This window comes from Chanodichthys erythropterus, chromosome 5, assembly GCF_024489055.1.
Source record: "Chanodichthys erythropterus isolate Z2021 chromosome 5, ASM2448905v1, whole genome shotgun sequence".
Classification (NCBI taxonomy): domain Eukaryota; kingdom Metazoa; phylum Chordata; class Actinopteri; order Cypriniformes; family Xenocyprididae; genus Chanodichthys; species Chanodichthys erythropterus.
The window spans coordinates 12,252,525-12,396,703 of NC_090225.1; the positions used below are offsets into that span (position 1 = coordinate 12,252,525).

The 144,179-nt window shown below is 36.5% G+C and overlaps 7 protein-coding genes across 14 annotated transcripts in view; 4 read left to right on the forward strand and 3 right to left on the reverse strand.

Annotated features, from left to right (window-relative positions):
• Nucleotides 1-15,938: 15,938 nt before the first annotated feature.
• Nucleotides 15,939-90,685, reverse strand: srbd1 (S1 RNA binding domain 1). 3 transcript variants are annotated; one of them, XM_067386097.1, is made up of 22 exons: nucleotides 90,368-90,685; nucleotides 90,162-90,233; nucleotides 89,612-89,903; nucleotides 88,499-88,750; nucleotides 88,136-88,302; nucleotides 87,045-87,162; nucleotides 86,790-86,928; nucleotides 84,691-84,787; nucleotides 84,339-84,501; nucleotides 78,742-78,845; nucleotides 77,474-77,581; nucleotides 77,232-77,389; nucleotides 75,855-75,945; nucleotides 75,662-75,769; nucleotides 64,108-64,199; nucleotides 59,710-59,792; nucleotides 35,735-35,841; nucleotides 34,167-34,334; nucleotides 32,784-32,933; nucleotides 22,776-22,960; nucleotides 19,733-19,942; nucleotides 15,939-16,732 (listed from the first exon to the last, which is right to left on the reverse strand). In XM_067386097.1, exons 2-22 carry the CDS (start codon nucleotides 90,227-90,229, stop codon nucleotides 16,497-16,499), a joined length of 3,096 nt encoding a protein of 1,031 aa, XP_067242198.1. In that variant the 5' UTR covers nucleotides 90,230-90,233; nucleotides 90,368-90,685; the 3' UTR covers nucleotides 15,939-16,496. The 3 variants fall into 3 exon arrangements, with proteins under 3 accessions (XP_067242198.1, XP_067242199.1, XP_067242200.1); XM_067386098.1 differs by lacking the exon at nucleotides 15,939-16,732 and having other exon boundaries at nucleotides 19,493-19,942; XM_067386099.1 differs by lacking the exons at nucleotides 15,939-16,732; nucleotides 19,733-19,942 and having other exon boundaries at nucleotides 22,798-22,980.
• A 70-nt stretch (nucleotides 90,686-90,755) lies between these two features.
• On the forward strand, nucleotides 90,756-97,544 carry LOC137020019 (lysophosphatidylserine lipase ABHD12-like). Of its 5 annotated transcripts, none has more exons than XM_067385198.1 (14): nucleotides 92,333-92,485; nucleotides 92,723-92,752; nucleotides 92,939-93,030; nucleotides 93,114-93,207; nucleotides 93,338-93,457; nucleotides 94,027-94,057; nucleotides 94,139-94,184; nucleotides 94,323-94,422; nucleotides 94,554-94,591; nucleotides 95,106-95,194; nucleotides 95,478-95,560; nucleotides 95,705-95,783; nucleotides 95,872-95,996; nucleotides 96,138-97,544. In XM_067385198.1, the coding sequence occupies exons 1-14, from the start codon at nucleotides 92,400-92,402 to the stop codon at nucleotides 96,163-96,165; spliced, it is 1,041 nt and encodes a 346-aa protein (XP_067241299.1). In that variant the 5' UTR covers nucleotides 92,333-92,399; the 3' UTR covers nucleotides 96,166-97,544. The 5 variants fall into 5 exon arrangements, with proteins under 5 accessions (XP_067241300.1, XP_067241298.1, XP_067241299.1 ...); XM_067385195.1 differs by having other exon boundaries at nucleotides 92,334-92,485; nucleotides 94,293-94,422; XM_067385199.1 differs by lacking the exons at nucleotides 92,333-92,485; nucleotides 92,723-92,752 and adding an exon at nucleotides 90,756-90,843 and having other exon boundaries at nucleotides 94,293-94,422.
• Nucleotides 97,545-100,757: 3,213 nt separating this feature from the next.
• tm9sf3 (transmembrane 9 superfamily member 3) lies at nucleotides 100,758-116,884 on the forward strand. The gene is made up of 15 exons (XM_067386101.1): nucleotides 100,758-100,986; nucleotides 105,360-105,555; nucleotides 105,773-105,895; nucleotides 109,553-109,713; nucleotides 110,830-110,907; nucleotides 111,017-111,148; nucleotides 111,419-111,585; nucleotides 111,781-111,875; nucleotides 112,046-112,176; nucleotides 113,057-113,196; nucleotides 113,443-113,511; nucleotides 113,607-113,753; nucleotides 113,957-114,040; nucleotides 114,726-114,802; nucleotides 114,932-116,884. Exons 1-15 carry the CDS (start codon nucleotides 100,894-100,896, stop codon nucleotides 114,997-114,999), a joined length of 1,761 nt encoding a protein of 586 aa, XP_067242202.1. The 5' UTR covers nucleotides 100,758-100,893; the 3' UTR covers nucleotides 115,000-116,884.
• An 865-nt stretch (nucleotides 116,885-117,749) lies between these two features.
• Nucleotides 117,750-120,646, reverse strand: prdx3 (peroxiredoxin 3). Its single transcript, XM_067386104.1, has 7 exons — nucleotides 120,565-120,646; nucleotides 119,889-120,006; nucleotides 119,654-119,795; nucleotides 118,891-119,026; nucleotides 118,515-118,618; nucleotides 118,197-118,362; nucleotides 117,750-118,053 (listed from the first exon to the last, which is right to left on the reverse strand). The coding sequence occupies exons 1-7, from the start codon at nucleotides 120,598-120,600 to the stop codon at nucleotides 118,003-118,005; spliced, it is 753 nt and encodes a 250-aa protein (XP_067242205.1). The 5' UTR covers nucleotides 120,601-120,646; the 3' UTR covers nucleotides 117,750-118,002.
• A 752-nt stretch (nucleotides 120,647-121,398) lies between these two features.
• Nucleotides 121,399-126,392, forward strand: sfxn4 (sideroflexin 4). Its single transcript, XM_067386103.1, has 14 exons — nucleotides 121,399-121,550; nucleotides 121,654-121,719; nucleotides 121,918-121,980; nucleotides 122,059-122,085; nucleotides 122,621-122,675; nucleotides 122,818-122,843; nucleotides 122,965-123,018; nucleotides 123,101-123,163; nucleotides 123,353-123,421; nucleotides 123,906-123,996; nucleotides 124,120-124,235; nucleotides 124,513-124,598; nucleotides 124,692-124,809; nucleotides 124,982-126,392. The coding sequence occupies exons 1-14, from the start codon at nucleotides 121,512-121,514 to the stop codon at nucleotides 125,057-125,059; spliced, it is 951 nt and encodes a 316-aa protein (XP_067242204.1). The 5' UTR covers nucleotides 121,399-121,511; the 3' UTR covers nucleotides 125,060-126,392.
• A 23-nt stretch (nucleotides 126,393-126,415) lies between these two features.
• dennd10 (DENN domain containing 10) lies at nucleotides 126,416-130,984 on the reverse strand. The gene is made up of 9 exons (XM_067386102.1): nucleotides 130,558-130,984; nucleotides 129,979-130,175; nucleotides 128,606-128,685; nucleotides 128,259-128,407; nucleotides 127,628-127,739; nucleotides 127,085-127,185; nucleotides 126,895-127,002; nucleotides 126,716-126,810; nucleotides 126,416-126,586 (listed from the first exon to the last, which is right to left on the reverse strand). The coding sequence occupies exons 1-9, from the start codon at nucleotides 130,595-130,597 to the stop codon at nucleotides 126,419-126,421; spliced, it is 1,050 nt and encodes a 349-aa protein (XP_067242203.1). The 5' UTR covers nucleotides 130,598-130,984; the 3' UTR covers nucleotides 126,416-126,418.
• Nucleotides 130,985-132,318: 1,334 nt separating this feature from the next.
• The window catches only part of eif3s10 (eukaryotic translation initiation factor 3, subunit 10 (theta)), a 14,019-nt gene continuing 2,158 nt past the window's right edge, over nucleotides 132,319-144,179 (forward strand). Inside the window, exons 1-19 of one of the 2 annotated variants that reach the window (XM_067386106.1) lie at nucleotides 132,319-132,491; nucleotides 133,201-133,391; nucleotides 133,943-134,079; nucleotides 134,257-134,420; nucleotides 135,085-135,284; nucleotides 135,580-135,788; nucleotides 135,969-136,140; nucleotides 136,483-136,587; nucleotides 136,937-137,035; nucleotides 137,146-137,262; nucleotides 137,470-137,655; nucleotides 137,744-138,091; nucleotides 138,209-138,313; nucleotides 138,471-138,584; nucleotides 138,869-138,991; nucleotides 140,128-140,281; nucleotides 140,480-140,661; nucleotides 142,040-142,119; nucleotides 142,213-142,739. In XM_067386106.1, the coding sequence (XP_067242207.1) occupies nucleotides 132,443-132,491; nucleotides 133,201-133,391; nucleotides 133,943-134,079; nucleotides 134,257-134,420; nucleotides 135,085-135,284; nucleotides 135,580-135,788; nucleotides 135,969-136,140; nucleotides 136,483-136,587; nucleotides 136,937-137,035; nucleotides 137,146-137,262; nucleotides 137,470-137,655; nucleotides 137,744-138,091; nucleotides 138,209-138,313; nucleotides 138,471-138,584; nucleotides 138,869-138,991; nucleotides 140,128-140,281; nucleotides 140,480-140,661; nucleotides 142,040-142,119; nucleotides 142,213-142,739 (3,262 nt within the window). In that variant the 5' untranslated portion in view covers nucleotides 132,319-132,442. Of the gene's footprint in view, nucleotides 132,492-133,200; nucleotides 133,392-133,942; nucleotides 134,080-134,256; nucleotides 134,421-135,084; nucleotides 135,285-135,579; nucleotides 135,789-135,968; nucleotides 136,141-136,482; nucleotides 136,588-136,936; nucleotides 137,036-137,145; nucleotides 137,263-137,469; nucleotides 137,656-137,743; nucleotides 138,092-138,208; nucleotides 138,314-138,470; nucleotides 138,585-138,868; nucleotides 138,992-140,127; nucleotides 140,282-140,479; nucleotides 140,662-142,039; nucleotides 142,120-142,212; nucleotides 142,755-144,179 lie in introns of both variants that reach the window. The other variant, XM_067386105.1, reaches the window with a different exon arrangement.

Here is a 144,179-nt window from a genome sequence, read left to right on the forward strand (position 1 = left end):
TTAAATATGTATTTAGTAGCTTTCTGGGCATTAAAAGTGTTAATTGTCTAGCTGGCAATTGATTTTATCAGATGAATAAAGGTCTTACAGGTGTGGAACGACATGAGGTTGAGTAATTAATGACATCATTTTTTTTATTTTTGGTTGAACTAACCCTTTAAGGAAGTTTAAAAAGTCTTGAAGATTTTTTTTTTTTTTCATTATTAATTTTTTTTTTTTCTTGATTTATGAAGATTGTAATTCAGTTAATTATAATTTCTGTGTATTCAATTCAACTTCCTGTGGGTCATGGCCAACTCCATTTAAATTCAGACTCACAAAAAGTATATAGGTTTATACATCTAACCATATGTGTAAACACTGAACCACTCGTAGGCCAACATTAGGAACGTTTCAGTAATAGACTTCATGGATCTCTTTCTAGCTTCGGGTAACACTACACTATTACTTTTCAGCTACAGCCCAAATCTGTAACAGGTGATAGATGAACTGTAGAATTCTTTTTGTCCTTCACATTTAAGTGCTTGTCAGATGGGATACGAGGCACAGAGCCCTTTCCACAAGAGGAACAGAAATGCCTCAGAGTCCATCTCAGACAAGTTTTTATGGAGCTCTGAGCCCGAGCGGGCAAGAGAGATAATTGGCCGATGGATATTTCAGACACTCTCGAAGTTCCAGCTTTCCAGGTCTCGGCCAACCGGAAGCGAGGGCTTCTGGGATAGATTTATACGGGTTCTGGCCTAAATTGCACATGTCAGGGTCGACTCTCTCTAATATTAATATTAATTCCTTTTGGAATGGAAGCTGATTCTGGCAAGACTAGCACGTCTGGAGTTCTAAGTAGTTTTCCATGAGTCTAATGCAGAACTGAGGCTTTGGAGATATGATGACAAAAACCGCCCCTCTCTCTTTCCCTTATTCTTTTTTTTTTTTTTTTTTTTTGTCTTTTTCCTTTCTCACTCAGACTTTTCACTCCACCTCTTTCTCCACCTCACACACTTTTTATAAATGCCACAATTTCCTCAGTTTCTTCAGAAGGGTCCACAAAACATTAATCTGGACTATTAGAAATAAGACTCAAATCTGCTGCTCTCACTTGTTATTTTAGGAAAAATATACCTTTCAGAAGGAAGAAAAATAGCAATGGCCAGAAAACATTGATCTGAAAAACAACAGCGTATTCTAAGATGTCTAAATGCGAGCAAGTCCTCAACATAATAACTAAAAATCCTAGGTTACATATGTACAGAGTTACCATATGGAATTTCCCTCATTACACAAATCTTGACATACTCTGGTTTTACATTTTGTTCAAGTCTGCAAAATTCCTCAGAGGTCCTCCAATTTCTATCATCACTAGGCTCAACTCTTAGGATAGATCCTTCACTGCTTGGTCGGTTTTGACATTCCTTTCCATATAATTTTAGTTGAAAATATGAGATCAATTGACTAAAAATATAACGTAACTCTAGCATAAGCTACAGGCCTGCTTCTGATCTGTCCCCAAGCAGCCCGATCGCTCATAAACACAAGCGCTTTGAGTTCATTTACAGTGTACCGGCAGCCAAAGACATCATTATACCTGATCCCACGTGTGCCAAAAAGTGCTATTCGGGCTTAAGGAAGGAGGCCTGTACTATCGCAAGAAGAAGGACCGCACACTTACTTACCACACAGTACGCAGATTTCACCAGGTCCCTTATAGTACAATTAACAGTATCAGCAAAGCACAGTGGTTGCTGCCAAAATTAAGCCCTTGTTTGCATTGGAAGCCATAGATGAAATACGCTCATTTGGTTCTCTTGTTCCAAAGTGTGTAGACCACAGAACTCCTGGGGGTTACTTGTGTTTTGCGTACTCTAAATTATTTTCAGCTCATTGAAAGCAAAACAACTGCCTTTTGATCCATCGTGTTTTGTCATTGTCACATAAATTTGGAGCAGATAGAAGGGCTTTTTGGTCATATGTTAACAGCAACATTGATCTCAATTTTGAAACCAATTCCATGCACAATACTGTTTGTGACAAAATCCAAACATCTACATTGCTTCCAAACAGGTGATGCAAACAAATTCTGAGTCTGACCTGAGCCAACTTTGGGAATCTGTTGCTTAAAAGGAATTCTAACAGCCTTGCTCTTTTAACAGAACAGTCATATCCACTTTGGACTCACATAGATCTTCATTAGGCTTCATTAAACTCTCCTGTTCTGAAAAAAAGCCTTCTGCGCACATTCTTGTGTTGTCCCTTTTGCTTCCTTCATAGGCAGGATGTGAGTTCAGCTGGGAGCTGATCCTTTGCAGAAACAATGGCTGAGATGCACGTCAGACTAGGCCAGCTGCGTCTCCAGCAGAGTACCAGGGGAAATGCAGGAAATTATGGGCTCCTGAATAGAGCTCTGATATACAGAACTACTGTGCTCTACACTGAACATAGAGAGGAAATACACACATACTCACACACACCAAATAGATTCTACTCAAGTCAAGTGAAAAACAATCAGAGATTAATATATCACATTACAGTTTATAATTTGTGTGGCCGTCCTTCACTTTGCCAAGTGCAAGCACTAAAATTATATTTAATGAAATGATAGCTTTATGGGGTACTGCCTTATTTATTCTTTGTATTTAAGAAAATTTGCATAAATAGAGTGACTTTCATTCCCTTGAACTCTCTTTTATCGATTTCAGTATTTGAACATGGCCCTTACATCTGTCATATATTCCAAGAAAAATAAATTCCCTGGTATTCTTTGCCATTTCACAGGAATCAAGAAGACAAATAAAAACATCTGGAAATAGTCATGAGGTAAACAAATTACCCAACGTTAAATATAATATGCTACATTATGTTATTTGTTTTCATCTCAAATATCATGTGCACGTTGAAAGCTTGAAAAACCTGTTCTATTCAAGACTGCAAGTTTTCCATGGGAAAACTAATAAAGTAGCCTAATTGAAAAAAATGGCAAAAAGGAATCATGGGAAACAAAGTGGTAAAATGTTGAAAAAGAAAAAATTACACCTTTGTGTCTCATGTATAATATTTTTTATATTTACAATAATTTAGGCTGAATTTAAACCTAAACCCAAAATTAACTACAAACTATTAACAATACTGTATAAACCTGTATGGTATTTAATTATTCTTATTAAAGTAGTTCACCCGGAGCATGAGAAAACCTTCAGGTACAAACTATATGGTATAAGCTGCAGACTTCATCTGACAGCTTCTCTCAAATCAAAGGGGTTGAGGGCGGGTCTATTTTAATTAAAACACCTAATGTGATTGTTATAAAATATGACAGAAAGATACAAAGTAAGGTAGACATAAGAAGTATCTACTCTCTATCTCAGTTTTTTTCTTTTTTTTTAAATAGAGTACTTTTTATGAGCATGAATTAGTATGTTAATGATATTTTGTTAATAAATTACCTTTGAGACTATTTCAGCTCCATAGGGTTGTCAGTCAGGTAGGACTATTTGAATGCGTACGGTTGCGTTCACACACAGCACTTTGTAGAGTGAAAACCGCATTCTATTCCAAATTTGAGAATTTTCACGGCTCATTCTCGGTGAACACCTGCTGTGTGAAACAGAGAATTGTTTCTGTCACGTCATATAGTCTCTGCGCTGCACACGCGCTTGTCTCGTGTGTGTTTCAGTAACTTACATGGACGGAGAAATGTCATATCTTTTGGACCCAGTCGATGTTTCCCCATGGAACTGCTTTCGTCAGCTTTGTCTTATTGGCCCAAATCAAATGCTGCGCTCTCTCTGCTTCACGCTGGCTGCTGTCTAGCCGCGTCAACTGTCCCGATTCCCTGATTAGTGCCCTGACTACTGAACTAGGGAGCTGATTGAGACGCACCCTGTGATAAGACTTTCCGTTGTTACGGACGCCATTTTTGATATTCACTTTAGTCACTCTCACTGTGGTTACACGTGAAGCAACAGGAAATGTATCGTTACTTAAAGCTGCAGTCTGCGACTTTTGGCCCTCTAGCGATTAATAAACAAAACTGCACGCGTCTTGCGGAAGAACATTGAAGCCGGACCTACTTTACTACGTGTATCTAAGGCGAGTCACGCAGTTACTATGATAGTACTCTGCGGCGGGTCCTACCAGTCCGGTCTGAAATAATCCAAATATAAACACTTATTATAAGTGTACCATAATGATTCAGGGAAAGACAAAAACACACTTTGGAAAACGGATTCATGTTGTACATTCTCATTAGATAATTTTTTGTCAATTTTGAACACAAAAAAGTTACGGACAACAGCTTTAATCATAAAGTAGTGTAAATTAATGTCAGTTGCTGTGCGTTTGACAGTCAATCCTGTTTAAAAGCGGAAGTCAATCCAAAAACTGATTTTGTGAATATAGTAGGCTATACATGGGGAAAAAATAGAGTGGCGCAAGTATGACGTCAGAACCCGAAAGACTAGTTCGTAGCTGGTTCCTTTGAGATTTTCCTATGGTGTTTTATGATTGATTTTTTTTTTCGATTTATGTATAAAACCTGTGTTTAACATAACTTGACTATACGTTTTGTTCTACAACATACATTACACGCACTCATAGCGAATGGACCATATGCACAGAGCGTTCTTTAGAACGCATTAATATAAGTCAGCTGGAAAACTTCCGGTGAGATGTCATTTGCTGGTGTGTTGAGCATCAGTAGTGTAATACTAGTTTATAATCAGAATATAGTCACATAAATAGTCAGGCCTAGCATTAATTTAGTTATTCAAATGTAAGACGGCATAAAAATAAATAAATAAATAAATTAAGTTGTACCTCATTGTTCCTCCTTGGCTAAATTCAATTCGACCATCAGTTTTTACACTTTTAAGTGAAAAAAGCTTCAAAAATTAAATATTTATTGTGCACTTTAGTTAGATTAATTGAATAAAATGTGTGTTTTTACAAGTGTGCTGAAATCATTGATCTTGCGCTGCACTGACTGACAGCTGCTGTGATTATAAAGCGAGAGCGTGGTGTTCGCTTTCTGTGTCATTCATTCACAAGAAAAGTTATTGTTTTTCATGAGATTTTGTGCATATTTCATACTTCACATTGACAAAATGTATTATTAAACCTAGTTATTTTATAATGTTTAATATTTAGTCAAAAACGAAGTGAAAAAACGATTAGAGGAAATGGCTGATATATGCGCAAATAAATGCTATTAAATCACATTAAAAACAACATTTGAAGTGCTGGGGGGAAAAATGCGTGTCTAATTACAGACACAGCATTTTTACATGATCCCAATAGATTCATCTTTATTTTCAATCAATAAACCTGGTTTATTGGCAAATTAGGTAAATGTGATAACTGGATTAAAATACAACATTAACCATTGAGGGTTTTGTGTCTATGTACAGCGACTACAGAATGAACAGCTAAATAGTTGACCGGAAATGCCCGAGCTGGCTTAACGACAACCAGGAAGTAACCGTGCATATAGTCCATTTTGAAATAGTTATGGTCATTTTTGAAAACAGGCTGCGTTTTAACTAGATAGCTTGGAGTGAGTGTGTGCAATGTTGTAGAACAAAACGTCAGAGTAGGCTATCGTCAAGTTTACCACAATTTTTATTTTACTCATAAATTGCAAAAACCCCTTATAAAATCCCATAAGAAAATCTCGAAGAAACCAGCGGCGAATTAGATTTACGGGCTATAACCCAAGATTTGATTCTTTTTGGATAACAGCCACTAGATGGCGCTCCGGTAGCGCGACCACCATAGAGTGCCTCAGGGATGACGCATTTTTGTAGGCAAAACCTGGAAGCGAGTTAGCATTTTAGGACTTCCGGTTCCAACGCCGTAAAGTCTATGGGTTTTTTGAATGGGTTTTTGCTAAATCGCCTGAAATAAGGTCTGTGGTTAACAAAGCCTCTAAATACTTTCACGTTTTGATCTATGACATAAAACACACCAGTTATAACCCACTTGTGATTTTTTACATTTTTACTGTCTTAAAATCGGCGGTTGCTAACAAATTGCTAAAAGGGACTACTTCCTTTGGCGGGGACTTTAGACGTCATCATTAAAAACAGGACATTCGGACAGCATTTCTCATGAAAAAGTGGATAAGTATTAATAACAGCACAGATCATAATCAGTGAGCATGTTTATAAATAAAGTTGTTTTCTAAATAAAGTTTGAGGAAGCTTGGTGGTGGTGACGTTGATCCGCGACCATGGTGTGCTGTAGTCCGTTTATAGCGTACTGTTAGCTTTTTATATCTGACGACTTTATTTAGGCTTCAAAATCTATAAATGTTGTGTTAACTTGTAAAGATTATCTTGATAGACAAAACATGTAAGTGTCATAACCCTTTGTTAAACACAGAGCTTATTTTCTGTGATTTTCCAAAAGTCTATGTGAAAAATGCTTTCAACCGAGGGAACCCGTGCGCCGCTAACTCCCTTGGGTACTCTATTATGGGGTGAAAATACTAACTGGACCATATAATGCTTCACATTTTACGCACCCAAAATCTGAGAATTTCACTGCCATATCAGAAGCGCAATAGAACAGTTTTTAAAATTAAGTCACCAGTAAATTGTATGGCTCCTACATTAAATGCTGTATTGTCTTATGTTTTATTTTACCAGTTGTGGAATCCAACCATTCAACCATCTGAGGAAAGTTATAGGCTACTTTATTGAGTATTTCCATTTTATGCAACATTACACATTAATAGTAAATTAATAATTAATCAATGTAATATATTTAATGTATTTTATTCTGTGTTGTCATCATTCAGGTTGGATTTCAGCTTTAATGTACGTTTTTTTTTTAACAAAGCAGATGATATTGCCATAGAAACTAGTGTTCTATTAAGTGTCGCTTCTTGTTAGTGTATATTCTTTGACCACTCTATCCGATGATGTAAGGAACATCGTTTCTCGACTCGTTTCACTTGAGAATGCCATCTCGACGGCCGTTTACGAGCGCTATTCAACATTTAAAATACATACAGTCTACACAGCAAGTCTCCGTGCTTACAACGTCACAGACATATTTTAATGATTTATAAAAGATGAATCACTGTCTGACCATCTGGGATTTTGGTATTGAGATAAAGGTTATGATTGTAATTTTTTGGTAGTACCTATTACATCATGTCGTGTGTGTATATTAGCACTGTTTGTTGTTTTTTTTTGTGGTATGAGATAGGGTTTGGACCCGGAAGCGCGTGACTTAACCTTATACTTTGAAACAATATTCATTCCAAAATTGCTAGTAAATTTCACAAATAACTACACAGAAATAGCGAGTAACACATTGAATTAAACATACAATTTTGATGCATAAAGACTAAAATAGTAGCCTATTATCTTACTCCAATAGTTTATAACTTTATTTACAATGAAAAATATTTTTTTACATTGTATCCACTGAGTTCATAAAATATAAAACTTCAACAGTTTCTATTTTAACATCAACAGTAGGCTTATTACCTAAACTTTAGGCTTAGTCGATGCTAGTTTCCAAAAGTCAGACATCTGCGGATTTGAGTTGATGGATTTTACATAAAATTGCACATCCATCCAGTCTTGCAATTGCAAGTTGCGAATGCACCAGTTACCACATGATACATTTTGGTGATTTGGACTAGAATGCTAATCCTAATAATAAGTACATAGGCTTTGGCAGTGCACTACTTTAAACCTCCTGCTGTTGAGTCTTAATATCTTAATATTGGCCCCTGTGAAAAGGCCCCAATGAGTCAGCCTACGGCTTTGCAGTTTTTGAACTTGTCATGCTTTTAAGATGCATTACAGTGTTGTGCTTGGCCCGAGACAAAATCAGTTACATTTAGTGTAAAACTCTGGCTCAGTCAGAGCTCTGTTGAAGGCTCGCTGGCCAAGAAACTTCTGGCCTCTGTCTTCGGTCCTGGGGAGCATGGGCATTGTACAATACATGGTGAGTGTTAGGTGGAGTTTCTGAAGTGTCATTACTTGGACATGTTGATGGAACAAGCCAGGATATAGAAGGACATAGACACAGGACACAAGCAAATACAAGAATATTTGTCACCAAGGCAGGAAGAAATAACCTGAACCCGTTACAGCTCATAATGGCTTATGTGTTAAATTAAAAAAAAAAAAAAACTTTTACCTTAAACTTAAGAACTATTAACGAGCCAAGACCATAATATTTTTATTATTTAATATGTTTGCATGTTTATATTAAAATACTAGCCTATTTATCAATATCTATCTATTACACTAAATGACTGAGGATCACACAATTCTGCATCCGAAATCTAATACTTCTCTAATATATAGTAGCCTATGCAAAAAAACAGTATGCAAAAAGAGTAGTTTGTCCGAATTCATAGTATTTGAAAAACAGCAGGTGAAAAGTACCCGGGTGACTTACTTCTTCCGGTGAGATTCTGAAGTGGACATACGATGGACACTTTACTATCCCATGAGGCCACGGGAGAGGATTTGTGAATGGAGTTGAAGAGACATAACTGATGCTGGTAGGTCATGTGACAGTAACAACATTGCGGATGTAGTACTTTCATACATAATACACGCATACATACTATATAGAACACACTAAATTTAAATTCAAATGTAATACCTACTCAGACAGTAGGTAAATTCGGACACAGCTTAACAGACTTTCAAGTTTTTCTGAACACAACAAACTCACATGGAAACATAAACCTCTAGCTGGAAGATGCATGACAACAAACAAAAAACAATGTGTACTAAAACTGGCTCAAAATATCATACATGTTTGATATCCGATGGAATCAGTCTGAAACTAGAAAGCCCTTCATACACCACTGGCACTGACTTTTGGCAATTAGCATTGACTTGTCTGGACTACAAAGCGTGATAAAAATCTTTTTTTTTAAATCATGAAAAAAGAGTTTGTGTAGTGTATTTCAGCCTTAAGCAGTGTTGGGGAAGTTACTTTTAAAAGTAATGCATTACAATATTGGACTACTCCCTAAAAAAGTACCTAATTGTGTTACGTAGTTACTTTTTATTAAAATTACTTAACTTTTGCATTACTTTTATCTCACCTGGCCCTCTTCCAAGCGTTGCAGGTTTTTTTTTTTTTTTTTTACTGAGAAGTATTTTTTTGTAAAAAAAATAAATAAATAAAAAATTCAACACACCAATGCATTCAACAACACATCCTATAAAACATACTCCTTAATTTTCTTTTAAAATGTACATTTATATATTACTAGAGCTATGTATCCCATACAAAAGATCTCTTAACATTATGGGTTATATCACTCACTGTATTATAACTCTTTTTATTGAAAGTAATGTGTTTTGTAACTTTTATACTTTTTGTCTGTTCACACTCACACAAGTGACAGTCTAAGTTACCGTTATGGAAAAGAGAAAGAATTTTATTTCAGTAGTTTAAAACATTTTTTTAAGCGAACTGACTAAATATGTAAACATGCATAGCTTTTTTTTATTTTTAAAGTTACTTAAATATTAATGTGTAAAGTAATACATGTTAATCTGATTATGTGATGCATGTTACTTGTAATGCGTTACCCCCACACTGGCCTTAAGTCAATTTGTTTACGCTGCTCAATAAATAATTACTACAATATTAAATACAGCGCAAAATATTTCATGTGCTAACTGTTTGGCCGTTGTTATTACTAGTTTTTCTTTTGGACCATTAGTAAACAAATAACTGAACAAATGTCAAATTTCCTATTAAAAAGGACAACATGGATAAAAACTAGTAGACCTATACTTCGAAAAAACGTGTTTGGACTTATTGAGTATGAGGTTTTTTTTTGCCAAAGGGGTCAGCATGATGTTCATCACACCTTGAAGTCACATAAAGCCTGAACTCTGATCCCCACAAAAATGCTATATTATGCCTGAAAGGTATTTTAACAAAATTAAATTAAAACAAGGCATTTACATCATGTGTGACTGCTGATAGTACATGTTTGTAGCCTTGATGTCACTTGCTTTGAAAGGCAAGAGTCCACTGCCTAAAACGGACATCTTGTATCTATTTGACAGAACAGAAACGCCAACACTTGCACTGAAAAACCACAGCTAATTGCCAAAATGACTGAAAGCCTTTGATGACAGGCCTGTCTCCTCTTGTTCCTGAATTGCTGGCCACTGGGACAAATAGATTATCATCAGCTGTCTTAAAGGTGTTAGGGCCAAGTAGCACTACAGTTAATAGACCACCTCCTTCCTTCCTATTTCCCTAAATGATCGCACAGAGAAACAGACACCAACCCGCTTACACACCCACACTAAGAATTTCAAATAATGTTTTTATTAAAATGTTCTTAGCAGATATAAATCAGCAAATGAATCTAAAAGCTTCCCAATCTGTTAAAAAAACAGTATCACATTTTAAATGGAATCAAATCAAAATGGATCACATTGGAGTTTATTATGGGTGTCAAAGAGCTTTCATCCTGTTCTCAAACTTAAAATGAAACAGTCAGAAATGCTTTAAGACTTACTTTATTTTAAAAACAGTGCATTATGAGGTTTTGTGGAGGTGTGACATGGGTGGGAGTGTGCAGTGTGATGTAGTGACAGCACTGGAAGCGGCCCATGTGTAGAGTGTAGACGGCTCGTCTCAGGGCAGGTCTGGTTTCGAGAGTCAGTGGTATTGTTTTAACAGTAAATCTGTCATAATGTGACAAGTTAGTCTGACATTGATAAGGTATTATTACTCCTTATTGTTTAGAAGTTGAATATCTTAAATGAAGGGTAATTACTCAGCAGGTCTAATGTCCTGGCAGCCACCATCAGCATCTCAGAGACACGTCAGGACATGTCCTCCCCTGTCATTACCAATGCTTACAATGAAGTTCACTGGCTACAGGGGATTTATTAAACAATGTAATTTGAAAAGTACATCAAAAAAATCTTGCACAATGTTATAGCGGTAACTAATAAATCAGAGGTCTCAACTGGGTCTTTAAGGACATTTAAAGTGTTGATTAACAGGTCATTTTAGAATAAAGGTAAAATGAATTTGTGACTGTCAATTTGTTTGGAGTGAATCAAACATGCTCTTTTAGGCCATTAACATAAAAAAAAAAAATACTTTATCTTTTTGATCTTGATGATTCAACATAAATCTCCTAAGGCCTCTGTCATTATGGTAAATGATGGAAACTATTATGTAACAATAAGTCATGCATACCTACTGTTATTTGACGAAAAACAGCAATATTGAAAAATATTATTATAATTATTATTACACAATACTTTCTTTTTTTAATTAATTTTTAAATGTAATGTATTAATTTGATGCAGCTGAATTTTCAGCATTTATTATTCCAGTCTTCACCATCACATGATCCTTCAAAAAGGATCATGTGATACCATGATACATTTTTTTTCATGATTCTTTGCTGAACAGAAAGTTCAAAAGAACATTATTTAGAAATAAAAATCTTTTTGTAACAATACTGTCACTTTAAATCAATATAATGTATCCTTGCTAAATAAAAGTATTAATTTCTTACAAAAAAAATCTTAGTGGTAATGTAAAAAAGTTACTTTTCAGATCGTTTGAAATGTACATTTACTTAGAATTGCACTTCAATGCAATGTAGGTTCAAATAAGTTAGAAATAAGATGTATTAGAACAATAATAAAACAATAGGTTGGTCTTTTATTTTCTTATTTTTTCAGATTTATAGTTGCAACGGTGTATGTTCAAATTTAGACCTCAGTATTGCATGTTTCTCTGGCCATTATTTGGTTTTTCCCCTCGTGTGTACCCCTTTTCCTTCCGGTGGGTGAAAATGATCCGGGTATATGAAACATGCATATGAGATGAGAGACGTGAAAAAGTCAGAAGGTCTACAGAAAGTCTCTCTGATAAAGGCATCGCATATCAGGGGACCAGTGAGGTGAGGGCGAGTGGAAACACAACTTCCTACTCAGGCCTGTCAATCACAGCGAGCAAAGGGGCCTACACTGATGACCCAAGAAAAGGAAGAGGTCTACTGAGTCCACAAATATTTCTGATGGGGGATTTCACAGAATTGTTAGGAGGAAAGAGACTGCCCGGTAAATAATACTGAAGGCCAAGAGGAATGAATCAACTAAACTTTAAACAATTTGTGTTTGTGGAAGAATTGAGGTTGAGTCTACAGTACATCAGTGCATGTGTGTGTGTACATGTATGTATATGGATATGTACATAATGTAAAAAGGATTAAAATATATATACAGTATATATTTCTCGCTGTAGCTCAATCTGAAATTTGGTGCTGTGTTTATTCTTGGATGGTAAATTGCTTGTAATTGTCCTCATTTGGTAGCCACTTTTATTAAAAGCATAATTGATGCACAAGTTCTATAATTTTTTTTTGCAATTTTGGACAATTACAGTATCATTTTTTTTTTTTTTTTTTTGGTATGGAAATGTATTTCAAGCAATATGAGTGAGTAGAATTTCATTTTTTGGTTTCTTACAGCCTTAAGATGAGAATAGTAGCTAAGCTATCATTCTACGTGAAATGTCTCTCCTCACATTTGTGTCAATCATGTGAAACCCTCCCCCTCCCGAGAATGAAACACCTGGACCGCTGTAAAAATATTTGGCCTGTAAAGGACTCGCTGCTGCAGGGCCCCATCTCAATAGCATCCTTCACTCTCATAATCAGTCTAAAGACATTATCCACTTAGTGGAGATGAGCTGAGGGGCTGCAGGGGATACCGGGCCTGGGTAACACAGTTAGTCTAATGGCCGCCAAAGAGGGAGCAAGATGACTTTCAGTAGGGTTGGAGGGCAGGGGGGTCTGGGGAGACAGGAGGCCCTCATGGGCCTGCTAATCGAATGCTTGCGTTGAGGTTTTGATATCACTCTCATTTGGGGACAACAGCTTTTATAAGCTCTGTTGACAAGGTGCAACCTAATGCAAACAGCCATTCGCCTGCCCTTAGGCATTCGGAGAAGAGCGTATTAGTAAAGACTGGGTCTGAGAGAATGAAGTTGTTTTAATGGTCTGCGCAAAGTACTGGAAGTGTTTTCTATTACTCTATGGGACAGAAGGGGAAAACAATACTAAATGCATATAATAATAACAACAACAACACAACTAAGCTAGGAAAGTTAAATAGCCTTAAATTTAATAAGAAAATGCTACCTCTTTATATACACCGTGTATATATATATATATATATATATATATATATATTACCATTCAAAGTGACAGTAAAGACATGAAGGATCATGCGACACTCAAGACTGAAGTAATGGCTGCCGAAAATTCAGCTTTTCCAAAACGAAACAAGTACAAACCATCTTTCTCCCAACGGAGTGATGGAAACTCATACAAAAACTAACAGTGGGAACTGAACAAACTCTCTAAAGGGACATATAAACTCACTCCTCATGGGTAACACAAAGTACTTTTGCAGTAAAATTCCAGTTAGACTCTTGGTGTTTTTCTTCTGTTGGATGGAAGGCTAATTAGATTTCACTGCAACCATACCGCAATATTGGCTTCATGGGAAATCCACACAACTAATATGAAGCTTTTACAAGTGTACAAAACAGGCTCTCAATGATTCAATCATTAAGTTCAATGTCCAGGCGCATTAGTGGTATGGTCATTTGCTTGTGTTTGATGACGGCAGCAGTGGGTGCAGTTGGAACACTTTTCAAGTATGGAAGTTGTGTGTGGTTGTGGAAGCTGTGGGATGTGTCTTTGATTTACTGAAAAAGAGAGAAGTGTTCTGCTTTTGGCCGGAGGAGCTGTTTTATGCAGTTAAACAGCGAGAGTCTCTTTGACACGTCTATTTAAATAGCCCTCATTCTCCTGTATGGACTAGATTCCCTCAAATCCAAGCCCAAAGTTTAGGATGTTCAGTGTTCAATTCATGTTATAAAAGGCAATAAATATAAAAAGTGCTAGTAATGCAAAGTTTCAGCCATCATTCAGACATAAATGTCCCTGGTTGCCAACATTTCTTTCTTTAAAAAGAGCAGACATCAAAAAGGATAAACAGTTGGAATTCATGTTACTTGTTCACATTTGCAAGATGCTAAGTTATGCCAATTACTGCAGTTTCAGGGGTGACTCCAGAATTCTGTTCACACTCTAAATGATAATTCAGATCAACAGTTCTCAATCTTTTTTTACTCAAAGGCAGTTGATTGTGATTCGCTGGATAAAGATTAAGGATAAGGATGTTTTTAAATTTTTTCACCCGATAAAATATTTTTGGCATTTTCCATGAGTCTTCCAGTTCTAGAAATTACACTTTTAAAGTTCCCTCATATATCTAAGTTTTCCAACAATTTGGGAATTCTTATTCTTCAAAGAAAAAGTTATTAGGGGGTCAATAAAATAAGGAAAAAATCTTGATTTTTAAATATTTCAGCTTATTTTAATGGTTGTTGTGTCATCATGAGGCTCTTTTGGAAATTTAGGATGGCACTCAGGCCATCTCAGGCACTCAGGGGTGATAGGGCGCCCCGGAGGAATTTCAAGGGGCTCCACCTCTCACCTCTCTTGTGTGTATGTGGGCTTGGTACAGCAGTACTTTGCCCTGGGTTTTTGCATTCATCACGTCATTAACTGCCAGTTTCATAACCTCTTCTCCATATATAATCATCGCCAAAGACATTGCGTGGTTGGACCAGATGTTTAAATGACATCTAAGCCCTATGCTTTTCTTGATTAAGCTAATGAAAACACTTGAAATGGGGAAAGACTGAGAAATGTTTTAACAAATAAAATACAGCACGTGCACATAAATCCACATGTGTTCTTTATCTAACTTTAGGACATGCAGTCTGTAAATCAGATAAGAGCTGCACATATGGCCCAATAGGCAATGGTTTAAAACCAGCCATTCCCCCCTCTGCCTTTCTTGGTAGCAGAGCAACCACAACACCATTCAAATATAGTCGGTACAATTTTTAAATGTTTTTGAACTAATTATGCTCATCAAGGCTGCAATTATTTGATCAAAATATAATAAAACAGAGATAGTGAAATATTCTTACAATTTAAGATAAATATTTATTATTTTAATATTTAAAAAATTTTTTCCTGAAAAGGCAGCGCTGAATTTTCAGCAGACACTTCTCCGGTCTTCAGTGTCACATGATCCTTCATAAATAACATATTATTATTATTATTATTATTATTATTACCAATGTTGAAAACTGTTCTGCTGTTTAATTTAACAGTTACATTTTATCAGGATTCATTAATGAATAGATTTATTTGAAATACAGTAGAAATCTTTACTGCCAAGTTTAAATCAATCAAAGCATCCTTGCTGAATAAACATATAATAAAAAAAAAAAACTGACCCCCAAACTTTTGAATGGTAGTATACATGGTCTTTATGGAGTACTCATGGGATACAATACAAAAAAAAGTTACTAATAAGAAATTACAACAAAACTGAAAATCGGGAATCGTCTGTACATTATTTTTAGCAAACCAGATTCAGTTATAAATTACTTATTATGGCAGAATTATTAAATAAAACCAATGTAAAATCCACCACACTTGATCATACACTGGGGCTTCAATCGTTCCACTGCAGCTCAGTTCTGACAAAACTTCTCTGTAATTCAAAGCAACGTCCCCAATGCAAATCTCACACACTCATTTGGAATTCAGTCCCTGTGGTTTATTTTAAGTGCTCAGGGCACCTCAAGTTTCTTATTTATCCATTTTTTTAATTTGTGTCATATAAACACAAACAGATTAGATAATAGAGACGAGGGAGCGTGGGATTAATTTTGAAGGGGCTCATTAGCACGTGGCTAGTCTAGGATAATTAGGTTTCGTTTTTCCCCCCACGGCCTCTAGTCATATTGCAGTGCGGCAGCTGTTTTTACACCCGCCCCCCCTTCCCCATTCACTGCCTGATAAGTGGCTGCCAATCAAACAGGCCTGAGTTTGGTGACATCTGTGACTGCGGCTGCATCCTGAGTGGTTCATAGCAACAGCATCCAGTTGGTATGATAGTGTTTGGATCACTGGCCTCTGAAATGCCCTTTTCAGGCATCATAATCATGCTGTACTAGAAAAACAACTACAGTAGATTTAAAAACACACACACACACACAAAACATCTATGTAAAAAGAACAATATTAATAATATTTAAGTTAAATATTTAAGCATTATTATATTCAATAACAGTATTATTATTAACTGCAGAAGATATTCATATCTGTCAGATCATCAGAACTGGACCAAGTAGCAATGGAAGAAAGTGGCTTAGTCTGATGAATCACATTGTCTTTTACATCACATGGATGGCTGGGTGCATGAGCGTCGCTTACCTGGGGAACACATGGCACCAGGATGCACTCGGGTCCTGCCATCCATGTAGATGTTAATTTGACATGTACCACCTACCTAAGCATTGTTGCAGACCATGGAAACGGTATTCCCTGGTGGCTGTGGCCTCTTTCACCATGATAATGCGCCCTGCCGCAAAGCAAAAATGGTTCAGGAATGCTTCGAGGAGCACAACAACAAGGTTGAGGAGTTGAATTGGCCTCTAAATTCCCCAGATCTTAATCCAATCGAGTATCTTTGGGATGTGCTGAACAAACAAGTCTGATCCATGGAGGCCCCACCTCGCAATTTACAGGACTTAAAGGATCTGCTGCTAACATCTTGGTTCCAGATACCACAGCACACCTTCAGGGGTCTAGTGGAGTCCATGCCTTGACGGGTCAGGGCTGTTTGGCAGCAAAAGGTCCCAATATTAGAAATACAATATTAGGAAGGTGGTCATAATGTTATGCCTAATCGGCGTTTGTACATACGTATACACTATATTGCCAAAAGTTTTGGGACACCTGCCTTTTCGTGCACATGAACTTTATTGACATCTCATTCTTAATCCGTAGGGTTTAACATGGAGCTGGCCCACCCTTTGCAGCTTTAACAGCCTTAACTCTTCTGGGAAGGCTTTCCACAAGGTTAAGGAGTGTTTATGGGAATTTTTGATAATTCTTCTAGAAGCGCATTTGTGAAGTCAGGCATGTTGGCGAGAAGGCCTGGCTCGCAGTCTCCGCTCTAATTCATCCCAAAGGTGTTCTATCAGTTTGAGGTCAGGACTCTGCACAGACCAAACTCGCTCATCCATGTCTTTATGGATCTTGCTTTGTGCACTGGTGCGCAGTCATGTTGGAACAGGAAGGGGCCATCCCCAAACTGTTCCCACAAAGATGGGAGCATGAAATTGTCCAAATGTCTTGGTATGCTGAAGCATTAAAATGTCCTTTCACTGGAACTAAGGGGCCAAGCCCAACCCCTGAAAAACAACCCCACACCATAATCCCCCCTCCACCAAACTTTACACATGGCATAATGCAGTCAGGCAAGTACCGTTCTCCTGGCAACCACCAAATCCAGACTCGTCTATCGGATTGAGTGGCGGTGTGCTTTACACCACTGCATCCGCCGCTTTGCATTGCACTTGGTGATGTAAGGCTTAGATGCAGCTGCTCGGCCATGGAAACCCATTCCATGAAGCTCTACACACTGTTCTTGAGCTAATCTGAAGGCCACACAAAGTTTGGGGGTCTGTAGCTACTGACTCTGCAGAAAGTTGGCGACTTCTGCGCACTGTGTGCCTCAGCATGCGCTGACCCCACTCTGTGATTTTACGTGGCCTACCACTTTGTGGCTGAGTTGCTGTTGTTCCCAATTGCTTCCACTTTGTTATAATACCATTAACAGTTGACCGTGGAATATTTAGTAATGAGGAAATTTCAAGCATGGACTTATTGCACAGGTGGCAACCTATCCAGGGTTGCCAACTTTGGGACTTTGGCTGGAGTGAGACTTTGTAAAGATTTCAGTTTGCGCGTGTGCGCGGAGAAAATGTTTGGTAACCCTAATTTTAAAAATCAATGTCAGTCCATGTTTACTTAGTATCATTGGGGTGAAATAATTTATTTTATTTTTTGACAGTTTTGTTACCTGACAGGGGTGGAGCCAGACATTGTAAACATTAGGGGCTTATTCCAACTCTATATTTGTCCAAAGACATTTCAATTTTCTATTAATAGCTTTAATGACATGAAAGGAGCTTTTGTTGTCGTATGAAAATGTACATTATTTGACACTGTAATTTGTAAAACTTTGTTGGATGTACCTCTGCTAGGGGGGTCCGGGGGTATGCCCCGCCGGAAGAAAATTTTAAGGTTAAATGCATCAATCTGGTGCACTCTGGAAACTCAAAATTAAGAGCTTCAACCCATGTACAGTGTGCAAATTGAACAAAGAAACAGCATTGACTTGTACCTGGACATTAAAAAGGGTTCAAACATTTTTTTTTTTTTTTTAAATACTTTACTCATTTCTTTTTAAAAGATATCCTTGCGCTTTTATTTTGATCACCAGATCACCAGCTGATCGCGTGCACAAATGCGCGCTCTTCTCTTTAATATATCACAGTTTCGATTTTAGTTCGTTGGCAAACGTAGTATGTTTTAAGTTTTCAGTTCATTATGAAACGGTGGCGGAAGCAGAGGGTCATTAATGGAAAACACTGAATGAATGTAACGTATAGCTGATAAATGTGCTAAAGTTGTCATATCGGTTGTTATATAACAAAACTTATATAACGTAACGTTACTCGGTTACTTACGTAACCTCGGTTCCCTGAGAGATAAGGGAACGAGTATTGCGTTGCGAAGCTATGAGAAAACTCCTTTTCTCGAGAAAATAACGGCCATGGTGTGTAAAGCAGAAGCAGCCTGGCCAGCGGCGGAGTGTGCATGATCCGGGAGTGCTGAAGACGTTCTGTGTTTTGGCCGCTCTGTATATTGAGTGCGCGCGCGCGCGCGGCCGGGGCTCTCTCTCACTTCTGACACGCAACTGACGTATCACGTGCAAGGTTTTCAGCCAATCAACGATCAGAGAATACTGCAGTGAGAACGTTGTAAGGAGATGTAACAGCTGTGGGCCTTAAACTCCTCTCCTGTCATTAATACGCTGTGGTCTAGTCATCAACAGAAAGTAACGGATTGAGAGGGGAGAAGAATGGATTTTGGCGTGACATTTCTTGCGTGTGCGTGAGAGCGTGAGATTGATGCTGAAAGCGTGAGTGTCACGCCAGATGCGTGAGAGTTGGCAACCCTGCCTATCACGGTACCACACCTGAATTCAATGTTTTAGAGGAGTGTCCCAATACTTTTGGCAATATAGTGTATATATACATATACATGTAACTGCCTTTACATTTTAGGAAGGGTGTCACTTGCAATGGGAATCATCATATTTGGAATATGAAGACATCTCAATTATCCTGTCAATAACCCTGTCATGTTTCATGAAACATTACATCTGTTTTATTGAATGATTTGAAAACTACAGTAACAGCAAAGGTAAAACAAAAAAACAAAAAATTTTTTTTTTTTACAAGAACAAAAGATAGAATCTTTTTTGTCACAAGACATGAAAAACAATGTAATATTATTTATGGGCAGATTAGTAAGAAACTTGCTTAAGTGCAAATAAAAACATTTTCAAGACATTTTCTCTTTCAATACATTCAGCACAGTCAAACATGGCAAAATTCCATAAACAAATACATTATTCCACAGTTAACTACATTTGACTACAGTAAATCCTCAATTATAGTTCCTATCTGAGAACCCTAATGAGGTCCAGACTGATCCGATTTCTCTGAAGATCCACATTCATGACTCGTACCTCTACCCGCTCACCTGGGCCAAGAGCTAGGCTTCTTCGCCTCTGGTCCACAGGAAGTTTATCCGGTTTGATGAAACGCTTTGGGATGAGACCAGAATGGCCGACTCCAATGTCCACAAAGGCTCCAAATAAAGCAGTGTTTGTTACACGGCCCGTCAGCACCATGCCTTTGTGCAGGTCATTCATGGACACAATTTCTCGCTTGAAGTCTGCCTGCTCAAAATCTATTGAGGACAAGAAAATAATTAGGTTAAAGTTGCAGTTGCATTACTGAAATTTTGTGGGTAAAAAAAAATTTGATGGACAGTTGACACAGAAGTCACTTTTAAACCAAGCAGCTTTCTGTTCTCTTTCGAATTTGTGTGACCGACTTCATGGGGAACTTTTTCGCCCTCGCGCAAAACACCCTATCACTTGGATTCCTACTGAACTGGATTTCACAAAATCTCAGAAATCAACGGTAAATATGACTGCACCATTAGAAACAAAAAGATGGAAAGAAGGAAAGAGAATATTTAAACAGATTTTGTCTCTTTCCAATGACATTAGCATCCTTCTCTGCGTGTTTTAAGGACCCTGTTTCAAAGTGATCCAAGAACTCCAAAGCTAGACATTAGAAACAAGCTTTGGTTAATAATTTAAAACAAATAATATTACCAGGCCTCTCAAACCTCTTCTCGTTTTTTGGGTGATTTTCTTTGGGAGGTGCTTTTTACATAAACATGGCCTCTCAGCAGGCTTTGCAGTCCAGGAAACATTCATCTCTGATTATTCTTATCCGGGACACCTTACCTAGAGCACCACTCACATGGCAGTTATTTATACAGCTGGCTACAGAGCAGAACCCATCAGGTTTCCAACCAGCGGAAGTGAGCCTGCAGCCTTCTAATGAGAAAGCTAGTGTCCCATCTAGTGCATAACACTGACAAGATGACATAGAATCACCATTGCTACTAATGGTCTCGATCAATGACGTTTAAAAACAGTTTATTCACATATGAGCAAAAGTTTTTGTCAAAAATGTTTTGTTTGCGTGTGTGTGCGCGTGGCATTTTCAGGTTAATTTATTTCTAAAAGATCTACAAATAGAGTTTTTCCTCCAGCAGAGTCTTAATTCAACTTCAACGAACATTGCCATCATCTTTTCAAGTACGGAAATAAAACCCACTCCTATTCCCAAAGAAAACCTTTTTCTGAATATAATGAACTCTGTTCCCCAACCCTGAAAACACGTTAAGACATTTATCTCAATTATAATCCTGTCACCTTTAATGAAACATAACATTTACTATCAACACCCGCAGAAGGAAAACAATGTCTTCTCAGATGTCTGAACTTAACATAAAAACCAGAAGAGGCGTTTGTTGTTTGGTCGTTTTTATTCACTCGGAGAGTCACTGGGGGATTTTAGAGCTGGGATCAAGGCTACTCTGCTTTCCTCTTTACGCAGCTTTCTCTCTCATTAATGATATATCTTTCGGCAGGTCTGCTTTAATAATGCGGGTCTTCCCCCAAATTACGCGGCAAGACTTCAAAAGCCTGGAGCGGCGCCCAGTCATCTCACAGACAAGAGACTGTCTCAGGGGAGACGGGAGGGGAATCGTTAAATGGGAGGGAGGAAAAGAGAACGAGATGCCAGCATTGTCTATGATCTGTGTAGCGGCCATGTTGAGAAAGTACTTTGATACCGTGGTCTGTATTGTGTTAAGTTCATTTCAAAATCTTCATCTGAGTGTTACAGTGAGGTACAGTAAACTTTTGTTTTAAAATGCTGCCGCAGGCTAAGATACAAAAAAACATTATAGAAAGTTCAAAACATTTGCATTGTATGGAAAAGCCAACTCAATCTCATGAGAAAATGTAACTAATTTTTTAGTTGGCAATTTCATATAAAATCATACAAAAACATTTAATTTTTAAAGAAAAAAAAAAAAAAAACGAAGCATGCAAAGAACTAACCCTCACTGTATGAAAATGTACTAATGAGACCTTTGCAACCAATTCACCAAAATCTAAAGAGGTCACAAAGTGCCATGAATGTGTTGGAAAAGCTGCTTAAATGCCGTTTTTCATCTGGTATCAAGATTGGTTTTGGTCAATCAGATCACAAGTGGACGACACTAAATACAGGTGTAAATGGGGTGAAAAAACTTTGAGCTTGTCCACTTTCAACCATTTCCAGAGGTAGTGGAAAATACATTCGACCGGATTGCTTTTGTAGTGTAGACGCTCATGTGGTCGAATGCGTTCAAACAGCGCAAAAGACCACCTACTCTCCGCCAACCGACCTAATGCGTAAAAATTATAGGAAGCGTGCTAGCCAGATGGGATTTAAAATTTGTCGGCTCAAGACCCAAGTTTGTTTTAAAGACGAAAAATGTACCAAGCACAATGTTCTCTCACCATTCCTGATTTCTAACATGCACTCACAGCGTTCAGCAGGTCTTGCGGCTGTCAGAGCAGAAACAAAAGCTGCTGCTCTCTGTGTTTTTCAGTCGTCTCTGGGTGCATTCATAGGTAAATTTGGCAAGCTTATTTTGTCCATTAGATCAAAAGATCTGGAAAAAAAAAACATTTACCCACTCATAGACCCTCCCATCGAAAAAAATCAGGACAGAAGTGGTTGAAAGTGGATAAAGAGAGACAGATTAAAAATACCAGGTTTAAATGGGTATGCGTCTCCCTCGTCTACTTGTGATCCGATCGTCCAAAATACATCTTGACACAAGGTGTAAACAGGGCCAACGTGTTTTTTTCCCCTGCTGGACATGTAGTTACAATTTTTACTGGACCCAACACAAAAGAATGATACATTGTTATTGCAATTTGCAGCACGCAGGACATTTTACAGCTATAATGCAACTCAAGACATAAAAATGAATGTACAAGATCAACAAATGTGATTGAGGCAACACAGCACTGACCCGGAAAGGGCAAGTGACATTTGTTAACTTGCCGGAACAGTGGGTAATTTTTTTAGCCCTGCAAATATCTTCAGATTCAAAAGGTTACACTGTCCTCTATAGAGAGGAAACAATGTCACTGATTGATTCTTACCCTGACGAATGTCAAAGCCAGGCGGCTGAATGAGTCCATCCACAATGAGCTGTAGAGTCTCAGGTGTGGTGTCCAGAAATTTGGCCAAGACATCCAGACCACTGCTCTTAACACTGCTCTCAACACTCTGCCTGAGAACAGCAGTACCCATCTGATCCAAACAGCCCCCTATTTGAGACAAGAACCTGAATGAAGAGAGCAAGAACTGAAAATTAGTCTTGTCAAGTGAAGAAATAAATTAAGTGGGTCCCACTTTATATTAAGTGGCCTTAACTACTATGTACTTACATTTAAATGAATGATTTGATACAATGCACTTATTGTGTACATACATGTTTTTACATTGTAGTTATATTTGAAAAACACCTGCATGTAATTACATTTCTGTAATTACATTTATAATTACACTGTTAAACACCCCTACCCTTAAACCTACCCATACCACCAAAGCTTTCCCTAACCTTACCCATATCCCACCTCAATAGCAGCAAAAGTGTTTTGCAATTCAATATGAACCCAGTAAATACATTGTACTTATTTTTTGATGTAAGTACATAGTAGTTAAGGCCACTTAATATAAAGTGGGACCATTAAGTGTATTTTATCAGTTTAAGGACGTTTCCTATAAAACCTTCTGTAAACTTTAAATTTTATTCAGAAACGGACCACATAGAAACACATATACTTGATTCAGATATTGTGGTAAGGCAGTGAGGTTTGTTGAGGTCCATGGGAGGTGGTGTCTTAATGAATGGCTTTTTAATAGACCTTCCCAGAGCCCAGCACACGTGGAGGAACTCCCCCAACACCGGCAAGGAGCCTGAAGGTCGACACACAGAGTGGAGGAGAGCAAAGACTGGGAGAGGAGGTAGATATGGGAGGGGAGGTGAGACTAATTATGCCCTAAATCTTGATTTCTAGAGTCCCAGAGATGAAGACTCTGTCTCCCTTCATAAATCTAACCGCATTGTGAGCACCATACATTAAAGGAAAAGGTTAGTGCTGATGCTTGAGCAGTGAAGCAGGAACACAGACCAAACACAGCCAGCGAAAACGATCCAGACGTGGCCTATTACTTGGCACAGCCCATAATCTCTGGCTCAGAATGAGCCAATATTTTCATAATGTGATCATGAACTGCAACACTGAGACAGTGCTTAAACTTCAGCTACATACTGTTTTGCATAGTTGGTCAGTCTGTTAGGCCCATATACTGTAAATAGAAAAATGATCACAACATGTACAGTAAATGCACAACATATGTATGGGTGGGAATCTTTAGGCACATCATGGTTTGATTTTGGTTTAGGGAGTTGCATTGAAATTACTGAATACAGATAAATGCCCAGAGGTGACACTTCCAGATTCTACATTTATGGCATTTTTTTAAACACCACATTTCTCAGATTGAGGGTGTGTGTATAACATTATTAACAAATATTATTACATCATCATAATCATCATTAAAAGATGCCTGCCTGATAAGACTGGAACAATCTGTAACTAAAAATATTGCAATTTTAAAAATTACTTTAATTATTGTCCTATGTATGCTTTCTCAATCAATAAATAAGATTAAATAATTAGATTAAAATTTTGCATCAATGCAGAATCATTAATATAATTCATAACCATAAGAAATGTTCCCACATTAAAATTCTAGCTAATATTGATAAGCCAATAATTATGTTTGTCTTATGGCCAATAACCGAAAAATGGTTGATAATAAAATTGTATATAATATTGTCTAAATAAAAATTATAATAATAATAATTAAAAAAAAAAAAAAAAGGAACAAAGTGAATTTAGGCATCACAACATTATAATGTTAAATTTGCCCCATTTGGGTGTGAGCAAAAACACAGCATTTTTGTGTGTGTCCCTTTGAATGCAGATGAGCTGCTGCTACCGGCCCCTTTCCAAAAGAGGGCGGAGCTTTAACAGTTCATACTTTGGTTGCTCAACAACAAAAACCTGCAGAATCTCACACACAGCCAAAATGACGATTGTCAGTAACAATGTTCAGCCTTACGTTGTTCAAACCAGATTCGGACACTGATGGAGAGAGTCAGGAAGAAGTTACAACTATTAAAACTGGAAGTTTCTGAATGGTTAGTGGATAAATTTATGTAGTTGCTGTGGAGTTGATTCAACTCATCGACTAGCATGTGCCGTCATGTTAATCTTTTGTGCAAATCCAGCATTAAATTGACCCTTGCTTGTGAAGCAGTCCAGCGTAAAATTACGCATGGTAACAACACTCTACTACAACAACTCTTTCTCTTCTCTGGAGCAGCCCGACATGGTCTCACCCCCTTGTGTGTTCCTGGGGGCAGGGTTTTATGTAAATTTTGGGGTTTGTGATGTCACAAACCCGGGAAGAAGCTTGTTGTAGTCCCTACCAGCCATTTGTTGTAGTCCTTAAAAAGCGATTTCTGTAAAAGAAAATATCTTCCTTTGCATTGAACTTTGAGCTTTGTAACTTTGCAGATGTTGTTTATGCTCAAACAGCAACATTACACACTGACTAACGTTAAAAAGGACCCTTTTAATTGTAAAGTAACACATAATGAAAAAAAGGCCAGTATATAATTCCTGATATCGCCTTCATAAAAACACTAAGTACGTGCCTGAATACTGCTCTCATCAGAACATGGTTCAAATGAGCAGTATAACCTCTACAGGGACACACATGTCCTGGAGCGTGCAACAAGCCTGTAACAGGGGGTCAAGCTGTCCAGAGGTGGCTGTGGAATGCTGGGGTCCTGGGCATTACTGGAATGTGAGTTTTGGCAAGAGGAGGGGGCGGACCTGCTGAGCCAGCTTGCTGATGGATGACCGTCGTCGTGAAAGCCTGACGCCAGCGCAGCTGTCCTCTGTTTGACTGACAGGGCAGGTGGGTTCAGGCCCCACCCATTTCCTGCTACAGATAGAGCGCTTGACAGCAACAGTGACAGGCAAATCTACTCACACTCGTTCTTTTGTATGTACTTAGACAATTTCACACTGTCCGAGCTCGCACATAGATATACAACACTAATAATCATACAAACACATAATTGCTCCTTCTCGACTCACCCTCCTGTATAAGTGTATAATCAACAGGAGGGATGCTGATAGCATATAGAAAGCATTTACTGTATGTTTGCTGAGAGTGGTGAAAGGTTGTAAAAGAAAAGTTGTGCGCAGAATATGGAGATGGTTTGGGTGTGTTTCTGCAAATGACAAACCTAGGGCAAAAGGTCTCTCATTTAGAAGAATACTGCAAATTCATCAACTTTAGAACATGACAGAAGTTCAGTGCCAAAAGAAGCCTTTCATGCTCACTTTGAAACACCTAACAGTTCTAGAGCAGAACTAGATCTAGTGAAACAAAAAATAATTCTTTTGGGCCTTGGAGTTATGAGGTGATGAAAATGCAAAGAGTAACAGATACCAACACACACTGTGGATGAAAGTAAAATATTCGATGAAAGAACTGCAGAACCGAGTCATTCAAGTGGCATTGCATTCTCTGCAGCCTCCAGAGCAACAACAGGACTAACGGTCAAACCAACAAACATATGGTTTGATCACCATATAGAGAATATTAAAAATCATACATAAAAAAGAACCAAATTTCCAACGGAAAATTGAAAATTCCGACTCAAGCTTATAGTGCTTGTAAATGACTTTCACACATATACCTGTGCCCTGTACTTGTACCAATTTCAACAAATTACTCAAGCACTCATACTGCCCAACAGCAACTACCCATCATCCTCCACTAGTACTTCACAGATTTCCATGATGTTGGTCAGGGACACTGTGCTTCCCTCCAGCTGTCCCTCTGGAACGCCATAGTTGGCACAAGGACAGAATGGAGATGGAGATGAAGAGAGAGAGAGAGAGAGAGAGAGAGAGAGAGAGAGAGAGAGAGAGAGAGAGAGAGAGAGAGAAGGGTGCAGAGCTGAACTCTTGAGTGATTTATGAACAGCTACAGTGTGAGTCTGGCGGTGGTGGGCGATTGGCCCAAGGGCTCAGGTTTCTGGAGGGGGTCTCAGCTGGGCTTATGTTTCCCTCTGGTGTGTTAGTGTTTAGGGGGTACCAGGGCTGCTGCTCTTTTGGATCCAGAAGAGCGGAGTCTGCCTTATCCTCTGGGCATAATGAAAAGCAGCTCCGCCGAGGAGCGTTGTGGATGAGGCCTCTGTTCCCCACACCGTAAGCTACTGGGTGGGCCCAATGATAGAGGCTATCCAGACACAATGAGGCTGCTTTAGTGTGTGGTCCCCTTAGCAGTAACCATGAAAGTTAATTCTTTGTCATCAGTGAATGTAAGAAATTTGATATCATCCCTGAGAAAAATAAGTTACTAATGCTGCATTGAAGATGATGAAGAAGAGCTATTCACTTCTTCAGAGTCATCTTGGCAATGCTCATAATGGCAAAATGGATCTGTGTGTTGCTTGGTTGTTGAAGACAGAAAAGTACTCAAAGCAATAATTCACACAGTGAAAACGGTCATAATTTACATTAAACCTAATGCGACATCTAACAGCGGCACATTTGATTTAAAAGCTTCAGAGAGCAAGATTTTCAGTGGTCTGTTTCACACAAAGCTATCATATGACTTCAGAAGACTTGGAACACTGCTACAGTCATATGGAGCAATTTTATGATATTTTTTTTTTTGTAAATTTGAAGCTTTACAGCATCTGTCCCCATTTACTTTTATTATATGAAAAAGAGTGTCCAGGATATTCTTCACAATATCTTCTTTTGTGTTCCACAGAAGAAAGTGATATGAATGGGAGAGTAATTGATGACAGAATTTTATATTTGGGTGAACTGTTCTGTCAATGCCAGGGCTGTCACAAGATCCCGATTTTTACTACACGATTATCATGGCCAAAAGAACTTACGATATATACGAATATTATCATGACATCTATAGAAATTTGAAAAACCTTAAGAATTAATAACCATAAAGACATGTTTACACCAAGGACGATAACGATAAGTTATCATTCTAATTCTATGAGAACGGGTAAGTCCACACCACAACTTTAAAGTCCCCCTGTGGTGAAAATCAAGTTTTTAATTTTGTTTATGGACATCCATGTGGTGTTTTTAAAATGCTTTAAGACAAACCATGTCTAAATTCATAAGTCAACACCATTGCTGAGTATTTTCTATTTAAAACTGCAGTGAAAAAAAGATGCGGTTTAAAATCGCTGGTGTTTCTGACATCGCAAATTACCTTGTAACCAATCATGTCAATGCGCTGGCGGGTTTTAGCATATCATTAACCATGACTGCTCTGAAGCAGGAGAGTCTCAAGAGATCATCCTGGTATATTTTTCTATTGATATATAAAAAAAATTGGGTAGATTTGGCAATATAGCGGGTGCATGATGTATATACTGTAACAATGTTTTAATGAATTACATGCCTTTCTCCGCTGATGTTTAGTTGTTCAAAGCGTTTGTAAGGATACTGATTGTTAGAAGGCAGCTGTCTGACTCGCGAACGGGAGCATGGTTTGTGTAACATTAGCAACACATTATTAGCTGATTGATAATGAAGTCAAGCAAAAAGCTAATCATATTAATTACAGTTATGTGTCTGGCGTGATAAAAAGCGATATCATTGTGCAGCGTTTACCTCAGTAAGTTGAGTAAAAGTTGACGGAGTGGATCTCTTGAACGTATGCGAGTGGAGGTGGGGCTAATTAACATATTCATGGATCCGCGTATAATAAATGAGGCAAAAGTGTGTAAAGTTACATTCCAGCTATTTTAAGGCATAAACATTTTTTTTTTTTTTTTTTTCACAGGAAAAAATTTTTAAATGTGTAATTTTGGTGATCAAAGATGAGTTTTAAGCAAGGATATAATTATTGACTACAGGGGGACTTTAACAATAATGAACACATAGGAACGAAATCTTTGCTATCAATTTCAAATTAATTGTTTCCAGTTGATGAACAAAATAAAAACATTGACTGCCAATCATACTCTACCTGAATTTAAAGAGCTTGAGCATTTAAAGTGGTAGGCGACATAACTGTAGTGGATGCTTACGTAGATTCTACAGTAGATATCATCATATTTATCTTTATAGTTATTGTTCTTGGTGTGAACGGGATTTAATTGTACAAACTATTTACAAAAAGAACTTCCTGTTGATCGGCACTTCCTGCAGTCATTTTTACGTAATCCAAAAAAAAAAAAAACTCCCACTTGCGAGCTAATTTATTTCAGGTGTGTGTAGAGTGTCTCGCTTTCATCTGTCATCTTCTCTGAAACAATTTTGTGCACCAGTACCAGCTACACACTGCCTTGTCATCTTCTCTATTACCATTTTAAAATGGGAAACAACCTGCGTCAAGTTGCAACACAGTAGAAGTATCAACCAGATTTCTAGCGCTGGATTATTTACGATATTATCATAGGTGTAGTATTAACACAACATCAATATTTCGTTTTTAAATCATGGTTATCGCCAATACCAGTTTATTGTGACAGCCCTAATCACTACCTTCCTCTTCATGCTATCGCAAAATATTGAAAAACAAAGTAAGCACTGTCGGTTATTGGCTATAATAAAATAAATATCAAACATAAACCAGTCAAGTGTAAAGTCAGTGCTTCTTTTTGTTATGATTTCCATATCCAAAGAGTCTCCAATAAGAGCTAACATCAACCTTTATTTCACAGCTAATACTTAAATACTATAGATGGTCAATCAAAGGGTCAGCATTACATATTGTGTATGTGTATTTGTGTGTGTATGAGTGTGAAGTGGTGGGGCTAAGAGTATCAAGTTCATCACATTAGAGTAACATGATCCGCCATTACGGTCCACAGGCCCACGCTTCGCAAAGCGCCCGACGTGCAACGAAATCACTCACGAAATGGAGGAAGACAAGCTGCATGTTTTCACAAGCACAATGTGTGACTGATTTAAGCCACCTCCTGTCCCAACCTTACAAATATTAAGTGCAAACCAGTTACTGATGCAGAGAGGGGTGAATTTTCATTTAATTTCTATTCTTATTAACTGCTGCATTGATATATAAATGAAATGCTATGAATGAAACAAGAAAGGATGTGAAAAAGAGCCATCCATTAATTTTGCAACGGGAAAGAGAATGAGCTGGTGAAACAGAGGACAAGAGTGATGAACCAAGTGCAGAAATGGGTTACAGATTGTTGGGAATATGTCAAGCTTGTCATCATCATTATAAAGCCATTGCTCAGATGGTTCTGCTCGCATCATTAGCCTTATGATTCCAGCCCTGGCTGAAGCTCGCAACATATTTGATACAATTTATTAGCAATACCCAGAATTCCTCCCAAGCCCCCTAGAAACCCTTGTTTAAAGTCCGCTACATTAGCTGGGCGCTACATTACCAACTCAGCACTGCTGGTGGCCATGTTTAATCAAATCCTGTTACTCCAAGAAAAATATGCCTGGGCTCATGATGACAATTGGAGTGGAGCAACGTCCATTAGCACAGCATTTGGTAACGATAGAGAATGGTGATAATACGAGGGACTGCAAGGGAGGCTTTTCTGCCTGGTTTAGTCGGAAATGAAGCCTAACGGAGAGAAATGAAAACAAACAGAAGAGGAGGAGAGGAGGGAGGATATGACAGCGTGATTATTCCCCCACTCCATACCCCTAAGTGGCTTTATTAGACCTCTGACCCCAAAAGGCGCCTCTGATGACAGATCAGGCAGAGAACGAGTGGACAGACATGCATATACTTACACACAGGTCACACATGCATATACAGTGATGCCCACAAGTCTCAGAATGACAGTTCTATTAAAATTCTATTTTAATTCTATTAAAATATTATATTTTTAATGAAAATTTGTATTAAATTACAAACATAAATTAGAATGTTTGCAATGGACCCTTTTCACAGACCGTGATGATGTGTTTCCACAGTTCTCAACATCGCGAATCTAGTGAAGTATTTCAGATTTTTTTTCATATACATTTATACTTTGTTTAACATTACCTTTTTTGTAAAACAAATTAGCACGACTACAAGGGTGTTTCTAATACAACGGCTGAGGGAGTGACGGCAAATTCAACAACATTCTCTTTTCTGACTGCTGTTATCAATCTATATTTTTTATCTTTTGGAATATATACATACATAAAAAGGTTATACACACATTAATTACAGATTATTATATAATAATAAATATGTCACAAATGTGCTTTTTCATGTGATTAATGACCTACAAATAGGCCAAAATAGGAATTGCCAGAAAAATTATTTAGAATCAGCCCTAGAATCAGAATTTGAATTTACCTCGGCATAGTTGAATAACAAGAGTTCAGTACATGGAAAAGACATACATTGAGTTTCAAACCCCATTGTTTCCTCCTTCTTATGTAAATCTCATTTGTTTAAAAGACTTCCGGAAAACACGTGGATCTCAACATAACACCGACTGTTACGTAACAGTCGGGATCATTAATATGTACGCCCCCAATATTTGCATAATGCCAGCCCATTCGACGCATTCGACAAGGAAAGGCAGTATTAACGTCTGGATCTGTGCACAAACAAGGTAAGCAAGCAAGAACAACAGCGAAAAATGGCAGATGGAGCAATAATAACTGACATGATCCATGATATCATGATATTTTTAGTGATATTTGTAAATTGTCTTTCTAAATGTTTCATTGGCATGTTGCTAATATACTGTTAAATGTGGTTAAAGTTACCATCGTTTATTACTGTATTCACGGAGACGAGAGTCGTTGCTATTTTCATTTTTTAAACACGTGCAGTCTGTATAATTCATAAACACAACTTCATTCTTTATAAATCTCTCCAACAGTGTGTAATGCTAGCTTTAGCCACAGAGCATAGCCTCAAACTCACACAAAATCAAACATAACCATCTAAATAAATACTTTACTCACATAATTTGAAGCATGCATACAGCATGCATGACGAACATCTTGTAAAGATCCATTTGAGAGGGTTATATTAGCTGTGTAAACGTTGTTTATGCGATGTATATAGTCAAGAGCTCGTGGGGCAGAGGGAACGCATCTCTTAAAGGGGCCGTGCTGAAAAAATCAGTGCATAGTTAATGATACCCCAAAATAGGCAGCCAAAAAAAATTTATAAAAAAAAAATCTATGGGGTATTTTGAGCTGAAACTTCACAGACACATTCAGGGGACACCTAGGACTTTTATTACATCTTGTAAAAAAACAATCTAGGGCACCTTTAAGTCATAATTTTTAAGAATATTTTTAAGTCATAACTTTCTTTGTTTTACTTTTTTTTTTAAAACCAAGCAACTTTGTTTATTTCCAGGTTTAAAACAAAATAAATCCCGGATCTTCAATGTTGTCTCAGACGTTTGTACACAACTGCACACATACACACACACAAAGTGACACAAATGAAGTGTAATTGCACTGATACACACACTGTGCTACACCTAATGCCAAAGTACGACATCAACTATGGAGGAAATTAAAAAAGTGAGTAATAGGCAGTGAATGAATGTCTTGTTTCTAAATTATAGTTGCAATTCACCAATAAATCCTCCAAATTCCACAGCGCTCGGATGCCGTGCCCACGGTTCATATTCAATTTTAAAAAACCTCTTTCACATGCACACACTGATTTTGATTTAACTTGCAGCTGTCATGCATGCAAGCAAATCCAAACCACAGGGCATCCGTGTGCACATCTTCTGGAAGCAACAGGCACAAGTGTCAGATTGGAGTAGTCTAAACAGACTTGAGCAGCACAGCTGTGGGAAGAGCGTCATTCACTGCCAGAGAGTGCTGAGCACACGCTGAATGTGCTTTTCATACGGGCGGCAGCAGCTCGCACACAACTCTCACGCTGAGCAACACAGGACCAGATGCTCCCACTTGAGGTAAACACTCGCTACCACTTGGGTCAATCCTTAAGCAGATCCAATGATCATCTGCTGTAGTACAGTAATATGATAGTTCAGTGCCACGCTCTGTTCTCACCTCAAAGCAATCCTGTAGGATTCAGGGTGGATGCAGGTTTGGTCCAGAGGGTTAAACCGGTTAGAGGTGCTACCAGAGCCCTTGACTTTTCTCTTCTCAGCTGTCTGTTTCTGAGGAACCTCAAGGTCTTCGTTCCCTCTGGAGCCGATACTGTAGCGCAATTACAAAACATTACAGTAAAAAGGGAGATTGGGGTAACATGTGCCACTTTTTACTTGCTTTCTAAAGAGAGAAATAAGATGTTTCTGAGAACTTTTTTACTCATTATAATACATAAGGACGAGATTAGAAGATTATCATTATCAACTGAGATCAGAACTGGGTATAACAAGATTCAGTATGATTGATGCTTACATTTTGGAAAGATATTCAATGTCCTACACTTAAAATAAGGACTGAATTTATGATTGAGAGTGTATCATATGAAAAAATGTTAGCTAAACTGAATGGAAATCACATAGATGTTGACATGTGGGAGAATTTTATTCAGACTGTTACTTCAAAGGATGACTAATATTAGCTCCATGCCTGATTTGTGACTTGCCAACCTTGTTGTGCATTACAGTGTTATTTCTATAATAATAATAATAATAATAATAATAATAATAATAATAATAATAATAATAATAATAATAATAATAATAATAATAATAATAATAATAATAATAATAATAATAATAATAATAATCATCATCATCATCATCATCATCATCATCATCATCATTATTATTATTACTAAATTATTATTATGCATTTTTTTGTATACAGTGTATTAATTTATTGTTTGTACTGGTATGATATGTATAAGGAAAACCAATAAAAAAATTGTCTTCAAAGAACTGCTTATAACAAATAATTATGAGAAGTACATAATGGTCCAGTGAGACAACCTGTCCCACTTTGCCCCAAATAAATTATTTCAACTAAGAAAACAAGTAAATAAGTAAAAAAAATTCCTAAATAAAGTTATCCTTCAGCCAGAAAAAGGTTTAATATTAAGAAAATTTGAACACAGTGAAAAGTATTTTAACATTATCTAATAGCATTTTTTATATTAATAGTGTTTGTAATAGTGTTTTAATTTCATAACATTGAGCCAAAAGTCATCATCACTATTAGGTAATCCACTGGCACATCTTAACGGAAGCATCCGACACATATGAAAATATTTAAAAATTCATGGCTAATGTTTAGGCAAATAATTTATATCACTTTATACACGGGCCTTTTATAAAACATACTGTACGGCCATGTGAGAAAAATAATGCTTATTTTTTTAGATTAAGGGAAAATACATCTTATCCCATTCTCCCATATCGGATATAAAAGGTAGCTCGGTGCAAAAACATGTAGAAGTAGAAGTGGCATGACCCAGCCGTGTACCTGCGTACTGTCTCTGGGTTGATCCTGATGAAGCCAGCACACTGCTGAAAGCTCTTAGGACCGAGGCCTTTGACCAGTTTCAGCTGCTCTCTGTTGAGAAAAGGTCCGTTCTTTTCTTTCCATTCCATAATACTGCGTGCTCGGCCTGCATTCAGACCTGCTATGTGCCTGATAGAACAAAATAAACAAAAAAAAACACACTTTTTGTCCTGATGATCTTGATTAGCTAGTATTGCTATTTTTTTCTGATGTTCAGAAATGGCATCCTAAGATACATCTAATCTGAGGTCACAATGATGTTTAATCTGTCAGATATTACAGATATGTAGTCCAAAAAGCTTAAATTTAATCTCTCACATCTTCCTGTTTGACCGCCTGGTTCAATTACAGTTTGTTTTTAGAATTAGTCATTGCTTTATATGTCAATACCCAGCATTAACCACACATCCTGGATAAAGAACTTCACTTCAGAAGTCCACCCAAGGCCATGGAAATTCCTTTTCATACTTATGTAATCCCTATATATTCACAAACAAGAAGTCAGATATTAGTAAAATATTGAGAACATTTTCCAGCAGAATTACCAGATGGCTGCCTAAGATCTAATAATCTTTTTGACCTTTACACACAAAACAGAAAGGCATTGAGAATTTTTTTGTGACACGGTATGGGCAATTCGAAGTGGCAGCTCCCCTAAAAGCAGCTATGTAAACATTGTATGTCATCACTTATAAATAAGGGGCGAATAATGCTGGAGCCACGAACACGTCGTCTGGAGTTCTGGTACTGAGAGCTCATTTAAAGTCAGGTAAACAGATGACCTGATCCCAGCCTACCTCACGAGCATTTAACCGCCTCTTAATGGGATCATACAGCTTTCTAGCTCAGAATAGTGATGTATGTGTGTCTAAGTACACTATAAGTCATAGGCATAAGCCTAAAGAGTTAAATATAGCAATCTGATCTTTGTGAAATGTGTGCCTGTTTCAGTCTAATGCTTACATGTATCTGAATTTAGTGTATTGATGAAATATGAAAGTCTACCTGCTTTCATCATAATATTTTTTTAAACTCGCTTAAGTACACATACTTACCTCCATAGTGTTGAATGAAGGCTTTTTTTTTTTTTTTAAAGGCACATTTCTAAGGCACATCGAGGGGCGTGTAGACATGATTCTTTTTGTATTCTGGAAACATATTATTCCAAGCCACTTTTTTCCATAGTGCAAACAATTTGCAATTACTCACGAAATCCTACAAGGTATTAGACAGAGTGAGTGGATATAATGAATGTGTACATTTCAGTGTTTCTGTAAGTTTATGTGACTAATATTCGAGGCTATATATCTCAATTTGTGTATATGTTAGGGAACAGCAATGTTTGTGTATGTAGATCACAATGTTTGTGTGTAGTGGGGAAGTGAAAAGATGTTACGGTTCGTGAGACTGTGTGTGTGCGAGCGCACGACGTGTAGGGTGTCAGACTAAACAGAGTGCTAAGCAATAGCGGGGAGGCGAGTGAGAAGTTGCCATGTTGTGACTCCTGCTGGAAAGTATTTGGTCTCTACCTCATCAGCGTCTCTGAACAGATGTTGATGTCCACTCCCACGAAGCTCACACACTCCTGCACCACCCCGTCCAGCGCTGCCCTCAGCAAACTCTGCGACACGTCGTGCTGGAAAGAGTGACCAGTCTTAGAAAGTGTGTTTGTGTAAGAAAAGAGAAGGAAGGGCTCTGTTTTTGACCTGGGCTCTGAAATTGAAATCAAACACCTTGAAGGATGTTTCATTTAGTATGTTGAATTGATTCAAATCGCAATTTTGATGTACATTCAAAGTTCACTAAATCACTACGGTTACTTTGAAAACAATTACAGCTTTTTACTCTGCGTCATCTGAAATGTCAAGAAAGTCTACATCTATTAGATATCTCAGCAACAAATCGTGCTGTCTCAGTCACTTTCCAAAAACAAGCCGTTTCGCAAGGCCAATGTTGTGTCACTGGCAATCAAACGGTAACCCTAAATACTTTGTGGTGTTCATGCTGGTATGAGGAGGAAAAAAGAGAAGGCTGAATAAAAAGGCAGCCAGTGGATCGCTTTGCCTCAAGAGACACAGAGAGAAGGTCTGAGGCTGTTTTCATTGGAAAGCATCTGTGACACTTCAAAGTCCTCTCACAGGGGTTTTCCATTAAGTGCAGGGAATTGATAAAGTTAATCCAGCCGAACTTTTCACACTTTGGAGGCGGTTTTCTAAAATGGAGATGGAATTCAAAGCAAAGAAAACCGCAAGGCCAAATCCAAAACTGACCAAAATTAGGAGCAAGCAGGGAATTCTGACAAGCCTTTGTCTGTCTTGCATTGGGACCAGTATCCATATGGAAGAAGTTATACCAGTGCTTGAAACCTTGTTAGACGAATGTGCAATACTTCATTTAGGAGAACTCATTACGATGAACACCTTCCCCACTTAGAACAAGATTTGTATGTACTAGGTAAAGTCGATTATGGTGGCTAGGGGTAAAACGGGATAATTTCACTAAAACTGAAAGTTGTAAAGAAACCAAAGTAGCAACATATCTTTTCTTCCATATTGTGATGTAAATCAGAGTAAAAAGTATCGAAAAAGTAAATTATGTAAATTATCAAAAAAGATTATGAATTAATTAACATCAAACAGCATCATATTAGGTAAAAAAAATATATATAGCAAAATGTAAACATTATACTGTACTCTTTAAACCATTTCTGTGGCATTTCTGGGAAATAAAATGTAGTAAAACTACTCATGAAAAAGTTAATTGACTTCAATTCCATCTTCAACTAAATTTTGATGAATTGTGGAGCATGTGAATTTTTGAATCACCTGCTCAGTTCAAAAGGTTTGTGGTTTGGGATTGTACGACATATTGCCAGTTGTGTGTACTTTTCTTTGTGTAAATTTACAGTGTGACTAAGATCTAATACTTTCAAGTTGTCTTTGCGTGCACTATTGTGTTATAGTGTTTGTGTGAATAAAAATTCTGTATATTAAACAGTCCAAGAATCCCACAGGCCTCTTACAACTAACTCAATATACACATTCAACCTCCCTTGTTCACACACAAACACACACAGTCACACACTAACACAAGAACAGGCAGAAATAATAAACAAAGACACAGACGATGTATTTCACTCATATTTTGACACAGTGGTTTACTTTCAGAGAGTGTTAGTGTTTGAAATTGCACAACCAATTGGGAAAAAGTAAAAGGTGGGTCTGAGATTGTGTGGATCGGGATACTTTATCCTAATATCTTTTGCTTTAATCGTTCATGGACATATTACAAATGAACTAGCTTTCACAACAAACCAATTTAGCTGGTATTAAACATGTTTAGAGGAAGACATGCTTTTATTTGGTTCCTACATAGTCAGTCACTAAAGACTTACTGTTAGTATTTTACCATGACAATCATGTTTCACATTAAACACAAAGCGACGCAATGTGCCAGCTGAAGAACTGTTATCCAATGTAATAAAATGCAGTGCATTCAGAATGGGAAAATGCGGCCAAGAAAATATTGAGAATGTCAAAGTGGTCTGAGAAGCAGATGTTTCTTCAAAAAAAAAAAAAAAACACCCTCAAAACAAATGTTGTTACACAGAGAAATCTGATCTTGTAAACTCATTAGTAGATCTGCCTGTTTGTCCACAAAACACAGGTCCATTGAGAGCAGGCGTCAAAGCACTGAGAAAATGTAACATATGATGAGTTTTGTGGGTTGGTTTTAAAATCTATTAAAAAGGCAACATAATTTAAAAAATAAAAGGTTAAATAAAAATAAAAAAAGGTAAATATAAAAAGGTAAAAAAAAAAAGTAAATAAAATAAATCAAGTCAAGTCAAAAAATAAAATAAATAATACTGTTTGAATTTTATCGATACCGATACTGCTTATCGATACCGGTACTTATCAATACTGTTATCGATACTACTTTCTATAATTTGGTGCAAAAAGACAATGTAAAGTTATTTTATTTCTGCTAAACTTTAGTACTGCAGTTTGCAAATTCCTCTAAGTAAATAGAAAAGGGCACAAAGCACATTTTTAAAATAAAGAGAGAGACATTTCCTTAGCATACCACACACAACATATTTGAATAACGCGCATAGAAGCACAACAGAACATAAGCAATCTAGTGTCTCTAGCAAATTTTATTTAAGAAAATCAACATATTGACTTTCTCGGGGAGCAAGTCATGAACAAAAATCAACAGGCTAAAGAAAACTTACACAAGGAACCTTTGCATGTGGTTTAAAATACCATAGCAAAAACAACTAGTCTTACTAATGTAAATTTCAAGCATTATTAAAGACCAGTAAAACCCTAATTAAAAAAGGACAAATAATAGCAGGAATATAGTGACCTGAGATCATTTAGACCTGATCTTTTCACGATTTCACGAGCCATCCGATCAGAGAAAACGCATGAAGTGACCAGGTGTAAACAGACCAAGGATGTCTGTGTGATAAATACTGTCAGGCTGTATACAATGGAGTAATCTAATCCAAGCAAAGACAAACCCCCAGTTTCACAGACAAGGCTTAAGGTAGTCCTAGACTAAATGTTTGAGCTGTTTTAATAGAAAGCAACTTGTACTGACATATCTTAAAATATGTCCCTAACCCTTGTCTCAAGATGCACACCAGTAATTATTATTATTTTTATTCTTTTTAGGGTATGTTGATAAAAGCTATACTTAAACACCCTAATTGAACTAAGGTCTAATCCTGGCTTAATCACTTAAAATCACCAAAATCACTTATCACAGACAAAAAGAACCCTACCTTTTATTATCTTTATATTGCAATATCTCGTTATAATTCTGCACCAGGTTGCGTATTTTCTTAAACTTTCAATAAACATCAATGTAACAGTAGCGGCATTGAGATCTTGAGCACTAAACATATATTATATATAATTATATTCTAATATCACCTCTTAAATCTAGCAAGTAATACATAAGACAGCCAAAACATTTATTGCACAAAAACAGCCTTCATGGGTGAATGCTATCGGCTGTAAAATTCTGTCAAAATTTCTCATACTTTTATTTTGTAACCCTAGAGAGGTGAGAAAATAATGCACGCTACTGGAAGGCCTGTGTTGAAATGAAACATGAAATCTAAACAATAAACATGAGAGCCTGAAGGCAGTAGCTGAGATATTCAACGGCAGCCCAATCATTCTTAATGATCCTTACACTCAAAAAAATGATTCTAGCTGCTTGTTCAGTTTATTTAAATAAAATAAGCTGAACCAACACAAATCTTTAGTTTTTTACTTAATTGGCATTCGCACTCAATTGTATTATGTTAAATGAAATTAAATTTGCAAAATGTTAGGTCAACCTAAACCATTTGTGTTGGGACTACATGAATCATTTATGTTGCATTGATTGAACCTGGGCAGTGGATTTCTAGTTCCCAGCATGCTTTGCGTAGGGAAAGATTGGGACAGTAAATGTTGAACTTAAGTGCTGTTTAATGTGTTTTTTAGTAAAGGGAAATACCTTTTAAAGTTTGAAGTTCAGTTATATTTGACATTTAAAAGAGTTTATGTTATGTCGATTTTTTTGAGGTTACCATTATGCTGAAGTGTAGACCTTGTGGTTAGGCTCTAGGTGGCTACGTAAAACAAATTTATATTGTTCTCAACGAGCATTAACTGTGCTCAAGCCAATAATGAGAAGTTCTTTATCTGATCATTAGTTGCATGCTATAAATGTTACTTAGCATATAAATAAGTGTTATTTTAGTTTAGTTTTTATAGAAATATAAATAATTTAGTTTGAGGGCCAGCACAAAATTTACACAGTCTACATATGGTCATCAGCTTTTCCCCTCTCAATGGTCATGAAACATGTATGTCTGTCTACAACAGCTTCTCAAAACCTAAGCACAAGCGCACATCTTCACCATGATGGTAACAAAAAAAAAAAAAAAAAGCACTGGTTGGATCAACAAGAATGAATTATGTTCAGGAAACATACACAGAATACGTCAAATGAAACTGGTGTGATCTCATTCAATTAGGATGAATTTCACTCATTAGTACAATTAACCTAGCTTAAGTTCAAATAAATCAGTTCAACTGTGTGGAAATAGGTGTCATAATTGAATTAAGATAGACCAACAAGTTATTTTTTTGAGTGTATTTTCTCTAAAAGAATATTTAGACACATGTTTGCAAACAGTTTAATGCACTTTTCCATGTGATGTTTGTGATTTCAAAACTGTAACTCATCAGACTTATCAACACATCACTGTCGCACACACACAGAGAAAAATGCCAAAAATCACAAACAGCTTGCTGATAATCAATAAATCAATGCACGCTCGAGATACTTCTCACAAAGAACAACAAACAACGCCTTATTTTTATCGTACAAATACCTATACTGCCGCATAATAGCCGGATGCAACCTGAGAAGTGTGTGGACAGGTTCCCATGTAGCTGCTCCCAAACCCTAAGGTTAGCTTTTGAGTATTTGGCAGCCAGTCGGCTGTATAAAGCGCCTTGAGCACGGATGGAACGAAAATTCTCACAGTCCTTGAGCAGGCTGAGAAAGATAGACACCCAAAAAGTGTCGCCTCCGGGCGGTTTGGAGCTCTGCTGATGGAATGCGCACTCATTAGAAAGCCATCAATCATCAAGGCTCCCCCCAGATCTATTTTTAAAGGATGTTCCAGGAAGTTATGTGCAAGGGTACACTAATTTACGAGGTGGGACGCCATCACTGCGATATTAACACTCACATACTGGGAGAAAAAGTCAAATGAACAGCATATAATGGAACAAGAGAGCGGCCAATGATCCGTATCAACTGTCAGGCCGTCTGGCACTGCAGGGTCAGGAGGGAGCGAATTAAAGGGACAGTTCACACATAAATGAAAATTTGGTCATCATTTGCTTACCCTCATGTCTTTCCAAACATGTATGACTTGCTTCTGTAGAACATAAAATAAGTTTTTTAGACTTTAGAATTAGATGATTTTTTTTTTTGTCCATACAATGGAAGTCAATGGTCATCAAAATGGTTTGGTTACCAATATTTTTCAGAATACCTTCATTTGAGAAAGAAAGTCATACAAGTTTGGAATGACATGCGGGTGAGCAAATAATGAACATTTTTGGGTGAACTGTCTCTTTAAGTCTTTGAAGACACAACAATCACTGTGTACAAACAAAGCCTAAAATAAATATAGGCTGAAATTGTTGTGGTCATATTAGAAATATCAGCCTAGACACTTTAGTAGTAACTGTTGAAAAAGGCTTCAATTTTCACGCACATCATCTCTCAAATTTCCTGTCAATCCTACTGGATATATCAAAGACTGCATAACCATTTCAATTAGTCAGTGTAAATCTGAGACGCACTGAGCTGCATCTAATAGAGCATACATAAAAGTAGATATTTTCTGTGTCTCTTTTCACCAAAACTGTTCGGTTACCGACATTCTTCAAAACATCGTCTTTTGTGTTTTGCAGAAGACAGAAAGTCCTACAGATTTGGATTTTCCATTTTTTTTTCATGAACTATCCCTTTAAGGCTTTAAAAACACATCAAGCCTGTGGACAAATTGAACAAAGCTGAACAAGAATGTAAATATAAGCTAAAATTGTTGTGGTCAGATGTGAAAAATCAGCCTAGACACTTCAAATCTTTCTAGTAGTTGCAGTTGAAAAAGCCTTCGGCTTTCAGCCACATCATCTCTCCAATCTCCTGTCAATCCTACTGGATATATCTAAGACTGCATAACCATTTCAATTAGTGAGGTTAAAACTGAGACGCACTGAGCTGCATCTGGTAGAGAGCATACGTTAAGAATCAAACCAACATCTCCAGGAGGGCCTGAGAAAGACCATGCTCGCCTAAAGCCGATATTAAGCTTTCCATCTGTCTTCAAACGCAAACAAGCCGCACTCTCTGGTCTTCGTTCACAGTAGGAAGAGCGGCTGACAGCTGAGCTTTGACATGGCTTAGCGCTGTGGTAACCTTGAAGACAAAACATCCAAAACTCAATTAAAGCATTGGGGAATAGGTGAAGAAATGTGGTTGAAGTTCATATAGTTTTTTTTTTAAACCTGCCCACTGTTTGAACAGACACACATCCCGGACCACGACATGCCAGGTATAGAGCAGGGGACGGACCAGTGGTAACACAAATACGCACTAACATTGCCTCACCAAGCCCAGCAAAGCCACGGCGAGGTCTCCGACCCAAGCCAGGCACACACGTACGCACAAAAACATACAGGCTCACACAAACCACGGGATTAAATTCAGGTGCGAGGTCCTGTTTGGTTTGGATATGCCCCAGCGCCAGAACAAAGTATGTCTGTCCACACTCAGCCCAGTTAACAGGGGTATTTTTTATGAAATGCTGCCACTCCGAGATGTCAATCAGTTCTTCTCTTCTTTCCCCGCCCTTTTGACCCAATGTAGGTCTAACCAGCTGCAGGCTCTGAAAACACACTTCCCAGAGAGCTGAACACACAAAGATGTTTTACTGAGGAGATTCCTTAACATACCTCCCAAACCTCTGCCTCAAGCGTAACCAGAGACCTACGTTTTCAGCAAAACACAAAAGCTCCAAACAACAGGGTTTCTGCAGGTTTCATCAAATCTAATTTAATGCTTTTTGTTGCCAATTTTATTATTTTTTAATGCCATATATATGTCGGTAAATGTTGATAGATGACGTCATACAGCAATTAGAATATTCATCATGTCATTGTTGCATTCGCATTCTGCTAAGTGTCAGCCCTTTACATTTGTTTGCTTCTCTGGTGCTACCCTTTTCGCTCACATAAAATATTTCAATACAGCCAAAGTCCAAATAAAATTGTTTCATCTATATATTTTTCTGGTTTTGTTGGCAGACAACATGAAATGATGACTGAAATGCGGCCCATTAAGACTACAAACAGGGCTCGACATTAAGCCTTGTCATTCACTTGTACAAGTAAAAGGGTTGCTTGTCCGGAAAAAAAAATATATTTTTTTTTTTGTGGTGTAAATATAAATTTAAAATTTCTGTAGCAATATCCTTTCAGAATATTGCAGCTTTGACATATTTAAATCTGTGTGACATGTATGTGACATTAGTAATATTCAATACTATTTAGGGCGGATAGGGTGAAAAGTATGCACACTGGGATGCAGGGTGAGTGTTGCTACACTATGGTTCTGCTGTGATTTTTGTTTGAAACTATTTTCGCTGCTTAAATAGAACAAAAACAGTCAATGTTCCTTCTAAAATGTAAGTGACTTAATATGAACTATTTGTTAAATTAACTGTTGTATGAAATCAGTGTCACGTTTTTAATTGTGATGGTAGCCTGTTTAGGAAAAAAGCATTCTTGGTCATGTGATTTTGCTTAACTGTATCAAGTTATAAAAACTCCACAATTTGAATTTTAGCCGCAGTATTTTTAACTGAGTTTCTTTTTGTGTGTGGTTCACTCATGTTTCCATTTATCCTCGAGATGCTGCACGAGCCTCAACAGCGCAACCTTGTTATCGTCAGTAGCCTACATTATACAGCCTATTATTATCCACTATCGATCGCCACTTAGACTAAATGTAATAAAATCAGTCAGTCATTTTTTTTTTGGGGGGGGGAATTGATGTTTTAATCAGGTCCTAAAATTCTCTTTCACTTGCCCTTTCAAAAAAATACACTTATCCCGGATAAGTGAAAAGCGTTAGTGTCGAGCCCTGACATGTTAAACCAGCTCTAAAATCCTGATTTATAATCAAGACGCTGTCTGACAAAATCACAATACACATAAGATAAAGACATTTGCTGTGATTTTGGCTATATGTACACATAAAATGATCACTCAGGTTAGAAGCAATAGTATCCATTTTATTTGTTCTGGCTTTGCCTGCTTTGGTGTTTTTGCTCCCTCTACTGGTAGTTTTATATTCTGCAGATTGAATATGTTTTATTCAGTTTCTGGGGTTCAAAAAGAACAACGTGCAAAGCACATGGTAGCGCACTTTAATTTGCTGTGTCAGTCCATCGGATTAACAACTCTTAACGAGGCACTGCCTGTAAGTAGAGTTTGATTATTTTTGATTGTTAATATATTATGATTGCGAGGAAGTACATGTAGATGTTTTCATGTTATAGCATTGGGAAATTTATATTGTACAATCATTTTGTACAACTGTCTTCTGGTGAACATTGTTGGACTGGACGTTTACCATGTGACATTTTATTTATGTATTCCTTCTGTGTTATGTTGTTTTACAGTTTTACACATTTATTCAGTAAATCAAAACGACGACTCCGGTGTCAAGACTGTTTATTGAGTGGATGTGTTTAGCTTGCTGGGTGCGAAGCCAGTATAGTAAAAAGGCAAGCTTCATACAAGAGCTGTTTATCTTGGAAGCTGGATTTCACCTGCTATTGTCATCTACGGCATAGAGGCTAACACGACAACTGCAGAGTATCCACACGGTAAAATCCATCAAGCTTATATTTCGGACCAGTCATGGAAGATGACAAAAGTCAGTCAGCTTCATCTCGACGTTCCGTGACTTCCAGCAAGTCCACGGTTAGTATGGCAGCGACTAAAGCAAGAGCAAAGGCGGAAGCTGCACAGGCAAGAGCCTCATTTGCAAAGAGGGAAATGGAAATTAAAATAGAGAAAGCTCGCCTTGAAGCAACATTAGACGTAATGGAAAAGGAGAGAGAGGCTGAAGCTGCAATGGCAGAAGCGGCAGTCATGGAAGCTGCAGTCGCAGATCTAGAGGTAAAAAGATCACAACATAGTTCAACTCTCCACCTTCCACAGCAAAGTCCTAGGCAACGTACTGAAGAGTATGTAAAACAACATAGTGAACCTAGTGATACTGTACCAGAGAATTCAAAGCCTGAATTACCCCAAAATATAGAGGATGATAGAGAGAAAAAGCCTTCTTCACCGGTGTATCATGTTCTGTCCTCTTGGAATGTCAGTCAATGCAGTTGCAGTGAGAAAAGGCAGCAGAGTAAACCTCCATTCCCCCACTCTCCACATAGCTTCTCACACCCTTCTAAGAGTCCAGCTGCGCCCATGCACCATCCTAGACGAGACACGAATCATCCTACTCATCACTCTAGTCATGATGTAGCCACGTATGACTTAGCTAAGTTTTTAACACGAAATCAGCTAGTGACATCTGGGCTTAACAAATTTGATGATCGTCCGGAAAACTATCTGGCCTGGAAATCATCATTTCTCAATGCCACCAAGAACCTTGATCTCACAGCAGGTGAGGAATTTGATTTATTGATTAGATGGCTGGGGAGAGATTCAGCAGATCATGCCCGTCGCATTAAGTCTGTGAATGTAAGGAACTTACCAGCTGGTCTTGAACTCATCTGGGAGAGGCTAGATATGACCTACGGATCTCCGGAAGCTATTGAAAAAGCTCTTCACAAAAATAGAGACTTTTCCAAAAATATCAGCTAAAGACCATGATAAACTCCGGGAATTAGGAGACTTGCTTTCAGAGATTGAAGCAGCTAAGAATGGCGGTGATCTACCTGGGCTCACTTATCTAGATACAGCAAGAGGAGTTAATCCTATTGTGCAAAAGTTGCCCTTTGGACTACAAGAAAAGTGGATGATGCAGGGTTCACACTACAAGTACACTTATGGAGTTTCTTTCCCACCATTCTCCTTCTTTGTGGAATTTGTATGTGCAGAAGCAAGAGCACGCAACGATCCTAGCTTCAATTTTTCTTTACTTTCCATAAACCCTGGTGGAAAGATCAGGTATAATGAAAGTCATGCTCAGAAACCTGTTTCAGTCCATAAAACGGATGTGATGTCCTCCTCTAACCTTTCTCATACCAAGAGTCTTCAAAGAGGAAACAACGAGGTTGAGAAGCAATGTCCTATACATCGAAAACCTCATCCTCTCAAGAAATGCAGAGGCTTCAGAGAAAAGCCATTAGAGGAACGAAAAAGGATCTTAAGGGAGCTATCTATTTGTTTCAGATGCTGCTCATCTAACAAACATGTGGCTAAGAATTGTGATGTGTCAATTAAATGTTCTGAATGTGAGAGTGACAAACACCTGGCTGCTCTCCATCCAGGCCCAGCGCCGTGGCGTTCTGATTCTACACCTCCTTCACTGCATGGCGGGGAGGAAGAGGAGTGCTGCGGTGGAGATGTGTCATCAAAGTGCACCAAGATTTGTGGCAAAGGTTTTAGTGAGAAGTCATGCTCTAAAATATGCCTTGTGAATGTTTATCCTGCTGGCAGCCCTGACCAAGGCAGGCGGATTTACACTATTATAGATGAGCAAAGCAATAGATCCTTGGCCAGATCAGAATTTTTTGACAGTTTCAATGTGCAAGGAACTTCTGCTCCGTACACATTAAAGACGTGTGCAGGAGTAGTCCAAGCAACTGGAAGAAGAGCTCAAGGGTTCATCATTGAGTCTGCAGATGGTGAGATCAATTTTCCACTTCCTACTCTCATCGAATGCAATAGTATGCCAGATAACCGAGATGAAATACCAACCGCAGTTGCTGCCCTGCATCACAGCCACCTAAAAGAGATAGCAGACAAGATACCGCCTATTGATCCAAATGCTGAAATACTGCTTCTGCTGGGAAGAGACATAATACGAGCACATAAAGTCCGCAAACAACTCAACGGTCCTCATGATGCTCCGTATGCGCAAAAATTGGACCTTGGTTGGGTCATTGTGGGAAATGTGTGTCTAGGAAAGTGCCACAAGCCCTCTCTGGTGAACTGCATGAGAACACACATCTTAGAGAATGGCAGACCAAGCTTACTTCAGTCCATGCAATAATCACATTGTACTGAAGGAGACGTTTAATGAGAAAACCCAGTTCCACAAACCTAGCCTATCAAGCTGCAGACTTGGTCAGTCTTTGTTTCAGCAGACCAAAGATGACAATAAATTTGCACCTTCAGTTGAGGATCAGTTATTCCTGGACATTATGGATAAGGAATTCTTCAAGGACTCAAGTAACAGCTGGGTAGCACCATTGCCATTCCGTGAGCCAAGGAGACGCTTACCCAACAACAGGGAGTATGCAGCAAGACGTTTCATGTCTCTTCGTCGCAACCTTGACAAACGACCAAAGATGAGAGATGACTTCACAGAATTCATGCAGAGAATACTTGACAATAACCATGCAGAGCTAGCTCCTCCTTTACAAGATGGTCAGGAGAGCTGGTATCTTCCATCATTTGGTGTGTACCATCCAAAAAAACCAGACCAAATACGAGTTGTATTTGACTCTAGTGCACAGTTTGATGGAGTGTCCCTCAATGATGTACTGCTTTCTGGCCCTGACCTTAACAATAGCCTGTTAGGAGTCCTCATAAGATTTCGAAAGGATCCTGTTGCCATCACAGCCGACATACAGCAGATGTTTCACTGCTTCTTGGTCCGGGAGGACTGTCGTGATGTTTTACGCTTTCTATGGCATCGTGATAATGATCTGTCTAAAGAGGTTGTGGACTACAGGATGCGAGTTCACGTATTTGGAAATAGCCCTTCACCGGCAGTGGCCATTTATGGAATTCGCCGAGCTGCCAGAGAAGAAGAGAAAGAATATGGCACTGATGTGAGGAAATTCATTGAACAAGACTTCTATGTAGATGATGCCTTAAAGTCATTTCCTACAGAGGAAGAGGCAATCAATGTGCTTAAAAGAGCACAAGAGGCACTAGCTGCTTCAAACCTCAGGCTTCATAAAATTGCTGCAAACAGAGCCAAAGTAATGGATGCCTTTCCAAATGAAGATTTGGCTAAGGACATCAAATGCCTTGACCTCTCCACGGATGACTTACCTGATCAGCGAAGCTTGGGGGTACAGTGGAACCTAATGTCGGATACGTTCACCTTCCAAGTGCCCGACACTGAAAAACCATACACACGTAGAGGAGTGTTGTCAACAGTGAATAGCTTGTTCGATCCCCTTGGATTCCTAGCTCCTATCACAATCCAGGGCCGTTTACTTTTAAGAGAACTCTCATCGCAGACACATGAGTGGGATACACCATTGCCTGAAAGCAGACATGAAAAGTGGGCACAGTGGTGTCATTCGCTGCAAGACCTAAGAAGTCTGAACATTCCACGCATGTATGTATCCATTCCTCTTTCTGAAGCCAAACACACTGAAATATGTGTCTTCTCGGATGCCTCCATGAAGGCCATCTCAGCTGTTGCATACTTGAAAGCTTCGGATCAGTATGGGAAAACAGAGGTTGGCTTTGTTCTTGGCAAGGCGAGGTTGGCTCCAAAGCCTGATCTTTCTGTTCCTAGGCTGGAACTATGTGCTGCAGTCCTGGCTGTCGAACTGACTGAACTCATCACAGAAGAGATTCATCTAAAGCTAGATAGAATAAGGTTCTACACAGATAGTAGAGTAGTGTTAGGCTACATCTATAACGAGTCAAGACGGTTCCATATATATGTGAACAACAGAGTGCAGCGCATCAGACAGTCTTCTCAGCCTGAACAGTGGAGGTACGTTTCTTCTGAACAAAATCCTGCCGATCATGGCTCTCGTTCTGTTTCATCTTCTAAGCTTGAGGCCACAACCTGGCTCACAGGACCTTCATTTTTGCACTATCCATCAGAGCAGCTCTTTGATCACCCAAACTCATATGATCTTATTGACCCAGAGGAAGATGTTGAAGTTCGCTCAGAGGTTAAAGTCTTGTCTACGCAGATTGAAGTGAATCATCTAGGTACCAAAAGATTTGAGCAATTCTCAGACTGGAGAACAGTCGTCAGAGCTGTGGCACGGCTGCATCACATTGCTCATTGTTTCACAGGACCAAGTAACGATAGTCAGTGCACAGGTTGGCATTGGTGCTCAAGGGGTTTATCTGTAAGTGATCTTCTGAAAGCAGAGGAAATCATCATCAAGAGTGTACAACAAGAAGTGTATACAGATGAGATGAAATGCATCACTTCTGCAAGTGAAATTCCGTCACATAGTCCACTTTTGAAGTTGAATCCAATCATCGACAGCAATGGTTTGCTGAGAGTTGGTGGACGCATCAGACAAGCAGAAATAGGAGATAAAGAAACAAATCCCCTCATCATTCCGGCTCACCATCACATCACAGTCCTACTGGTCAGACATTTTCATGAACGTGTGCAACATCAGGGCAGACATCTTACAGAGGGCACCATAAGATCCAATGGTTTTTGGATAACTGGGGCTAAACGATGCATTAGCAGTATTATTCGGAGGTGTGTTACTTGCCGTAAACTAAGAGGCAAGGTGGAGGAACAACAAATGGCTGACCTGCCAGCAGAAAGGCTGCAAATGGATCCACCCTTTTCCTTTGTCGGCTTAGATGTTTTTGGGCCATGGGAGGTGATCTCACGCCGCACAAGGGGTGGCCAAGCAAACAGCAAGAGGTGGGCAGTGTTGTTCACTTGCATGTGTACCAGAGGAGTTCACATAGAGGTGATTGAGTCGATGACTTCCTCAAGTCTTATTAACGCTCTCAGAAGATTCTTTTCTATTAGAGGTCCTGCCAAACAGCTGCGCTCCGATTGTGGGACGAATTTCGTTGGTGCCTCTAGAGAGCTTAAAATGAGCGAGAACGAACAAACAGAGGTGAGAGAATACCTACTTGAGCAAAGATGTTCCTGGGTTTTTAACCCACCACACTCTTCTCATATGGGTGGCGCCTGGGAACGTATGATTGGTCTAACAAGGCGAATCTTGGATTCAATGCTCTTGAAAAACAAGTACTCACAGCTTACACATGAAGTCTTAGTGACATTCATGTCTGAGGTCACAGCCATCGTTAATGCACGGCCTCTAGTCCCAGTCTCCACAGATTCTGAATTCCCCTTCATCCTAACACCATCTATGCTTTTGACACAAAAGGCTGGTAATCCTCCAACTCCACAAGAAGATTTCAGTAAGAAAGACATGCTCCTATGTCAATGGAAACAGGTTCAAACATTAGCAGAAACATTCTGGAATAGGTGGCGGAAGGAGTATCTTGGAACACTTCAGAACCGTCACAAGTGGTTTCACAAACATCCAAACATCAAAGAAGGCGACATTGTACTGCTCAAAGACAAACAAGTCAAAAGAAACGAGTGGCCGATGGGGATAATTGTGAAGGCTGTTCCCAGTACAGACGGTATTGTGAGAAAAGTGGAGGTGAAAACTGTTCAGCATGGGACAACAAAAATCTATCACAGACCTATATCTGAGTTAGTATACCTTGTGTCTTCAGATCAGGCTGTTTAATCCAATAATTGCTAGTGTATATGGTATCTTTGTGATACCAGACGGGGAGTGTTCTGGCTTTGCTTGCTTTGGTGTTTTTGCTCCCTCTACTGGTAGTTTTATATTCTGCAGATTGAATATGTTTTATTCAGTTTCTGGGGTTCAAAAAGAACAACGTGCAAAGCACATGGTAGCGCACTTTAATTTGCTGTGTCAGTCCATCGGATTAACAACTCTTAACGAGGCACTGCCTGTAAGTAGAGTTTGATTATTTTTGATTGTTAATATATTATGATTGCGAGGAAGTACATGTAGATGTTTTCATGTTATAGCATTGGGAAATTTATATTGTACAATCATTTTGTACAACTGTCTTCTGGTGAACATTGTTGGACTGGACGTTTACCATGTGACATTTTATTTATGTATTCCTTCTGTGTTATGTTGTTTTACAGTTTTACACATTTATTCAGTAAATCAAAACGACGACTCCGGTGTCAAGACTGTTTATTGAGTGGATGTGTTTAGCTTGCTGGGTGCGAAGCCAGTATATTATTTGTTTTCTGAGAGAGCGCACAGCCTCAACTGAATGCGCTGCTCCTATCAGACACTCACTGAACAGCAGACGCAGAGAGAGTGCGCAAGCAAAATCTTGCGCACGTGCAGCAGTACCGGGAGGGTCTCACAAGCTAGATCAGGTTAACAAGCATATTTGTGCGTTTTCTTGGAAAAAAGTTGCAAAAGGGGTCTGAAAAGTCGTTAAAGTTGGCAACACTGATGCAGCCTCCAGGTCACTGCTGTCCAAAACTGTGCTACGGTAATATTGCACCGGCCGGAGGCCATTACTAAACTGGTTCCACGTGTGAATATCAATGTACATATTTTGCGACAGCAAATCAAAGTTATTAATTATGAAGACTATATTCAAAATAAACTGGTAGTATTATTTTTCTTCAAAACTATCTAAAAAATTTAATGCCTGTAGGAATAAAATTTAATGTTTTTTAATGCCATTTAAGGCCTTCATTTTCGCAAAATCCATTTAATGACCATTTAATCCATTTAATGCTTTTTAATGCCCTGTGGATACCCCGAAACAAGGCATCTGAAAACAGCTGAAGACATCCTGACAGCAGTGTAAGAGATTAACAGAGGTTAAGTTCATGTATATGTTCCCACTCTTTTTGACCAATAAATTTCCATCTTTCCAGTCATTTGAGAGAAATATTTTTGATTCAGTCTGAGCCAGTTTGACAAATTCACAAGGCACTAACAGAAAACTATATATTTCAGACTTTATGATCTTTAGATCAATGTGTGACTACTGGATAAGATTTTTAAATCACTGTGATTCAATACAATTCACTAAAGAATCATTCAGAGGTCAATCAGTCAACATATTTGACATTCATTAAAGCACTTGTAGAAAAATGTATATTTTGAATATTATAATATTTTGAAAGAAGTCTCTTAAAGGGTTAGTTCACCCAAAAAATTAAAATTCTGTCATTTATTACTCACCCTCATGTTGTTCTACACCAGTAAGACCTTTGTTTATCTTCGGAACACAAATTAAGATATTTTTCATAAAATCTGATGGCTCAGTGAGGCCTCCATTGGCAGCAAGACAATTAACACTTTCAGATGCCCAGAACGCTATTAAAGGCATATTTAAAACAGTTCATGTGACTACAGTGGTTGAACTTTAATGTTATGAAGCGACGAGAATATTTTTTGTGTGCCAAAAAAACCAAACAAAATAATGACTTTATTCAACAATAACTAGTAATGGGCGATTTCACTTCTTCATGAAGCTTCAAACCTTTACGAATCTTTTGTTTCGAATCAGTGGTGCCAAAGTCACACCCCCCAGTGGTGAACCACTGAAATTTCTAAACACTTATGACATAACAAAGCCTCATTTACTGAAATCATGTGACTTTGGCAGTTTGATACATGATCTGAACAACTGATTTGAAACAAAAGATTCACTTCGAAGCTTCATGAAGCAGTGTTTTGAAATCGCCCATCACTAGATATTGTTGAATAAAGTCGTTATTTTGTTTTTTGGTGCACATAAAGTATTTTCGTCCCTTCATAACATTAAGGTTGAACCACTGTAGTCACATGAACCGTATTAAATATATCTTTAGTAGCTTTCTGGGCATTAAAAGTGTTAATTGTCTTGCTGGCAATGCAGGCCTCACTGAGTCATCGGATTTCATAAAAAATATCTTAATTTGTGTTCCGAAGATGAATGAAGGTCTTACTGGTGTGGAATAACATGAGGGTGAGTAATTAATGACAGAATTTTCCTTTTTGGGTTAATTAACCCTTTAAAGCTCACAAAGGGTGCCTTTTTTGAACAATACAATAAAAAAAAGTAATACTGTGAAATATTAGGCTATTAAAATACAATAACTGTTTCTTCTTAAATACATTTTAAAATGTATTAAAATGTAATATATTCCTGTAATGGCAAAGCTGAATTTTCAGCATCATTACTCCAGTCTTCAGTGTCACATGATCCTTCAGAAATCATAATGTGCTGATTTGTTGCTCAAGAAACATTTCTTACTATGATCAATATTGAAAACCGTTGTGCTGCTTATTATATTTCAGCATTCATTGATAAATAGAAAGTTCAAAAGAACCCAATTTATTTGAAAACTATAAACAGATAAAATAATTTTGTACATTTTAAATGTCTTTAATGTCACATTTGCTCAATTGAACGAATCCCTAATAAAAGTATTCATTTGTTTAAAATAAAAATACTGACCCAAACTTTTGAACTTTAGTGTTTGTTCCTCTGATTTTTTCTTGACTTTTTCAGGATCTTTCCAATCATTTGTTTCAGTTTGATTCAGTTTTCAGTTTCAGAAATATTATTCAGTTTTATGACTGGTTTGCTAATTAATAAATTAGACCAATTTGTGAAGTAAAAGATTAAAGAATAGACTAAAAAAAAAAGTCTATAAAAGCTTAATATCTGGTCTATGAAATATTTTAGAGTAGAACATTACTAGGGAAAAAAAAAAAAAAAAACATTCACTACAGAATTTTCCATGACTTTTCCAGGCAATTTATATATAAAAAATAAAAATAAAATAAAAACACACAATTTACAATTCCCTGATGTTTCCAGGTTGCCACAACCTTGTGAACTCTGTACATAAGAATTATTCAAAGCTTGCTTTGCTCCACTAAAAACATTGTACATTAATTCAAAAAAAGTGTTTTGGCAGCAAATTAGATGATGCAGTTTCCTGGCAGTGGGCTGACACTTTAACGACTAATTCTGACACTTTTCTCACCTACACTCTGCTCCATCTTTCCTTTACCTCAGGTGAAGCCTGGAGACCAGGTCTGGAGTCAGTAAACACCTGTCAAACAGAACATGAGCTGCACCCAGGCATATTGCACTACTAGACTCATGAGAAAAAAAACACTTATGTTAGTACTTTTCTTTAAAAGGTTTACTACGAATGTGAACAGCCATAAGACAAGAAATAGAAAGATAATTGCTGACTTTACCCAGCAGGAGGGAAAAGTCATACAGGTAAAAGATGGAAAAACGAAAGCTAGATCAGACATGATCAGAATGAGTGAATGTATTTAGCAAAGCACATAACTTTTCTTTTTTCCCACGCGAAAATGGACTCAGCTATCAATCATCGTCAATCAGCTTCCTGTCAGTCAATACTTACACCTTCATTCACTCTCTTCCGTTTTACCCTGAGGGAACAGTCTCAGCAGGCTCATTAAAAAGAGAAGGCTGGAGTGACATCACTGGTACTTTTTCTTTACACAACCTTCTAAACCATCGAAAATTTTTTTGCAATAAATGGTGTAAAAATAAGATAAGATTATTTACTATACCTATGTAACCAACAGACTGGTCCCTGTGTGAACAAACATTCAAATGTAACCTATTTTATAATTCAAAATTAAAGTACAACCTAACATATGCATATTCCTGCAGGCAACCTGAAAAAACATCTTTGATAAACACTCATTAACATGATATAATAAAAATGATTATTGCTGGTTTTAATGTTTGGAAATGAGAAACACAAAGGAAAGAGCGCCAAGGAGAGTGACAGTTTCCTTAATATCCAGGGGTGTGTATGATGTTTTCTCTCACAGCTGGGTAAAATGGTAAAATGTGCCCTCTGGGACCTTTAAGCAGTTGGGAAACCTGAACACACTCCACCTATGTCTCAATGATTGACAGTTAACTATATAAACCAAAACCCTAGAAGTCCCACCCACTTTGACTAAATAGCATGTCATGACAATACAAGCAACAATAGAGGGCGATGTGCAATCAAAAGTCATGTGAAGGTGAACTCTTTAAGTGAGCAGTTCAACTTCAATTTAACAGTAAAAGTTTCCACCCAATTCTTTCTTTCTTTTTCTCTTTCTTTCTTTCTTTCTTTCTTTCTTTCTTTCTTTCTTTCTTTCTTTCTTTCTTTCTTTCTTTCTTTCTTTCTTTCTTTCTTTCTTTCTTTCTCTTTCTTTCTTTCTCTCTTTCTCTTTTCTTTCTTTCTTTCTCTTTTCTTTCTTTCTTTCTTTCTCTTTTCTTTCTTTCTTTCTTTCTCTTTTCTTTCCTTCTCTCTTTCTCTTTTCTTTCTTTCTCTTTCTTTCTTTCTCTTTTCTTTCTTTCTCTTTTCTTTCTTTCTCTCTTTCTTTCTTTCTTTCTCTTTTCTTTCTTTCTCTCTTTCTTTCTTTCTTTCTCTTTTCTTTCTTTCTTTCTCTTTTCTTTCTTTCTTTCTCTTTCTCTCTCTCTCTCTCTCTCTCTCTCTCTCTCTCTCTCTCTCTCTCTTTCTTTCTTTCTTTCTTTCTTTCTTTCTTTCTTTCTTTCTTTCTCTTTCTTTCTTTCTCTCTTTCTCTTTTCTTTCTTTCTTTCTTTCTCTTTTCTTTCTTTCTTTCTTTCTCTTTTCTTTCTTTCTTTCTTTCTCTTTTCTTTCCTTCTCTCTTTCTCTTTTCTTTCTTTCTCTTTCTTTCTTTCTCTTTTCTTTCTTTCTCTTTTCTTTCTTTCTCTCTTTCTTTCTTTCTTTCTCTTTTCTTTCTTTCTCTCTTTCTTTCTTTCTTTCTTTCTCTTTTCTTTCTTTCTTTCTCTTTTCTTTCTTTCTTTCTTTCTCTCTCTCTCTCTCTCTCTCTCTCTCTCTCTCTCTCTCTCTCTCTCTCTCTTTCTTTCTTTCTTTCTTTCTTTCTTTCTTTCTTTCTCTTTTCTTTCTTTCTTTCTTTCTCTTTTCTTTCCTTCTCTCTTTCTCTTTTCTTTCTTTCTCTTTCTTTCTTTCTCTTTTCTTTCTTTCTCTTTTCTTTCTTTCTCTCTTTCTTTCTTTCTTTCTTTCTTTCTTTCTTTCTTTCTTTCTTTCTTTCTTTCTTTATATTTCTTTCTTTCTTTCTTTCTTTCTTTCTTTCTCTTTCTTTCTTTCTCTCTTTCTCTTTTCTTTCTTTCTCTCTATCTTTCTTTATTTCTTTCTCTTTTCTTTCTTTATTTCTCTTTTATTTCTTTCTCTCTGTCTCTCTCTCTCTCTCTCTCTCTCTCTCTCTCTCTCTCTCTCTCTCTCTCTTTCTTTCTTTCTCTCTTTCTTTCTTTCTCTTTTCTTTCTTTCTTTCTTTCTCTTTTCTTTCTTTCTCTCTTTCTCTCTTTCTTTCTTTCTCTCTTTCTCTCTTTCTTTCTTTCTTTCTTTCTTTCTTTCTTTCTTTCTTTCTTTCTTTCTTTCTTTCTTTCTTTCTTTCTTTCTTTCTTTCTTTCTTTCTTTCTTTCTTTCTTTCTTTCTTTCTTTCTTTCTTTCTTTCTTTCTTTCTTTCTCTCTTTCTTTCTTTCTTTCTTTCTTTCTTTCTTTCTCTCTTTCTTTCTCTTTCTCTCTCTCTCTCTCTCTCTCTCTCTCTCTCTCTCTCTCTTTCTTTCTTTCTTTCTTTCTTTCTTTCTTTCTTTCTTTCTTTCTTTCTTTCTTTCTTTCTTTCTTTCTTTCTCTTTTCTTTCTTTCTTTCTTTCTCTTTTCTTTATTTCTTTCTTTCTCTTTTCTTTCCTTCTCTCTTTCTCTTTTCTTTCCTTCTCTCTTTCTCTTTTCTTTCTTTCTCTCTCTCTCTCTCTCTCTCTCTCTCTCTCTCTCTCTCTCTCTCTCTCTCTCTTTCTTTCTTTCTTTCTTTCTTTCTTTCTTTCCTTTTAGCATTTTACATTTTATTTGGGAATGCACAATATATCAGTCCATATTGGTTATTAGTTTTTTTTTCTATATTGTACTATGTTATATATACACTGTGTAATACTAGATATTTAATTGTACATGCCCATTTCCCATATGCTTATATTCAAAAGGCCTTTCGTCAATTAACTATTTATATGAATAAAAACACTAATAATTAGTAGTAATTAGTAAATCTCAAAATAAATATCCATTTTTACACCATTTATCACCATTTGTAGCATATTAGAAATTTAATATCAGCAATACCATGGAATTCAATTAATAGCGTATTACTATTGCCATAAGTGCGGAAAGACAAATATAATATATTTTAATGTAATTCTAAACTGAGACTACCCCTAAAGGCAAACCTTACAGAAACAAACAATCTAAAACACCTTTTTTCCTGTCACAATTAAATAGTGCTGAAAACATATGCGTTTATAACCTCATATTCATGATTGAGGGGAGTGGTATAATAACTCCCCCTTCAATGATTATAGTGCTTATGGCCCTACTTGAGATACTTTAGATAAGAAATAAGATCACTATACATGGTCCAATCTATTTGTCTACTAAACACAGATATATGTACTGTAAACCTCTTTCTCTCTCACACTCACACACACACACACACTTATCACTCAGCATGTCAGTGTGGTGGAGAGGCATCTTGTGTTGCTCAGATTATGTGGCAGGGTAAATAAACGCTAAGTGCTGACAGACGTGCAGGGGGTCACTGTGATGCACACTAGACAACACTCACACTGTGCAAGGGGCAAGGCGAGGTGACCCTGATCCTCTGCTGACTTAAACCTGTGAGCATCAGCACATGTTTTCTGAGTCAAAAAGTGAGAAGTATGCGATACGTGATATTGATCCTTTTGTAAAGACGCAAGTTGTTTTTTCTTCTCCTTATTTGGAAAATGGCTCCAAAGTTGCAGTGGACTTGGCTTACAATTACTTTGTACTGTACTTTAGCCATTTACATTGCCCGTTCCCAGATTTAACAACATCTAAATTTACATTTAAAGTCACCATAAAATCGAAGTTGATATACTTATTTTAATATTGGAATTATTTTTTTAAAAAACATGCACATCAATATTTAAAAAAAAAAAAAAACCATGTCCCCTCCTAATCTTTACTAATATCTTCCCCTTTCTCTTACAATAACATCTCTTCACTGACGATGTGTTTACTGGTTCATGCATGGGCGACCCGTCACTCACATGAGATCACAGCAATAGCAAACCACAACCACCCAATCAATTCCCAAATGACAAAAAATCAAGTCACACTTTACATTTTTTCAGATATACATCGCAATATGGAAGAAAAAAAATACAAAAATACACTAAAAATAGTAATATTGTGAAATATTATTACAATTTATGTTTTTTTTTATGTAATTTATTCCTGTGATAGCAAACCTGAATTTTCAGCAGCCATTACTCTAGTCTTCAGTGTCATATGATCCATCAGAAATCATTGTAATATGCTGATTAGCTGCTCAAGAAACATTTCTATTAGTATCAATGTTAAAACAGTTGTGCTGCCTCATATTTTTGTGGAAACTGGTAGTAAATACAGTACTGTGCCAAAGTCTTAGGCACGTCAGTATTTTCACCCCCCAAAAAAGGTTTTAAGCCAGTTATTTATATATTTTGCTGTAGTGTGTCAATAGGAAATATCTGTTCTCATTTCCAAACATTCATTTTGCCATTAATTGTAATAATCCAGTGAGATTTTTGAATACACAAGGAGTCTGACAACAGCCGGTGCTCCACATGGAGATCAGAGCTCACCATCATTGAATCCATCTGTGATTACATGAAGAAACATATGAAACTGAGACAAACCAAATCCATGAGAACTGTGGCCGTGTCTCTAAGATACTTGAAGAAACCTGCCTGCAAAGATACAGTACTGTGAAGAGTTTTAGGCAATTGTGTAAAAATGCTGTAAAGTGAGGATGTTTTTAAAAAAATACTGTTATAAATAGATTTTATATATCAATTAACTTATATTACCTAAATCAAAACAATATTTTGTGTGACTACCCTTTGCATTTAAAACAGCTCTTGTCCAGGTACACCTGGACATCATTTTGCTAGCTTTGGAGGCAGGTTTCTTAAAATCTCTTGTAGACACAGCCACAGTTCTTCTGGATTTGGTTTGTCTCAGTTTCATATGTTTCTTCATGTAATCACAGACGGATTTGATGATGGTGAGCTCTGATCTCCATGTGGAGCACCGGCTGTTGTCAGTCTTATTGTGTATTCAAAAAATCTCACTGGATTATTACAATTAATGGCAAAATGAATGTTTGGAAATGCGAACAGATATTTCCTATTGACACTACAGCAAAAGACATAAATAACTGACTTAAAACCTTTTTTGGGGGGGTGAAAATACTGACGTGCCCAAGACTTTTGCACAGTACTGTATATAAAGAACTTTTTATAGTTCTGCAGAGCTGAAGACCTTGATGTTTAAAAAAAAGAGCAGCAGAGGGCAGGAGAGAGAAATCAAGTATGCAGGACAGCGAGAGAAAAATCAAAAGATGAAAAGTAAGAGCGAGAAGAAAAAAAAAAAAAAACTCAAATCAGGCCCAGCCTTGAGTCAACAAATGATGCTACTGGGAATCATAGTAGAATTAATTTCATGAGAAAAATGGATTACTCATAATATGAGACTGCAAAAGCAAACAGTCAGAGACAGGATTAGCTCACTAGTCCAGCTGACTTCTGTTTTAAACTCCTATTACTCAAAACTAAAAATCAGAGCCTGGCTTAGAAAGTTGGGAATGCGCCTACAATCACTTTGAACATTTGACTGCATCAAGAACAGAGCCAGGCACAACATCATGTACACAGTATTATGTGAAAGGACACACAGCTGTTGACAGTGTGTTTAATAAAGACACAATAAACATTACTGCAATAAAAACACTTAGATAATGAACTAATAACCCATTATTAGCATGCTTTTGAAGAGGAGATGCACAAAACTAGTTTCAAATGAGTTTGTGTGTCATGTGACTCACCTGGTAGGTGCCAATACCAATGTGTTTAGGGTCAATCTTAATAAGCTCTGCTAAAGGGTCCTGAACCCGCCTCCCGATAGACACTGAGGACAAAGAAAAGAATACAGGAAGAAAATTATCTCACCATTATGTGCAGTAAATGCTCAAATATAATAACGAATGCCTCAAGAGAACAGCAATTTACACTTTAATAAACCCACAGACTTAATTAAGAATAAATTAAAGCTCACTTAAGCATAAATCTTTTTAAATTAGACTATTTAAATCATGCAAAGGCTTGTGTGGAACATACTGCACTAATCACAGCTTCACAGATTATATTAATAAACAAAATTTGCATTTACTGAAATATCAGGGCTTGCAACACAACTGTGTTTGCAGTTTAAATGTGACCATATATATGGTTAAATACATGTGAAAAAGGAAGCAAAGAAACCCAATCACAAATGAGCATGCAAAAAGAGGGAAATTTTGAATATCAGAAATGAATATACAAATATTATTGTAACCCATTATTATTGTCAGTAATATTCTATCAGTCATCAAGATTTTTTAAGTTGTTTAAAAAGTATAACATTTACGATAACCAAAAATACCTAAGTTAAGGCTGAAATAATCTACAAAAACACTGTGAACAAATCACATATTAGCCCTATACAGATTTCTGGGAGAAAGAGAAAGAGAAAGAGGAAGAAGAAGAGAAAGAGAAAGAGAAAGGGAAAGGGAAAGAGAAAGAGGAAGAGAAAGAGGAAGAGAGAAAGAGGAAGAGAGAAAGAGAGAGAGAGGCCCACTAACAGACACACTCACTCATGAATCCCCTTTTCCTAGTAAATTGTCATACATGGGCCAACTAAGAGAGGTCTGGTCAAATAAGAACTCAATTAAAGACAAATAAAAACCCAATTCAGAAAAACTTGAATCTAACTTATCCCAGGAAATGTGACCAGCCAAACACAATATTATAAAATGAAATGAACATAAGCAGTTTGGCGCACTTGTTCCATTAGCTTTATCTAGTCTTGTTGAAGGTCAGCAAATGAAAGTCAGATTTCCATCTTAACTCGACCATGTGTCCCGAGAGTCAGAGGGAGAGAACGAAAGAGAGAGCGACTCAGACAGAAAACACAGGACAGAATGTGAGACATTGCGTGGTTTTCTGCCCAAGCACAACCTTCACATTACAGAGAGTGGAGAGAAGTGCTTTTGTGTGCGCTGTACAAGGCCTGAGCTGAAACTCCATCCCTTTCCAAATATTATTACAGGCAGCAATTTCCCACAGAGTTCAACGTGGAGACGCAGCGAGTGAGGCTTGGTGATCACGCTCCAGCAAGCCACCTCAAAACCTCCTTCAACAGTCACCCACTTCAGCGAGCACATACACCTTGATCTTTATAGAAAGCGGAACACCTCTGGAAACAATTGTCCTCAATCAAGATTTAAACACCTTTCTCTACTGCAGGTATGTTCAGCGTAGTTCAGGAAGAGTCATATAATGAGAAATAAGTCAAAAACACAAATTCATTAACATATGTGTGCCAACATTTACTTAATTACGACGGTGTTCATACAAAAAGAAGTATACTAAAGCTTCGTTCACACCGTCAGCGACAAAGTGACATGAGCCCATTCATTTTCAAAGGGCCGGCGAATTTCGACAACACAAGCGACAGTGACTGTTGGCGAAAGAATGTAGGCATGTCAAGCGATGCGAGTCACGTGACAAATGTTCAGAAATGTGAAGTTTATGCAAACTTTATGCAAATGAGCAGCAAATTTCACAAGCAACAACCAATAGGAGAGAAGACTTTCAGTGGAGCTCACGTTACAGTCTTGTTCCCATCTGTAACCACATATATGGACATAATAAAATGATGCATGTGAAAGAAACTGTCTGCAGTCTTAGTGAGTTTGAGTCATACATTGATTGTTTGTTCTAATTATATGATGCAGTGAACAGTTTAACACTGCTGCACTTCATATTAGTTTCCCCTGCATTATGTTGATGATTGGGGACAAGAAAATTGAATATTCGTCAAATTTGAATGACGTTTTAGTAATTTGACAGTGTGAGTGGGTTTAATTCGTTGATTGATCGATCGCTAATCTAGTTAATGATTCATTGTACTGAGCACTGCTGTAGTTTATATCACACTCTCCAACAGCAGAATGCTACTTTTTACATACAGCGACAAAGTCGCTGACGGTGTGAACGGGGCTTGAGAAGAAAGAAGTTACTCCAGACCTGTGTGTCACATAATCCTTTAGTAAACATTCTAAAATGCTTATTTGCTGCTCAATAATGCTGAGCACAGACTGCATGATTATAACCCCCATATTCACTCGCCAACAGTTTTGTGAAAATCGCAGACAAATTCCTAATATCGAAGGGCAAATCGGTGCTCGTTCATGTGAGTGACAATCACGTAGTTTGTGTTATCAAAGACGGAAACTGAGACAAACACAGATGCATCACTGATGGCCGTAAAATATTTAGCATGCCAAATATCTGGACCTGTCTGCAACTCAGAGTCCTGCAGTGTGAAATGTATTTAGACTGGAAATGACATTGGCGACAACCTACAGTCAATGAGAGAGCAAGATACAGAGTGAGGGAAAGTTCAGAGGAGTCATACACCTGCAAGAAAACATTATCAATCATGGCTTCTGCAAACAACCATTCTCTCCTTCATATTTTTTTTTTTCCCTCTGCAAATCAGCACAGACATCTTGGATCGCAATCTTCTTTAAGGCTATCATTTTAACAAATCCAGTCTCGCACAAAAACTCCCATCTCACTTGTGATCTTATGTTATTTGTCAGTGTTATTTGTCTGTGATTCTTCCTATTGAAATGTTGTCTTCTGAAATGCCTTGTAATCTACCCTGTCGCCGATCCGTCATGTAATGTGTACACAACAGCAAACAAATGGTACCCCAGACAGTTGTGTAGTGTGAGAAAAACAGCAATCCAACGACTCTTAAAATTGTGCAGTGTGTACAAAGCATAAATCTTCCTTGTTATTATCAACATAAGTTTTTGTTCATAAGTTCATAAGTCTTTTGTAACACACACACACATATACATATATACATATACATATACACACATATACATATATACATATACATATACACACATATATATACACACACACATACATATATACACACACATATACACACATACACATATATTCTACATTATTTATGCTAGTGATGTAGCATTGCATTTAATGCATGAAACACTACACACATTTACACACATCCCACATAGGAGGGTCCAATTTCTTACGCCTTTCATAAAAGCGATAAATATAGCTCCCTAGTTTGCTCTTGCATTTGACCAGAGGAAAATTTATGAATAATCCCATACTGATTTACTGCTTTTATAGAGGAAGTCTGGTATAATTCTCAGATCCTGTTTTTGAGAACATTTGAGTGATTTCCAAACTTTTCGCCTTTTTTTTATTTTTGGAGGAGTAGAGGGTGCTTGTGTGGTCTGAACACAGGCAAACCTTTTTACAGAAAGTTCTGTTTCACAGAAACATATCTAATGGGTAAGACAGATATAGAGAGAAGTGAAACTAGATGGTTTGTTAGACTGTGAAAGACTATTGTTTCGTCTTCTGAAGTGCATGTATCGACAACTGGAGATATGAATGTGGCCTAAAGGAGACAGAGAGACCGTTTCAGACTAAGGAGACAAGGTTGACTGAAATGGCATGTAAAGGTCTGGTTGAGTGGGAGCTGAGTTGGACTGACAGGTAAGGCTGTTGACTGACTGGAGACTTGGGCCTTGGAACTGGAGAATAAACAATCCCATCATTCAGAGGGACAGCTTTCAGTCAATGTTAGTACGTTAGTATGAGAAACAAGACATATTCTGCCAGTGAAGCTTTGACATTCATGTGCACAAGTTTGTATATTTGCAAAATCCTAAATCCATAACAAAGCCTTGAATTTATATAAGAACATCTTTACCATTAAATATCAATTATTTAAAACACTAAACGAGAGATATTTATTTAAAGTGTTTTTAAAAAATGAAATGGCAGCTATATGTGTGTGTGTTAGTAAGATTGTATTTATGTATTTTATTATTAGCACCAGTAGGCTCGGCAAATAACAAAAATGTTAAATCCTTGTCTCAATTACAAAATCTGCCAACAGCCTTGTCAACAGTTGATAAACATTTTCTGTTTCCAGTTTTTACAGAGAATTTTGAGTAAATACCATGTACAAATAAGTGTCTCTTTAATTTCAGATTTTGTGTATGTCTCAATCGTCATCTTTAAATTTCATTACATATATCTGCATCATATCTGACATTAAAAAAAAAAAAGCTAAAATGGTCAATCACTAGTTTTGAGTGTGTGGAAAAGAGGAATATGTAAATTACCTGCACTCCTTAAGTTGGGATCCATGTCAGGCATCTCTTTAACAGCCTCAGGACTCACACTGTAGATGGACGCTCCAGCTTCATCTGTTATGCTGAAACAACAAAGACACACTGAAGCTGGTTTCCAAGGAAATCAGAGAGGTAACCTCATGAAGACCCCAGTGAACTTATGAAGCTCCCTCAGTACGTCTAGGAGGCGTCAGACCAAAGAGTCCATTTAAATACATTTCCATAGCAAGCTTGTAGTTCATACAGCATGAACCGATGTGTAGAGTACACAGCAATGGATAGAAGATGCACTTCAACACACAATTTCACAGTACAGCCCGGTTTTCATTGAAAAATTAAGATTTTTTTTTTTCTAAAAATTTTCTAGAAAGTTTCTAAAAAAAATAAATAAATAAAAATAAATCTGCTGTCATGCACATACAGTATGCTCTGTTACAAGCGTTATCCATACAAATGTGTACATCCATATTTAATACAAATCTTTATATCCATCTTTTGAAGAATCTTTATTCCTTAAAAGAGTATTGCAAACATGATATTAATTACTAATAGTTATTTAAATCATCTGACAGCCCAAATATTTTGCAAAGCATTGAAATCTTTCTAAGTACTCCCTTGGGTGCACCTTGTTTCAATCACTGGTTTAGTGATTCTCACTTGGGTGTCAACTAGATTCTCTCTCTCTCTCTTTCTCTCTCTCTTTCTCTCTCTTTCTCTCTCTCTCTCTCTTTCTCTTTCTCTCTCTCTTTCTCTCTCTCTTTCTCTCTCTCTCTCTCTCTCTCTCTCTCTCTCTCTCCACATTTTCAGTAGCATGTGTATTGTTCTGCTTGCCACTCAAAGTGATTTATAATACACTAATTGCAGAATCAGTCCCACTGGAGGGAGCAAGTTGATGACCACACAGGCTCAATAGTGAAATAGTGCACTAGGTTATATTTTCATCTGTAAGGTTAACTCAACCTGAACCAACAAAAAGCCCATAATACAATACTAACAATAATTAACACATAAAACATACGTTTTAACAATTTAACCACTAATATACTGCTAAATACTGAATCATATATTAAGAGTTTTAAACCATTAATTTGTGCAATAAAATGGCCTATTAATCTAACAGAAAGAAAGAAAATGTAAAAATATGGGTAAATACTGCCATCTAGAGGACTTAATGCTAAATGTGCTTGCCTCTACTATATTTTTGATATACTGTAACTCAAAATAAATGTTAAAACAGTCTTGCTGGAAAAGATTGATTATTACCTGCTAATTTAATAATAATAATAATAACTATTATTAATTATTTTATTTGTATTATTAATTATTATTATTTGTATTATTTTTATTATTTGTATTATTATTATTATTATTATTATTATTATTATTATTATTATTATCAGAATCTGAATGAGCTTCCTTGCCAAGTGTGTTTACACATACAAGAAATTTATCTTGGTGACAGAAGCTTCCATAGTACAGACAGAATGACAGTGACTTACAGAAAGACATATTAAAAAACAGAATAAAATAGAATATGTGAAAAAGAATAAAAATAAAATAAAATAAAAATATAAATACACAATATACAAAATAGAAAACAGACAATATATGCATGTACAGATATGTTATATACAAAGGCAAGGAAATGTACATGAGTGTTATGGTGTGCTAAATATATATAATATAATATAATATAATATAATATAATATAATATAATATAATATAATATAATATAATATAATATTATATTATATTATATTATATTATATTATATTACATTATATTACATTATATTACATTATATTACATTATATTATATTATAATATAATATAATATAATATATAAACAATTCTGTTAATATTATCATATTATTAAGTACAATTCAAGAAATCTGAAAAATCAAGTTTTACACATATGATTTTATGTTATTGTGCAAGTTATAAATTTTTTCCATTCCAAAACCTTTCAAACCCACGCTTTCCTTCCTTTACAACTTAACTTTCTGGTTGGGCATATAATAAAATTGACCTCTCTCTGAAAACATCAGCAAAGATAAATGTCCTCCGCACATGATTATCACCACTGTTACAGAATGACCCTACAAATTAGGGCAGATCACCACTGCAGCCTCCATTACATTTGCTTCCTCTCTATTGGTGCCTAAGGGCTCTTTGGGTAACTTTGCCAATTAGTGTCATCATACTCTTGACAGGATGCAGAGGCTTTGTGACATGGACCACCAGTTTGACTGGTGTCCTCATTTTCCCAGATTCTTTCCCCTCCTCCCTCTCCCTCCCATAGCTGACAGATCGCCATGATGACAGTACTAACGAGCTCTGGCGTATGACCTAGGGGTCAAGGTGGAGCAGGTTATTAGAAAGATTAAGAACAAATTAGGAAGGAAACACATGCCAACCCAGATAAACAATTAAATAAACCTCACATAAATATAAAAATCACATATTATTTAAATACCTAATTTAAATACTAAATTTAAATACATATTATATAATAAATAAACCGTAAGAATAAAACTAATTATTATTCATAAAATTAAAGGATGGAAAGTTATCTTAATGGCTCTTTCAGACATAGTAATCACATACACAGAGACAATGCATGGCTAAGAGGTGTAAACATTCACTTAGCATTACAGAACTGACATGACACAAACTTTTTTTATATTATATATATATATATATATATATATATATATATATATATATATATATATATATATATATATATATATATATATATATATATATATATATATATATATATTATATATATATATATATATATATATATAATACAATGTATATTACATAATTTGTAATAAAATAATAATTAATATTAATATTATTGCATATAATAATAATTATTATTGTTATTATTATTATTATTACACAGTGGTATTTCTTCTTGAGGGATGTGCACAAGTAATTGACTAGTCTTATTTTTTATGCATTTTGTTATTTTTTTCTTGAAAAGAACATCAAATTCATAAACTTTTTTTTTTAACTTATATTTTACAGTTTCATGTTATATATTACTTGGATTCACTCAATACACCCTTCTCTAATTTTGAGAACCCTCAAATAAATTAAACGTTCATTAAATATTCTATTAATTTCAGTTTGCGGTTGATTCGGTTCAATAATTCCATGTCAGTCCTCAAACTAAATACATAATTTCTTATGTAGTAGTCCTTCAGTGCGCAGAATTATTCTGCATTCTTTCCACCATAATGATATGACAGCAGTGCTGAAAATGTGAGCAGGTATTGGATATTGAGAAAGAGATGAACCTGTCATGTTTGAATAAATCAGAAGGGCTGCAGGGGTTAATGGGTACAAGCCCTGAACCATTCTGACATGGATATGCATCACAACGACCAGCCACTTCTCTTCATTAAGGGCACGGCTGAACTTGTAAAAGGGCAGGCAGCAGAAGGCTGCCAGCACTCGGCCCAGCTCAAGTGGACACCAAGACATAAGAACAAAGACAAAACCTGCCTGCAAGTGCTGCAGATGACTTGATGACCCTTGAGGTCTGACAGTCACGCACTTACTCACACCCAATACACCCACACTTTGGGGACTATCATCTCTCTATGAGAGTCTCTGGGCAAAGTCATGGCCGGGCCCCCTCTAACTCCAAGTAATTGTGGTGTTCTCAGTATTTGTCATCACCCTCCAGGCCGGTCCATCTCCCCCTCCCAATGTCCATGACCACCGGGTGACACCAAGAGATGGATACATACTTTGATACTTGCCCCCTAAACACATGTTCTAATTAAACGCATTCATCAGATCTGTCTGCAGGGTGAAGAAAAATTGTCACAGTATCTCCAAATCCTGCAGATAGAAGTCCACTGTTCCTGATAATACTGGTTATATTTGGAAAAGTAAAGCAAACATGCTGCTGTTTAAAGGTGAGGAAATTAAAAATTCTACACAATGACATTTTTCCCTGCAAACTATTAAGTAAACAACTACAAACAAAGCAATTACGCAGTAGAGTAAGTTGCATACCATTTGATTATTTTATAACTTTTCTGATAGAGTTTGCTTTTTTAGGGCAAAAACTACCCAATCTTTATAGTTATGAGGTCTCTGTGAAAAAAAATGTATCTTTATGCATTTATCCAATGCAAGATAAATGTTAAATTGGATACAAGAGATTTAATTACATTTTTCTATTTTAATTAATTATAAAATGAAATGTATTCCTGTAAAGATAATGCTGAATTACCAGCAGCCATTATTCCATTCTTCAGTGTCACATGATCCTTCAGAAACATGCTGATTTGCTGCTCAATAAACATTTATTATCATACAAAGTCAGATGTGCTGCTTCATATTTTTGTGGAAACCTAGGTAAGTTTTTGTACGAATTCTTTGATGAACAAAGTTCAAAAGAACAGCATTTATTTATTATATTATTATAAATGTCTCTTTGTCACTTCTGGTAAATTGAATGCATCCTTGCTGAATAAAATATTAATTTCTTTCAAAAACTCTTACTGACCCCAAACATTTGAATGGTAGTGTATATTACTATACTAATTATGTTTATTTCAACGTACACAAAAGGAGATATAGCAATTATTAGCAATATACAATAAAAAAAAAATAATCTCATCAAATGTGTAAAAATTTACTAAAACAAAAACGAACAGTACTATGAAAGAATTTTTTTGTGGGGAAAATTACTCACAGCCAGCAGACCCAAGGGATTCCCAAAAGAGAAAAAAAAACAATCATGAGATATCAGACCAATGCCAAGTCTAAACACTATGACATTTTTTGCCTAGAAAAGGGCCAAAATGGCAGGTGTCAAAGGCCGTCAGTCTCAGGCTCTGTGCTAGGGGGTAGGAAGTGCCTAGTCAGCGTGGAGGTGCAGTTAACAGCACATTCAAGCTGCCGCCATCACACAATTCTGAAAAGAGCAAAACCTCACAGTCACTCACGTCAAACTGGTGGCAGATGTTCATCACCCCTCAACACCCCTTCCTCCTTTAAAACACCCAAAGAACTGTGGCAGAGGGTGTCAGCTGTCCAGATTGCTGGATGTTTTCCTGCGTATCGTGCTAAAGGGGGTTTTGAATATACGTTGGTGTCCAAGCCTTAAACTCAAGAACCTCAACTAAACCAAGAATATTTTGTAAATTCAATGTTCACACTGTGGACTGGATCTTGCAATTCAAAGCACTCAAGTGTAGCCCATAAAAAGGATATTCGAGAGCTTTCCATATTCTAATTTTCAATACCAGTTTCATTGGAAGCCTAGTTCATATATGCCGATGTGGATTTGAGGTTTCTATGTTTTGATGTTGCTTGCAATTTCTTTTTCTGTACTCCAAGGGCTATAAACTACAACCTAAAACGGCCAAATACAAGTAAATGAGGCATGAAATGTGTAGCATGTTAAAAACTTTACTGGTGGGGATTGCTTCCAGTTGTTCTGACATCACAAGAGCACATTAGATTAGAAATTGACAAATGGGGATTTGGCATGTGAGTTTAAGGCAATGAAAACTTTCAAGTGGACCGCTTGCTTGATCTCATGCTTGGCTGCCACAGATCAATCAGCACTAGGCGGATAGGGAGTGACATTGCAGTATTCATGTCCGTTCTTCTGGAAACTTTGTGTTAGACGCAAGAAAGTATTCATAGTAAGCAAGATTGTCTGACAAACTCCAGATACCAAAATCTAATATATAACATATAATTTAATATCATTTAGATTTTTTTTTTTTTTTTTTTAATGATTGGATGTTCCATGTTCTTAGTTATTGTAACAGTTAATACACTAGTGTTCAAAACCTTTTTTTCTTGATACTTTTGTTCAGCAGAAAATGAATAATTTTATTCAGCAAGGATGCACTGAATTCATCAAAAGTGACAGTAAAGGCATTTATGTTACAAAAGATTTCTATTTCAAATAAATGCTGTTATTTTTAACTTTATTCATCAAAAACAAAAATCATAGTTTCCACAAAATTATTAAGCAGCACAACCATTTACAACATTGATAATAATAAGAAATGTTTCTTAAGCAGCAAATCAGCATATTAGAATGATTTCTGAAGGATCATGTGACACTGAAGACAGGAGTTATTCAACTTTGCCCTCACATGATTCAATTACATTTTAAAATATATTAAAATAGAAAACAGTTATTTTAAATTCAAATAACATTTCACAATATTACTGTCTTACTGTATTTTCTGATACAAGTGAGACTTTTTTCAAATATATAAATTATATATATACATATATATATATATATATAAAAATCATACCAAACCCAAAACTTTTGAACGGTAGTGTATACGACACCACATATCAGTTCAATTCTGTGTAACAAATTACTATGTCATTTAGCAACCTTAAACAGCCCAGATTTAGGTAAACAAATTATATTAGTTGAATTATTTTGATATAAATCTAACTACTGAACGAACGTTGGTTATATAGCTTTATTATGATTCGTTCAGTTTGTTTTCTAACAAATATGATAATGACACTAAGAATTCCAAAAACTACTGCCTCTAGTTGGATGTATATATTTGATCAAATAGGAGATACTACTCATTTAAAAACCTGGCTGCTTTACTTTTCAATGGCAAGATAAATCTAAGAGCAAATGTAAGATGGCACATTGACGTCAATAAAAGCCCCACAACTGTCAACCAAATGCAGACATTACCATAAATTTCAATAAATTAACAGCAGTCAATCAAAATTAGGGGGGCTCAAGACAGCTGTTTATGGAGCCACTGGTTCTGGCTGTCCTCTGTGATGCGGACATCTATCCCTCAGTGAGCCATTAGCCATGGGCCTGTGACTGGCAAATATTCCTCCTCATTCCTCACTGTCCTAATCACCCTACCCAGAATCCTCCTCAAAGGACAAACTTCCCTGATGCAAAATTCTAGTCATTCAAGACCTTACAGCAAAAAGTGATTTCACTTTACCAGGAGCAAGCTGGCTGTAAAGGGCATGTACTAGATTATATATGTGGGCATATATATGAATTCAATATTTAAATATAATATATTATTATAGCAAGCAAGCTTGCTCCTGGTAAAGTGAAATAATAAGATTAATGTAATATTTTTGAATATTGTCTCTTTAAAAAGCAAACGTTTCATATAGACTTTTTCATCCATGCTGACATTGCATGACATTGCCAGCGTTATGGACACTATAAAGGTGCATCTATTCATAATTTACAGAAAGTGGTAGTTTCTTTCCTATTAAGACTGAAGTGGTTAAAAACTGATCCCAGCAACAGTGTATACTAAAAGAAAAATGAATAGGATAGAGGAGAGAGCTCCTGTAATTCTGTGATCCCCTGCAAAGTGAGTCTAATGACCAGAGACTGGCCGGCTGGTGGCAGAGAGCAAGCCTGAGGGGAAATGGGTGGTCACTGCCACTGTCTTCAACCTTAAGAACTGACAGAGCTGTCCAATCAGTCTGTAGCCATAGCTCAGTATCAGGATCACTGTCCTGACAGTCGAAACACTACAGGCTCCCTCGTTAAGCAAGATACATGTCATTTTGTCCTTCAGGGGCGAGAGGCAAAGTCAGGGCCAAACAGCAGCAATGGCCAGAGTCAGTGCAGCACCTTCTTACCATGTTTCTTAGAAGGGAAACACCATTTATAATATATAACTGACAATTCACACTCAGTAAATAAGAGTGCAGTTGCTCTAAAATAAAAATTTTATAAACATATCAATTCTGTATGGCACACAATATGTAATGAACTCCTAACCCAAATCTGTACAACATAACTATGACAAATCCATGACCAAAGCGCCAAGTGTTTCTCCTAGAAGCGTTAAGACGCCACGTCAGCCAAGGTCAACTTTTATTAGGTCATCTTGGATGTTAGAAGCCCTTTGAGCATGTTTTAGTCATGAGAATCCAGTATTCACACACCAATACTGAAAAAACACACATAGTCACAGTGAGAGATAGTACATGAATCTCACACTCCCATACCTTTAATCATAATTCAAACCAATTTGAATCATTGTAGCGGTATAGAAGGATAAAAGCACCTGGCAGTAAAGAGTACTGGGACAGAGGAGGGTGCCACACAGGTTCCAGGGGAGAGGTTCAAAACATGGTGTAAACCTCACAGCTAATATATTGAAGCGCACTCAACTGGGGCACAAACTACAGAGTCAAAGTCCAAGAAGAGGGCAACTCTACATCATACATGTGAGCTTCTAAGTACACAGCACAGGTATTAAGGCAAACTGTCACAAGAGAGACTAAGTGCAGTGTGCACAACTTTTAAAACATTTGAAATTGATTTGAATATGGAAAATGTGAAAGCATTAACAAATTAGCCAAATTGATGTGTAGAACTTTGAGAATGATGGCTATTCGAATGCGGCAAAAGTTTATGTGGACGCCTGCTATATTTTTGTGTTACACATTAATAATAGTAATAATAATAACAATAATAATAAAAGGTGTTATTTTTATTATTATTATTATATGATATAAAATCTAATATTCAATTTAATTATATAATGTATATTTAATATTTACTATAAATATTCTTACGATCTTATTTTGCAACACAGAAATAAGCCATTTTCTGTGCAAGACTTGATTCATTAGCCGCTATAGGTAGTAGTAGTTATTTATTTTTATATTTCCATGTCATCATCTAAGGCTATATGTCTTGAAATATCGCAGTAATATTGTATCGTGAGTTTAATATCGTGATATGTATCGAATCGTGACATGAGGGTATCGTTACACCCCTACTATTTACATGGATTTACATGATTTTTTTTTTCATATGATATGATATGATAAAACGTATGATAAAAAAATCTAAAATCTTTTCTGGTAAAATCTTACCAAACAAGTCTGTGAGTGAGTGTAATTCATAAAAAAATGATCTGCTATAGGTAAATAACTATAAGAATAACAGTGCAGTAAAACAGTAAAACCAGTGCATTTATGATTATGACAATGAATTAAAATAATATGACAACAAATACCAGTTTGCAATATCAAGCAGCGCAACAGGGCAGGTGAAATAACAAAACGAATGACACTGGAAGCTAGATGCATTCAAGTTACCAATGAAAACTTATGTTAAAAATAAATACAAATAAGAATAAAACAGCATTAATGTATTACCAACAGTAACTACACTACACTCTTGCATGCAAGTAAAGTCCTGTGTAAAGACAATTTCCCCTATTTCCTATTAAAAACATCTAAGTACCAATACAAATCACCAAAAAAGGCCTAATAGAAAGAACCGGAAGAAAATGTCAAGAGGTCAGTGTTTAACCTGGTCTTCCTCAAGTAACAACCCCACCAACTCAACAGGCAAGTGTCCCTTCATTTAAACGAAGAGCACCAGGTCGCTGAGAGCCGTGCAGCTCATCCCGCAGGCTCATTACCGCACACAGTCTGCCGGCACTGCCTGTCATTCCTCAGGAGCAGTCAGGCAAAAGAAAGGAAAAGTGATGGCTAGCGGGGACGTCGGGACAGAAGGGAGGGAGCAAGGGATGTAGGTGGGGGCAACGGATGATTATTTATTTCTGTACAAGCGGAGGAGTAGGGAGACAGATAGCAGACGGTGCAAATGAAGCTGCCAGTTTAATTGACTAGTGATGTACAAAGTGCAAAGTGGAGATGAACTTTCAAAAGGGAATGCAAAAAACTACATATTCCCTAACAAACATAACATCTAAAACACAATACCACAAAATGCATCTACACTTCCAAAGTACCTTTCAAAAGTTTGGTATCAGTAAGATTTTTTTTTTTTTTTTTTAGAAAAAAAAAATAATACTTTTATTCAGCAAGGACACATTAAATTGTTCAAAAGTGAAAGTTAAAGACATTTATATTGTTATAGAAATTTTCTGTACTTTTGAACTTTCTATTCAAAGAATCCTTTAAAAAATTGCAGAACAACTGTTTCAACACCGATAATATTCAGAAATGTTTCTTGAGCACCAAATCAGAATGATTTCTGGAGGATCATGTGATACTGAAGACTGGAATAACGATCCTGAAAATTCAGCTTTACCCTCACAGGAATAAATTACATTTTAAAGTATATTAAAATAAAAATTATTTTTATGAAATTTTGAATTCAATTTTCTAATTGTAATATAATTTCACGATATTACTATTTTTAAATGCAGCCTTGGTGAACATAAGATTTCTTTCAAAAAAAAAAAAAAAATCTTAACCAGCCCTAAATTTAGAAGTGTACAATGCAATACATCATCAACTATCACAACTTTGGCATTATTAATCTGCAAAAGTCAGTCAGGTCCATGTATGTGTAAGCGTCCTATGGAATCATTCTTGTGTGTTGAGTCTCAAAAGGCAAAAAACGGGAAGTTTAAGGGTCAGGAAAAGAGTGAAATATCAATATTAATAATATTAATATCAATATTTAGATTTTTTTTGGCACAAAAAAATTATAATTATAAGTGGACCTCAAGGGAAAATATAAATAAATTAAAATTAAAATAATGATACCATACACCACACTTTGAGTGCTTTCATGCATTTTCATATACATGTAACTGCTCCATGTTTCTTTTACATTTACATTTATTCATTTAGCAGGCAATTTTATACAAAGCGACTTACAAATGGGGAATACAACAAGCGTGTTCAAGCATTTCACGCAAATACAGCTACTAGATCCATTTCTCCACTTAATGGAACATTTAAGCATGCAGTTTTTATTTTATTTCAACTCGCACCCTGCTTGTACAAATACTTGGCTGTGACTACCAGGACAGGAAACAAAGTTCAAACTGTCTGGCATGCCCGCCGTAACAGTCGACGTTGCACTGCCAATTTGGAGATCTCAAATCTTCCACTTTCATTTTAGAATGTAGGTTGAAATGGATCCACTTGTGGAGTGCCTTGAATGTCAATTTTGACACATCATGCTTTGCAGAGAACCACTGAGGCAGACCTGGCAACCCATCTGAGCTGCGCTAAGGGATGCGGAGAGCTTTAATGAAAACCGCCATCAGCGTACGCCATAAACGGCCACTTCAGAGCGGTTCTGGGCAGCTCTCCAGTCAGAACCAAAAGTCAACAAACAGGAGTCTAGCTAGAAGGAGAGAGAGACAATCCCAGATCCAGTCTTTATTTGGGTTGGAGGAAAACACGTCGGACTGGTTTGGTTTGAAGGGCGGTGAGAAATATTTGTTTTTAATTAGAGACAGTCAAACAAGGTCCAGATACCATTTAAAACCCACAAGAGTAACACATTCCAGACCGGCACCATTTCCTTTGCTCCTTTTCTGCGTACCTTGCTTAACAGTTGCTATTTTCTCTCTTTGTAGAGTTTATTGATGAAAAATTTTCAAATTTCAAGCTGCAATTGCACTAAGACTGTACAAGAGCCTGATGTGACCTCAAACAAACACAGCCAAAAACTGCTAAGCAACTCTGAGGAGAATAACATCTGCTGTACTGCTCAGTGGTCTGTTCTGTTTTTTAAAAAGGGAAATGTCATACCAGTAGGACACATCCATTGGGTTGAAGAAGCGCTGTTTAATTAGGTCTGTAAAGAAGGCTTCAGTCTCCCTGCATGCTTTGCCGTTTCCTATGACAATGGTTTGACAGCTGTGGGAGAACAAAAATATCAAGTTATTCATAGATCTTTATGGTGCCTACAAACTGCTCAGTGTCATCACTATGATTGTAATACCTGTGTTTGAACATGAGATGGCGCAGTTTTTCTGCCTCTTTGTGTTTAGCTAAGCCATGGAGGTACACCACATCTGTGTGCAGGATCTGACCTGAGGAAAGAATAAAAAGAGGAGATATGTCAGGACAGTAGAGGACACATGTGACTAGATTGTGTGTGGAAATCAACTTAACAATACATCATCATCATGTAGGTATCATCTTGTCTCCACCTTGTTCCCCTCTCCTCAGACAATACGGCTACCATTTTCTGTCAGCCTGAGAGAGGCAGTCTAATAGCAATAGACACCTCAAGCGCCCGACAGGTCATGTGACTACACACCCACAGACATGTCACAGTCAAGCTGGGTTTGCGTGTGGTGCTGCTGCAGGGCAGAGGGCAAATATGGCAATGCCACCTGACACACACCCGCCAGGCCGATCAGTCGCCTGGACGCGGGGCACACAGGGCACAGCGTGCAGCTCCACGCACTGAGAGGACACAATGGGCATTCTCATCACACCTGCCAATCAGACACTCTCCTTCATCAACTTTAAAATTATGTTGCACTAAACTGAAAGCAATTACAATTAAGAGGCAAAAGTTCTTTATGACTATGTTGGTTGATTACAAAGATTTCAAAACATCAGCTTAAATTTACCATAACTTTCCATTACAATTAGATTATTAATCAGATTGTTAGTTAACAGCCAAAAGAAAAACTAGAAAAATATTATAAAAGATAAAATAAATAAACAACATTAAGTTATAATAAAACATATTGATTACAATATTACAGTAAAATATTAAGACAAAGAAAATTAATCTTTCTTCATTTTCTCCCAAAACCTTTAAAACCAATTGACAAAAAGACATGCATGATCTGTATCGTGCAGGTATTTTTGACTTCTTTCAAAAACATTACAAAAAAAAAAATCTGAATTCTTCCAAAGAAAAAGTAAAACTTGAAAGATTATATATATATATATATAATATATATATATATATATATATATATATATATATATATATATATATATATATATATATATATATATATATATATATATATATTTAACTTTTTTTAAAGAAGTTAAAACATTCATTCAGCAAGGACACATTTTTATGCTTTTATTTTTTTATTTTGAAAAAAAAAATTGTATTTCAAATAAATTCAGTTCATTTGAACTTTTTAATCAAAGAATAATGGAAAAAAATGTATAATTAAAAACAAAACAAAATCAGCAACAAAAATTGTTTTTAACTAAGTAAAAAAAAAAACAGAACAGTAAGAACAGTTCTTTTAATTTGTACTAATAATATACAATATTATGTCTGTGTTTGTGTGCATATACAATTTAATCCAAGTTCATTACACATTTACACATGGTGTCTTACTGGTAGGGGACAGGATTGCTAGTTTGCAGCCGTGGTGAAACCCTGGGTCCACTCCCATGATGACTTTCCCACGCACAGGACACATCAGAAGACGTTGACGCAGATTACGAACAAACATGGCAATGGACTCTTTTTCTGCACTAGCAGTCAACTTAGTCCTGGGACAAGAAGAAAAAGAGGCGGCAATGCATCTTTGTGTTCAGTGTAAAGAAAATAAGCTCAACTATCTTGTGAGAACAAACCTGTAGCCTCGACTGAGAAAAGGCAGAATGAATCTCTTGTAGGAATCTTCAGCAGCATTCTTCAAAATCTTCATGATTTCTGGCTGTGCAAATCCCTGTGGCCTCCATCTGCAAGTCAAACAGCAGATATAGTCTTGATAGACATTTCACATACTCATACACCTTCCCAAACAACAAAACACTTATAAGTGTATTTGAAATCTGACATGATTGTGTACTAACTACAGGGAAATAATTTTAAATGTGTAAGTAATCAAGGACACAACTAATTATCTTTTTGAGAACAAGGTGCTTTTCATTGCATTTGAAATATTTCTTTTAATGAAAAAAAAAAATAAATTTTGGCAGAACAACTTTTTAATGTAAAATGTTTAAAAAAAAAAAAAAATCACTAAAATAAATTAATTACTAATTAAATAAAAATAAACTTCCCTCAAATTAAAGTAATTACTTATAAAACAAATATGAGAAAAATGTTACATTACAATTAAAATACAACTAATGATTTTTTATTAAAACCTTTTTTTTTTTTGGTTCCACTTTATTTCGTTGATCCACTTAAGACATTCTACTAACCATAAATAACTTGACCTAAATGTCAACTAACTCTCATTAGAGTATTAGTAGACTGTCAGGTTTGGGTTAGTAGAGTAAGTTGACATGTAGTTGCAAAGGTACTTAGAATGTCTGTAGAATGTCTGTTGGAGGACCATAAAAATAAAATGTTAGCAGATATTAAGCAGACAGTCTACTAATACTCTAATGCTGCTAGTTGGCATGTAGTTGCAAAGTTACTTATAGTAACTAAAAAATGAATGCGGACCATCAAAAAATTAATGCGGTAACACGAAGTGTTACCATTTGTTCATGTAGTATGTCGATGGTTATTATATTTAATGCAACTTCCAAACCCAGAGTTTTTTAATTTGTGTAATATTAGGTTGAGCTTCCAATATGATCTTTTCTTTTTACAGTATATCGAGATAAATGGGTTAATATGCACTAAATAAATTTAAACCAATATTTTTTTTTTTTTTTTACATTATCAAAAACATTTTTTTTTTTAAAGCAGTAAGGTCTGAGGCATATTGGAAAGAGCTACATCTGTATCAAAACCCATGGATAATCTTTAACCCCTGGCATCGTAAAAGTCCAAGTTCCCAACCCATTGCTCATCAAACAGGCAACGGCATTGGGCCAGACCATGAGGAAGAAAGTAAGAAGATGAGGTGTGGTGCATGTATGAACACTGTTGGGTGTGTGCTGACCTGACGTTGACGCACCACCTACAGAAGTCATTCTTCACCCAGTCGGGGATGTTGACCTTCACTGTCAGAATCTTCAGATTCTCCCCACGGTTAATGGCTAACGTCTGAAACAAGAGAGTAACCTGTAGAGACAGCCGACACAAGGCGAGGCACGGTAGTGCACCGTCGGTACCACCCCCTCCCGTTCTTTCCTAAAACAAGTCAGTGCGCACTAAGACGTACTCGTGTGGCACCAAAAAGCTCTGTGCCTCTCTCACTTTTCCCTTACTGACCCTGTAAGGGGAAGTGACATGCTGTGAAGCAAATAGTTTTAAGTATCTGACCTTTTCTGAGGAAAACCTTTTGAAAGGAAACAAGAAGGAAAAGATGACCCATCAATCTGGACTCCAAGCGGAAGAACCAAGCTGACAAATGCCACCAACCCCCTACACAAACACACACCCCACCACAGAGCAGGCATCCGCCCCCTCTGCATCGTTCAACATCTAATGGCCCGATCAAGACGTGAATTAATGCAGCCAGAAATATGATGAAAATTATATTTCCATATTTTGGCACTTCAACACCCTAAGGCAGCTGTTTACTTGGGTTTTCTCATGCGATGTTTATCGCATTTGAAGTTTTGTATGAGATGAGGGAAATGTCAAAACAAATATCAAACTTTTCTCCATACACTGTGTCATTTCCAACTTAGCCCTATGTAGTTATTGGATATATGTTAATAATAATATAATATTAATAGTAATGCATGCATTAAACCAAATGGTCTGAATCATGCCATGTGTAAAATAACCACAGCAGGACTACACTGATAAAACACAAACATACCCTAAAAATACAAGCAAGTATGGCTTTTTATATTCATGGAGGACACATTTCTACCCCAAAAAAACAGCTGTTAAAAACAGGCCACACAAAAAAATTCACTCTTGTCTGTCATATCACACAACCAGTATTAAATTTTTGTTTGTCACATACAAACAAAGTTGATAAATTGGAAAAAAAAGAGAATGTGTGCAGAAAATAAAGATTCAATTTAACACTTGTCACTGAAAAGACAAAAATAAGAAAAATCAGCCATTTTAAAAACCCATTTTTTCAGATTTAGTTTAGTGTCGTATTTCTCCTGCTGTAAGACATGCCAGTCCAAAACATGACATTTTCAAAACAGAGAAGGGGGAAAAGTTTAGTCTAAATATTCAACATATCATGTTCCTCAAAAACAATGAAATCATAATTGGAAAAATATGAGGAATGTAAGCGACAGAAATGAATATTATTTTAAAGAGTGAGCTATTCCGATTCAATATTTTTTCTCCAAATAAAGGCAACTGCATTGCCATGGAACAGAGCAATAGAGGATGGCCTCTACAAAAACAGAAAGAAAGGGTGAACTTTTCACTTCCTATCTTTGCATGTACAGAAAAACAAACATACACAACATGGGGCTCAAAATACAACAATGATCATTCTCCATACAAAATAAATATGATCTCTTGCTTTAGTACGTTTAGTCTTATTGTTTGAATCTCAAACATTTGAACAGGATGATGATATGTAAGTTTTTCTTATTTTGTTTAAAAGATCATATTTTTCATTTATTACTGCCCTCTCGCAACAGAAAATACTTACATGTTTCCCAGAAGACAAAAAAAGTACAATTTATCCTGATCATCCAATTAAAAAAGTCTACACCCCCTGGTTCTTAATGCACCGTGTTTCCTTCTGGAGCATCAGTGAATGTTTGCAGGTTTTGCAACAGCTGAGAAGGGTTCAAACATGCAGAAGATGCTGGAAAACCAAAGAATCTGCTGCAGGACCTAGAGGATTTTTCTGACAAACATTGGACAGTTTAACTGCTCAGGACAAACTAGGGACTCATGAACAACTATTGTTACCTGGTTGATCACTCAGGTAACAATTCCCACTTTAGCAGTAGTGATTACGTGTTGTTCGGAATGAGCAGAAATCATAAATCACTTATAAATCACACCTGTCACAACAGTAGTTCTCCCCTCCAACATGTTTAAAGTTTATGGCACGCCCATCTCATGAATTTGGGTATCAAAATTATTTCCGAACTTCCCAGCGGTAAACACGACATCAGAGGGCGTTCGTGTGCAATTTTCACCTAGGAAACTCGTATTTACGATAATTCCGATAGCACATGAAGGCAGCATAAGAATCAAGGGTATGTAAACTTTTGAAAAGGTTCATTTTTATAAATTACGCTATTATTTTTTCTTGTGGACTATATGTAAACATCTGTTATGTTAAATAGCTTATTTAGGACAGTACTAGATAAAACAAGAACATACAATTTTTATGATCCTTCTTATTTTGTTAAAATTATCATTTTCACAGACTCTACAAGGGGGTATGTAAACTTTTGAGCACAACTGTAAATATATATAAACTATAAATGAGTTCATTAACTTAAAATAAGTTAAGTTAAAATAAAATGTATTTAAACTCATCAAATGAAGTTTTATTTTCTGAATGCTTCTGTCCCCATCTTTTTATCTTTCATCTTTCAATATGTAACATTTTTCAACAGTCAGTTACACCACTAGTGTAGACAGTTCGATTTTGAGTTGAACTTGAATAAAAATGCATACATTTTGCCTAATTTACACAAAGCATCAATGTAACCTCTGTTAATGATGGCATCACTAAGACCAACAAATCCTTTCACCAACCGGTTCACCCTTTCGATATGCGTGTGGAACCCACACGCACACACATCTGTCCTTAATACACTCTCACAACTGATGTGTTAAATTAAACAAGCAAGTATGTGTGTATACACATGCCTCCTGTCAAAATACATTCCACACTGTTCCTTAGCAAAACCACGAAAAGGTTCATTTTAGCCGGAGTGTGACAGCTCACAGGTCACGGCAAACTCAAATTAACACTCACTGACAAACCACGTCAGCAGATTAACAACGGGTAAACTGTATGCTTCACAGGAGATTTCGCCAGCACTCATTCACTCACTCATTCAGCCTCTCTTTCGCTCTTTGTCTCTCTCCCTCTCACCCTCACGCCCTGATCCCCCTCCTTCCTCACAGAGCCCATGAGCGGCTGTCATCATGAAGCAGTGTCTGTCAATCCTAGCCTTTAATACACAGGCACGTGGATGGGGACGTGTCACATATGTTAAGAGGGGGAGATAGGGAATGACTGGGGGACAGGGAAGAGGGTGAGAGAGACGAATAGAGGGAGAAAAGGATGACTGAGTCACTGTGACATGTGGCCCATAACCAACTCTAAGTAAGCGGGTAGCCATGAAGTGAGAGAGGGGGAAGGGGACGCCATTGACACAAACACATTCAGTTAAACTGCGCTGACAGAAGAGCTTTGAAGAGTGGCACGACGACCTGTTTATATGGAACAACACTGTCAGTGTGTGTGGAATAGAGGATTGTGCTCGAGTGTATAACTGTCAAAGATTTGGACAGACCTACTCATTGTTTATTATGACTTTCATACTATTTTAGAATAATAGAACAGCCATGAAATCTAAATAACACAAGTATGGGAATTATGTAGTGACTAAAAATGTTAAATCAAAATTATTACATTTCAGCTTTTTCAAAGTGTCCACCCTATGCAGAGATTTAATGAGCTGTATCCTGAGATGCTTTTTGCATAGGAGTGAGTATATATGCTGGACACTACTATCCACTCCAACTTATTCATTTACAAAAGAGAAATTCATATGCAGGCACAATTTATATTGGTCTACAAAACTAGCAAAAGCATTTTGATGAGAGGGGAGGTTTAAAAAATTAAGATCTTTAAACAACTTTAAATGTGGTTGTCCAAACTTTTGACTGGTAGTGTTAATACGTAGTGCTGGCATTTTAAGTCCCGGGCACCAATATTTTAACGATTCAGAAAAGATGAATGTTGTGATTTGTTGGTTTTCTACCCGTTTCACCACAAGCCTTCCTCAGGAAGAGTAACACAACCAATAATTTCCGTTAATTGAAATAGGTTCAAATAAAATATAAATAAAGTGTCGACTTAGTAACTGACTAAAATAAATTTTGAAAACAAAAAAATTAATTTTAATTTAAGTTAATAGGTACTTAAATTATTTAAAGGTGCCATAGAATTGAAAATTGAATTTACCTTGGCATAGTTAAATAACAAGAGTTCAGTACATGGAAAATTACATACTTAAATTCCATTGTTTCCTCCTTCTTATATAAATCTCATTTGTTTAAAAGACCTCTGAAGAACAGGTGAATCTCAACATAACGACTGTTACATAACAGTCGGGATCATTAATATGTACGCCCCCAATATTTGCATATGCCAGCTCATGTTCAAGTCATTAGACAAGCCAGTATCTTCAGTAAAATCAGGATCTGTGCACAGCAGAATCATCAGACTAGGCAAGCAAGGACAATAGCGAAAAATGGCAGATGGAGCAATAATAACTGACATGATCCATGATATTTTTAGTGATATTTGTAAATTGTCTTTCTAAATGTTTTGTTAGCATGTTGCTAATGTACTGTTAAATGTGGTTAAAATTACCATCGTTTCTTACTGTATTCACGGAGACAACACTGTCGTTATTTTAATTTTTTAAACACTTGCAGTCTGTATAATTCATAAACACAACTTCATTCTTTATAAATCTCTCCAACAGTGTTTAATGTTAGCTTTAGCCACGGAGCACAGCCTCAAACTCATTCAGAATCAAATGTAAACATCCAAATAAATATCATACTTATGCGATTAGACATGTTGCATGACGAACACTTTGTAAAGATCCATTTTGAGGGTTATATTAGCTGTGTGAACTTTGTTTATGCTGTTTAAGGCAGTCGCGAGCTTGGGGGCGGGGAGCGTGAGATTTAAAGGGGCCGCATGCTGAATCGGCACATATTTAATGATGCCCAAAATAGGCAGTTAAAAAAATGAATAAAAAAAAAAAAAAAAACTATGGGGTATTTTGAGCTGAAACTTCACAGACACATTCAGGGGACACCTTAGACTTATATTACATCTTTTGAAAACATGTTCTACGGCACCTTTAAAAAATAAATGAAAGATATAGAGAAATATTTAAAAACCTACAAAAATGACAAAAGCACAACAAAAAAAAAATTGTAAAACTTAAACTAAAATGAAAATGAAAACTAAAAATATAAAAAAATACTATATATAATAATCTACAAAAAAAAAAAATTACTGCCTTTTATTCGAATCATAATTTTCCCAGACCCACTACCCCTTCCTTTCCCAATTATTTGCTGTCCTTTCTCCACTATTCACACTGATAAAAGTGACAAAAGGACCAAAAGAAAAAGAAACCTAATTTTTGACCCCATGGCAATAAATGCTGTCATCATATCTGACATTTTATTATTTAGAAAATATATCATTATGTTAATTATGCAGATAATGAAATAACATTTCACTGTGGAACATTTGTGCAATTTTCCAAGAAAGCAACATCAACGCATGATATTCAAATCTCTGAATGAAAGGAAGATAAAAATAAAATGTTTATAGATCTAAAAGTGTCCTGTCTGCACAGACAATCTGGTATGGAACAAGATAAGAGGTGACTATACCTGATGGTGCTGGATACGCTGGACATCGCAGGTGAAGTCAGTATACAGGCTGAACTTGGCAATGTCCTTCGGTTTGCTCTTCTGATTGCCCTCCTGTGGCTGCTGTTCTTTCAGGGCTGTTTTAGACACTGATGAGTGAATGGTCACTGCACTCCTGTCACACCTGAGAGCATACATATATGCAGAGTCAAACATACACACATAATTAGGACTGACAGGTTAGAAAATGTAAGGGGAGATGCATAATGACAAGAGAGCAAGACAAACAGATAGATGCATATATAATAGAAAGATGATAATTAAGAGGGACTTGAGAGTAGGAGAAAATATTGGGTTTGCTAAAGTGTCTCACAGTGACTGGACAAAGGTGAGAGTCTCTTTGTCCTTTGCAATCATATCTGCCAGGATCTCCTGAACACCCGTGGTCACCTCATTCAGGGTCGACAACCCTACACACAGGAAGTGAAACAGCTGAAATGTCACATAACATCCACAGTTATCAGTGACCCTGCATTAACGTATGAGAACTGCATTGCTTTGGTTGAAAGCGTTGAATAGTTCCGACTCCTGCAAACTTGTACAATACAAATATTCCACATAGTTATAGGGTAATATATGAAAACATTATGTATAACAACGAATCCATAAGAATGCATATAAATGGAAGAAATAGCTAGAAAAAAAATATCACAATTGAAGTCCTTTGCTGCCCTCTACTGACTCAATGCCTTTTATCACTTTTTATTTGATATAGAAATTAAGGAGGCAATGTTGGGACCACAAATCAGTTTCAAGTTGTGGCATCTGAGGTCTGTTGCATTAAGGCAGCTTCAGTTCCTACCCAGTTATGTTTGAGATTATTTTGAGCAAACTCCAGTTTTTGGGCTCAAGACGGTGTTTAGCAGCGTTCACCGGCATGGTAACTTACACTACACGGCTAACCAGGGGTGCGTTTCCTAAAAGCATTGTTAGCCAACTACGGTCGCAAGTTCGGTTGAATTGTATTGGTAACAACGGAACTTGCGACCATAGTTGGCTTTGGGAAAAGCACCCTTGCTCAGGAGCAGGTTTTATTCTGGGTTAGAGATTGCAAACCAAAACTAGGCCAATCAGCTGTGAGCAAAGTGACATATATTGGATGCAATAAAGCAACTCCACCTATATCTCGATTGCTCCAAATTAAAGCAGTTTATTGTGTAAAAATTTTAGACACAAAATTGCCCGTCTTTTGCTGCTTATTTTTTATTGTTTATATTTAATAAACTTTAATTTTGTATAATTCAAATAACATATTCATATTAATTGTCAACTAATGTAATGATTATATTTAAAAATATATACAAGCTTTAATGTATAAAGCTTTTAAACAGATTAAGCTTACATGTATTATTCTGAGCTCTTTGTGAACCTAAAAATTATTTAAATTCAATTGACACATGCATTGATTCAAACACTTCTCAAACTCTCGCTGCAGCAGCAGTGTTTATTCCTGCCTTATCAATGCATTTAAATTCATGATATTTTTCATAATCTTCAACAGTGCCGGCTCTCTCACAAAAAGTAAATCAAACTGATGCCCTCCATGTTCCATGTGATTGGCACTTCAGTTGCCAAAGAATGTTTACACAGAGCATTGCTGTGAGCCCGCTGAACCTGATATAAACTCATTTCAAACAATAGCTGTGTCTCATTTCGAAGGTTGCATCCTCCAGAGGTCGCATTCAAAGGTTGCATACATCATTGAGGCTGTATCATTTCAGAAAAATAAGTAGGACTCTCCGAACGCAACCTTTGAATGCATCCTTCTTTCACAGGAATTCGGAGGATGCATGAGGTGTATCCTTTGCTGCTGCAGATGCTTTGAATCGCATTTATTTTAATCTTTTTTTTTTTTTTTTTAAATGTCAGCGTCGGCAAATAGCCTATACATGTACAAACGAAAATAGGGTGTTAAAATGGAAATATTTTCAAGCTTGTTTTTGATTTAATCTTTGTTCTTCTTAATATCCTCCTCCTTTGTCTCTGTAACATATTTCTGTTGTACATAAGATCCTCAAGCATTAACCAAAATAAAACAAGTATTTTCTTTTTTCTTTTCAAATCACTTTACAAATGTATTAATAATTTTCATTAATTTGCTGAGAGCGCAACAAAGCTGCCGTGAACGCGTTGGCATAGCAACGATATACTTTCGGTTTCCTTTCCTGCCTGTGTGTCCTACTAAGGACGTCTTGTTTAATTCTAGCTAAGAACACTCCATATACTGCATCCTTCACAGGATTCGTCCTCTTGAGGATGCAGCCTTCGAAATTAAATGAAATGAGACACAGCTAATAAACCTACTCTGAAACTCAGAGTTTGTTCAGTTAGCTTCATGCAACAGGCCTCTGGCATACAAGCACCAATATAACATGCAGCTTGCTGCAAGTAGTATACAGAGAGGACTGATACCCTTTGTGTTGGGCTGGATCGAAGAGTGCAGGTCCAGTGACTGGGGTGCCTGAAGCAGAGCCAGCGCAACAGGTTCCAATCCTAGCTCCTTAGCTCGCCGGGCCTTGGACAACTTGCTGCCCTTTTTATAGGGGGCATACTGAAGAAAACACAAAAGGATAGGCTATTATTACATCCCTCACAGACAAAAACCTCACCAAATGATCAAAATTTTATTTCAAAGTAAATAAGCTGAGAAGCTTGTTCTGTTCTCACCACATGGTCTATTTCATCAGCTGTTGTGCAGTTCTTCAGAGCCATTTCCAGCTCTGAAGTAAGGACTCCCTCCTTCTTTAGTGTTTGAGTAACAGATCTGCTCTTCTTGGCCACTGACCTAAGACACATGCAAAAAATTAAGTTGATCCTGTTTGCTTTTCAGTTTGCTTTCTCATTATGAAAAGTGTCTGTTACATTATCAAGTTATACTACGGTTCAAAATTTTTTTAATGTTTTTGAAAGAAGTCTCTTATGCGAACCAAGGCCGCATTTCTTTGGTCAATAATACAGTAAATCAATTACATTGTGAAGTATTAATGCAATTTAAAATTAGTTTTCTATTTTAATATATTAAGGGCCAGATTTATTAACAGCTTGTGCCAGCGCAAACCCTCTTTTGGCATAAAAAAAAATATTGTCAGTTTACTAAAGAAGCACAGTGAAAAACTAACACTGAAAAAGGCACAGACTGGGTTATTTTTGCAGCTTACCTTATTGCATATGCATTTGTAGGCGTTTCCCTTTCAAACGCAAAATTTATTGGAAGAGACTATTTAAATGAATCAGGCAGGGTAATTTACTAAGGTTTTCTTGCCAATGTAATGCATAATTGCTGAATAAAAAATATTAATTTCTTTAAAAAAAAAAATAAAAATGACACTTCCATTGAGAACAATTTTTTTTTCATTACTCAGCTTGATCTCTACTGCCATCTAGAGGTCACACTTGATTTTAGCAACCTAATCAAGGTAACTCAAGCCAATTAATAGCCATATTCAAATATCAGCTTTTTGTGTCATTGAAGACATTCATCTGCTAAAAGCATTTTCATATAGATTAATTAATTGCAAGGAAGCAGTCAGGATATACAGATAAATCCATCCATCCAGTTTCTGTAAAATTATTAAATAAAAAAACTTTATCCAGCAACAAACCAAAACACTTATTCTGTTTCCTTGAAAATTAAAGTATGTCAAACCTGTTACTTAAAATATAAAGTCAGCACTAATTAGTAGATAATTCTGAAAATGAAAGGAAAAAAAAAATCCATTCAGGTCTTTTTTTTTTTTTACTTGTCCTTCCAGTCTTACCGTAACTCTTCAAGAGTCAGCTGCACGTCTCGAACAGCATCTGCATCCATATGGTTAATCAGCTCCTTTCTATAGCGCACCATGAAGGGAATGGTGTTCTCCCCCTGGAAGAGCTGTGCAATATTCATACACACCCACTGCTCCACACCCGTCTTCTCAGCAAGAACCTACATGGGATAACATGGGATGAAAAAAATAAACAGTCTTGAAATATTTGAGTTGCTATTATTGTACTATGTGAGAAGAAAAAGACTGGATTTACAATATAGCGATTAATACTACATTTAACAAACTTTATCAAACTATTTCAAAAACAACACAGAGTCAATCACTATTTCATGTCTCAAGAAATTAATAACCCACCCGAATGGGATCCCAATTCATCTGTAAGTCTTCCACACAGGAATTGTCAGATTTGAGCTTTATAGGTCTTCCCTGGGGCATATTTGTGGTCTTCTGCTTCTTTTGAGCCGGTTCCTCAAAGGTGAAGCTGTCATTTGGCTCCTCTTTTTTCATATTGGGGAAATGTTGGCTGGAGGATGGACCCTCATCAAGCATATCTCCTGGGACAGCTGCATTATTATTGAACTCACTGCTCAAGTTGATGGACAACCTCTAAAATAAGGCAATGGAACAAAAGCAATTTGAGTACATTATATATTAGAACTGCTGACATCTGCTGATGTGAAAACTAATGTCATTGTCAAGATATACTACCATTCAAAAGTCAGAAAGATTTTTTTTTTATTATTTTTTAAATAAGTGTCTTCTGCTCACCAATACTGCATTTATTTGATCAACAATACAGTAAAACATTAATAAAGTAAAATATGAATACAATTTAAAATGACTGTTTTCTATTTTAATTTATTATAAAATGTCATTAATTTCTGTAATAGCAAGGCTGAATACACAGCAGCCATAATTCCAGTTTTCAGTGTCATATGATCCTTCAGAAATTCCCATTTCTTATTATTATCAATGTTGAAAACAGTTGTGCTGGTTAATCTTTTTGTGGAAACTGATTTATTTTTTTTATTTATTTTTTTTTGAATAAAAAAAAAAAAAACCTTCTTTACTGACTTTACTGTCACTTTTGATCAATTTAATGCCTCTTTGCTATTACAGAAATTAATTTCATTCAAAAACAAACAAAAAATGCTACCAACTCCAAACTTCTGAATAGCAGTGTATGTACTGAAAAATGCCAAATTTAGCCAAATAACCAATAGATAAAATTAGAGAACATAGAATATACATAGATTATAGAATCACCAGACATCCCAATGAAGTAAGTGATTTGAGTACATGATGTCTGTGTTGGATAAATTATATTAGCACTGCTGACATGAGTCAGGGTATATCATATTTAGTAATTAGTCAGTTAGAAAAAAGCGGTGGCTTTTATGCAGAGAAAATTACAGTACACTTATTACAAGACAGTTACTGCTGCCGAGTCAAAAACTAAAAACTTGCCTCTTCTTTGACTGTCACATGCTGGTGTGATTCAGGCTTCGGTAGAACTGCATCCTCAGCTTGTTGCTCTGTATTAGTCTTCTCCTTCTTCGCTTTAGGAACCCGTGCAGCTCTTGGCTTCCTCTCTGCTTTAGGTTTTGGCTCTTTAGGTTTGGCCACCCTCTTGGTGACTTTTTTCTTTTCAACGGGATCATCTGTCCCCTTCTGGCACCTTCCTTTAGTTTTGCCTTTGCCAATTAAATTTGGCAACCATTCATCTAACCCCTCACTGTCATCTTTTTGATTGCCTGTTCTGTAACAAGAAATGATTTCTATTATATCCAGAATTCAGGGAGAATAAGAAATAGACGATCTTGTATTTTTTCCATCATTAAGAAAAAGGTTTGTAACAGTCACTACCTAAAATTCAAGAGCATGTATTCAACACTGTTAATCTATTGGCAGAAAGAGCCTAAAGATTGTTTTACTGCACAGTGTTGCATCTTAGTCTCTTTGGAAGCTGTTTTGAACAAAATGAGTTGGACTGTGAAAGCAAAGCAAATGAACTCACGTGTCATCAGATTCATCATCCGTCGCTGGCTCTGTATACACCTTTGCTGTTCTTGTTCTTCGAAGCATGTTTCTGTGGGGAAACAACAAATGAAAACAGACTAAATGACAATAATAAATAAGGATGTGTGGGAGAATAACTCTTAAAACTTGGACGTGGATGTTTTCAACCCAATAATGTTATCTATCTCATTAATACATACTTACATATGTGAGTATGGTAAATATGAAGACCCTTCCTGTCAGTTGTCACGTCAAATGTGTGCAAAGGATTCAGTGCAATGCAAAAGCATGTTTGACGTTGTTGTGGTGGATGTTAAATGTTAGCAAACAGAAAACTGTCTGTAGAATCCGAAAGTCATTTTGAATTTAGCGCGCGAGCACGTTCGTGTAATTTGTCTTAGCTGTTGGTTCTCCAAAAGACCAAGTATTAAACCAGAGAAGTTAACCAACAGAAGTCGCTTTCAGAACTGTTACAATGTTCCTCTGACAGACATTAAACTCTCAGCCATTTCACTGAATGATGCTTTGTAGCAACGACAACGTCAGCAGCAGGAAGTGATGTAGTTAAGGCTCTCGAACGCTTAAAATATATAATAAAGGTTCATCTTCCTGTTTTTTTCCTCAAATTATTTCAGCAGTAACTGTTATACAGAATGAGGAGGTAAACAGGTTTAACATAGGTAGGTAAACATTCTCTATTTATAAATAAGCTACTTTAATTAAATAATTCAACTTTTCAATTTTGGTAAATTAATATATTTGTCAATGGCTCCGTCCGAAAACTGAAAAATGCTGCCTTCAAGGTAGGAAGGCATCAAGGCACGTCCAAATCCAATGTTAGCTTCACTTCCGGTCTCCTTCGCTGCCTTTGCTAGAAAAGCTAGAGAGAAAAAAATTGGCGTCCGAAAGTTGCGGTTAGTGGTCAGTTTGTGAGCAAATGCACGTTTCTGACCAACATTTCCACTTTTGATGTAATTTCTAGCGAGAAATTACTACTGTAGTAATTAAATATTTGTTTAATTCTCACCAAAGCTCGCGCTATTTTGCTGTAGTGTAGATCAGTAAACTGTTACGCTGCCTCAGAAGAAGTCTGTCCGAAATCAGTTTCATGAGGTGCCTTCATGCACAAACGTTGCCTTACAAGTCATTGCCTGACAAGGCAGCGAGGCAGCAAGTCAGCTATCTAGGTTTTCCGATGCAGCCTATATATTAATGGTACTTCCTGATACTTATACAAAAGCCAAAGTTCATTAGAAGAGAAGAGATGTAAAAGTAAGCCACCAAGAGATGTGGAAAAAATATGTTCTTGAACATCTTGCTAAAGTTCCTATTGAGTTATTAAAATTTTAATTTGAATGTTCTTAGAACGTTCAAAACATCCAGTTTGTTAAATGTTTTCAAACGATTTATGTGAACGTTAGATAAAACATTAAGGGAATGTTTTCTCTATTTTGTTATTTTGCAAGTATGGGAATGTTACTTTTGAATGTTCTCTGAACCATCTCAATTAAGTAGTAACGTTTAAAAAAGTAAAATTCAACTAAATGTTTCAGAAAAAAGTTCCATGAATGATGAATACATAACATACGCTACATCAATTTTATACTTTTTATTATTATTATTGCTAATATTTTTAAACATTATTACTGGAAGAATGTTTGTTAATAACTTTGAGAGAACCTTGCCAGAACTTTAGCCATCTGGATGGTAAAAGAGAGCCAAGAGATACATTTTTGCGGAATAGTGTGCTTTGTGCGAGAAAAAAAAAAAAATTTGAATATGAATAATGACACTGTAATCTTCTGATTGAGAATTTCAGCATTAAAATTACTAATGAAGGCTGGTATCACAAATATAACCTTAACTGGGTTATTCTCCATAAAATACACAAAAAATGTGTTTCAATATGTGTATACTTTGCAAAATATGGCTATACAAACATGCTTATTTGTTTTTGGACATTGCTTTACACAGTGGAATATTTATTTCTGTTTTACTTTATTTTCATAACTGATCAAATAAATAAAGCCTATCAAGAGCAGTGTATATTCATAAGTCACACCAAAATTATGTAGCATGTCTTGAGTGAAAAAAAAAAAAAAATTATAATGTGTACATAAGCCCAGTCCATGCTCTTTGCTCTTTACACCCAACCACTTCCGTGAGTTGCATGGTTTGTTTGTCAAGTATTGCCAAAGTCTAAAGTAAACGTTGAGAGTGTTCCCTTCTCTTCAAAATGAAGCGAAGAATCAATACATCTGAAAGAAAAATTCAGTCTGCAGGAAGATTGCAGAAACCTAAGGATTTAAATGAGCATGCAAGGCAAGTCACATTTGCTGTATTGACTTCTTCAAAAGTAATTCAGCATAGACCTGTTTTTGTTTGTGACTGCATGCATAACAACTGCATAAAATTAACAGCAACAAAATCAGGCAATGTCTAACAGATGTATCATTAAGTCCTGAATATGGTTGTAAAAGAAAAGAACCTTTAAAATGTGACTATGAATTTTACTTTAAATCTGCAAAGTTTATAAAAAAAAAACATTGATGTGTATAGGCAACACAAGAAATCAGGAATAAAACTAAGGTAAAACTATGCAGGTTACACTACACTAAGGTTAACTATTTACTATGTACTAAACTACAAAGTTGAGTTGTAAGCAAAGGCAAAGACTAAAACACATTGCATTGGTTTAACAATACATTTGTCTTCACCACATCTTGAATTAATCAGAACTTTTTACACCCAGATTCTGTGCATTTTCTTCTTAAGATCTCAGTGGGTGTGGACTTGGACTAAAATGGGACTTCTTTCAGTGTGCGTGCTTTCTGCAACAGTACCGTTTCTTCTGTATCTCTTCTCTGGTATGCAACTTTTTCCCCAATATTGATGTATTGTACTGTAGTTTATGGATTTTTCCTGTAAATTCATTTGTGTATTTCTCCAGACTATGTTGACCTCAGCCGACCTTCAGATATAGGTCTCAATCACACTATAAATATCTACCTCAAACCCGAGGAGGGAGTGAGAGTGGGCGTGTGGTTAGTTTTAAGCCAACTACATGTTACATATGCACACAACAATATAAACTATGAATCAACAATAACAAATATTGAGGTTGTCAATATTTTCTTTTTCTTTGTTCTTGCATTATACGTAACTAATTTATAGGTATACTGTACCTGAACATAGATGGAAGGAGGCGCAGGGGCAGAATCTAGAGTGGTATGAGAAAGCTCTGGGGGATGGATCACCAATTTTCATCTACCTCCATGGCAATGGGGGTAACAGGCAGGAAACCTTTTAATCAACTTAAAACACAAGAGAACACTTTTTATTTTAAGACTCTGAATCACTTTTTACTAAAGATTACATTTGTAGGCCTTTGATATGCTAAACAGACACTATGCAACGTCTGAACAATTTCTTAGCATTGATCAGTGGGCCTACATATATTTTTTACTTATACATAAACACTGAACTTGTGCATTGAACTTCACACTCCTTTGTACTTTACCTTAGTAAAAACTGGGATGGGCAACTGCAGCATATCACTTAACATTAACTTTCAACCCTTTCGCAACCTCACTATTTAAACAAAATGTCACAGTCCAATGTAACCAAGCATAAAAACTGTAAGTGTGTAAGAACTACCATGATATTATCAACTTGTTTATCTTAAATACAAGTATCACATTGAGTTCCTTTGCAGTTTGTCTTGTTTGATGGTGATATAGACTATTTAAAATCAGTTCTCTTCTAAATCAATAAAGTGATACATTTTGCATTTTATTGAAAAAACATGTAAATAATTTGCTTTTGTCTTGATGCTGTCATGACTTTTGTACCTCAATATACAGATCTGCACCCCATCGTATTGGAATTGCAAATGTGAGCAAACTCACTTATTCATTATGTAGAAAGACTAAGAACGTGAATGGTGATAATGACTGAAGTGTCTTGGCCATACAGGTCTTGAGTGCTGTTGGATATCACGTCTTGGTGTTGGACTACAGAGGTGGGTTAAAATGTTGTCACTTCACTGTAGCCCACAATCACTGGAACTCATTTTAAACTTCATTCATGATTTTTCCATTGCTTACTTAAATGTATTCAAATCTGTTAGGTTTTGGGGACTCCACTGGGGAACCTACAGAGGCCGGTCTGAGTACTGATGCCTTATACTTGTACGACTGGGTTAAGGCACGCAGTGGAAACAGCCTGGTGTGTGTGTGGGGGCACTCGCTTGGTAGTGGGTGTGTAGAATCTGCTTTTTATTGACTTTTGCCACTTCTATAAATATATTAGAAACAAAGATAATACAATATGACTGTAAATTATATATTACATATACAGTATAACAGTAGTATTTTTCTTTTGTCAATAGTGTATCAACTAACACTGCAGTGAAATTACTGGAGCAAGGTAAGAATTTTGCTTATTTTGATGCTCTTATTTGTCTTAGAGTTTCTTCAGTGTTGTTGTCTTGCTTTTTACTTTCACTTGTCATTGTATAGCATAGTAAGCTTGATGTAACGTGTGGCAAAAACGCAGATCTAAATGCGAGGAGTTTATTGAAAAACAAACAAGGCAACAACAGGAAAACCTGGTAACACAGGGAGTTGAGGCACAATCCGTCTACATAAATCCACAGCAAACATCGACTGACAAGGAACGAGGGAAACGCAAGGGCTATACAGTATATAAAAAATGGGTAACAAGCTAACAAGACACACCTGGGAACAATCAGGGAACTAATAACACAATAAAACTACAAGGGACTACAAAACATGGCACAGAAACAGGAAGTAACACAAAAGTCCGAACAAGACATGAGGAACGTATAACACTTCACATATTGTAATTATACATTTCCTGACTGTAAGGAATGGTGTTTCTTGAAAGTATCTTGATAAAAAAACTGCAAATTTCTTGACAGGAAAACAGTTTGATGGAATAATACTTGAGGGTGCATTCCTGACTGGGCGATTGGCACCTAATCAAGTTTTTCAACACCCTTTTTCCTGGGTAAGTAACATTTAGGATCTTAGAAATCATGGAAAAACAACTCCTGACAAATGGGTTTCAGATATTTTCATTTGAGATATTTTTATTTTATTGATCATTTTTAAATATTTTTAAAAACCCTTCCTTTTACAGCGTTGTAATTGGTATTTTTATACAAAGTAAAATGTACTTGAAATCTGAACATTTTAATTCTGATGAAATTTAAAGTTCATTTATATTTACATGGACAAACCACACAAGATAATATGGGTCATTAATCATAGATTGGTACATTTTTCTCCAGTTTTATTGGAAGTTCCCATACATTCAGTTCTTCCTTTTCAATCCACTGAAAAACAACATTGTGGAATTTCCAACTGAGAAGAAGTATGTGACATTGTTTCACTAAAGTAATTAATATATATTTAACAATATGAGTAGAAATGTGATTGGAATAGTATGCCAGTGTTATGTTAAATATGAAAAATTAATGTACATTTTTCATCTCACTTTTCTTTCTTTTTTTGATAGTTTGCAGAAAATTAGGACTCCCATTATGATTCTCCATGCTGAAGATGACCATTTAGTACCCTTCGCCACAGCTCAAGAGGTTTGAGTTTGTGTGTATAAAACTTAATTTACCTTGTAAAAAAATCATTTGGACATCTTTGCTTTAAATTACATTTATTCTGGTTCAGATTTATAGAATCGCAAAAAAGGCCCAGAACTCAGATGAACGGGTCAAGCTGGTACCATTTAAAGGATCGCTTGGATATCTTCATAATGGGCTGTATAAAGACCCTGGTTTGCCAAATATCATAAGGTGATGTCATGGTTGAATATTAGTTATTATTAATTTTAAGATTTCAAAGAATTTTCATAAGAGATACAAGGTACTAGGTGTAACATGTTGCAAGTAAAGATAGCTCTGGAGAAAAACAAATGCCTATGTTTATTATTACAGGGAGTTTGTGCAGTCACTGAAGGCATGAGACAGACGCATAGGAGGAGAAGGATTCACACCAAGAAAGATCAATCTAAATAGCTGTTTTCTGTAACTGGTGTTGTAACTGTAAATTCAGAATTGTTGTAAACAGTATGCACTTCTTTGATAAAAACATTGTAATGTCTGAAGTATATACCGAATTTCTCCCATTAGGGTAAATTTATTGACTTGTTATGAGAATACAGTGCGGGAGCTTATTGATGTTAAAAAGAGTTAAGCGCAATAAACCTCGAAAAGAACCATTTTGGTGAGTATATTTACATAAACCATATATGGTTCTTAGCGGGGCAGCAGTAGTTAATCAAACAACAAGAGAAAAAGAGAAAATCACTCACTGCTCTTTGATTCAATAACTTAAGCTTTAATATGAATCAATGTAGGTCATATATATATATTTTAATTATTCAATTCATTCCGAATAGTAGTGTCCAGTGTCCACACTGTCGACAGACTTTATGTTGTCTGATGTTTAATACACGTCCACAGCAAGTTGAATATGATACATTTCTGTAAGCTAATTAATAAAGCAATTTATAAAACATACCAATGAAGACTTTGAAAGCAGATTTCTTCATGAGTGCACTGCACCCGAAGTCAATCGATTTGACCTCCATGGTGTCCTGGTTTATCACCAGGTTCTTCAATTTGATGACCTGGTTGAAGACGCCGCACTCGCAGCAAATGTTAGCAGCGTTGATGATCTGCTGCATAACATGTCTTGCTGTCCTCTCATTGAGTCTTCCTGCGTGGAGCTCATGAAGCTCAACAAGTCCATGCAAGGCAAGGGCCGCTCCATAATCATGAAGTAGTGGTCTGTTGTCCTGCCACTCCAGCAATTTAATTATCTGAGGAACGCTGGGCCTTATTGGCCATTAATATCAGGCTGATCTCCATAGGGAGGCAGAGTTCACAAAAAATTTTGTAGCCTGTGATTAACATTAATATAAGATGTTATAAATTGAAAACAGTGGCTGTGAATCAATAACATAGGAGTGCAGTCTACTCACCACTTTGAAATATGGTCCCTTCACTGAAAATTTCACAGCCACCTGATCGACAAAACAATAACAAGAATTAACAATGTGCACAGAGCAATATATGCTCTCAATGACAAATGCGGAACAGTTGGTTCATGCATTCATGACCTCAAGACTAGATTATTGTAACGCTCTACTGGGTGGTTGTTCTGCTCGGCTTTTAAACAAACTACAGTTGGTTCAAAATGCGGCAGCTAGAGTTCTTACTAGAACCAGAAAGTATGACCATATTAGCCCAGTTCTGTCAACATTACATTGGCTCCCTATTAAACATCGTATAGATTTTAAAATCTTGCTACTTACTTATAAAGCTCTAAATGGTTTAGCTCCCCAGTACCTAAGTGAGCTCTTAATGCATTATAGTCCTTCACGTTTATTGCGATCTCAGAATTTAGGCCAGTTGATAATACCCAGAATATCAAAATCAACTGAAGGCGGCAGATCATTTTCCTATTTAGCACCTAAACTCTGGAACAATCTTCCTAGCATTGTTCGGGAAGCAGACACACTCTGTCAGTTTAAATCTAGACTAAAAACACATCTCTTTGCTCTTGCATACACATAACACATTATCAATACATTAACATTTTTCAAATCCGTTAAAGGATTGTTACGCTGCAATAATTAGGTCGGCCGGAACCGAGAACATTTCCTATAACACTAGATATACCTGTACATCAGAACAAGAATGGCATCTACGCTAATATCTGTCTCTCTGCTTATCCTGAGGTTTGCCGGGTGCTGGATCCAGGCCGTATCCAGGTCAGATGGAGAACCTGCGTCTGGACCTGACTACAACGTAGCCCAGGATCCCCGTATCCGCTTACATATATTTATATATAATCGATTTTTAAACTCTATAATAAAAATGTACAATTCAGATTTTGATCTCCATATACATTTACATATATATATCTTCCAAGGGGTTTTTTCCCTCCTAGGACTTTTTTCCCAGTGCTAGCACGCTGGGTTTTTCTCCTAGGGGGTTTTTTCCACCCCTGGAAGTCAGCCGACATTGGCTTAATGTAGCACCATCTTGTATATGTTACATATTACCACGCTTGTTTGTACAGTTTTAACCACTTCCCTTTTTTTTTCTGTGCTTCTAATATGTAAAGCTGCTTTGAAACAATTACCAATTGTAAAAGCGCTATATAAATAAATTTGACTTGACTTGACTTGACAGAGGTCAGTCATATCATGCCAGTCATGTATCCAGAACATATATGGAAAGTTTTGGCCAAGCTTGTGGCCAAATGTATAACACCTGTAAATGTCTATTAAATGATAAATCCAGCCTCACTCTGGTAGTCCTTCTCAGCTCTGCTTTGAAGAAAATGGAGAGTGGGCCACTTTCAGAAGCTCCTCTTGCTTTTTTCCCCCTCTCTCTCCCTCCATCAGTCTCAGCAGCACCAACAGGCATCTCATCAAGTCGGTGAGGATGAGGATGGTTCTCCGCCATGTTTGTGGTATATTTGAGTAGTACTTAAGGTTCATGTACACAATTTGTTTGGTTGTGAACTTATCTGTCCCATGATAAAACCATTAAAATCATCACTCTGATATCAAATACTCTGAAATTTCAACCTACAAAATGAGTAAGAGACTTTAAATACTGTAGCATTTGTGACATAAAAAAGACTTGCAAAGAGGGGCTGACAAAAATGAGAATGAAAAACAAAAAGAGAAAGTGTCTTGGTAATTTTGAATGACAGAATTCATATCAAATGATATTTTTAATAATTATATTTTTGGAGCAGATCATCAGAGTATTGTCAATGCCAATGTGTGCTTCATACGCAGATAGCAGGGGATCTAGAAAGTGTGCAACATATCATTAATGAATCATGATTTGCTGCTTGCTAGTCAGTTACAGGTAGGAAAAGGGACAATATCATTCTAGGATTTGAATGACAAGCACAAAAGTCTCATTCTGATTTCTTGTGCTCTTTAAATGCTGTGTTGGAGTTGTAAAAGGCTAGGAAAATCATCCTGTTATCAAGGACTTTGCAAGACAAATGCATATAATTAGTTATTAGCCAACATGCTATGCTACCTGTCCCATTTCAAATAACAAACAAAACAAAACAAAAATACCTATAGGCCAGGGGTTTTCCCAAAGAGAATTTTAAAAATCCCTGGGGGTTCATGAGGGAACAGCAGGGGGTTAGTGTGTTGATTTGTCTGCATGTCATGTGACCATCTGACAGAGAACCTTGAACAAATTTGTTGTTAAATGATTTAGGCCTAAATATTAGCTTAAAATCTCAGAGCTGCTTAAAGTAAATATTTTAGGTCAAAAATTTTGGGGGAAATAAGCTCTTCATGTAAACTTAAAGGATTAGTTCACTTTCAAATTAAAATTTCCTGATAATTTACTCACCCCCATGTCATCCAAGATGTTCATGTCTTTCTTTCTTGAGTTGAAAAGAAATTAAGGTTTTTGATGAAAACATTCCAAGATTTTTCTCCATATAGTGGACTTCAATGGCCTCCAAACGGGTCAAAATTACAGTTTCATTGCAGCTTCAATGCGTTCTACAGCTTCAATGCATTCTACGGTCTTATCTAGAGAACCCATCACTCATTTTCTACAAAAAAAAAAAAATTATACTTTTTAACCATAAATGTTCATCTTGAACTAGCTCTCTTCTTCTTCTCTATTAGAATTCCAACAGTGTAGACGCTGCTAAGTGTATTACTGCCCTCCACAGGTCAAAGTTTGAACTATATACAATATGCTAGTGCAAGTATATAACAATTTAGTTCAAACTTTGACCTGTAGAGGGCAGTAATACACTTAGTAGCATAGTGTCTACAATGCTGGAATTCTAATAGAGAAGAAGAATAGAGCTAGTTCAAGATGAGCATTTATGGTTAAAATTTATTTATTTATTTATTTGTAGAAAATGAGCAATGGTTTCTCTAGATAAGACCCTTATTTCTCGTCTGGGATCGCGTAGAACGCTTTGAAGCTGCACTGAAACAGTAATTTTGACCTTCAACCATTTGGGCTCCATTGAAGTCCACTATATGGAGAAAAATCCTGGAATGTTTTTGTCAAAAAACTTAATTTCTTTTCGACTGAAGAAAGAAAGACATGGACATCTTAGATGACTTGGGGTTGAGTAAATTATCAGATATTAATTTGAAAGTGAACTAATCCTTTAGGTTTTTGTTAAATGTATTTTGGAAGCCTGGTGACCAATAACAAGGGTCTTTAATTAGCTAACCGACGTTTAATTAATTAGGCTAGCGATTTTATAATTTTAAACTTACACCAATAGGATTACTGATTAGTTGTGAGCTTTGACTACATTATTTAAACTTCCTATCAATGAACATTCATCAGTGCGGTTTTACATCCTGCTCATATGCCTGCCTTTCCACCGCTTCTGTTTGCGCTCAGATGACGTGGCCATGGGTGGCGAAGCAGAGCGTTTTCTTTCTCAGCGTTCACTCATCTCTCTCTCCAACGATAGGTCCAAGTTACCCATGTGACCTGTTCCCACCAATCAGCGGCGGAGGCGCTGATCAGTCGCTGAACAGTTTTACGACAAACTCGTATGTGAGCATCTCAAGACAACTACTGTCATAGAACCAGGAAGAAGGAAGGTGGGATAGCCCCCAAAAAAGATACCATTTCAAATCAGTCGCAGAATTTTCCCTAGAAAATCATGGGGCTCTGCAGGTGGACGATTGAAGTGGTTGTCTTGATGACTGTTTTTAGTTCATTGCTGCCAGTTCGAGCAGATGAACACGACCATAAGGTAAGATAAACTGCGGGCCGAGAAGCCCTCTGTGTTCGGTGTGTATAGTCTCGAGAGACGTTAGATATTGAGCTGGTTGTTCTGGCAAAAGTGCTGAATATTAAAGGACAGAAATGAATCCAAAACATTTGATACGGTGAATTGTTCATTGTCCCGTGTCTATGTTAGAAATGCTAAGCACATCAGAAGCTACGTGGCTAGCTTAGCATCAGCTATCCTATTACATTATGTTGTGCAAAGCAGGGCTGTGCTCGAAATGCTCTGTTTCGACTCCTCGTATAATGCATAATCAGTATAATGTTATTTTAGGCATAAGATGAGTTTCGTGTGTTGTGTACGTTTCTTTTGTGTATGTGTTAGGTTACTCTGAAGGGTCGGCTAACCGTCATTAGCTCAAATAAATATGTCCGTCTGTACACACACATATCCGGTTCGTCTAGGCTTTTATATGATTGATGCACTGTAAAACATTGTCCCATTTACAGTAAAAAGCAGATTTGGTTGCAATGATGGTACCGTGATAGAATGGCAGTCTTTTTTCTTTGTCATTTGGGTCACAGTATGTTCATCACGATTATTCTCTCCAGTAAGGTGAAATGTAACACGCATAACTCAGAAATATTTAATAACATCTAAATATTTTAGACCACAATTACATGGATTATCTTTTAAAATTAAAATTAGAATTTGTTTTATATAAGGCAGCTTGCAATTAAGAAACTTACTGTAGCAATTTACACTCTTTGTGTACAGAATACAGTATTATAGTCCTAGTGATAACGATGTTTGCTTTGTATTTGAAATGACTTTAAGTCAGCATGGAATAAAAATTCACTATTTTAAAAATCTTATTGTGAACAGGTCACTTGTGCATGTGCAATTAAAAAACAAAACAAAAAACAATCTTAATATTTAATCAAAATGTGTCCTGAAGATGCTTACAAAATTCATCAGCATTTCAAGCATTGGCATATGAAAATACTCACTATTGAATACAATATGAAAATCATCTGTGGTATGACATGATCGGTTTAGACAAGTTGATTTTGGGTGTTTACAGAGATGTAAATCTTCACTTTTATTACAGCCCCTTTCACAGCTTCCATAATATTACTGGAATTATGCACAACACATAATCTGTGATGTTGAATTATAGCTCATAAAATAGGATAAGTTCTCAGATATTTTCCTTCTTTCGTCTCAAGAGATCTGGGGATTTCTGGTGGATATTGTGCTTCTTTTTGTTCAAACTAGTGCCAACGGGGATACCTCTGAGCATAGGAGACAGTGTTTAAGGTTTCATGGTAAACCATGGAGTTGTCTTCTTCCTCTTATTCTCATGTTCATTATCCATTGTGATAATGAACATGAGAATGGTACTGCATTGCTTTTATATTTGTTCTGTAGATTCAGATAGGATGGTGTAACACTACCTGATTTACTGGTTCACATTCACACCCTGTCTTTGTTGCATTTCTTTAGCCTCTTAATTTAAAGAATTTAAGGAATTGTTCACCCCTTAAAGAAAAAGAAATTCTGCATTCATTCACTTGTCCTCAGGTCATTCCAATTCTGTATGAATTACTTTCTTCTGTGGAACATAAAGGAAGATATTTTGAGAAATGTCTTTTTTTTTTTTTTTTTTTTTTTTTTTTAATACATCTAATCATGTATTGTAATTTGCCTCAGAATAGGGTCAAAGATACAACAGGAAATTAAAAAAAACAAACAAAAAAAAACATTAAGAGGCACCAATATCATTGCTTCCAAAGATCTGTGTCATAGGTTCTGCATACTTTATTCTGTATCAAGGAGCAGGCACGTTTTAGGTAACTTTTTTTGTGCTGTTGCTTCTAGTACATCATATTGGTCACTAAACAAAACTGTGTGCATTATATTTTGTTGAATGTAGATTGAGTATTCGTATAAATAATTTGATATTGTTTGTCCTTTTCAACACTGGAAACATCTGGTAGTTAGATCTGCATGGTTCTGGATAAATTGAGAATAACTATTGTTTTGTTTTAAATAGAGATCGCAATTGTTCCGAGATTTTGAAAAGACTAAACAAAATAACACATAATTTACTAGAGGTTCTGACATAATCTTAATTGCTGCAGTGTATTTAAAAACGTTTAATTGATTTGAATGAATTATTTAAAAAAAAAAAATGGTTTGAATGAATCACTCATAAAGACTGCACTTGTTTCATTACTGGATGAACACAATGACAAATATGTTTGTCACCTGTCGCCACCTAGTTGTGTAACAGTGTAATTGATATCCTTATTTGCTTATCCTATATTTTGCTCTACCGTAGACATCAGTGTTTATATTCAAACTATAAACTTGTATCAGTACTTCTGTGGTTAATATGAATATATGTTGCTCAGAAATAATGATATTGCATGGTCGAAAAGACCATTTTTCGTTGGCATGGTTTCTTGATTCTCTTTTTTGGTTGCGGGTTTGGCAGCATCATAATTTTGTCAGTCTCAATTCAAAAATCTCTTAAAGGTAGGGTAGGGCAATTCCCAAAAAGCTCTCCAAAGCCACGCCTCCATCAAAACATAGAACGAACACAGCAGAGTCTAACTGTCTAACTGCAAACTGTCTAGAGACGAGAGACGATGTTAAATTACCTCCTGTCTGAAAGCACAAAACATTACAATAATAATGAACGTAAACAACTTACAGGGCACTTACTTGTACCACCTGACTGCTGCAGATTCATTTTGGCATTGATTAGGGCTGTGTATTGCCAAGAATCTGGTGATACGATACGTATCACGATACAGGGGTTACGGTACGATATTCTTTTTTTTTTTTTTTTTTTTTTTTGTAGAAAAAGGATATAATTTTAGAAAAATCAGTCATAAAGAACACACTACCATATGCATAAAACCTTACAAACAACTTTATTTTATTTAATCAATACAGTATCATTTGCATTTATATCACAATTACTATTTTGTGCCATCTAAGGGAAAATATTAAAGTGACTGCAGGATTCTCTGATTTAAAGGTTCGCAGTATAGCAGTTTTTAATTTCTAAACTATTTAACAACTAGTGCATAGTCCATTTCATGACTGAATGTCTGTTTGTTTATATTTAATACTGTAAAGCTGCTTGCTTTAAAGCAGTCTATTGTATAAAGTGCTATTTAAATAAATGTGCCTTCAATGAAGTGTTCAACAGAGCTGTTACAAACATATCCATATCGCTATGATCAGATGCCGCCTTATGCTGCCACAGCCTTTATTTTTTGTTTTGTGTTTATTTTGTTACTGGGAGGAGAACGTGCAGTACATATTACATATTCTATCGAATGCCTCTCTTAGGATGGCATTGGCAGATTCAATGAGTTTCCCAAGTTTTGGATTATATAACATGATCTATTTTGCAAACAAGTGACTTTTGTCGATCTCCTTAGTGGGTTCTTTATAGTTGAGGCCAAAATGAGTCCACACTTCAGCTCTGTATGCCGCGGGAGCGGAATAATTTTATTGTCTTGTGAGCTGGGTTTGCTAACGCTATTGATACACTTCACGCTTCTCTGGCTACGCGTCAGTTTACGTTCTGAGATAACGCTGCCATCTAGCGGTTGGGTTTTATACAATCTGTGGTTTTAAACCAAACACAAACCCACGAATATTGGATGTAAATAAGTAAATATCGATACAGTGATTTTGAGAATCGATACAGTATCGCCAAACATAATATCGTGATATTCATGTGTATCAATATTTTCTTACACCCCTAGCATTGATAGTGTTGACATAGAAACGCATACATCTGAGTCTGAGGATGTAAACAGGACTGGGTAGAACGTCATGGGTTGCCATTTTGTAATTACGGTTACGATTAAGCTTGTTGTTTCCTGAGACTTCCACAGAAGATAAATGTACATTTTTAATATTTAGACCAATTCTATTATTGATTTCTATCAGGATGTGAAGAGAGTTTTAACCAGTATAATAAAAAGTGTTTATAAAACAAATTGCCTACCCTCCTTTTTACTTCCAGCTGACTTCATCCACACTGAATGGAGTAATTTTTATGGGTGTGCTTGAGCCACACACACACACACACACACATATACACATGTCCTGGACAACACAGAGAGTGCGTGTCTGTGTGTATTCAGACTGTTGTTTTTCTTTAGTCAGTTTTAACTAAATGAATATGTTAGTTTGCTTTGCACTATTCATAAATTGTTTAGGTGCAAAATGCAAAATCTCCAGTAGTCTGAGCTTGGCTTTAGTTTTAAAATTCTCTTTTAATTGGTGACTTCCTGGAGTTGAATTAACATCATGAAGTAGATGCTGATATTTGAAACAGGTAGCTAATGACTGTTCTCTTTCTTTTGCAGTACACAGATAAAGAGGAGGTGGTTCTATGGATGAATACAGTGGGCCCTTATCACAACCGACAGGAGACCTATAAGTATTTCTCTCTACCATTCTGTGTGGGCACGAAGAAGACTATTAGTCATTATCATGAGACGTTAGGAGAGGCGCTACAGGGGGTTGAATTGGAGTTCAGTGGTCTGGATATCAAGTACACAGGTATGGTCTTGTGTTATTGCGGCTAGCATGTTGACTTCTTCAAATAAAGTTTATCAGGGGCACAAGCATTAAATAGAATTACATGTAAATTATTATGAATGTAATTTACATTATGTAAATTTACATTCGTAGATCATTCATTCACATGTTTGATAGAAAGTAAGATCATTGCTCTTGTGGTGACTGTAAGAATGCAATGTGGAATTGTCTTTTACAGAGGAGGTGATGCAGACGACATACTGTGACATTGAACTAGACAAACCTAAAAAAGATGCGTTTGTCTATGCCATCAAGAACCACTACTGGTACCAAATGTACATAGATGACCTTCCCATCTGGGGTGAGTAAGCCGGAAGCCAGAGTGATTGGCAAGCACTGGTCTGCTTTTTGTGTGTGGTGTTATTTAGTTAATCCAGTCATTTCAATAGTAATCTGGGTGAGGGTGAAAAAGTTCCCAATTTAGATTTCACTCATGTTGGTCACTCGAATTTGCTGTGGTGTTCCAACAGAAAGCTGCTTCGTACATTGTTGCTCTATTCACAATGGATCTTTTTTCACTTCAAATGTTTGCTGAAATAATGCGAGCGCACCTTAACAGTCCCTAGGTTTTAGATGGAGAATGCATTAAAGCTGCAGTCCGACATTTTTCCTCTGTCGCCATCTCTGTTTGAAACCCGCGATTGCAGTCAAATGCGGAATTGTTATCGTTACGTGCGTTGTGCATCGGCATGGCTCCTCGGCGGATGAATCTAATGTTTGCTGTCAATCACTACACCGGTGTGGATAATGTACTTCAGAATCACAGATTCTACGTCTTGGAAGTATAACCAATGTAAGAATTTTCACTGGAAAATATAATCTGAACAAGTAAGTAACATGTCTGCCACTTTTGTTCTGACCAACTGAGGAAAAAAGCATTAGGCCTACAATAAATTGTGGTGATTAATCTAACGATCGCTTAGCTCGGATCACGCCAAACCGTGCAAATTATTATTACTGTTATACTTTATCATTGTTAATGTTAACAACATAAGCATTGCATGACTATGTGTATTTACTGTGTATTAGCGTTACCTGTAGATTTCAATTTCTGTAGCCACTCCGCAGTCCAAAGTCTTTTGCTTTTGACTACGGGCGAATCTCCAGTTGTCACTGATGATTGTCATTTGGATCTTTATGGATTACAATCCGCCATCAAAATGAGAAGTTTAATTATTTCAGCTGCTGTGAGAACAGGCTATAAATGATCCACTACAAGCAGCATCCTCACATTATAAAACCCATTAGCCTGGACTCCTTCCTTTCTGTTTACTGACATGACATAATGACACACAGACGAACTGCTGCATGCTTGAATTTCCCACGGAAATCCACCAGGTCGCTCTTATTATAAAACATTATTGCAAGCTTACCGCTGTGATAAGATAAGGATACCTATCTAAGATAAGGATATAGTTTTGAACACTGGCTGGCTATGTACTTGCTCAGAAACTGATTTTGAATAATTTTTAAACAAAAAAAAGTCATGGACTGCAGCTTTAATTATATACTATTATACTATTTATATAATAATATTTAGAATTAGCTTTTATATCTCTTTTCAGTTTATTTTGTTTAATTTTTAGCCATTTTGTTGTGCTGTTTCTTATTCTTTTATACATTTCTATATAATCTTAATATAATCAGTTTTTCATCTAATATCTTTATAATAGTTTTAGTTACAATAACACAATAACACTGTTCAGCTGAGACTGTTTATGAATGAGACAGCAACTGTGAAGGGTAAAGATATTTTTGAGAACCATCTGTTAGCACAAACACAAAAAACGACAAATGGTTTTCTGGTGATCATTTTACTCATCAAAAAGACTGGATGGGGTATTTGTTTCGTGGGTGACCTACACTAAAATGTGAATGAAATCATGCTGCATTCATTGTGTTTAGGCACATCTTTTCTATGCGGGTGTGCAGAGACAGGGTAACCAACTGCTCTCCAGGGTACAGTTAACTATGTATGTACATCCTGTTGATGATTAGAATGCATTAAAGACCATTTTTTTTGAGGTCCTGTTGGGATTCATCTTTGCAAAGATACGAAATTGCAACATCTGTACATCTTTATGTATCTGGTGGTCATTCTGGGGCATCCTGTTCTGTGACAGTTTTTGATGAGAATGCATCTAGAAAATATTGATTTGTTCATAATGCAACATGTGAGGCTGCTGAGAAGGTCATTAAGATGCTTGATGTCATGTTTCTCTGTGACTATTAAGTCCATGTTCCATTACAAGGCCTTTTGAGGAGCATCAAGATGACTGAAAGAAGTGGTTTCAAAATCTAGAGAAAAAGACCTGGCATCTGGATGTTAGCCACTGTTCCACAAGTTAACAACTGTGTTAGTGTCTGCCCTGCTTCCCAGCTTGCACATCTCCAAGCCTGCACTCAATGGGATGCAATGATTGCCCTCCCTCAGGGTGAGAGTGTCCATCTAGTCGTCTCTTCCGCTCTGTTGGACAGTGTTGTTTGAGAGCCCTCGAATTCTGTTGTCTCTTGAGCCTATGGTCACAACGTGAATGAAACTGTTTATGATTGAGGCCCATAAAGCCATCAAGTTTGGCAAGACATTCAACTTTGATGTAGCTTTTCATGAACTAGATCATGGAAAGCTCAAGAAGTATATCTGATATATTGATTTTGCAGATATTTGGAGAAATATTGCATTTGACCTAATATGCAGTATAATAAGTTTGTCTTGATGGCTTAAATGTTTTTGTTGGTTATTTACTTGAAATGACAACATGAAATGCCATTCACTCTGTAATGTGAAGCATTTCACATAAAGCAATATTCAAGAATACTTTCTCATTAGGATTTGGTTGGATCCATGGAGAACTCAATGGTTTCCTTCAAATTGCAATCCGTTTTAAGCTCTTGGTGGTTTTGCAGGGTTGCTAGCAACCCCTTAACACAGCTCGCCCATCCACCATCAGGCTGCTGTGTCTCCTCCCAGTTAGTCAGGAAATGGTTATGTCAGCAGCATATGTCCAGAGCATGTCCACTCCCAAAAGAGACTTCTGCAGACATTCAGAAAGATAAAGCCACCATAATTATAGGTGCTTCAGAATATGGCCTCTTTTCATATGGCATCTTGGACCCTACACATAAATCTTCACATCCAACAGCTTGTGTAAGAGCATCTCCACAGCATTTGGGGGACTCAAGTTAGCAGTCATCATTGTAGGGACACTGATACAGAAATGCCAGAGAGTTCTTTAAGATCCATTGTGAGTTGCCAAAATGGCTATATATTTTCTGTAAGCTTCCCGTTTAATGACTGTCTGCTTACTACAAGATTTTCAAATGATCTTGTACCTCAGATAATGAATGTTACTAAGACATTACCTAATTCTCAAAAAAAAAAAAAAAAAAAGAAAAGCTGTACCTGAAAGGGTGCACCATTTCTCTCCAGAGGACATTTTTTAAAAGCATTATTATTCAACAGAACTAACAAAATTGTAAATGAATTGTAAAATCATGTGTTCTGAAAGAGCAGTAGGGTTAAGTGTTTTAGAGAATTATATCTGATATATTGATTTTGCAGATATTTGGAGAAATTAATTTGCTCTAATATGCATTATAATAAGTTTGTCTCGATAGCTTAAATGTTTTTGATAGCTTAAATGTTTTTGGTTATTTACTTGAAATGACAACATGAAATGCCATTCACTCTGTAATGTGAAGCATTTCACATGAAGCAATATTCAAGAAGACTTGTCCGTTAGGGTTTGGTTGGATTGTAAAATGTTAGACTATGATATTAATGGTTATTCATTCCAGTCATTTCAGACAGGCAGAGAAAATTATTACATTTTTGATGAAAGTATTTCATTATTTGATTTGGATTTAATGTACTTATTAATTTAAACTGATAATATACAGTTATGTAAAGTTTTTGCCTTCATTCTAAACTGAAGATTGTTTTGTGGGATTATTTAAGGTATTGTTGGTGAAGCTGATGAGAATGGAGAGGACTATTATCTCTGGACTTACAAAAAGCTGGAGATTGGATACAATGGGAATAGAATTGTGGATGTTAACCTGACCAGCGAGGGGAAGGTCAAGCTTGTGCCAAACACAAGAATTCCCATGTCATACTCGGTGAGTAAAACTTTCCTGAACCTCAGAAACCTGCAAATTAGTGCTGTCAATCGATTAAAAAAATTAACTAGATTAATCACACATTTTTTCTGTGATTAATCGCAATTACAAACACTTGCGTTTTTAATATATTTTATAATGTAATAATTTCACAGTTAATCTCCAAATTAAGGTAGAAACAACATAAAGACAGTGTATTTTAATACTTGTTTACTGTCATCTTTTTATGAATGAAGGGCAGTATCAGTGATACTATAGTTACTGATGTCTCCAATTTTAAACATGAAGTATAGCCATTCAACATTACAGTGTAACTGAAAGCCTTACTTTTTTTTTTTTTTTTTTTTTACTATAGGCTTAAAAAAAATATAACAACTTATAACATAAACCCATAATAAATGTCATATTTACCTGTGGCCTTCCTACAGGTAAATAACAGGTAGGAAAAATACAGAAACTGAATAAATTTAGCAAACATTGATAATTTTATATATTATCCAGTAATAAGTTATAGCCTAAATTAAATATAGATTAATCCTTATTAAAGCTACAAAAGTTCTTTAATCAAGAGCAGTGAGTAATTTTCTCTGTTACCTTTGTTCTTTATCTTCAATGACAGATGGCATTAGTGGTTGCTGTCACTTTAAGAGCTGCCGCTTTTAACTCATTCAAGGCTGCTCTTATGAGGATATGTGACAGAACGGATATTTTTGGCAATATTGTGTGTTATTGTTTGTTCAAGCATGAAAGTGAACTTGATACTGGCTCACGTTCTCTTTTTGGAGCGCTTGAATGGTTTAAAAGCATTTGCATGAATAAGAGCTTGATCATATAATGTAACCCTATGCCAAAGGATGACAGAAAAAAACGAATGCAGCGTCAATTGCATTAAATATTTTAACACGTTAAACTGGACAAAAGTAATCGCATGCGTTAACATTGACAGCACTACTGCTGATATTTACTAATGCTAGTTAAATTGTCATTTGAAATTCTACTTTGTGTGGAAAATGAACATTAATGCTTATTGTGTGAAAGATATCAGTGTTTCCATTGGTGGTAGGCTCTTTCTCACACATATTTATAATAATACAAACTTTCTGCCGATCCTCACAGGTGAAGTGGAAGAAATCTGATGTGAAATTTGAGGATAGATTTGACAAATATCTTGATCCGTCCTTCTTTCAACACCGGGTAAAAGCCACAAATTATTTGCTAACTCCTTCTCAGCTAATTTAAAATGTGCTGGATGATATTTACTTTATGGAATTTTTGTGTGTGTGTGTGGTTTTGCACTTGACAGATTCACTGGTTCTCAATATTCAACTCTTTCATGATGGTGATTTTCCTGGTGGGCCTTGTTTCAATGATCCTGATGAGGACGTTAAGGAAAGACTACGCCAGATATAGCAAAGAAGAGGAAATGGATGACATGGTGATCACTATTTTCACACTAAATTTTTTAAATACTTTATTAAACGAGCCTTACAAATCCATCACCTTTTAATTTACACACTTGTTTTATATTGTATCTGTTATGAATTAGTTTATTCATAACCTCACAATGACTGATGTTTAATAGCTCTGATGACATCTCCATAATTTAATGCTGTGTTCCTCTCAGGGATGCCGTCTTCCTCTCTGCATCTTATCAAACTCAACGCACATTCTGTTTTTCTTTATCCTATTTATATCTCACTATCAGGATCGTGATCTCGGTGATGAATATGGATGGAAGCAGGTTCATGGTGATGTGTTCAGGCCGTCCAGCCACCCGCTGATATTCTCCTCCCTCATTGGCTCTGGCTGTCAAATCTTCTCTGTTTCTCTCATAGTCATCATTTTGGCCATGATTGAGGACTTGTATACAGAGTGAGTTTTACCTATGATTAACAGGGCAGTGATATACTATTTGTATTGTTTAACCATTGTCTATATGGCTATAATAAAAATGACATTGTTGTATAATCATGATATACATTTGGACATTTATGGAAAGATGGGCTGTGAGGGATATTCACATTTTCTGAAGTGCTCATCAAAGAAATGTTATGTTTGCCCTTGTAGGAGAGGGTCCATGCTGAGTACAGCCATATTTGTTTATGCTGCGACGTCCCCAGTCAATGGCTACTTTGGTGGAAGCCTTTATGCAAAACAAGGAGGTATGCAAACTAATATTTGTAACATCTGCGATAAGGAAAGCTCCAAATATCACTTTAACCATATTGGCGCCAAGTAAGATATAATAAATGTAAGGATTTAAGGTAGCCTATTGATAGTGTTATAGGTGTCTACAGACTTTTTTTTGTACTATTGTACATCATTTGTGCAGGGAGGAGATGGATAAAGCAGATGTTCATAGGAGCTTTTCTGATTCCTGCCATGGTGTGTGGCACAGCATTCTTCATCAACTTCATTGCAATCTACTACCATGCCTCCAGAGCCATCCCATTCGGGACCATGGTGAGTTTGTCATCTGCCTATCTCAGTCAATCTCAGGCTGATTTTACAACTGGCATCAACTGCTGAGTAGGAAAGACAGTCACCTCTTTTTACATCTCATATTTTATTTTGGACAATTAAATTTGGTTGTGAACATGCTAGTGTCATTTTAGTTTCAAGTCGTCTTCATATTATACATGAATTTTTTTGAAAGTGTTTTATTAGTCTTAAAGGGTTAGTTCACCCAAAAATGAAAATTGTCAATTACTCATTTTCATGTTGTTCCAAACCCATAAGACTTTTGTTCATCTTTGGAACACAAATAAAGATATTTTTGTCCCTCCATTGAAAGTCTTTTCACTTAAAACATTCATAAAGAGATTAAAATAAATCCATATGAATTGAGTGGTTTAATCAAAGTCTTAATCAAAGAGAGAAACATGCTGGTATGACACGCAAGAATGAACATCATTGGTTCTCGTGTGTCAAGCACACACTTGTGCTTCCATTTAGTGTGCTAAGATCAATGTTTATATGTGAAAAACATCCTAAATTAAATCTGTTCATCACATAAAGGCGATTATGAATAGAACGGTTTAATCAAAGTCTTCTGAAGAGACACACTTTTTTTTTTTTTTTTTGACAATCTCTTTATGAATATTTTGAACCACGAGAATTTTGAGTGAATAGGACAATGGAAGGACAGAAATCTCTCAGATTTCATTAAAAATATCTTCATTTGTGTTCTGAAGATGAATGAAAGTCCTATTGGAACATGAGGATGAGTAATTGATTACAAAATTTTCATTTTTGGGTTAACTAACCCTTTAAAGTATTAATTGCTTTGGTACAATACTTATTGCATCTGTTGAAATGTCATGCATCTTATTTGTTCGATCAGGTTGCAGTGTGCTGCATCTGTTTTTTTGTTATTCTGCCTCTGAACCTGGTGGGGACAATCCTGGGCAGGAACCTGTCCGGTCAGCCCAACTTTCCTTGTAGGGTCAATGCCGTACCCAGACCTATCCCAGAGAAGAAATGGTAACCTCAATTATGATTCACACATCAGAGTGTCTCACGCCTGTTCAGTTGTCTTGATATCGTCCCATATTGTGTCAGTTTCATTTTTTGTTTTCTGTGAATACATGTTCAAACATGATCAAATTGATTTGAATGTAAATACTTTCAAGGTTTTCTACGTAAAGTAATTATCATTAGATTAAATGATAGTTATAGACTTTAATAAATAAATTTGCCTTGTTACTAAATGTTTCTCTGAATTGGCAGGTTTATGGAGCCAGCGGTTATTGTGTGTCTAGGTGGCATCCTTCCATTCGGGTCAATATTCATTGAGATGTAAGTCTGCACACTTCTGGGTACATATGTATACACACACCCATAACTATTATGAATATCTGTAAGATTAAAAATCATCTCACAATTTCTTTCAGGTACTTCATTTTCACATCTTTCTGGGCCTACAAGATTTACTACGTGTATGGATTTATGATGCTGGTGCTGGTGATCCTGTGCATTGTTACAGTGTGTGTCACCATCGTCTGTACCTACTTCCTTCTCAATGCAGAAGATTACAGATGGTAAGGAGCATTACATGCAATACTGTCTTTATAATGCTGTTTTGCTTATGCATTTTAATTTGTTTCCACATCCATCCTCCCAAGTGTACTTGGGATCAGACCGCAGAGGCATTTAAATTTGTAGGGACATAAATGCATCATAACCAGATGACATCATGAGACTGAATGACAGTAATTGTTTTAAGATGTTTTTGTTTTTTTAGGCAGTGGACAAGCTTTCTCTCTGCAGCCTCAACAGCAGTTTACGTTTACATGTACTCCTTCTACTACTATTTCTTCAAAACAAAGTGAGTTTTAGTTTCTTTTCCTCAAATGTCATTGTATGAATGCTCTATATTTAAAAGACTGTCATTTACTGATGTCAGATTAGCAATGCTTGAACTTATTTGTAGTGTTGTCAAAAGTACCGACCATGATACCAAGTCTGAAATTAAAAAAAAAAAAAATGACGTTTTGAGCGCTGTTGATCGGATTCGTAAACACCTCTGATTGGCCTTTGTGTTCACGCGCTCAGCAAATATGGCTGTGATTGGCTACAATGATCAACAAACGGGAGTGTTTGAAAGCACATGGAAGTGTTTGAATTTGAAAGCAGGCGTCTATCAGGGGACCAGCCCGCTGATAGACGCCTGCTTTTAAACACTCCCATGTTTATCTGTGTAAGCGCTCAATGAAGGGCGTCAAAGATGTCTATTTACAACATGTTATTGAAGCGCTGATCATTGTTGCCAATCACAGACAAATCTGGTGAGCATGTGAACACAAAGGCCAATCAGAGGTGTTTACGAATTTAAGATTTCAGTACCGACTTGGTATCGCGGTCAGTACTTTTGACAACACTACTTATGTTTTCTGTGCATATACATGCTCTATTTTCCGTGCTTGACGTTAATAGCATTATATAGGTTGCAGCATGTTTTTTAAGTCTGTGGATCTGATACCAAAGATTAGCATGTACAAATTTTTCCCCAGGATGTATGGGTTATTTCAGACGTCATTCTATTTTGGCTACATGGCTGTGTTTAGTACTGCTCTGGGAATCATGTGTGGTGAGTACAAGAAACAAAATCACTTCTCTAGTACTGAGATTCTCCTCTTAAATCATAAATTTTGCTATATAGCAAAGGAGAGTGACATATTCTTGTTATGCTAACACAATGCACCCTCTTTGTTTTTAGGAGCGGTAGGTTACATGGGAACAAGTGCCTTTGTGAGGAAGATCTACACAAATGTGAAAATCGACTAGAAACTCAGCAGCAATGCTGCGGATCAGCCGACACTTCCTCCCGATCGATGCGGGCACAAAGTCTCCATTTATTTTGCAAGAAGAGATTGTGGTATCTTGTACAAAATCTAGTTTTCCATTTTCTCAATGAATTAAAAGTTGCGGCATGATGCGTACACAAGGGTAAAAATGAGAGGTGTAATAAACAGGACTTTTTATTGTAATTTTTTTTTTTATTTTATCTGCTTTATGTTTTTCCCTCCAGAGGCAATGCAGGCAGTAAATGCAGATAAAAAAGTGGAAAGAAAGTACACCACAACGTTGCTCCTATTTCTTATAACTCTATCCCACCCCCAAAAACCATTGAACAGATCTTTATTGATGGAATAGTCTAGCTCTCTTCAGTGAAGAGGCCAAAGTGTATTGAGAGCCTTTGTTCTATTATATGTGAATATCAGAGAGTGGGGTTAATGTCCATCCTCTTGCTTGTCTGTTTTGTATTAGACGTACAATGCCATCATTGTAGTGTTGTTTTACATGCTTATGAATCGCACCAAATTCATAAAGTGGTTTGAAATTCCAAAATACAGAAATTTAGTTTTTTTTTTTCTTCTTCTTCTTTTTCCATAAATAGATAAACCAGTGTATATGAAGCAGCCAGGTTTTAGCTCTACCTTTTGAAGGGCATCTGTTGTCCTGTAGCTCAGGTCCACAGACCTGAGCAACAGAGCTTGGCACATCAGATACAGTTCGCTAACCACAAGCAGATTCTAGTGAGACTGATGATCTGAAATGATGGTTTGGTGGCAGATTGTTTTAATGGGATGTGTGATGTGAAATTTTGTTTTTTTTCCAGTTCAGTCTTATGTTGATGTTGGGGTTTGAATGAAGTCTGCTCGTAAAGATAATATATGGAGGGGGGTGGCCATGTATATAACCTTAATAATGAAAACTGTAGATGTAGATCCCAAATGTATTTTGGTTGTACAGATTTATTAAAGGGTGTTTTTTCTTTCTTTTATGAACAGTCGGATAAAGGTTTTTTTGTTACTTTTTTTGAAGGTTGGGGTGGGCTTGGTGGCACCGTTACATCTTGCCTGATATTGCATGAATTTTTCACCAAATCAAATTATTAGATTCTATTTGTTTGTTTTTTGTTTATCATCATTACACACTAGGTGACCCTCATCACTACCCTTCATTTGCGTCTTGTAGAACGGTCTCAAAAATAAGTGCTTCATTGACTTTGTGCTGCTCATAGAGGAGATAGTCATCAGCTTTTTTTATTTTTTTTTTATTTAAAGAGTTGAAAGGCTATTCATTGTCTTGGACAGCTGACTCACATGCTTATTTTTGTATCCATGATCTGAACCAAAATTGTGATTGTCAGACACAATTTAGGCGCACATGCTAAATCTCTGCAGACATACTGTACAAAGTGAAGTTCTTGTACACTTTACTAGATGTTTTCATGGTTACTAAGTGCAGACACACTTAGAGCTGTTGTTCTTATTTTTCTTGTTCAATTGTGTAAATACAGTATGTAACTAAAAAAAAAAAGTTTGAGAAGTGGCAAAGCCTTTTTCTAAAACCCATTCCTCCCAGTTTAAAAAATTGATTTCTGGTTCTTCATGTCATGTTCCATGTGAAGTCTAAAGAGACATTTTAAACACAATATTAACTTGCTGTAAAAAGGAGAAAAAAAAATAAACATTGTTTTTGAGGTTATGTAGGCATGGTTTATATATGAAGGAAAAGTTGTCATAATTAAAATTTTCTCCCCAGGGACAGCTGCGTACTTGATGGGAACTACAAGAAATACACACAATCAGTATGTAATTGATTGCACTTTTCAGTAGAATAAACAAATGGTGTGACGGCAGCTTCATCTGTTTTCAACATATTAAATGTGTTTGTCAAAATAACTTGGACAAGATTCAGCCAAACTCTAGAGTTACTGAGATCAAAGTTTTGCTTTATCATCATTGTACAGTACCACGTACTGTACTTGAACAATAATATAAATCAAGATTTCTCAACCTCTTTAGTAACAAATGCATATTTTTAAACTCTTGCGCTTACAAATAATAATTTGTTATAACAAAAAATATCTGCAGTACTTAGGATTGTAATATCCATCTCCTATCCTGGGATCATTGTTTTGATTTTCATTCTTAAAAAGGTACACTATAGATTAGGGAAAGAAAAAAAAAAAAAAAGTTAAATTAACTTTTTAAATAATGAGTCAATACATCATCAATTCTTCCAAAACGTGTTTTTGTCTAACCCTGATTTTATATTTTAGACCTGACGGGATGGTTTTCATGGGAAATTGCATACAGATGTCACTTGCCCATTTGTGTTTTTTCATGTCTAAATGGAGATTGGACATGGACATGTGAATGGTATGGGAGTGGCATAAGTTAGTTGTCCCAATGAGAGAGAAAGGTTAACATGGAGCATGCTAAATCCCAAACCTCCAGGGAATCACCCATTTAAAAAAGAGAGAGAGAAAAAAAGTTCTGTACAGTCACGCAGAGCCAAAGCACAACCAAACCAATGTTCTTTTCACAAAATGCATGCAGATTTGTTTTTAAACCGCTAGAGCGCAAAAAGTTACATAGTGTACCTTTAAGGCATAATATTCTTTGAAGGTTAGCATGAAATCTAAATTTACCCCATTTATTTTCTTAATGCATGTTACTGGTTTTATTCTGAACTTCATCCATGCATATATTTTAATATAATTAAACAATATTTAATCAAAAATTATTTGCTTATGTCAGAGAGTGAAGCACTTTGAATAGAAAGCATGTACTATGGCAAAGAGACCAATTTAACGCAGTGCAGTTTTTATTTGGACAGCTTAAATATATAAATCAAAACAGATTCCACTCCCTATTAACTGCCAACATACTGACATGAAGTCTATAAATTATATTTATTTTGCATATGGATTATGGACTTGTTTCAGTTAAGAGCTAAGATCTGCAGGATCTGTCAGTACCAATAGTTTTAGTGTTTTCAGTTGACCTTCTCAAAGTATTCCTTCGAGCCAGCTGGAGTCGGTTTAATCTAAAACAAACAAATACATATTCAATTTTATTTTCATATTCAATTCAATTTTTTTTTCTATTTTTAGTAGTCCTTAATGCACCAACCACATATTATACAATCATATCGTACAATGAAATATCAGTAAAACAGAAAAAGCTTACCGTGGGTGACTTTGGGGTCCAGCTGGCAGGACAGACTTCACCATGGGTTTCCACAAACTGGAAAGCCTTGACCAGACGGAGGGTTTCCTCAACAGAGCGTCCAACCGGCAGGTCGTTTACACTCATGTGTCGGATCACTCCATTAGGATCAATAATGAAAAGACCCCTATAATGTGAAACATCATTTAGTGATGTATAATTTGCTAAAAAGCTCTCGAGCTTAGCAAAGCATGAAAACAAACATACAGATACAGGAAATAAAATGTTTGAGAATGTCTAAAATAAAGTAAGCCATGTCCATTGATTAAATGACGGTACCTTAGAGCAATTCCAGGACCCTCCAGCAGGACCCCATAGTCTCTGGACACTTGCTTTGTAAGATCAGCCAACAGGGGAATGTGGATTTTCCCTAATCCTCCACTCTAGGAAAACCAGACTTTAGTTGGCAAGATTAACATTTTGCATGATTTAAGCATTTCTGATGCTAGTTTCCCAATACCTTGATCCTATTTAGAGAACTGAGAATGTATAAACCGTAATGTGTACAGTGTCAGCCGTTGCACTGTTTGGACAGCATGTATACTGTGCGTGTTTCATTTCAGCCAACTAATTAATAAGGCCTAGTAAACACTGTAAAGTGACAAGTATATTTAGCTGCAGTGTGTACACAGCCATTGTGAAGTTAAGTATAAACCTTTCTCGGGGTGTTGGTCCAGGCCAGGTGGGTAAAGTGAGAGTCCACAGACACACCAACAACTTGACAGTTTACATCACGAAACTCATTGGCTTTGTCACTGAAGGCGATGATCTCTGTGGGGCAAACAAAAGTGCTGCCGAGTGGGCAGAAATAAAGAAGCATTTAATAATTTAAATCAATAACTCTATAGTAATGTATAAATATAGTTACAATTGAGATATATTACTTTAATTATTACTTTATTACTTAAAACAATATTGCAATAGAAGTTGTATTCTTAAAGGAACACTCCACTTTTTTGAAAATAGGCTCATTTTCCAACTCCCCTAGAGTTCAACCCAATGAGAGTATAGTTCCTAGCCATATCAGCCTAGAAAATTTCAACTTTTAATTTTCCGTCGATCTAAGTACACGATTTAACTACAGAAGAGTCAAGTTTTAAATAGGAAAAATATCAAAACTCTTTGGTCATTTTTGAGCGAGATGCTAACGGTCTAATCAGATTCAATGAACTAAGCTATGCTGTGTGGTACCGCCAGACCCGGAGATCGGCTGTATGGATTTGAAAACGGTAAAACTCAACTATTTAACTCTAGGGGAGTTGGAAAATGAGCCTATTTTCAAAAAAAAAGTGGAGTGTTCCTTTAAGAATGCTCTATACTGAGACAATCTTACGCATGAGTGAATGCTGTATTTCCACACTTCATAGAAGTTACTAAAAAAGCTATTTAAAAATGATTATATTACTAGATTAACTTACAAATCTAGTGGGTAAAAGAAAAGGACCAGGTATTTGCCCTTGAAATCTTCTAGGCTGATCTCCTTGAACTCTCCATTGAGAACAGCAGTGCCTTTGAAATGTGGGGCCTGTTGAGTGACTGCTGGGGCCCATCTAGCAGTGCCTGATATTTACAAACATGCATGATGGATTAGAGAAGATAGTACTATATTTAATTAAAGACAAAAAAAAATCTCATTAGTCTTTTAAGACTTACTGATTGAGAAGCAAGCTTTTTGTGCAGCAATGCAGGCAAGGGATTGTGGGGCCCTGATCACTGATGGTCCATTGTGAGGGACCAAGGCCTTCAGTCCATTAACTGCAGCTCTTCTTGCCTGTTGTGAAAAGGAGGGACATACATGTGAAAGAGCCGTTAAACAAACTGGTTATCACTTTTCAACAGATAGCACCATGCCCTAACATTGACCAATGTCCATTCATATTCCTAACATTGTGCACATTGTAAAAATATGTCAAACTATACAGGTCCACTGAATAATGGCACATTTCACGAATACTGTACATTTGGTGCTTTTTAAAGCTATGCATATATTTGCAGGGAGAGTATGTAAAAAGAAGTTTAAAAAAAAAGTATATCACTTTAATCTGACATAAACTTGCTACTTATCACGTTAGGTTAAAAATACATCGAATTGTTAATCAGTTATATATGTTATGTTTCTACACAACAATTGCACTGGTGATTCTGACAGGTATTTCACAGTGAACATTGCATAAGCTGGATAAAGGTTAAATACCGTGAAACGTATCTGCTAACCAAACGACGACTAACAGAACCTAACCAAATTGCACCTAAATGCAATTCAGCACTTATTCCTCGTAATCTTTCGCAGCAGAAATCTGATTCATCGCTACTTCAAAATGAAACTTACAGAAGTCCCGAGAAGTCTCCCGATGGTGGCTGCCATCTTGCCAATGTGCTCAATACAGCTAAAAACTCCTTGAGCATCAAAGCTGCGCACTAATTTTGCATTTGTTGCGCAGCACACGCACACCCCTAAACAGTTGTTTAAAATAATTGCTTAATAATACAAACAAATAATAGATAAATTGGTGCCCACAAGAATCAGTGTTTGAAAACTATATTAAAGCAGGACATATGAAATAATAGTCTGAAAAATCGATTTTATAGGCTATAAGGTTTGCATGTGTTTTCATGTTTTTTTTTTTTTATTCATCAGCATATTTAATGCTTAATTTTTATGATCAAAGCTCTCTAGTTTTAATTGTAAGGGGGCAAAACATAATGCAATGCTAATTGAGAGGTATAAAGGAAAGGTTACGTTAAACTCAAATGATTCTCAAAAGCATGTTGTAAAAGCATGTTGTATCATAAATACATTTAAACACGTAAAATGTAAAAAAAAAAAAAAAAGAAGAAGAAGAAGAAGATGTATGTATTGGATAATCAAATAAATTTAAGTTGCTCTAGTAAATGTTCATCTTGAAATATTTCTAACAATGAAGAAGTTATTTTATTTACAAATATTACAAAATATCAAATATTATTAAAGATTTTACAGCAAAAAGAACACATGAAGTGATAGGCAATTTTGTGTCAAATAACAATACATTGTCTTTTGTGTGTTTTTTCGTTTTCTTTAATTTGAGGGCTCTTTTACGTTTATTTGTCTTGACCGTCTTGACGCGCACCCTGATCACGCTGGAATATAATTGGATGATGTCTTAGCACGTGACATGCGGAAGCGTCGCAGTCTAAAAAGCATGTCTTAACTGCGTGACCTACACAAGTTAAGCTGTGTTTAAGAATAATAAAATGAATTGGTATTGCTTGTAGAGCTGTCATTAAAAAGTTAAAATGGACCCCAACTTACAGTACTGGCAAAACAATGGACAGGTACTTTCTTGAATATGTGTGTCGTTTTAAAATGTTTTGATTTATATTTGTCTTTTTCATGAAAATTATGATATCAGAGACTAATAAATGAATAATTTTGCAGTCTTTTCTGAGCAGACTGCGTCTCTGGTTCAACATCCTCGACCCCCGTTTAGTGTTGTCATCACAGGTGAGCAGCAGCAACATAATCAGCACATGCACATGTAATATAATGTAATATAACATGCACTGTAAAATAACATCAGTCACATCAGTACAGTCAATTGCTTCTCATAGAAAGACGAACATTGTGATATTTGTTCCTTACGTATAATATTGTTTACATTTGATAGATGACAACAAAATACATAATATGATTTTTCCTTAGGCTGAAATTGAGGAAGCCCGGACACTTCTTCAGAAAGAGGGAAATACACAGAGAAATGAAAAAGTAGGCTGCACAATATGTTTAGTAGCTCATTCATTCATTCATTCATGCATAACAATATTCCTATCTATCTCTCTCTAGGTTGCTAATGCCTGGTTACTGTCTCTTGTAAGTGAATGAATTTACATTTTTCAAATGAGTGTGACAAACAGAATCAGGGTATAGATATTCACTGACTCTGACATGGGACGAAAGAGGCTAGATAACTGAAAGAATAAATTTTGTATTAATATGTTCTCTGTGTTAACTTATGTTTTAGTGTGATCTCTTGCTTCTATTGTTTCACAAATGATAATTGTATAATTTTAATTATATAACAAATATTAATAGATTCAATTTCGACATACATCTAAATGAAATGGCTTCCTGAAGGAAAAAAAAGTAGGATAGGACTTGATTTTGTCCATTGGGAATTGATTGTATGGTTGTGGTTTGCTGTTACTGTGATCTGGTCGTCCCACCCTCAGGGTTAAAAACACCATCAGAGGGAAATCATTTTGATTAAAGATTATGAGGGCAAATTAGTTTTTTAAAAATAATGATATACATGTGTAAATCATTTTATAATAAATACTGCAGTACTTTTTATTTTGTTAGTACATTTTTTTTTTTTTTTGTCATTAACATTGTTATACATTTTCAGTCTTCTGTCCATGCTGATACTGGAGCCGTAATCTCACCAGTGTTTCGTCCTCAAGGTATAACAACAACTTGAGGGTTTGTGTTTTCTGTAATTTATGTGCTTGAGATATTGCTTCATATATGTGAGGCAATTTACATTCATCTGAATTGAAAATGTTCTTTTGCTTCTCTGATGACATCTTTTTCATTTGTTTTCAGGTTTTCTACCTATATCTGCTCCCTTGGTGAGTTCTCAATTTCAGAATGTGCTTATGGTGTGCTAGAGATGAGCAACTTAAAATGTAAATTTGTGAGTTTTTTTCATAATCCGCAAATGAAAGATCACACATATTTTTGTTTCCACAGGTTGTTGCAAGTTTAATACCTCACAAAGGCATTAAACCTGCTTTGTTTTGGCAAGTAAGTACATTCTTGTTCATGTTTGTCTTTATTTACTGTATATCTTATCAACTATCAATTTTTGTGACAATTTTTGCTATAGTTTTTGCTTCAGTCATACTGTGCAGGATTCAACCATTCTAACAGAAATGCAACAGCAACTAAGGTAAAGAATTGTTTCTCTTTTTATTACATTTAAATAAAACTAAAAAATTGTCTTTGTGTTGCTTAGCAGACTATTTTAACCACAGTGTTATGTCCCTTGATGTGTCGTCTTTTCTTTTGTGCAAGTGAGTAATAATAATAATGAGAGTATTCTGATACATGTTACATTTATTTAACTTTTGTTGCTTAGGATAACAAAACATCAATGAAGCAGTCACTTCTTATTGTTGGGACAGTTTCCTACTCAACATTTGCAGGGGTATGAGAGATTTTTGTCACAGTCCTGTTTTCTCAGTCAATAAACCATATTCATCTGATGATTTTATGTTTGGAAAATTGTTGACACAGGTGTGTGAATCTCATGAAACCTGTCAAGGTTCAAGGTTCATGTCAAAAGAAAGAAACAAAGTTATGTTTAGTTTAAAGAAAATTAAGGCTAATTTAGGTCCATTCAGATGTTGTGCATTGTTATTATTTTAATACACAATACGCATAATTTTAATGACAATTAGGCACACGTTTTCTCTGAATGATCATTAACGTAATGAAAAAAATAATTTAAATCTCATTCAAGGAAAATGATAGATTATTTTATTCCACACACCATTTGTTGTAATTTAATTTATGCTACTTTATTTAATCAAAAGCAGTGAACTATACTATTTTTATAGTAGTACAGATATTCAGTGTTATTTTCTTTTGATTTTGGAGTGAAATGGAACCTGGATATGCTCTCTTTTCAGGCTCTTCCACAGATTATACTTCAGCGTTTTAGACTCTTCAGTGCTGTGACTGAGACCATCTGTAGATCCTTGTTACCTATTCCTCTCTCCGGTAAGAACACCAATGTATATGCACACAACACGCCTAGCATAGTTACTCCATTTCATACATATTCCTGATCTAAAGTGTGTCATAATACCATTGAAAAATTGAGCCAAACATGTGGTTTTCTAGCCTGTCTAGCTGCTTTCAGTGTAATGGTGGTGAGAAGCGAAGAGTCTGAGAACGGAATACAAGTGTTTGATTCTAACGGGAATGCTGTTGGAGTCTCAAAGGAAGCTGGTTCCAAGGTGAGACTGCAACAAAACCTTATTTCCACCTAAGCTCTTTATCATTAAATTATTTCAGATATTACTGATGAGCCATAATATTATGTCCAGTCACAGGTGAAGTGAATTATCTGTTTTGGCAGCACGCAGATGACCAACAGCATATTAGGCAGGTGGTCATAATGTTTTGGCTCATTGGTGTATATTCTTCGCATGTAATTAGTATTCTATGATGTCTCACATCTAATCATTCATGGATCTCAAGCATCATTTGGTTTCTATCATGTGCTGGTCTTAGGCCATAAAGGAAACAGCCCTCTCAAGAGCTGCTCTCTTTGGCACCACTGCAGCTGTTCCCAGTTTTCTGCTGGCTCTTCTTAAAAGGTACAAGTCCAAACCATTTGCTTTTCATTTCACAATTTGATTCTTAAAAGTTTTGATAGTGTGAAAATGTGAAATCTGTTGTCAATGTTTCAGAGCAAAGTTTGTCCAAAGAAACCCAATGATAATCGCTCCTGTTCGGCATGTCAGTACTGCCATTATTTTTGGCCTGATGATTCCTGTGTCCTTCAGTGTTTTTCCACAGTTTGGCAAGGTAACGCATTAGATAACTGATGTTTGTTAAATGTTGGTGCGAATTCATTATAAACTAGGTTGTCAAACTTATTCAGTTTAATTTTGTAAATACATTCATCAATTCTCAAAAAAATGCATTATCCATCACCAATAGATAAGCATGATTCAGACAACCTTTTTTTTTTTTGCAGATAAAGAGGGAGAACTTAGAAGAGGAGTTTCAGTCCCTTGAAAGTAATGGTGAACTGTTTTACCACAGAGGACTGTAAAGTTGCTATTGCAAACTTGCTTATTTGAGGGTGACTTTTATTGACAGGGTTTGCTGACATGAAATGACAATGTAAACAATACAATATTAAGTTAACTGTATTTCGCCAAATTCAAAATGGCGTACACTAGAAGTATGAAAAACATGCACTCTTTTTTTCCCAAAGGGTTTATGAGCTACTAATTGATGCTGTACTAATACTTAATGACCAAATTAAGAGGTACAGCTGTACGGTTTTGGATTCATATGAATAGCTGAATTCACTGCATTGAAATGGATTTTACCAAATACTGTCAGTAAAACTCAAACAATTATAACCTTACTCTGTTTGTTAGTGTCAAAAAAATTCCTGTTGCCACTCACATATACTTTTTGTTTAATGATCACATATGCATTTAACAAAGTATCTGAGGAAACAGCATGTTATGACTGAAAATTAGGACAATGTTTAAGAAATTAAAGATGTACAGTTTGAGCATCCTCTTTTTTCAGGATATATTGCACACATATTAGAATTTCTTCTATGATCAATTTATGCACAGAGGATAGCCCTAGCTGATAAGGGGTTTTGAGATTAATAAGGATATTAAACAAAATATATAAAGGAATGCTGAAGCCAATATTGTGGCAATGCAAATGCAAAATGTGGGAACAAGGTTCCATCCCACATGAGGAATGACTTGTATATTTAAATTAGAGTATATTATCATAAAAAGTACTCTTACATGAATAGACCTACAGATTGTTAATTAACATCATAACTTTATGGTTAGGTTTTGGCACTCAACAGTTCAGTAAAAAGTTTTCAGTGGCTTTACATTCTGAATTGAATGGGAACCTCACTAGAGCAATTTTATTTAATTGAACAATTACCATAACAGTTATTATTTTACAGTTAAACAAATGTTTTGTTAGGCATGAACTAGGCAACCGTCAGCCCTTGGTGTGCAATTATGAAATATTATAAAATTTCAAAGAGCATTCCCAATTAAGATTAAGAACAACTTAATTAGATACCTTGTTAATGCCTGCAGAGATGTATATATAAATTGTTCATTGGCTCAAGATCTAAGTGCTACCAAAAGGTTTGATTATTAATTATTTACCTCAAACCTGTTATCACTTAGAAATATCACATTCAACATTTGTAATTGCACCAAGGAGAGGATCAAGTTATAGCTATCTTTATAAGAAATATATATTTATATCCCAATAAAACTTTTGTCCTGTTCACAACCCTGAAATTAGCCAGAGATTCTTTTAAATGTTACAATTCATTTTGTGATTCCACTATGAAAGGTAAGTTCTTCTCTCAGTGATTATTTTGAGGCATGCCAGTTGGACGGGATGCACTGATTGGTCAGATCTTCAGGAGTTGCTCAGCGGCAGCTAAGTGGAAGAGAAAGTTTTCTGTCGCTGGAGGGTAATGCCGCTGCTTCAGAGTCTCCAAAGTCAATTTGGAGTTGTCTGCTTCATCAGCAAGAGACATCAGGTTACTGAGGATCTCTTTAGTTTTTATTGAAATATCCTAAAAAACAGATTGAAACATAAAGGTGTTGGATTAAACCACAGTGTTGCAGGATTTTCAGGACTTCATAAGTAGATTGTGCTACAGCTATATGTTGTTTCTTTGCTAATACCCGTTCTTATTACTCACCTTAATAACCTGTGCATCTGTGCGATCAGTGTCCTCTGCAGCCTTGACAATGAAGCTGCCAATCTCTTTATGGAGTTTTCCCATAGTCAATGCCTCTGAAAAAAAAAAAAAAAACAAGGCATGTTAAGTGGTACTTGACAATTCTAATCTCAATCAATCTGTAAAGCAGAATCTCTCACCTTTGGCATTTTGTGATACAGTGATCTCACTGTCTGGAAGATTTACATACACATCAAACAGGTCTGATCGGTCTCTGACTTCAGGATCGACAAACCCTGCAACGTACCCTACAGAGATAGATAGTGAACAAAGTGATTCATAACCATTGCAAGAATGAGTTTTGGGAGAAGGACTTATTTTCCCTCATACCTGTACACAGCTTGAGGTTTTCCAGCTCATTATTATCCAGATGAACAAAAGGGTGGAGGATGGACCAGTCTTTTCTATGCCACACTAGGCCAGGAAGAGCTCTGGTTTTAAAAAGAAAAACACTTTTACCACTTCCAGCCTTGTTAGTGCATGACCCATTATCATATTCATAAGTTTGGGGTTAGTAAGATTTTTCTTTTTTTCTTTTCGAAAGAAATGAATGAATCAATCTATGAGACCCCTGACCGTTTATCCTTACATGATGTGCAGAAATCGCAGCAGAAAGAAAGAAATAGAAACATAAGCACTTTCTGCTCTTTGTTAAAGCACCACAGGACATAAATACTAAGATTCTTAAATTCAATGTGAAATGCTGTTTGCAACCCATTTTACTTTCCTTAATCTGACACATTTCTAGTTTGGATTAATGTAGGTCAATGAATCATGCACAATATAATTAGGAATTAAATTAAGGAAGTAAATAGGGTCAATTTTGATTTCATGTCAACTTAATCATCTTGTTGTGTAATGAAACTTGGTTACCTTGTGAACTCCAGCAGCGCCTCAATCCGTGGGTGATAGACCACCACTCTTTTTTTCAGCATTAGTGCTGTGTAAAGGATGATGGTCTCCATACCAAATTGTGACACAACATCTAAAATAAAGATTGAAACATCTCATGAAATCTTAAATATAGCAAACTGGATACCATACGTACATGTTTTACAGAATTGAGATGCTTTCTTGAAAGCCAACAACCATGAAGCCAATTGAAGCAAATGGCTATGGTACTAAAAGGAAGTATACATCAGATGATTTTAGCTGTGCAGTTCTTGCTTCAAGCTGCCGAAAGTGCTTGTAATGTTCATTTTAAGGGTGCAAAGTACATATAGCGCACGAGGATGGACTACTTTTATGGTGCTTTTTGTCACATTTTGGAGCTTTACAGCCACTGGTCACTTTCATTATAAAATCCGCTTAACATGGAATGTTCTTAGAACTTTAACTAACCTTATGGCAAGGTTACGAGCAAACGTTCTTCCAGTAATGTTAATAAAACATTCCTTCAAAGATATCAAAGTTAATATTAGCAATGTTCTTAAAACCTATTTTTGTTAGCTGAGAAGTGCTTTGTGTCGTTTTGTAATGTTCATTTTAAGGGTGCACCCCTGACCTTTTAAGGAGCCAGCCAGGTAGGCTTTCCTGACGTCATAATCTTTGATAAAGAAGGAGCCGTTCTCATCACTCTGGCATATCCCTTTGGTCAGAACAGCAATGTAACCTTCCATCATCTTCACAGGGCTTCCATGTTTAATATACGTTCTGAGCAAAAACAATATGTAACAGATGCAACATCACAAAGTCAGTGTATGTCCTTAGAAATGGATTCATGACAAACAAAAGATGCTTACTGAAGTAATAATGATGAATGACCAATAATTTAAACTCAACACAAACAACTACACTCAAGTGGGAACCTCTGTTGTGAAACGAAATGGTTTTTACTTAAATTAAACGTACCTGCACAGAACTCTACTGAATGCAGCATATTTTTCAGGGTTGAAGTCCTTAGCTGTGACAACTATTGAGAAATGTGTCACCTTTGAATGAAAATGAAAAGTCAGTTAGCAAGCCGGCATGATTTTGATTAAAAATAAGTACCATCTGTCTACAAAGCATACAACACTTAAGGTGAAAAGCACATGATGAGATATACTAAGTTGTCAGATTTGTCACAAATTAAGTTATAATTGTAATAGATTATAGCAGTGGCTTTCCAAGGCCTATTGTCCACAACAATATTCAAACAATTTCAAAACACAGCTTCAAAGCTTTACGAATCTTTTGTTTTGAAATAGTGGTTTGGAGCGCCAGGTGATTTCAGAAGTTTGACATGCAATCCAAACCACCGATTCGAAACAAAAGATTCGTAAAGCTTCATGAAGCAGTGTTTTGAAATCGGCCATCACTAGATATTGTTGAAGAATCGTTATTTTGTTTTGTTTGGCGCACAAAAAGTATTCTAGTCGCTTTATAATATTAAGGTCGTTTTTAGTACCTTTCTGGGCACTGAAAGTGTAAATGAACTTGAGGCCTCACTAAGCCATCGGATTTCATCAAAAATATCTTAATTTGTGTTCTGAAGATGAACGAAGGTCTTACGGGTGTAGAACGACATGAGGGTGAGTAAAAAATGACATAATTTTCATTTTTGGGTGAACTAACCCTTTAAATACCCTAATTGAACTAAGATCTATCTAATCCTGGCTTAGTCTAAGCCCTGTCTGTGAAACTGGGCCATGATGTTTTAAGATTTTATTAATTTACATGACTTCTTTCACCAAACAGTTGGAGAGGGCAAATTTGAATAAGAAATATCATGACTGTTAGTTGTTTGGCAGTGGAAACAATTATAAGTGAAAAATTACTTACATTTTCTCACATAGAGCTGATTTTACAAGACAAAGAACATATAGCGCATGAGGATGGACTACTTTTATGGTGCTTTTTGGAGCTTTACAGCCCCTGGTCACCATTCACTTTCATTATATGCATATATGCAAACCCGGTTAACATGGAACGTTCTCAGAACTAACTAACATTATGGCAAGGTTACGAGCAAACGTTCTTCCAGTAATGTTAATAAAAAATTCCTTCAAAGATATCAAAGTTAACATAAGCAATGTTCTTAGAACCTATTTTTGTTGGCTGAGAAGTGCTTTGTGTCCTTTTTTGCTCCACAGAAGTCAGTCACACAGATTTGGAATGACAAAGATGATTAAATGAAAAAAAAAAAAAAACATTTTATGTTGAACTATTCCTTTTCCATTATTCGAGAACAGGTTTGTAAGCTTTTAGGATGGTAGTGGTGTCCTAATCATGAAGTCTGGTACCTTTTTAAGTGCAGTTGGCTCCTGAACCTCGACAGTGCTGATGTAGTACCAGGTTCTGCTGTACTGTCCGAACACAAACGTGTGCAGCACACGATTGTTCAACGTCAGGCAACATTTTCTCAACAGAACTTCTCGCAGGTCAGCACCAATGGAAGGATAGCACCAAACCCAAAGTGTGTCTGCATTTACATCTTTCTCTGTGTAAAAAGGGACACATTCAGTTACTGACAAAATAATTATTATTCTATAATTAAAAGGATAGTTTTCCCAAAAATATTCTGTCATATGGCATTCATCTTCTGCAGAACACAAAATGAGATATTAGACTGAACGCTAGGGACCGACAGTTTCACTTTCACTGCATCCTTTTTCTAATTTCCACACAATGAAAGCAAATAGTGACTGACAAATAGTGCCTAACAACTCATTGTGCTCAACAAAAGAAAACAATTCATAAGGGTAAGGAAAAATATGAGGGCGAGTAAGTTATCACAGAACTTTTTTGGGGTGGTGAGCTATCACTTTAATACATAAAAAAAAATGTACAAATGCTGTCTTTTCCAGTTATTTCGATCTTACCAATAAGTCCAAGACTCAGCATCAAGTCAGATGTAGCCATATTCCATTCCTTATCCGCGTTGATCTGTTTCTAATACTTTAATGATTTGTGAACAGTTTATGTCTACAGTTTGGAAAGCACATGCAATTTTTTTCAGCGCAAACAGATAAAAACCATTGTCAAATATGTCGGGACAGTCTATCCAGAAAACAATAAATATTATTGTAAAAATAGACGTTTAAGTGTTGAATCCAGCTGCAGTTTTCTAATAAAAAGCCTAATGCTGCCAATTATAAATCAGTTTCTGTATATCAGTGTAAGCGAATCAGTTGTTGAGTTGCAATAATTCCCGAGAGTATGTGTATCAAAGAAAAATAAAGAGGAAAACAACGAAAACTTATCATAAACTGTGGACATCCACTACTGGTCAAGTGACCCACACGCTTCTTCCGGGGTTTATTGCTCCGAGTTCAACTAAAATATCCTGAAACATACTGCCATCTAGTGTGTTGGTGCGATTTTGAACCTTTATTAAACATCTTCAAACAACAAACAGGTATCATCAACACGAACACAATAAATCCTAGCAACATAGCCTACAATGAAATAGAAACTACATCAAACTATAGGCGTATTAAATTATACATTTTTAAATCATCTTTAAATGCCACAAAACTTACAGCAACTTTATCAAATCTACATTGGTGTAAATAAACTCATCTTTAATTGAAATATTACTTCACAAAAATGTAACTTCTTTGTTTTGCATAAAAACATACAAATTGAACAATGTGATATTCAAAAGCAGTTATTACATTATTTAAAGGATTAGTTCACTTTCAAATGAAAATTTCTTGATAATTTACTCACCCCCAAGTCATCCAAGATGTTCATGTCTTTCTCTCTTCAGTCGAGAAGAAATTAAGGTTTTTGATGAAAACATTCCAGGATTTTTTCTCCATATAGTGGACTTCAATGGCCTCCAAACGGTTGAAGGTCAAAATTACAGTTTCATTGCAGCTTCAAAGCGTTCTACGCGATCCCAGACAAGAAATATCTAGAGAAACCATCACTCATTTTCTTGAAAAAAAAAAAGGGATACATCACATGAAAAAAAGCTGTATAAATTACTCAACCTCATGTTGTTCCAAACCTGTATGACTTTCTATCTTCTGTGAAACATAAAAGAAGATATCTTGAAAAATGTCTCAGTAATTTTTTTTTTTTTTTTTTTTGGAACAGCATGTGAGACAGTAGATGATGACAGAATGTGTAATTTTAGTGTAATTGTAGCATAGTGTAATTCTTGGGTGAATTACCCCTCTATAGTTTAACCGATGTAATAGCTTAGCACATAATAATTGTTCATATAACTGTTTTAATGAATTAATACTGATAATTCCAACATACCATGCTTTTTACTTTGATCCCTTAAGTCTTTTGTATCCTATAGAGAAAATATTATTGAAAGGTCAAATATTAAGATCAACTGCCATCTTATAAATAATGTGTACTATGAATGTCTACAATAAAGGGCATAAAATTGTATTATTCTTGTCATAATGTGTCAAGCTGCTTTTCTGCAGGTAAAAATTAACAGTTCCAAATTTACAGTGGCTTTCGACAGATTCGTTTTGCGCAACATTTCAGTACTGATGATTTTATTTAGTCCTATATTTAATTAGCATGTTGATGCATCATGTCTGTCATCTGAACTGTAGATGAGCGCGTGGACGAAGTGGTGTGGACGCGCACATACGGGAACTTTCGTCTTCCTCGCCGGCGCAGTTCACGTGCGCTAGTCCTTTCTTGCTTGAGCTGCGAGAAGTTACAGCGCGGATGGGCAGGCAGAGTCAATAAAACAGCCTCGACTACCTGAAAACCGCCTGCTAGCAAGCCATAACAATGCCAGCCTATTTTCAGAGACCGGAGAATGCTCTCAAGCGAGCAAACGGTGAGTAAATATGGTAACCGGCCGTCTCTTAGACTGTAGTCGTGGGTTTAGCTGTTAGCTCCATATGGCGCGTGGAGCAGCCATGTTTCTCACAGGCTCTGGAGCAGGCCGGATGTCACCCTTACTGGGCCCGTGTGTCATGTATGATGCAGCGTTTCAAATTTCCTGATGTATTCTATCACTTCTACCTCTTCTTAGTGTACTCAAAGAGAAGACTTTAACTAGAAATAAAGTGTAAATAATCTACATACTTCTAAAGACCGTTGAGACCGCTATCGTGCGTGTTAGCAAGCTATTCCATTCCGCTAGCTTAGCACTCAACTTCTGGTATCCGAGGTTGAAGATTTAATGACATTATGTGTGGAAAAAAAAATCCTTAAGTCTATTACAGTCTTCCGCTTATTCATGAATGAAAATCAAATATGTAGGCATATGGACAAAATAACAGATTGTGAATGGGATTGCAGCACTGCGCTCCTGCCACCAGCTTTAACGCAACGTTACAAAAATGACACGATTTCTTTTCTATGTTATCGTAGCCTTATAGTCAGCTGTAAATGTCATATTTGGGTTGAAGGCTATATGATACATAAATGAAGTACTGCAGCAGTTCCAGTGATTCATTCCCATCTGGATGCAGTGACTATGTCATAATTGAAAAATTCCCAGAGGTCTGCATGTCATGACAGTCTTTGTTTTTCTTTCTCAGAGTTTCTTGAAGTCGGTAAAAAGCAGCCAGCTTTGGATGTGCTCTACGATGTCATCAAGAGCAAAAAACATCGAACATGGCAGAAGATACACGAGCCTATTATGCTCAAGTATCTGGAGCTCTGTGTGGATCTTCGCAAGAGCCACTTGGCAAAGGAGGGACTGTATCAGTACAAAAACATCTGTCAACAGGTTTGCACCCCTTTTATACAAACCACATAGTTGACTTAAGCAGAAAGTTATACATTTTAAAGTCGGAATGTAATGAAAATTCACCCTATCATTTTTCAAAATGCATGTTATAGATCTCATTGTGAACAAATCATCTGTGCACATTTTAATATTTTAAACATGTTTTGACCTCCATAATGTTTAATTAAAATGTCATAACTCAATCTTCCAGTGAAAACGACAGACTTCTCCAATCATTTAGTCTGCTTAACTTTGCTTCCACTTTTGAATGCAAACATTTTTTTAATCTTCATTTTTCAATGATCTGTTACACTTGCATGTACGTCACAATATAGAATAAAAGATCCGTCACTTCTGTTTCATCGTGACTTTCACTATAGAAATCTGTCATAATGCTCTTAGGTTATTTTTATACAATATTTCCAATCATGAAGATTTCCAGTGAACTTTTTATTTTAGAATTGGCCTCAAATTTATTAAAACAGACACATAAATGATCAGTTTCATCCTTCCTGAGGAGGAAGTTACTGACTACTACTCTTATGCTTCAGGTGAATATCAAATCTTTGGAAGATGTGGTCCGTGCTTACCTGAAACTTGCGGAAGAGAAGACTGAGACGGCGAAAGAGGAGTCTCAGCAGATGGTGCTGGACATTGAGGATCTGGACAACATTCAGACCCCAGAAAGGTACAAGAACCTTTAGGCCTAAACCGTTCCTTCCTATTAATGTGTCTATAGAGATTTTTTCAGAATTTCTCTTCATCTAGAAGTAATGTTTATTTTTGATATCTGTTATCAGAAAGGACATCTATGTTCAATTTCATGTTCATGAGGACAATCAAGTTCATTTTTTTCCTTTTATAGTGTTCTGTTGAGTGCTGTCAGTGGTGAAGACACTCAAGACCGCACTGACAGACTTCTGCTTACGCCTTGGGTCAAGTTTCTGTGGGAGTCGTACCGCCAGTGCCTGGACCTGCTAAGGAATAACTCCAAAGTGGAGCGCCTTTACCATGACATTGCTCAGCAAGGTCAGTGTACACTTCAAATAATAAAAAAGACATCTGCTCATGGGAGTTTTTGCATATGGTACAGATAAGGGGTTTATCTGTAGAGTTAGGGAGCGCGGTCCCTTCTTATTAATGTAGTTCAGATTACTGTGGATAAATACATGCACTACCATCCAAAATAGGATTGGTAAGATTCTTATATTTTGCAGTAAGAACAGTAATATTGTGAAAAATGCCATTTAAAATAACTGTTTTCTATTTTAATATATTTTTACAAAGTAATGTTGCAAAAAATGAAAATAATCATATTATTATCATATCATCATAAAGCTCAGTGTCTAATATGCTGATTTGGTACTCAAGAAACATTTATTTATTATTATGAATTTTGAAAAGCAGTTGTGCTGCTTATTATTTTTGTGGACACAATGCTGCATCTTTTTAAATCCGTATTCTTTCATGAATGGAAAACAGCATTTATTTTAAATAAACATTTTGTAACATAATGAATGTCTTTACTGTCAGTTTTGATCAATTTAATGCATCCTTGCTTATTAAAAGTTTTCATTTAATCTATAAAAAAAAACCACATTAATCCCAGTCTTTTTAATGATACTGCATAATCATATTTTATGTTTTGTTTGTACACTAATTTATGAAAAAAAATTTCATTTGTCTCTCACAGCATTTAAGTTTTGCCTGCAGTACACCCGTAAAGCAGAGTTCCGTAAGCTGTGTGACAACCTGAGAATGCACCTGGGTCAGATCCAACGACATCACAACCAGAGCACTGCCATCAACCTGAACAACCCCGAGAGTCAGTCCATGCACCTTGAGACACGTCTGGTCCAGCTGGACAGCGCTATTAGCATGGAGCTGTGGCAGGTCTCTGTTCTCCATTGTAGGCACCAATGTTCCATAGAAATGTTAAATTCATAGAAATGTTGAATTTGTTAAATTCAAATATATTCAGTTGAGTATACTCTCTATTTATACTGTACCTTTCAACCTTTTTTCCAGTGCAAAGGAGAGTGCTTTACATGCAAACAAAGAACAAAACTATATAGATTACAGGAAAAAGATAAATAAAAAAAATAAATAAAATGCCAATAAATGGTATTTATGTGTGCTATATGTAGCACCATCTTTGACTGATTACACTGGTTGCATTCAAACACAGGAAGCATTCAAAGCAGTTGAAGACATCCATGGATTGTTCGCCCTCTCAAAGAAGCCCCCTAAACCTCAGCTTATGGCCAACTACTACAACAAGGTGTCCACTGTATTCTGGAAGTCTGGCAATGCCTTATTCCATGCCTGTACCCTACACAGACTCTATCACCTCTCCCGAGAGATGCGCAAGAACCTCACCCAAGAAGAGATGCAGAGGTTAGCATTAAATAGGAGTCATTTTCAGCTTGATTGAGGAATTGGGTTAAATGCTTTGTGCAATTATTTTTCAGTAGAGTAGTTTTTACTTGAAATCAAAAAAACTGTTCATCATATTTATTAGTTCATCGAGATTTTAGAGTGTTTAATTGCTCTGTGTATTGTACTCATTTCCCACAGAATGTCCACTCGTGTGCTTTTGGCCACTCTGTCTATTCCCATCACCCCTGAGCGCACTGATATCGCTCGTCTGTTGGACATGGATGGCATCATTGTAGAGAAACACCGCAGACTGGCTACTCTACTTGGCCTACAGTCTCCACCCACCCGCCAGAGTCTCATCAATGACATGGTAATAGCCTGTCTATTGTAATACCATTTAAAGGGATGGTTCACCCAAAAATAAAAATTCTTTCATTTATGTCGCTTCAAACCATAAGATTTTGTTGTATCTTCAACACACAAATGAAGATGTTTTTAATGAAACCTGAGAGGTTTCTGTCCTTCCATTGAGGGTCAGTTTAACCAAAACACTTAAGTTGAGTAAATGATGACAGATTTTTTTATTTTTGTGTGAACTATCCCTTAAATGTTATGGTTTCTTGATATTTGGAGATGTGTGGCAAAGTGTTGTTGGAAAAGACTTTAAACATTGCAAATAATACACCCTTTTTGGGTATTATTCATGTCATAGGTGAGGTTCAACCTGCTTCAGTATGTTGTCCCTGAAGTCAAAGAGCTCTACAACTGGTTGGAGATGGATTTCCACCCTCTTAAACTTTGTGGAAGAGTGACTAAGGTGAGTAGCACTTACCACATAATGCATGTTTGCGTTGTGCCTTTAATTAAAGTGATGTATTAGCTACATTACATTTAAATTATTTGACTGTCTATTCTGGTTGCTTTCTTTTTTTCTGAGCTTATAAAAATCATGTACATTTCCAGAGCAATGTCAAAACACGCACCCATGCTGCACCATTAAAACCTTTAAGTGACTAATTTTCTTAAACTTAATTGTAGTTAAGAGGAAGAGTGATGCCCTTGTTAGACCGTTTTGACAAAGTCTTCTATGTTCTGGTGGTCTTGAAATCAACACATTAAAGACATAATATTCATGTAATGTTTGTGTTCTTGCTGCTGATGCATAGGTGCTGAACTGGGTGAGGGACCAAGCTGAGAAGGAATCAGACCTGCATCATTATGTTCCTCACTTGCAGAGCAACACCATCCTTAGACTGCTACAACAGGTTAGTGTGAATATCTACCCCCAGATTTCAGATATCTACTTGAGGAATCATTGCATGCTCTGTTCTTCTGCAAATCTTCAGTCTTGTCTTCTGGGTTTTTAATGTACCAGGTGGCTCAGATCTACCAAAGCATTGAGTTCAGCAGGTTGGCATCTCTGGTACCATTTGTTGATGCTTTCCAACTGGAGCGCTCAATTGTAGATGCGGCACGGCACTGTGACCTGCAGGTACAGTACATTAAGTTTTAGTCATCAAAAGTAACTTCTGGCTTTCATTTGTCTTTACATTTCTTAACAAGCACATGTATATCTTACACACTTAGCTTCTAATGCAAGTATCTTAGTATAGGTGTTTTAATTGTTAAAGAAGAAATTCTCCAAAATGTTGTTGTAACTGTCAATTTGACTTTCTATTAACATCTATTAAACCTTAAGGTGCGCATTGATCATTCATCTCGCACACTGAGTTTTGGCTCCGATCTGAACTACTCTACTAAAGAGGATTCCCCGGTAGGTCCATTCCTACAGAACATGCCCTCTGAACAGATTCGAAATCAGCTCACTGCCATGTCATCCTCCTTGGCTAAAGCTATCCAAGTCATTAAACCTGCCTCCATACTGGTAAGAGAACAGTTACGTTTCATAGAATGTCTCCCTGCTGGTCAGTTTTAGTTTTCAGTTTGATGATCAACTCCACCTTTGCCCACAGCAAGAACATGAGGAACAGAGTCAACAGGCCATCACAGCTTACCTGAAGAATGCCCGCAAAGAGCATCAGCGCATTCTCGCTCGTCGGCAAACTATTGAGGAGCGCAAGGAGCGTCTGGAGAGCCTCAACATCCAGAGGGAGAAAGAGGAGCTGGAGCAGCGGGAGGCAGAGCTTCAGAAGGTGCGCAAAGCCGAGGAAGAGCGTCTTAGACAGGAGGCCAAGGAGCGAGAGAAGGAGCGCATCATGCAAGAACATGAGCAGATCAAAAAGAAGACTGTGCGTGAGCGACTGGAGCAGATCAAGAAGACTGAGCTGGGAGCCAAGGCCTTCAAAGATATTGATATTGAGGTAATGAGTTTGTTAGGGAAGTGGACATTGAGCCCAGAACCTACCAGAATGTGTTATTGGCAAAATTACCCTGGAAATGAAATAAAGTAATTCTTATTTTTATTTTTTATGCTGTAGGATCTGGAGGAACTGGACCCTGACTTCATCATGGCCAAACAGGTTGAACAACTAGAAAAGGAGAAGAAAGAACTTCAAGAGCGTCTGAAAAATCAGGAAAAGAAGGTACACCTTCAGTTATCCATTCATGAAGTACTTTATTGCAAGTAAGTATGTTGGTAAACTGTTTAAAATGTAAAAGAAATGGGGTTAATCCTGTATACTTGGTGAGTAGATGACATCCGATTATTACACTGATGCGATATTATTATACATATTCTAGATCGACTACTTTGAGAGGGCCAAGCGCCTTGAGGAGATTCCTCTGATCAAGAAAGCTTACGAGGAGCAGCGCATCAAAGACATGGAGTTATGGGAGCTGCAGGAGGAAGAGAGGGTAATAATCGCATACTGCCTTTTGCACTCGAATGTGATTTACTTTGCCCTCTGGTCCATGTTTAATTTTTTTGCTGGAGTCTCAAATCCACCACATACTAGAACATACTTTCACTTTAACTGTAGTTTGAAGTATTTCTTGAAGCCGTGCTTTGTCATTGTCTGGTTTTAGTTTGATTGAGATTAACAACATCACCCACATGTAAAGTACATATGTTGAATCATGTTGTGATGTCAATTGTTTAGTGTAATTGAAGCTAAAGGTTGTGCTCATCTGTTGCTCAGATAACCAATATGAAGATGGAGCGTGAGAAGGCACTAGAACACAAACAGAGAATGTCCAGGATGATGGAGGACAAGGAGAACTTTCTGTCCAAAATTAAAGCTGCTCGAAGCTTCATCTATGAGGTAAATTAAATTTTAATTTAAATTCTCATTTATTCAGTTAATGTTTTACAGATTATGTATTTGCTTTCAATGACTAGTATGGACAATGTATTAGATGAAAAGTTTTAGTAATATACTTGCGGTGGTAGCCGGGTGAAAAATCCTCCTATTACCCACGGCACAAATATGGTCTACTACATGTGACAAACAAATAATGTTTTTTTTTTTAAACAGTATTTTTATTTATTTGAATTACATAGCATACTATTACATTTATTTACATACTAATATTATGCATTATTATGCATTTGTAAATTATGCAAAATTACAGCATTTAAATGGTTCCCCTTTTTCCCATGTTCTTGCTGTCATTTAGTGTCTCTCTCAGTGAATGGGACACAGATTTTACTAGTAAAATTTATATAATGAATAATATCTCAAATAATGTTCTTAGTCTTTTCTTCCTTTGGGAGAGACTACAATAATTTACTATAAATTAAATGGAAATCAAATTAAATACATTGACTTTCACTTTGACTTTTTGACAATTTGTGTAACCAAAATACCAATAATGCCCAAAAGAAAAAGAAAACTTAGCGTGTGACTTTTAATTATAAACAAGCCCGAAATACACTGGGACTCTTATTTTGAAATGTCTGTACTATTGCAGGCTGATCCTTCAGATTCTTACAACCGTATAAAACATTTTATATAAAGGCCATGAAGTAGACATTGTAATATTTCATCAACTTGAGTTCATTAGCAATCGTGTGGCATAAATCTGAGTTTTTCATTGATTGAGAATCACTTTGAAGCAGTCTGAAGCGCTGTTGCGTGAGCTTGTAGAACACCCAACAGCGCCCCTTGTGACTTTGCAAAATGCAGCGCCAATGGGAATGTTAGAGGGAGTAAACAGTTCTGACGCACACTTAACGAGCAGGTACGAAACAACTAGTTAATCAATCGTGGATGGTTTCATTATCTTGGGCAGATATAAAAGTATAAGATGGTAAAAAAATAATAAAAGTAAAAATGTGTCTCCGAAATACTTGGGCGGGCGTTATTATACCTGGGCGGCCCGCCCAAGTAAATTCTATGTGTGGGAAGCACTGGATGTTGACACTTAGCTAAGCTATGAGCAATTCTCATGTACCCAGGAAAAACTCAAGCAGTTCCAAGAACGTATGGTCGAGGAGAGGAAGAAGCGTCTTGAGGAGCGAAAGAAGCAGCGTAAGGAGGACAGACGAAATAACTTCTATCGCCAGAAAGAAGAGGAAGCTCAGAGAATCCGTGAAGAACAGCTCAAAAAAGGTTCTTATCTGCCATTCTTTAACCCCTAGTTAACAGTGATGCTTTATTATTAAATGAAAAGTCTCTTTGTGGGTTCTTTTTGTGTAATTTGCAAAAATTATGGCTTCATAAAAATCACGTCATGCATAAGCTGTTTTTGCTGCAGGTGCTTGCTTTATAATTTTTGAATTTGGTCTTTGATTTTTTTTTGTGTTTTAGAGAGGGAAGAGCGTGAACGCTTGGAACAGGAGCAAAGAGAGGAGGAAGAACGTGAATACCAGGAGCGCCTGCGTAAGCTGGAGGAACAGGAAAGAAAGCAGCGTGCCCGACAACAGGAAATTGAGGAGCGTGAACGCCGTAAGGAGGAGGAGAGGAGGGCACCAGAAGAAAAACCCAGCAAGGTAACTCATATGAACCCTGCTTCAAATTTGCTTGTACACCATACATTTCTAGGGCTGTCAGTTTCTCAATTAAATATGAGTGCTCCATTTAAAAAACAAACAAACAAACAAACAAACAAAAACCTGTGTCGATGAAATGGCAGAATACTGGAAGTGACACTTTCCATGGACAAGAATCTGTGAACCGCATTATTAGACTGTTTTCTGTGTGATATTTAAAAATCATAATACAGCATAGGGCTGGATGATAAACGATATCATATCGAGAGATGTTAAGCTCTGGACATTTTTACTTGGTATGGATTAATCTAACAGCCTATCACACAGCAGAAGTAAACTTGACAACAGGTAGTCAGTGCATGTCAGTAATAAGTGATTTCTGCATGTGTTGGTGTGAATGAACAGTGCGGTTTCGTCTGATACGCAAACTCGCACACATGTAGCGCTCAGTATTTTCAGCGTCTGCGTGTTATGAGGACATAAACAGATGAACTTCATCTCCAGAGCTGTTTTGAGAGTCACTTCACAAGATTTTCAGTTTCATTTGAGGAAAAACTACCGTCAAATGCACACTGAAACTAAAACTGAAAGATCTACATGTCTGTCAAAATAAAAGTTCAGTTTAACTTCAAGAAATTATGACAGAAATATATCACTATTGTAGCCTATACTAAAATAAATGTACTTCTCAAAGTAATAGTATTTATTTTAATATTAATATTTGTTATTTCTAAGGAATATCGTGGAGTTTAATTGTAAACAAAGAAGTTTACATTCATTCTCAGGGTCTAACAAATGTGAAAAGTATGTGGATAGCCTTCCCCATTAATGGTAAATGAATATCGTGATAAATATCGAAATTGTATGCCATGGAAAAAAAAATATAGCCTAGCCCTAAAATAGCATAGTGCTATTGTGAAATCAAAGGCTCCGATTCAATTAAAAACAAAACTTTTATTCAGTGGAATATATATGTAGCTGAAAGCATGTAAATAAATAAATAAATAAATAAATAAATAAACAAATAAATAAACAAACAAACAAAAAAGCTCGTCTACACATGGTTAATGAGCCAGCAGAACAAAAACTCATGCGTTTTGAACAGTTAATGGATTCTAATATACTACTGTTCAAGAGTTTAGCGTTAGTAATATGTTTTTGTCTTTTAAAAGTCTTATGCTGACTGAGGCTACATTTATTTGATAAAAAAGGTCAAAACATTTTAAAAGAACAGCACTTATTTAAAAAAAATTTTTGTAATTATAAATGTCTTTTGTGTATATTTCTATTTTAACCAGATGATGACAGCAGTCAGTTGATTAGATATAATACAAATGTTTATATCTAGGTTCAAATTTTTAAAAATAATTTTCTTCAGGACTGGGCTGAACGGGAAGAGGGTGGCTGGAGGAAACGTGTAGAGGGCGAGTCAGAGTGGCGACGTCCTGTTCCTGATAAGTAAGTGATATCTATTTAATTGATAAGTTGATGACAAATTAAATGCCATGTATTGAGATTCAGTGTCCTTTTTTTAAAAAAAAATTCTCCCAGGGACTGGCGTCAGGAAGGACGTGAAGGCCGAGAAGAGCCTGAACGAGAAGACCGTGACCGTGACCGTGAGCTGCCCTTCCGGAGAGGTGTAGATAGTTCTCGTCGTGGTGGCTCAGATGACCGAGGACTCCGACGTGGCTTTGATGACGAAAGAGGTCCACGCCGGGAAGGTGACGATGACCGTGGACCCAGACGGGCCTTTGATGATGACCGTGGGCCAAGGAGGGGCTTTGAAGATGGCCGAGGTCACCGGAGAGGTGATGACGACCGTGGACCTAGGCGTGGAATGGACGATGACCGTGCCCCCAGACGAGGTGATGAAGATCGTGGCCCAAGAAGAGGCTTTGATGATGACCGTGGGCCCCGCAGAGGCATGGATGAACCTAGAGTGCCTCGACGTGGGGCAGATGATGACTGGGGCCCCAGAAGAGGAGGGGATGATGATAGGGGAGGCCGCAGGGGTATGGATGACTCTGGCCCACGTCGTAGCGATGATCCTCGACCCTGGAAACCACTTGGGAGACCAGGTGTGAGCCCAAATGGTATTTGCTTATATTTTCTTGCTGAGGGCAGATTGCCAAATATGTTGTTAAAGGGGTCATATCACAAGGAATCAAATTTTCCTGTCATGATGCAATGGAATACAGGTGGGTGGCTAGTTACTGAATGATGATTGAAATCATGGAATGACCTGACAAAAAATAAATGTACTGCTAAATATACGGATTGCTTTTGACGGCGCTGCACGAGCTTGCGGTGCCAGCTATGGGACAACCTTAGCATGTTAGACAGAGTTCAAAGTGCCAAATCAGAGTAAAAATTGGTGTTGAAACCATGTTACTCGCCAGTTGCCTGATAACGTTTTTTTTTTTTTTTTTTTTTTTTTTTTTTTGAATTTTGACAATGCATGGTTGTGAGAATGTGATATGACTTAGTGCGATCATCAAAATGCAGCGGTTGGGATGTAATTATATATTTTTATTTAATTTGTTCATTTTCAGTTTCGATTCACAGTAAACACTATTCTGTACTTTCTGTGTTTGAATTGCTTATAATTGGCATTTGGTAACAGAATATGCTCCAACCATCTTCCCAAATTTGTAATGAGAATCGTTCATTAATCTAATGTTGTCAGCAAAGAAAAGTGTTAGTCTCCCTGTGGTTTTCCACCAAAATAAAAGCTCAATAGTTTAATGTCTGAAAGCAAAGAAATTAGGACAACACTAAGTTTTAGGATTGTAATTTTACTGTCGTTCTGTAAAATAAAATTTAAATAAGAGTTATTATAATTAATAATAACTATTCTATTAATGCTTTATTATAACATATAAATGTATATTATTAAATACTAAATATATATTTTTTAATTGTACAGCACAATAATATATATTATAAGAAATTTCTTTAATTTAGTAAAATATTTTTTTGATAATGCGGGGGAAAGGGGGAGCAGGTTTTCCTTTTTTTTTTCTTTTTTTTTTTTTTTTTGTCCTTGGTTGATTACATGCTTGAGTATTAAACAGGAAAAAAATAGTGTCAGTGTTGCTTTCAATTAGAAATAAAACTTCTACTCCTAAATCTGCTCTCCAATGTGTTCATATTTTTACTTGCATCTGAACTCGACAGACTGAACAGAACAAATAAAGGTTTCCACGTCAAAGGCAGAGCCCCAGAGCACACCTACCTGTGTATTATAATCCAAGGACCAGTGGTAGTTCGAAGCTGTTTACCTTCTGAGAGCAAGCTTTTTCATTTTTGCCTTTGTTTTGAAATGACATCACACTTGAAATATATCAGGGGCTTAAGATTTGGAGGAAGGGTGGGTGGAAAATGGAAAAAATTAATTATGACTGTATTTGTTACAAATCCTTAGCTAATATTTGTGGATCTTAGGGGAAAAATATGACCTCTTTAACCATTTTGTGTTTGATCAGTGAGTTTACAGTTTTTGTTATCTGTAGTCAGTT

Excerpts from the sequence above, each read along its gene's own strand:
- tm9sf3 (XM_067386101.1), top strand. The coding sequence starts at position 100,894 with ATGGGGCTCTGCAGGTGGACGATTGAAGTGGTTGTCTTGATGACTGTT. Across the intron at positions 100,987-105,359 it reads CAGATGAACACGACCATAAG|TACACAGATAAAGAGGAGGT; the intron begins GTAAGATAAACT and ends TTTCTTTTGCAG. Across the intron at positions 113,512-113,606 it reads GGGTCAATATTCATTGAGAT|GTACTTCATTTTCACATCTT; the intron begins GTAAGTCTGCAC and ends AATTTCTTTCAG.
- sfxn4 (XM_067386103.1), top strand. The coding sequence starts at position 121,512 with ATGGACCCCAACTTACAGTACTGGCAAAACAATGGACAG. Across the intron at positions 121,551-121,653 it reads ACTGGCAAAACAATGGACAG|TCTTTTCTGAGCAGACTGCG; the intron begins GTACTTTCTTGA and ends ATAATTTTGCAG. Across the intron at positions 123,019-123,100 it reads AACCTGCTTTGTTTTGGCAA|TTTTTGCTTCAGTCATACTG; the intron begins GTAAGTACATTC and ends TTTTTGCTATAG.
- dennd10 (XM_067386102.1), bottom strand. The coding sequence starts at position 130,597 with ATGGCTACATCTGACTTGATGCTGAGTCTTGGACTTATTG. Across the intron at positions 128,686-129,978 it reads AGCCAACTGCACTTAAAAAG|GTGACACATTTCTCAATAGT; the intron begins GTACCAGACTTC and ends TTTCATTCAAAG. Across the intron at positions 126,587-126,715 it reads CAGATGCACAGGTTATTAAG|GATATTTCAATAAAAACTAA; the intron begins GTGAGTAATAAG and ends TCTGTTTTTTAG.
- prdx3 (XM_067386104.1), bottom strand. The coding sequence starts at position 120,600 with ATGGCAGCCACCATCGGGAGACTTCTCGGGACTTCT. Across the intron at positions 119,027-119,653 it reads TTCTTTTACCCACTAGATTT|CACTTTTGTTTGCCCCACAG; the intron begins GTAAGTTAATCT and ends CCCACTCGGCAG. Across the intron at positions 118,054-118,196 it reads GGACCCCAAAGTCACCCACG|ATTAAACCGACTCCAGCTGG; the intron begins GTAAGCTTTTTC and ends TGTTTGTTTTAG.
- srbd1 (XM_067386097.1), bottom strand. The coding sequence starts at position 90,229 with ATGCTTCGAAGAACAAGAACAGCAAAGGTGTATACAGAGCCAGCGACG. Across the intron at positions 84,788-86,789 it reads GATCCAGCCCAACACAAAGG|GGTTGTCGACCCTGAATGAG; the intron begins GTATCAGTCCTC and ends TCCTGTGTGTAG. Across the intron at positions 59,793-64,107 it reads TCCCAACTTAAGGAGTGCAG|TGTCTATCGGGAGGCGGGTT; the intron begins GTAATTTACATA and ends CTTTGTCCTCAG.
- LOC137020019 (XM_067385195.1), top strand. The coding sequence starts at position 92,400 with ATGAAGCGAAGAATCAATACATCTGAAAGAAAAATTCAGTCTGCAGGA. Across the intron at positions 94,185-94,292 it reads CTTGGTGTTGGACTACAGAG|GTTTTGGGGACTCCACTGGG; the intron begins GTGGGTTAAAAT and ends CAAATCTGTTAG. Across the intron at positions 94,592-95,105 it reads AGTGAAATTACTGGAGCAAG|GAAAACAGTTTGATGGAATA; the intron begins GTAAGAATTTTG and ends ATTTCTTGACAG.